General features: G+C 38.7%; 3 protein-coding genes across 9 annotated transcripts; 1 reads left to right on the top strand and 2 right to left on the bottom strand.

The window, feature by feature from the left end:
* Positions 1-80,679: 80,679 nt before the first annotated feature.
* Positions 80,680-97,481, top strand: LOC135607492 (uncharacterized). Of its 4 annotated transcripts, none has more exons than XM_065099362.1 (13): positions 80,681-80,959; positions 81,038-81,672; positions 83,218-83,378; positions 84,807-84,867; positions 85,046-85,111; positions 85,253-85,338; positions 93,424-93,487; positions 94,474-94,686; positions 95,891-95,956; positions 96,053-96,132; positions 96,214-96,337; positions 96,436-96,536; positions 97,095-97,481. In XM_065099362.1, exons 1-11 carry the CDS (start codon positions 80,773-80,775, stop codon positions 96,326-96,328), a joined length of 1,734 nt encoding a protein of 577 aa, XP_064955434.1. In that variant the 5' UTR covers positions 80,681-80,772; the 3' UTR covers positions 96,329-96,337; positions 96,436-96,536; positions 97,095-97,481. The 4 variants fall into 4 exon arrangements, with proteins under 4 accessions (XP_064955437.1, XP_064955434.1, XP_064955436.1 ...); XM_065099364.1 differs by lacking the exon at positions 97,095-97,481 and adding an exon at positions 96,611-96,961; XM_065099365.1 differs by lacking the exon at positions 94,474-94,686 and having other exon boundaries at positions 80,680-80,959.
* Positions 97,482-97,798: 317 nt separating this feature from the next.
* LOC135607491 (enhancer of polycomb-like protein 1) lies at positions 97,799-111,510 on the bottom strand. 3 transcript variants are annotated; one of them, XM_065099359.1, is made up of 12 exons: positions 110,610-111,510; positions 109,599-109,728; positions 109,400-109,502; positions 108,410-108,533; positions 105,238-105,303; positions 104,924-104,962; positions 103,430-103,510; positions 103,240-103,287; positions 101,604-101,654; positions 101,439-101,507; positions 98,583-98,822; positions 97,799-98,449 (listed from the first exon to the last, which is right to left on the bottom strand). In XM_065099359.1, exons 1-12 carry the CDS (start codon positions 110,766-110,768, stop codon positions 98,210-98,212), a joined length of 1,350 nt encoding a protein of 449 aa, XP_064955431.1. In that variant the 5' UTR covers positions 110,769-111,510; the 3' UTR covers positions 97,799-98,209. The 3 variants fall into 3 exon arrangements, with proteins under 3 accessions (XP_064955431.1, XP_064955433.1, XP_064955432.1); XM_065099361.1 differs by lacking the exon at positions 110,610-111,510 and adding an exon at positions 110,323-110,572 and having other exon boundaries at positions 109,400-109,498; XM_065099360.1 differs by lacking the exon at positions 110,610-111,510 and adding an exon at positions 109,901-110,254.
* Positions 111,511-112,598: 1,088 nt separating this feature from the next.
* Positions 112,599-137,559, bottom strand: LOC135607489 (MLO-like protein 13). 2 transcript variants are annotated; one of them, XM_065099357.1, is made up of 16 exons: positions 137,202-137,559; positions 133,525-133,677; positions 132,496-132,738; positions 128,813-128,870; positions 127,865-128,091; positions 126,962-127,078; positions 126,740-126,878; positions 126,556-126,653; positions 124,785-124,859; positions 124,604-124,689; positions 124,477-124,526; positions 114,369-114,409; positions 113,763-113,975; positions 113,625-113,692; positions 113,484-113,544; positions 112,599-113,392 (listed from the first exon to the last, which is right to left on the bottom strand). In XM_065099357.1, the coding sequence occupies exons 1-16, from the start codon at positions 137,448-137,450 to the stop codon at positions 113,135-113,137; spliced, it is 2,136 nt and encodes a 711-aa protein (XP_064955429.1). In that variant the 5' UTR covers positions 137,451-137,559; the 3' UTR covers positions 112,599-113,134. The 2 variants fall into 2 exon arrangements, with proteins under 2 accessions (XP_064955429.1, XP_064955430.1); XM_065099358.1 differs by having other exon boundaries at positions 113,763-113,951.
* Between the last annotated feature and the right edge of the window lie 6,620 nt (positions 137,560-144,179).

The raw sequence follows: 144,179 nt of genomic DNA, 5'->3' as shown, positions 1-144,179 counted from the left end.
GTAACAAATTTAATTTTTCCATTGATGATGTCTTACTAGTTGATGGATTGAAACATAATCTCTTGAGTATTAGTCAACTATGCGATAAAGGTTACATCGTTAGATTTGAATCAAATATGTGCATTATTGAAAAACCAAATCATAACATGACTATGATTGCTTTAAAACAAAATAATGTCTATACCATCAATCTTGATGAACTAAGTAATGAAATGTGCTTCTCCGCCGTAAATGATGATGCTTGGCTTTGGCATAGGAGATTAGGCCATGCAAGCATGAAAACAATATCTAGGATCTCATCTCAAGAATTAGTACGAGGAATTCCAAATATAAAGTTTATTAAGGACAAAGTATGCGATGCATGTCAACTAGGCAAACAAATAAAAACAAGCTTCAAACCAAAAAATCAAATTAGCACTACTAGACCATTACAATTGATCCATTTGGACTTATTTGGACCAATTGATACAACAAGTCTAGGTGGAAGCAAATATGCTTTTGTGATTGTGGATGACTACTCTAGACACACTTGGACCTATTTCTTAGCTCACAAAAGTGATTGCTTCAAGTGTTTCTCTAAATTTTGTAAACTCACTCAAAACGAAAAAGGCTTCATGATTTCATCAATTCGGAGTGATCACGGTGGTGAATTCCAAAACCGTGACTTTCAAAATTTTTACGAAAGTAATGGGTACAATCACAACTTCTCAACTCCAAGAAATCCTCAACAAAATGGAGTAGTTGAAAGGAAAAATAGAAACCTACAAGAAATGGCAAGAACTATGTTGAATGAACATAGTTTACCTAAGTACTTTTGGGTCGAAGCCGTAAATACGGCTTGCTACATCATGAATAGAGTCCTAATAAGACCATCCTTATCCAAAACTCCCTATGAATTATGGAATAATAAAAAACCAAACATCTCCTATTTTAAAGTTTTTGGTTGTAAATGCTTTATTTTAAATGAAAGGGATGCTTTAGGAAAATTTGATGCTAAATCTGATGAAGGCATCTTTCTTGGTTACTCTTCCGTTTCTAAAGCTTTTCGGGTTTTTAATAAAAGAACTTTAGTAATTGAAGAGTCTATTCATGTAGTTTTTAATGAAATTTCTGATTTAAAGAAAAATTATTTTGATGATGATCTTGGTTTTGATAATTTGAATTTAAATGAACTCTCTCCTCAAAATAGCCATTTGAATGCATCTTCTTCCGAAATTTCTTTACCAAAAGAATGGAAGTATGTAGATGCTCATCCAAAAGAGCAAATTATAGGAGATACATCAAAAGGGGTTCAAACTCGTTCTTCTTTCAAAAATTTCTGTGCTAACGCCGCTTTCCTTTCTCAAATTGAACCTAAATGCATTGACGATGCCTTAAAAGATGATTTTTGGATCATTGCAATGCAAGAAGAATTGAACCAATTTGAGAGGAATGAGGTATGGAAGCTTGTTCCTAGACCAAGTGACCACTTAATCATAGGTACTAAGTGGGTCTTTAGAAACAAGCAAGACAAAAATGGTATCGTGGTTAGAAACAAGGCTAGATTAGTGGCCAAAGGTTTCAACCAAGAAGAAGGTATCGATTACGAAGAAACCTTCGCTCCCGTGGCTCGATTAGAAGCCATAAGGATGCTCCTTGCCTATGCTAGTAGTAATAATTTTAAACTATTTCAAATGGATGTTAAAAGTGCTTTCTTGAATGGTTTTATTTCCGAAGAAGTATTTGTCGAACAACCTCCCGGATTTGAAAATTGTCTTCTTCCTAATCATGTATTCAAATTGACTAAAGCTCTCTATGGCTTAAAACAAGCTCCTAGAGCTTGGTATGAAAGGCTTAGTTCCTTTCTTATTTTAAATAATTTTACCAAAGGCAAGGTTGATACTACATTGTTTATTAAATATTTTGAAAATAATTTTCTTATTGTGCAAATTTATGTTGACGATATTGTGTTTGGCTCTTCGGATGAATCACTATGTGAATCATTTGCCAAATGTATGAGTCTTGAATTTGAAATGAGTTTAATGGGTGAATTAACTTTCTTTTTGGGATTACAAATCAAATAACTTAGTGATGGTATATTTCTTAACCAATCCAAATATACATTAGAATTGTTAAAATGATTTAACATGGATAATTCAAAAGCAATAAACACCCCTATGAGTACTGCGACTAAGTTAGATATGGATGAAAATGGTGAAAGTTTCGATCAAAAAACATATAGGGGAATGATAGGTAGTCTACTCTACCTCACTGCGACTAGACCGGATATTATGTTTAGTGTAGGACTTTGCGCTAGGTTTCAATCTAATCCTAAATTATCTCATCTTAAGAGTGTTAAAAGAATATATAGGTATCTTAAAAGAACTCCAAATTTAGGATTGTGGTATCCAAAATCTGAAAAATTCGATCTAATAGCTTATGCAGATGCCGATTTTGGCGGATGCAGGATAGATAGAAAAAGTACATCCGGAACATGCCAATTTTTAGGACATGCACTTGTTTCTTGGACTTCCAAGAAACAAAATTCAGTTGCACTATCTACGGCGGAAGCCGAATACATTGCTGCAAGTGCATGTTGTGCACAAGTAATTTGGATGAAAAATACATTAGAAGACTATGGAATTCACCTTGAAAATATTCCCATAAAATGCGATAATACTAGTGCCATATGCCTTACTAAAAATCCAATTCAGCACTCTAGAACTAAGCACATCGACGTTAGGCATCATTTCATACGCAATCATGTTCTTAACAATGATGTTGTTCTAGAATTCATTGACACAAAGCATCAATTAGCAGATATATTTACAAAAGCTTTGAATGAAGACCAATTTGAATTCATCCGAAGGGAATTAGGCATGCTAAATTGTCCCTAAAATGAACTTCACAAAAAGGACTCGTTCTTTTCCCTTCGTTTATGAATTTGAATTCTTCCTTCTTCTTCAATTCAAAATGATCCATTAAAGTATAAATTATGATCTTGAGGGAAGAAGCTAAACAAAAGGAAGGAAGAAAATTATTTTTTCTTTCCTCCGCGTGATGCCAGCGGTGGCACCGCCAGATCCGGCGGTTGCACCGACTGGCGCTCGGGCGCCAGGCGGTGACACCGACCAGTTTGGTGGTGACACCGACCGAGTCACCCTTTTAACCCGAGGGGTTAGGGCCGGCGGTGACACCGCCCCCAACCCGAAGAAAGACCTCTCCAAAACCCTCTCCCATTCCCTCTAACCCTCATTCTAACTCTTAGAAACATTGGAGAAGGATTCTTGGTGGTCCAAGCTTTCCATCTCTCAACATAATCTCCACAAGGTAACACTTGAAATCCCTCCTTTCTTTTCTCTTTCTCTTGCTTGTTTTTCACAATTTCATCATCATCTTGTCTAGAAAATGGCTCCAAAGAGATCAAAAGGAATAAGGATTGAAGGAGATTCATATAACCATGACCTTTTTAGATCAAAAGAGGTAGCCCTTAGCTTTCCAAAATTTGAAACACGATGTGTCCATAAGGGAAAATACGTTGATTTGGATGAACTAGAGGACTTAGATCCCATTAAGTGGTTTGCTCAACTAGAAGCTCTACCTCTACTACAAATAGATGAACCAATCTATCCACGGTTAGTGAGATTGTTCTATGCCAACCTATATGAAGACAATGATAGCCTAAGCACTTACATTCTAGGAACACCCATTAGAATTTTTGACAGCACCATTTGTGAGCTAATTGGCATAACTGAAAAAGATAGGGGATGCTATTTTAAAGGTAAATGGGACGTCAAAAAAATAGGAGCAACCTATTCCGAAGCCGTGAAAACAATTTTTGCAAATCCAAACCTTGACTTCCTACCCAAGAGCTGTGAACACTTAATGCCTTTCAACTCTAAAATTCTTCATCACATTATCACAAGCATCATATTCCCCAAACAATTTCATCTTGACGAAGTAAGCCAATTAGAGATAGGAACCATGTATTGGATTATAACCGGTCAGCATAATTGTTTTGGGTACTTGATTCGCCAACACATGCAGGAAATTATGACTAAAGATACTATATTGTCATATGGGAGGTTAATCACTAGAATTCTTCATGCCTATGACATTTGCATTCCACCCGATGAAGAATCTATTCAAAATGATCGATATAACATAATAAATAAAAACCTGCTAAAAAAACTTAGGTGCACTTTTAGCAATGGCATATGGGTTAGGCAGCCTAGAAGGACGGATCCAATTCCTACACCAATAGAACAACCCGAAACACCAATTCTTATGGGAAGTGAATCTCCTCCTCCTAGTCCCTTTGGAGCAGCACCTTCAGCTCCTGTTTCCTCCTCTGAAGATATCATTATGGCGGAGCTATCTCAGATCAAATCACAGCAAGAACAAATTCAAAATCAACAAGTTGAAATTTTGAAGACACTACGATAGATGAATGAAAAAATAGATATCATGTATCAGCACTGTGGATTACCTCCTAAGGATTAAATTGATGTATCTTTTTATTCTGTCCTGTTTGCTTTTAAAAACAAGTTCATGTTTGTCATCGATTGTACGATAACTGATCTTTCCTTTAGATAACTACTGTCTTAATCTGCATAGATGATGATGTCTTTTGGATAAACTATTTCTGGCAAATTTGAATGATGAACTTTGATAAATGCTAAACCTTTTTCTATGATCATCAATTAGCTGGCTTGTCTCTTTTTGTTGATGACAAAGGGGGAGAAGTGATGACTTACACCAGAACGATAGCATGGCTAATATAAATTACAAAAACTTGTGTGATATGAATGTCTTATATGACTTGCAAATCCTTAAAAATATCACAAGATTGATATCATGAAATTTATATTGAAAATGTTTATCTTCTGTGTGATATGAATGTCTTATATGACTTGCAAATCCTTGAAAATATCACAAGATTGATATCATGAAATTTATATTGAAAATGTTTATCTTCTGTGTGATATGAATGTCTTATATGACTTGCAAATCCTTGAAAATATCACAAGATTGATATCATGAAATTTATATTGAAAATCTTTATCTTCTATCGTAGCAAAATTCGTCCCGTATCATTTAACTTATGATTTTCATCGAAGTTTCGTACTTACTATTGTTTAATGAGGATAACGATAAAGTTCTACGATTAGAACTTATCAGGTTATGCTTGAATCCAATGGGATGGAATTCAAGTGTTTTTTATCTTCTCATAATATGGCATATAGATAGGGGGAGTTATGTTTAACTCCGTCATCAATTGATTGTCATCATCAAAAAGGGGGAGATTGTTGAATCTCGGATTTTGATGATATAATCAATTGGTGGGTTAATTGATCTAATCCATATTATTGAGTTAAGTGTGCAGGATTAACTACGATAACCAGAAAACATAAAGCAAGGATACCGGAGTCGAGCTCGATGGACGTTTAAGAGACCGAAGAATCATCAGAGATGCTGCCGGAACCATCCGAGAAGAAATCGGGAACGTGTCGGAAGTTCGCCGAAGAAATCGTCGGAGGCTCACGGAGATCACCAAGAAGGCTCGGCTACTCATTAAAGTCATCACAAAGATTGGGAGCTTGCAGGGAGTCCGTCGGAAGAAGTTCGTCGGAAAGCTCGCCGGAACAAGACTCGACATTCGCGGTTAAAAAACTTGCTTAGGATGTTTTTTTTGTGTTATGTAGTTCACCTGTAATTAGGATTAGGATTAAGAGATAATCCTATATCCTGGTTAGGGGCCAACTGGGCCCAAAGTTAGATTTGGTTTGGGCTAAAATTAAGCCAAACCAATGAATCGGAAAGCCAGGCGGTGAAACCGCCCAGCACCCGAGTGCTGGGCGGTGACACCTCCTTGGCTGGGCAGTTGCACCGTCCAGCACCCGAGCGCTGGGCGGTGGCACCGCCTGGCTGGGCGGTGGAACCTCCAGCACCGGGAACCCTAAGAGAATTCAAATTTTGGAGCCCAAAATTTGAATCCTCTTGAGGCCTATAAATACCCCTCAAATCTCAGCTGAGGTTACAACTTTTGAGAAGCATTTTGATTGAGAGAAAAGTCTTAGAAAGTCTTAGCAAGTCTTGTTTTCAATTTGCTAGAGAGTTCTCCTCCTTCTTTCTTATTGAAAATTTGTAAGAGGTTGAGCTGCTTGTAAAAGGTTGTAAGAGGGGTGTTTACCCTTCCATTTCAAGAGACTTGCTAGTGGAAGGTGGGAGCCTCATCGAAGAGGGGCCTCGCAAGTGGAGTAGGTCATTTGACCGAACCACTCTAAAAATCGGCGTAATCTCTGGTTTGCTCTTTATTATTGTCATTTACATTATTGTAAATCTTTTTACTGCTTTAGTTCCTTATTACTCTTGCTGTGCAACTTCAAGAATACGCCTTCAAGTTAAATTTCTCAAGTTTCGTTCTTAACGTACGAAAGATTTTGTTAAAATCGAAGTTTTAATCCGCTGCACTAATTCACCCCCCCCTCTTAGTGCCGCTCCGATCCTAACACAGTCTGGGCGATGGTACCACCAGTCTAGGCGGTGGTACTGCCCAGTGGCCCAGTGCTAGGCGGTGGTACTGTCAGACTAGGCGATGGTACTGCCTAGTGCAGTGTCAGTGTCAAACTAACACTGGCGGTGGTACCGCCCAACATAGGCGGTGGTACCACCCAAACCTAGGAAACCCGGGATGAGATATTTTTAGGCTCCAAGTTTGAATCAACTTGAGGCCTATAAATGCCCCTCTCATCCCTGGTTAAGATACATAAGACTAGAGAGTAAAAATAGAAAGAAACGTTAATGCAATCTTGTGTGAACTCCTCTCAAAAGTTCTAAGTGTTAGAATAGTTTTAGAAAAGAGTAAGTGGGTAAGGGTTATCTCCTAAAACCGGTAAAAGGAGAATCAAGTTATAAAAGGTATTTGGTCTACGCCTATTGAAGGAAGACCGATAGTAGATGCTAGTGGCCTCGATGGAAGAGGAATCGGCAGAGTAGATGTAGGTCATGACGACCGAACTACTATAAAATCGACGTGTTCTTCTCTGGTTTGCATTTCTTTATTTGAGCAATTTACTTTACTACAAACCTCTTAACTTACTTTACATCCACTATGCATCATTCGTACGCTTTCAAGCTATTTTTACAAAAACGCTTTCCAGTTAACCTCTCTCTGAAACGATTTTCGTCGAAATTTCATCGCTGTAATTTTACCGATGTAAACACTCTATGAAGGTTTTTTGAACCGATATAATTTTACCACTACACTAATTCACCCCCCCCCCCTCTTTGTAACATCCCTCATTATCAAAATTTTCGTATAAGTTTCTAGTTAAAATGTAAATATCTATTTTAAATTTGATAAAAGAGCCAAAGTATGAATCTGAGAACTTATTCTTAAGATTTGGGGGATTTGTTCAAAAAAAAAAAAGTTTTGAGGACCTATATGTAAACCCTAAGGACCTAATCGTAAATATAATAATACAAGGACTAAACTACAAAATACATAAAATTACAAATCCCACCGTTTAAGCCTCTCTGCCTTCGTTCATAAGGAACTAGAGAAGGCAGCTGCGTGGAAGCACAGGAGAAAGAAAGAAAGAAAAAGAGAAGAAAAAGGGGGAAGAAGAAGAAGAAAAAAAATTTGGGGCTTTGAGGTTTCTTGCTCAAATCTTCTCATTTAGGGTCAAAATTCTCAAAGGCAAGTGTTCTAACCCCATCCTACAGAAGTATTAGTCTATGTTCCTATATTGATTCTGAAAGATTTATGCTTAGAACCTGATATTCCTCTCTTTGGACATAAAACCAATGATCTGAAATTTTTTCGGTAAACTGACCCCTATACACTGTTTCGGCTATAATTTTTAGCACCAAATGTGGATTCAGGCAAGACCTAGCTCGCATGAAATTAGACTCTTATATCTTTCTTTTGACACTGATTTTGTAGATTTTGGACACCGAATACTTACCCAAACATCTATTTCAAATGAGCCTATAGATGCTGCAGAACAGGGATCAAAATTTCTGACCTTTTGATACTAAAATACCTATAAGTCCTTGTTGGAAATTCTGATTTATACCAAACTGATTTCTTCGAAACTAGACTTGTAGACCTTTCTTTTGACATATAGTTTGAAAAATTTGGAATTCAAATGCCTACCCTATTATCTGTTGAATCCGACCCTATGAATTCTGCAAAACAGTGATTTTGTTTTTGACCTTGTGTTACCAAATCAAAGGTAACTCCTTGTTGGAAACCATGATTTGTACGAAACTTATTTTAACAGAAAATAGATTGATATATCTTTCGACAATAGCCTTCTTGAGGGTATTGGAGCATAATTGATAATCTAAAGTATTTATCCAATGAGCCTCTCGAATTCTGTCAGAAATCGAGCTTTGATCAATTTCGTATCTTCTGTTTTCGTTCGTTTGAAAATAGATTTTGGTCAGTTCCCTTCACTCAATTGTGGCTTATATTAATGTTTGAATTCTCGTTTGCTCTTGTCTATAAATTATTACCATTCCTGAACATATTGTGTAACATTTATGCTATATCACATTGACTTATATAGGCACATGTATAACCCATTATTCCGCATTTGCTTTCGATGTGTGCCTATTCTAGTTTCATTCCTTTGGATATCGAATTCATCTAACCTTCTTATTTGAATTGAGTTGTATGTGATTGCTTGGATTCCATATTTACTCTTGCTTTCAATTCCTTTCAAATCTGAATATAATTATGAAAGATTATTGCTTACTTCGGATTGACTCGTAAAGGCACATGTACGTTTTGTTGTTCCGCGTGTGCTTCCGATATGTGCTATTCATTGTTCATACTATCCTTTTGTACTCTGGTGTTTGTGGGATATTGTGAACCTTCACCAGAAATGGTGAAGGGAGTTATGCATAGAGCCTGAGATGCTTTGCCGGCCCCTATGACTTCACTCAGACGTGGGTGAATGGAGCTCCTAGACGTGGGAGACCTCCCAGACGTGGGAGACTTATGTTTGGTGGTCATTCAGAAATGGATGTACCATATTATGTTATGGTCCCACTTCACCTTCTGTATGTTTGATATGATATCCAGAGCTTTGGTTATGTGTTTCTGTACATGCTTTGGATAAGAATGATATGAATGCAATATCAAAGACGACATTTGAGCTTCTGTTTGGTATTTGTTATTGATATGCTCCGAAATGTTCCATACGCCTTTGATATGCTCCGGAACATTTCATACGCCACTGATAAGCTCCGAAACATTTCATTTGTTATTTATATGCTCCGGAATGTTTCATTCATTGTAGATATGCTTCGAAATGTTCCATATGCCGTTGATATGCTCCGAAACATTTCATACGCCATTGATAAGCTCTAAAATGTTTCATTCATTGTTGATATGCTTCGAAATGTTCCATATGCCGTTGATATGCTCCGAAACATTTCATACGCCATTGATAAGCTCCGAAATATTTCATTCATTGTTGATATGCTTCGAAATGTTCCATATGCCGTTGATATGCTCCGGAACATTTCATACGTCATTGATAAGCTCCGAAATGTTTCATTTGTTATTGATATACTCCGAAACGTTTCATTCGTGGTTGATATGCTCCAATTACTCTATGCCCCATCTGTTATGAACCAAATATATATGATTGAAATGATAATTGTGATTCTGCACCTAATGATATTACGTCTATGAATTCTTATATTCTGCCTTGCATTTTGAAACCTTATCTCTTTGGAAATTGTCCTCTTTTGATATGGATATGTTAGTCACTTGCTGAGCTTTATATGCTCACCCCGTTGTTGTATAAATTTTTCAGGATAGCTTGTCGCTTGCTTAAATGTTAAGATTGGGCTGAGGCAGTGGAAAGCTAAAAGATTTTGGGCAGATCTTTATTAGTATATATGTTTTTATTGTATAAGCACACGCTGCATCTAATGAAATGTTGACGATGAATCTAAACTTGTGGATTTTGTAAAATTTTAAAGGACCTCTCATGTTTAAGATTCTGGAATGTTAAGTTTAATTCGTGTAATGATATGAACTTATGGTAAACGTTGGTTTTATGATTGTACAAACTCCCACACTTGTGAATTTATGTTGTGGTTATTATTTTGGTGAGTTGGGTTCAGATTTTATGAATCATCGAGCGATGTGTTATATGTTTATGAACTGCATAGGGTTTATAAATTTGTGAATTTATGTTGTGGTTATTATTTTGGTGAGTTGGATTCAGATTTTATGAATCATCGAGCGATGTGTTGTATGTTTATGAACTGCACAGAGTTTATAAATTTATAGATTATAGAGGTGAAATTTTAATCTGAATGTTTTCTTAGTGACCTCAAATGTTAGTTTGGATCCTAGATTGGTTTGTGTTGAAAATTTTAATATTATCGATATTTTGAGGGGCGTGACACTCTTAGTGTCGACTCTTTTCCTAACACCCTAGAGTTTGTAGCTTACCTTCTGAACAGAGTTCTAATTAAGTTAATAGTGTCCACACCATATGAGATATAGAAAGGGAAGAAGCTTGATCTTAAGCTTGTTAAGATTTGGGGCTGCACTGCCCACGTTAAGAGACATAACCCCGATAAATTAGAATCTAGGATGGAGCGGTACAAGTTCGTGGGATACCCTAAGGAAACTTGTGGGTATTATTTCTATCACCCCGAGGATCAAAAGGTCTTTATAGCTAAGAGTGTAGTGTTCTTTAAGAAGGAACACATTCTTTGGTGGAGATAGTGAGAGCGTAATAGAGTTAAACGAGGTTGGAAAACCTAGCTCAAGCATAATTCCATAGCCCGAGTCTATTCAAGTACCTAGCACACAAGTTCCGACTTTATGTAAATTCGGTAGAATACCCCATCCTCCTAAGATATATGTGAGATATATCATAGGAGAAGATGTTGAGGTTATTGATCCCTAAACCTATGAGGAGGCTATTATGAGTTTAGACTCTGGGAAGTGACAAAAAGCTATAAATTCTAAGATTGATTCCATATACAACAACAAGGTTTAAAACCTAGTTGATAAACCTGAGGTTATCGTACCCATTGGTTGCAAGTGGATCTTCAAGAAAAAAATCAGAGTAGATAAAAAAGTAGAGACCTATAAAGTGAGGCTAGTAGCTAAGGGGTATCATCAAAGGCATGGTGTTGATTATAATGAAACCTTCTCACCCGTAGCCATGCTAAAATCCATCCAAATTCTATTGGCTATTGTAGCACACTATAATTATGAGATCTAGCAGATGGATATAAAAATCACATTCCAGAATAGCAACTAAGAGGGGGGTTGATACAACCCTTGCGGATTCTAAACTTGGGGTTGATCTCTTTAGGGGATCGGCCTCCTTGAAACTCTATAGGGGTTCTTTTCTCCAAATTGCTGCTCAAAGGCTATAGAAAATATTCATCTATTGCTTATCAAAAGAGGATGAATACATGACTATTTATAGGGTTTCTAAACCTTAACTCCTAATAGGACTCCTACTCAATTAAGACTCCTACTTAAGACTCGTAATAGGACTCCTACTCAAGACACATATTCCTCTACAACTCCTAATTCTTCTCTAAGAAATAACTTCCAAACCCTGTCCGGTCTCTTCACCTCTTTAATAGGGGTCGGCTTAGGTAGGTTTTACATGAATGTCCTTCTCAATTAGGACTCTCCTAGCTAGAGTCCTAACAATGTCCCTATCAATTAGGACTCTCCTAACTAGAGTCCTAATAGACCCGCCCTCTTCAAATCAGCCTTATCCTCAAGGCTGAGAATCCATGAACTCAGGGAATCGGGTTTTCAGCTCTTCATATGGTTCTCATGTGGTATCTTCAAGTTGGTAAATTATTCCAATGCACTAGTACTTTAGTAGAGGGACGCCGACGATGCATCACGATCCTGTGATCGAGGATGGCTTGTGGTTGGGCGTTAATAACTCCATCCTCAGTGGTGTTGGATAGTCGGATTTAGGGTGACTCGTGTTCTCCCAACTTGGGCTTCAAGCATGACACGTGGAAGACAAGATAAATTTTGGCATCCTCAAGTAATTTAGTTTGTACACCATGGCTCCAATACATTCTGTGATCTGATAGGGCCCATAAAAATGTGGGGATAGCTTCATGGAGGCTCGAGTGTTGATGGAAAGTTGCTTGTATGGCTGTAGGCGAAGATAAACCTAATCTCCTATTGAAAATTCTCTTTCACTTCGTTGTGTGTCGGCTTGTTGCTTCATTTTAGCTTGAGTGGTAGAGAGATTATCCTTTAACAATTATAGGAGTTTGTCCCTGTCAATCAATCCTTGGTCGACCTGATCTACCTTGGCCGAGCCAATTACATCCTTTGGAATCACAGAGGCGACCGACCATACAATGCTTCATAAGGGGCACATTTTGTAGATGAATGATATATAGTATTATACCATAATTCGGTCTATAGAAGCTATTTTGCCCACTCTTTTAGTCGATTACTAGTGAAACACCAAAGGAACGTCTCTAAACACCTGTTTACCACCTCTGTTTGGCCGTCAGTTTGTGGATGATACGTCGTGCTCATCTTGAGTTTGGTGCCTTTTAACTAAAATTACTCAGTCCAAAATTTACTAGTGAAGATTCTATCACAATCACTTATAATGGACCTTGGCATCCCATATAGTTTAATAATATTTTCTATGAAAATCTGGGTAATACTAGCAATAGTGTAGTGATTTCTCACAGCATAAAAATGAGAATATTTTGTAAGTCAATCAACCACCACGAGAATTTTGCCTTTACCTTTGGAAGGTGGCAGCCCTTCAATGAAGTTCATGGAGATGTCAGTCCACACCGAGTCTGGTATGGGTAATGGTTGTAGCTTCCTTGGATTTGCCACAGTTTCACCCTTGTGCTGTTGACATACATCACATTGTGCCACATATTCAGCAATAATTTTTTTCATCCCTCTCTAATAAAAATTTTGCTTTACACTTTTGTAGGTTCTCGGGAATCCGGAGTTCCCTGCTAAAGGTATAGAGTACATTTCATGTAGGATGATTATGATGCAAGGGGAGTCAAGTATAAGCACAATGCGACCGTTGTAGCGTAGATCTCTCGAATCCCAAGTGTAGTGGGCTATTGCACTTGGATCCTCCTATAATTTTTTTATGATGTTGCTGATCTCTGGATCCTTCTTTCATTCTTCCCTAATGTACTTGAGGAGACTGGTGGTAGGAAGGGAGATGGCTGAAACCTTAGCTTGCTTAGGTAGCCATGAGAGTGCATCTGCAACAAAGTTTTCTTTCCCCTTTTTGTAAATAATTTCATAATCAAATTCAAGAAGTTTGGTTACCCATTTTTGCTACTCACGGGATGATATCTTTTGCTCCAAAAAGTACTTGAGGTTTCCATAGTCGGTTTTAATTTGAAATCGTCGACCAATCAGGTAGGGTCTCCACCTCGTTACTACATGTACAATGGCGAGCATCTCCTTATCATATACTAACATGTTTTGATGGGAGGGAGATAATTCTTTGCTAATGTATGCGAGTGGTCAACCATCTTGCATAAGAACAGCTCCAATTCTAACTCAAGATTCGTCGGCCTCAATGATGAAGGGTCGGTTGAAATATGGTAGCGCTAGCACCGGCGTCATTGTCATGGCTGCCTTAAGTTTGTCGAAGGCAACGGAGGCTTTGTCCGACTATTGGAAAGCATCTATTTTTAGTAGAGAAGTGAGGGGTGCATTGATCTTCCCATAGTCTTTAACAAATTTTCGGTAGTAGCCCGTTAGTCCAAGGAACCCGCGTAGTAATTTCACGTTTATAGGTTTCGACCAGCCTTGCATTGCCTCAATTTTTGTTGGGTCTACCGCCACTCCTTCTGATATTATGTACCCAAGGTACTCTACTTTTTGCTGGAGAAAGTTATACTTTGGTTACTTAATAAAAAGAGTATTCTCCTGAAGGATCGTCAAAACAATCCGTAAATGCTGAAAGTGAGTCTCAAGAGAAGGGTTGTAAATGAGAATATCATCAAAAAATACTAGTACAAATTTATGAAGAAAGCTCCAAAAAATATCATTCATGAGACTTTGAAAGGTTGAAGGAGCATTAGTGAGTCCAAAAGGCATTACCAAGAATTCATAATGGCCATCATGTGTGTGGAATGCAGTTTTTCGAATGTCATCTTCGTATACCCGTATTTAGTGGTAATCGAATCGGAGGTCCAACTTTGTGAAGACTCGAGCTCCTTTTAGTTCATCAAGAATTTCATCCACCACTAGTATTAGATACTTGTCCTTGACAGTGATGCCATTTAAAGCTCGGTAGTCGATGTACATCCGTGAAGTTCTGTCCTTCTTGCATACAAGTAGCACCGGTGAGGAATAGGGGTTGCAACTTGGCCGAATCACTCCTGTTTCAAGCATCTCTTTTATGATCTTTTCAATTTCATCTTTTTGGAGGTGAGGATATCGGTATGGTCGAGTGTTTGCTCGTGGCTTGCCCGGAAGGATTGGAATCCGATGGTCATGTTGCCGGGAAGGAGGAAGACCGCGCGGTTCAGCAAAAATGTCGGCAAATTCAACAAGCAATTAGGCTAGATTTTGATATTCAATTTCTATTTTCTTCCCCTCTAGTTGCTGCTGGAGATGCATAAAAAAGCCACCATTTATCTTGTGTAAAACTTTCTCCATTCGTTGGGTCGAAATGGTGGTTACGTTGCTTCCGCACTTCCCGCGTAGGATGATATGTTTGCCTTTGCAGTAGAATTTCATAATTAATTTGAAAAAGTTCCAAGAGACATCACCTAGCATGGTCAGCCATTCTATGCCAAGTACAGCCTCATAGTCATCAATTGGTAGGAGGAAGAAGTCGGTGATAATTTCTTGGTCTTGCAGTCATAGTTTCACCTACGGACATCTTTGGTCGCACTTTAGGATTCTACTGTAATATCCCTCGCTTTTAAAAAATTATTAATAAAGATTTATTTATAAATTGGAGGACCTATATGTAAATATAGAAATTTCAAAGACTAAGCTGTTAAGTTGTAAAAAGAAGTAAATAAAGAAAAACCGAAAATTTCGGTTTTATCCCACCGCCTCCCACGCACTCTCTGTTTCTCGAAGAAACAGAGAGGAGCGGTGGGGCATGAGGAGTGAAGAAAAGAAGAAGAAGAGGGAAAAGAAGAGAGGAGGAAGAAGAGAGGAAGAAGAGGGAGAAGAGAAGAAGAAGAAGAAGAGGAGGTGGCTGCAGCGAGGGCTGCAGCGAGGAGCTGTGGGGCGTGGGGAGAAGAAGAAGAGGGAGAAGAGAAGAAGAAGAAGAAGAAGAAGAAGAAGAAGAGAGGAGGATTGCTGCGGCAAGGCTGCAGCGAGGAGGTGTGTGGCTTTGGGGAGGAAAAGGGAAGAGGAGAAGAAGAGAAGGAGAAGAAGAGGGAAAAGAGAGGCAGTTGCAGCAGCCAGGGCTGCAGCACCTCTGTATCCCGCAGGTGGAAACAGAGGAGAGGATGTGTGGGGTGTTGAGGATGAAAAGGGAAGAAGAAGAAGAAGAAGAAGATAGCTGCGGCAAGGCTGCAGCGAGGAGATGTGTGGCCTTGGGGAGGAAAAGGGAAGAGGGGAAGAGGAGAAGAAGAAGAAGAGGAAGAGAAAGAGGTGTGATACCTCTGTTTCCTGCAGAGGAAACAGAGGAGAGGGTGTGTGTGACGCCGGGGAAGAAGGGGCTGCAGCTGCGGCGATGGCAGCTGCAGCTGGAAGAGAAGAAGAAGAGGAAGATAAGCAGGGGAGGAGGGAGAGGTTGCGGCCGTGGCTGCGGCCGCGACTGCAGCAGTTGCAGCGGGGAGAGAAGAAGAAGAAAGGAAGGAGAAGGAAGAGGAGAAGGGAAAGAAGTAGCTGCGGCTGCGGTTGTGGCAGCTGCAGCTATGGCAGGGAAAGAGGAAGAGAAAAAGGAAAGGAAGAAGAAGAGAAAGGGAAGGAGAGGAAGAAGAGAGGAAGAGGAGAAGGGGCTGCGGCTGCGGCGATGGCAGCTGCAGCTGTGGCAGGGAAAGAGAAAAAGGAAAGGAAGAAGAAGAGAAAGGGAAGGAGAGGAAGAAGAGAGGAAGAGGAGAAGGGGCTGCGGCTGCGGTGATGGCAGCTGCAGCTGTGGCTGGGAAAGAAGAGAAGGAAAGGAAGAAGAAGAGAAAGGGAAGGAGAGGAAGAAGAGAGGAAAAGGAGAAGGGGTGGCAGCTGCGGCAGTGGCAGCTACAGTTGGAAGAGAAGTAGGAGAGGAAATAGAGTAGCAGAGGAAGTAGAGGCGTGGTGGCTGCGGCCATGGCTGCGACTGTGACTGCGTCAGTTGCAGCCGGGAAAGAAAGGAGAGGAAAGGGGGGAAAAAGGGGTTGCGGACGGGATTGCGACCGTAGCGGCAGTGACTGCGTATGCAGTAGTTATGTCTGCGAGAGAAGGGAAGAAGGAAATAGTGCAGTGGAAGGGGGCTGCGGTTGTGACCGCAGTTGCGGTCGTGGCTGCGATTGTGGCAGCGGCAGCGGCGGCGACTGTGGCAGCTGCGTTTGGGAAAGAAAAAGAAGGAATGAGAGTAAGAGAGAGCAGGTGACTGTGCCTCGATGTTCGACACGTGGTGTAGTTGCGAAGAAAGGAAGAAAACGGGAGCACAAAACGAAACAGAGAGAGGACACGGAGAAAAAGTAGAAGGATTTGGGCTGGCACCTTCTTTGGATCTTCGGATCGAAATCATTGAAAGGCAAGTTTCCCGCTTGTTTCAATCCTTTCTATTGCAAGTTCCCTGATCGTTTCTCCTATAATTGCTCTGATATGTCTTATTGCAAGTTCCCTGATCGTTTCTCCTATAATTGCTCTGATATGTCTTATTGCAAGTATCCTGATCTTTCCTCACTGTCAATTTTATCTCCACATTTGCTTTGAATATGAGGAACTTTGAATTGTTCTAGCCTTGCATTTGATATATCTCCTGTTTAGACGTAACGATTCGAATCTGTGCAACTTCTGAGATTCTGACCTTTTGATACCGAGCTGCCTATAAGCCTTTGTGGAAACTCTGATTTGTTCAAAACTGATTTCATTGGAACCTAGACTCGTAGACCTTTCCTTGATATATGGATTGAAAGATTTGGAATCTAAACACCTGCCCAGTTATCTGTTGAATCTGACATTATGAATTCTGCCAATAGAGATTTTGTTCTACGACTCTTGCTTACCAAATTATTTGTAACTCTCTCTCTATTGGACAGTTCAATTCATATGAAGCCTGTCTTATCTGAAAGTATTATCCAATGATTATTTCTGAGTAAATTGGAGCACGATTGTTAGTTTGAATCATTTGTTCAATGTGCCTTCTGTATTCTGCCAGAAATCGAGCTTTGGTCGATTTCTCATATTCTGGTTTCATTCCTTTGGAAATTGATATCCTTTAGCTTTCTTATTCAATTGAGCTTTATATTACTTCTTTGAATTCTTGTATGCTCTTGTCCTAAAAATTATTTGCATTCTTGAAAACTGTTGTGTAACGTTTATGCTATATCATATTGACTCATATAGGCACATGTATATCCTATTATTCCGCATTTGCTTTCGATATGTGCCTATTCCAGTTTCATTCCTTTGGACATTGAATTCATCAAATCTTCTTATTGAATTGAGTTATATGTGATTGCTTGGATTCCATATGTGCCATTGCTTTCAATTCCTTTCAAATCTGAATATACTTGTGAAAGATTATTGCTTACTTCGGATTGACTCGTAAAGGCACATGTACGTTTTGTTGTTCCGCGTGTGCTTCCAATATATGCTACTTATTGTTGAAACTGCCCTTTTGTACTCTGGTGTGTGGGATTGTCTGGACCTTTGCCAGAAATGGTAAAGGGTATGCGCTGATTTGCCCGCTATGTGGGGTCCCGCTATGTGGGATATTCTGGTATGCGCTTATTTGCCCGCTATGTGGGGTCCCGCTATGTGGGATATTGCTTAGAGCCTGCGATGCTCTGCCGGCCCCCTTTGACTTCACCTAGACGTGGGTGGATGGAGCTCCCAGACGTGGGAGACTTTTGTCAGGTGGTCATTCAGAAATGGATGAATCACATTCTGACTGAGATCCCACTACACCTTCTGTATGTTTGATATGATATCCAGAGCTTTGGTTATGTGTTTCTGTACATGCTTTGGATAAGATTGATATGTTTGCAACGTCAAAGACGACGTTTGAGCTTCTGTACGATATTTGTTTTCGATATGCTCTGAAATGCTTCATTCACTGATGATTTTGCTTCGAAATGTTCCATATGCCGTTGATATGCTTCGGAACATTTTATATGCCATTGATAAGCTCCGATATGTTTCCTTGTTTCTGATATGCTCCAATTACTCTGTGCTCCATTTGCTATGAACTGATATGTTCTGAAATGTCCTATCTGCCATTGATATGTTCCAATTACTCTGTGCTCCATTTGTTATGAACAGATATGTTCTGAAATATCCTATCTGCCATTGATATGCTCCAATTACTCTATGCCCCATTCGTTATGGATCAAATATGTTTTTGAATGACATGATACGTATGATTTGGTATCTATTGAGATGGTATCCTTGAGAATTCTGGTATTCTGCCTTGCATTATGATACCTTACTCGTTTCAAACTGTTCCTTTTGTTCTAAATATGCTTTGTCACTTGCTGAGCCGTTTTTGGCTCACTCCGTTGTTACATAAACCTTTCAGGTCAGCTTGTCACTCTTCGAGATGTTTGATTTGGGCTGAGGCAGTGGATAGCTATTCAGAATTATGGGCAAGTCTTGTTGGTTGTTATGCTATTGTTGTATAAGTATGTTTTGTATGTAATGAAATGTCGTCGATGAACCGAAATGGATATACTGTGTCAAAGTGTTAGGAGATCTCTCTTATTTGGAATTTCTGAATGTTAAGCCTAATTTATAATGATATGAACTTGTGGTGAATAGTTGGAGTTCTGATTGTATAAATTATTTAGCTTGTGGATTTATAAATGTTGTTCATGTTTGTCAAGTTGGCTTGGGTTGCCATAAATGTGAATTATCGAGTGATGTGATATATGATTATAAACTGCACAGGTTTTATGGATGTGAATATGAATAGAATGTTTTCAGTGTCCTCAAACGTTAGTTTGGATCCTGGATTGGTCTGTGACGAAAATTTTAAAAATCATGGATATTTTGAGGGGCGTGACAGAGGTGGTATCAGAGCATGGTTTGAGGATTACTGAAATATTTGATATGTTGACGTGCAAAATATATTGAGGTCTAGTGAACTGTAGTGATCGGTGGAAATTTTCTTTGATGCATTTTAGGAATCTGGGATGACGAGGACATTTGGTCCTCCTATTTCATTTGATTTTGATTAATTAAGTGGGATGAATGGGGTAATCGGGGATATTGAATCAGAGTGGCACAGCATGGTGGACCTAATTTCATTGGTGGTAGAAAAATGAATGATGCAAACAGAGAAGATATTTGATGTACAAAATTGTTTTGATGATCAAAAGATTTCTTTTGCCACTTTATATTGGAAGTAGAGGCTGATTATTATTGGCAACAATGAAAAGAATTTTTGGAGATCAATGACAAGAATGATAAGGACAAGTTTACCAATAAGAATATGATTGGAAATGAATCAGAAAGTAATGACAAGAGGGTCAAGACATTTGGATTTGAAAAGGAAAGTCACCACCAAAGACTTAATCATGTGTGAATTACAAGTTAAATTATGAAACAAGTTTGTGTTTTCGGGTGATTGGAGTCTATTTTGCTTGTAGAAAGTTGGATCATAAAATAAAAGACTGCCCTTTGAACAAGAAGAAAGAGTCACTGCCTCATAAATCATCAGCCCATGTCAGAGTGTATGCTATCACTGAATATGATTCTAAAACTTCTGAATTAGTGATCAAAGGTATTATACATGTTTATGAAAGAATGCAAATATTTGTTTGACCATAGGTCCTATCTACGATTTGATTCGTAATATGTTGCCTATCACTTGGGTATTCAACCTAGACCACTATATTATGTGATATATGTAAGTACAATCAATGGAGATTCTTTGATAACGAACTTGAATCTGGTCCTCTTGTCTGATTTTTGTTGGAGAACTTGAACTTTTGCTGATTTAGTTCTCCTAGAGATTTGGAGTTATGATATTATACTTGGTATGGATTGACTATCTTCTTATCATACCAGTATGGATTGGTATATAACGAATGATCACTTTTTGCATATTTGATCAGCCAATCTTTTATTTTGAGAGTATTGGACATTATTTATCTCCTTGCCTAATGTATCCCAAGATGACTTGTTTGGATTACCTGCAAATGTGATTTTGCTTTTGATTTGGTCCTTGGGACAATCCTAAAATCTAAGCTTCTCTACAAAATGATATCATTTGAGTAAGCGGCATTAGAAAAACAACTACAAGGATTACTAAATGAGGATTTTATTTGGCTTAATATTTTATCATGAGGTGCTTTGGTGTTAGTTAAAAAGATGGATGGAACATTGAGGCTTTGTATTGATTATGGATAGTTGAATCAGGTGATCATCAAAAACGAGTATTTTCTGAAGTAACGACTTGCTTGATTAATTACAAGGTGCGCAAGTATTTTTAGAAATTGATTGAAGGTCGGGTTACCGTCTATTGAGGATCAAGGAGGAGAATATTTCGGTCACTCGTGAATAATTATGTAATTGTATTGTATTGATGAAACTATTTAAGAGTAGGAGGAGGAAATAAAGATATCATAATCCTCATCTTTTCATCGATTGAGCTATGATCAATTTAGAGGACTAAATTTTCTTTTAAGGGGGGGAGAGTGTAATATCCCTCGCTTTTAAAAAATTATTAATAAAGATTTATTTATAAATTGGAGGACCTATATGTAAATATAGAAATTTCAAAGACTAAGCTGTTAAGTTGTAAAAAGAAGTAAATAAAGAAAAACCGAAAATTTCGGTTTTATCCCACCGCCTCCCACGCACTCTCTGTTTCTCGAAGAAACAGAGAGGAGCGGTGGGGCATGAGGAGTGAAGAAAAGAAGAAGAAGAGGGAAAAGAAGAGAGGAGGAAGAAGAGAGGAAGAAGAGGGAGAAGAGAAGAAGAAGAAGAAGAGGAGGTGGCTGCAGCGAGGGCTGCAGCGAGGAGTTGTGGGGCGTGGGGAGAAGAAGAAGAGGGAGAAGAGAAGAAGAAGAAGAAGAAGAAGAAGAAGAAGAAGAGAGGAGGATTGCTGCGGCAAGGCTGCAGCGAGGAGGTGTGTGGCTTTGGGGAGGAAAAGGGAAGAGGAGAAGAAGAGAAGGAGAAGAAGAGGGAAAAGAGAGGCAGCTGCAGCAGCCAGGGCTGCAGCACCTCTGTATCCCGCAGGTGGAAACAGAGGAGAGGATGTGTGGGGTGTTGAGGATGAAAAGGGAAGAAGAAGAAGAAGAAGAAGAAGAAGAAGAAGAAGAAGATAGCTGCGGCAAGGCTGCAGCGAGGAGATGTGTGGCCTTGGGGAGGAAAAGGGAAGAGGGGAAGAGGAGAAGAAGAAGAAGAGGAAGAGAAAGAGGTGTGATACCTCTGTTTCCTGCAGAGGAAACAGAGGAGAGGGTGTGTGTGACGCCGGGGAAGAAGGGGCTGCAGCTGCGGCGATGGCAGCTGCAGCTGGAAGAGAAGAAGAAGAGGAAGATAAGCAGGGGAGGAGGGAGAGGTTGCGGCCGTGGCTGCGGCCGCGACTGCAGCAGTTGCAGCGGGGAGAGAAGAAGAAGAAAGGAAGGAGAAGGAAGAGGAGAAGGGAAAGAAGTAGCTGCGGCTGCGGTTGTGGCAGCTGCAGCTATGGCAGGGAAAGAGGAAGAGAAAAAGGAAAGGAAGAAGAAGAGAAAGGGAAGGAGAGGAAGAAGAGAGGAAGAGGAGAAGGGGCTGCGGCTGCGGCGATGGCAGCTGCAGCTGTGGCAGGGAAAGAGAAAAAGGAAAGGAAGAAGAAGAGAAAGGGAAGGAGAGGAAGAAGAGAGGAAGAGGAGAAGGGGCTGCGGCTGCGGTGATGGCAGCTGCAGCTGTGGCTGGGAAAGAAGAGAAGGAAAGGAAGAAGAAGAGAAAGGGAAGGAGAGGAAGAAGAGAGGAAAAGGAGAAGGGGTGGCAGCTGCGGCAGTGGCAGCTACAGTTGGAAGAGAAGTAGGAGAGGAAATAGAGTAGCAGAGGAAGTAGAGGCGTGGTGGCTGCGGCCATGGCTGCGACTGTGACTGCGTCAGTTGCAGCCGGGAAAGAAAGGAGAGGAAAGGGGGGAAAAAGGGGTTGCGGACGGGATTGCGACCGTAGCGGCAGCGACTGCGTATGCAGTAGTTATGTCTGCGAGAGAAGGGAAGAAGGAAATAGTGCAGTGGAAGGGGGCTGCGGTTGTGACCGCAGTTGCGGTCGTGGCTGCGATTGTGGCAGCGGCAGCGGCGGCGACTGTGGCAGCTGCGTTTGGGAAAGAAAAAGAAGGAATGAGAGTAAGAGAGAGCAGGTGACTGTGCCTCGATGTTCGACACGTGGTGTAGTTGCGAAGAAAGGAAGAAAACGGGAGCACAAAACGAAACAGAGAGAGGACACGGAGAAAAAGTAGAAGGATTTGGGCTGGCACCTTCTTTGGATCTTCGGATCGAAATCATTGAAAGGCAAGTTTCCCGCTTGTTTCAATCCTTTCTATTGCAAGTTCCCTGATCGTTTCTCCTATAATTGCTCTGATATGTCTTATTGCAAGTTCCCTGATCGTTTCTCCTATAATTGCTCTGATATGTCTTATTGCAAGTATCCTGATCTTTCCTCACTGTCAATTTTATCTCCACATTTGCTTTGAATATGAGGAACTTTGAATTGTTCTAGCCTTGCATTTGATATATCTCCTGTTTAGACGTAACGATTCGAATCTGTGCAACTTCTGAGATTCTGACCTTTTGATACCGAGCTGCCTATAAGCCTTTGTGGAAACTCTGATTTGTTCAAAACTGATTTCATTGGAACCTAGACTCGTAGACCTTTCCTTGATATATGGATTGAAAGATTTGGAATCTAAACACCTGCCCAGTTATCTGTTGAATCTGACATTATGAATTCTGCCAATAGAGATTTTGTTCTACGACTCTTGCTTACCAAATTATTTGTAACTCTCTCTCTGTTGGACAGTTCAATTCATATGAAGCCTGTCTTATCTGAAAGTATTATCCAATGATTATTTCTGAGTAAATTGGAGCACGATTGTTAGTTTGAATCATTTGTTCAATGTGCCTTCTGTATTCTGCCAGAAATCGAGCTTTGGTCGATTTCTCATATTCTGGTTTCATTCCTTTGGAAATTGATATCCTTTAGCTTTCTTATTCAATTGAGCTTTATATTACTTCTTTGAATTCTTGTATGCTCTTGTCCTAAAAATTATTTGCATTCTTGAAAACTGTTGTGTAACGTTTATGCTATATCATATTGACTCATATAGGCACATGTATATCCTATTATTCCGCATTTGCTTTCGATATGTGCCTATTCCAGTTTCATTCCTTTGGACATTGAATTCATCAAATCTTCTTATTGAATTGAGTTATATGTGATTGCTTGGATTCCATATGTGCCATTGCTTTCAATTCCTTTCAAATCTGAATATACTTGTGAAAGATTATTGCTTACTTCGGATTGACTCGTAAAGGCACATGTACGTTTTGTTGTTCCGCGTGTGCTTCCAATATATGCTACTTATTGTTGAAACTGCCCTTTTGTACTCTGGTGTGTGGGATTGTCTGGACCTTTGCCAGAAATGGTAAAGGGTATGCGCTGATTTGCCCGCTATGTGGGGTCCCGCTATGTGGGATATTCTGGTATGCGCTTATTTGCCCGCTATGTGGGGTCCCGCTATGTGGGATATTGCTTAGAGCCTGCGATGCTCTGCCGGCCCCCTTTGACTTCACCTAGACGTGGGTGGATGGAGCTCCCAGACGTGGGAGACTTTTGTCAGGTGGTCATTCAGAAATGGATGAATCACATTCTGACTGAGATCCCACTACACCTTCTGTATGTTTGATATGATATCCAGAGCTTTGGTTATGTGTTTCTGTACATGCTTTGGATAAGATTGATATGTTTGCAACGTCAAAGACGACGTTTGAGCTTCTGTACGATATTTGTTTTCGATATGCTCTGAAATGCTTCATTCACTGATGATTTTGCTTCGAAATGTTCCATATGCCGTTGATATGCTTCGGAACATTTTATATGCCATTGATAAGCTCCGATATGTTTCCTTGTTTCTGATATGCTCCAATTACTCTGTGCTCCATTTGCTATGAACTGATATGTTCTGAAATGTCCTATCTGCCATTGATATGTTCCAATTACTCTGTGCTCCATTTGTTATGAACAGATATGTTCTGAAATATCCTATCTGCCATTGATATGCTCCAATTACTCTATGCCCCATTCGTTATGGATCAAATATGTTTTTGAATGACATGATACGTATGATTTGGTATCTATTGAGATGGTATCCTTGAGAATTCTGGTATTCTGCCTTGCATTATGATACCTTACTCGTTTCAAACTGTTCCTTTTGTTCTAAATATGCTTTGTCACTTGCTGAGCCGTTTTTGGCTCACTCCGTTGTTACATAAACCTTTCAGGTCAGCTTGTCACTCTTCGAGATGTTTGATTTGGGCTGAGGCAGTGGATAGCTATTCAGAATTATGGGCAAGTCTTGTTGGTTGTTATGCTATTGTTGTATAAGTATGTTTTGTATGTAATGAAATGTCGTCGATGAACCGAAATGGATATACTGTGTCAAAGTGTTAGGAGATCTCTCTTATTTGGAATTTCTGAATGTTAAGCCTAATTTATAATGATATGAACTTGTGGTGAATAGTTGGAGTTCTGATTGTATAAATTATTTAGCTTGTGGATTTATAAATGTTGTTCATGTTTGTCAAGTTGGCTTGGGTTGCCATAAATGTGAATTATCGAGTGATGTGATATATGATTATAAACTGCACAGGTTTTATGGATGTGAATATGAATAGAATGTTTTCAGTATCCTCAAACGTTAGTTTGGATCCTGGATTGGTCTGTGACGAAAATTTTAAAAATCATGGATATTTTGAGGGGCGTGACATCTACCGTCGGCAACCTTTACATCGAACTTACTGCAACCTTCAATATGTAGTGCTATCCAAGTAGCAACCTTACTATTCAGGAAGTTATCAGTGCTGCCTGTGTCGATGAGAATAGTGATCGGTTGTTGTTTGAAAAGGCCTCCAACTTTCATGTTTTGCGGGTTTGAGTAGACGGCTAGTGTGTATACCATAATGTCGGTTGGTTGTGGCTCTTCTTTTGTATCTTCTTTTTCATGCTTAAGGCTCTCTTCTAGATATTCAATGACCTCTTCTTCTACTAGTTCAATCATAAGAAGTCTTCCTTTTCTACAGCGATGCTCACGACTCCACGGCTCGTTGCAATGCCAATATAACCCCTTCGCAGATCGCTCTCGAAGTTCTTCTCTTATCAATCTTTTCAGTGCAGGGACTCGGTTGATAGTAGGGGGGGCTGAGGGCTTTAGTATTGCAGGTCAAGGAGTGATCCTAGTCCTCTGGGCTTCATGGTTCAATCGCTCCTCTTGAAGTCGTGCGAAAGAGATGGCTGCCATAAGTGTATATGGTTATCGCGCTTTAACTTCTCCCCAGATCTCTGGCTTCAAGCCCTCAATGAAGGTCCCCAATAGCTGTTTTTTAGACCAATCATGAGTTTGATTAGATAACCTTTCAAACCTGGTTTGGTACTCCTGAATGGTGGAGGTTTGTCAGATCTTTGCTAGATATCCGTCAATGTTTTCATAATCAGTTGGTTCAAAGCGGATCAGCAGTCCTTCTTTGAATTGTCACCATGAAAGGACTCCATGAGTGTATTCAAACCAGTTAAACCACTGTATGGCATCCCCTTCAAGATGTATAGCCACAATTTCCACTATGGATACGTCCGCAATTTTGTGGTTTCGAAAATATCGCTTCGCGCGTGAGATCCAACCAATCGGGTCTCATTCTTCCCATCTAGGGAAGTCCACTCTCATGCGTGGATAGTTGTGGTCGGTCATAGAGCCTCCCCTCTCTTGGAAGTCATCTCTTTGGGCTTGCTGCGATTGGTTAGAGCTCTCTCCTTGATGTGATTTCTTCGGGTTTGGTGGTTGGCCCAAACTGAGTTTGGTAAAAAGAGTCAGAATCTTATCCTCTATTCGCACCTCGAAGGCTTCGAATTTAGCATTGATTGCCTCTTTAGATACCATAGTATATGCCTCCAAATCTATGATGCTAAGATCTCTCTTTTGTTGTCAGGTTAAAGGCATATATAGGTTGAAAGAATTGATGGTCGAAAGGGTTGGTGGATTGGTGGATGTAGACTGTGGTTTAGGCTTGTTTTGTGGCTGTTTTGGGTGCAGTTTGAGGGTGTGGTTTAGTGAAGTTTTAGGGCTATGGATGAAAGTTTTAGATCTATGGTAAATGGCAGCAAAGGTTTGATAGAAATCAGTGGAAGTTTGCTGCAGAATTGTGTTGTCTTATAAGAGCAGAATTATCGTCGAAGGAACAACGGTTTCTCGATAAAATTTCCACAAAAAACTTGAGAGATTTGAGGAGAGAATTGAAAGCAATATCTCAGTTTATATGATAGCAAAGATGTCCAATTTAATCAAGAAAATTTTGGTAGTAACAGTAAGAAAATTGGTGCAAGTTGCGATAATAGAATTCTCGTCGAAAAATTTCAGCGGTTTACGATGAAAATTTGCAGCAACAAAAAATAATTTTTAGAGATGAATTCCTTAATAGATCAATCTTAGATGGAAGCTAAGATGATCTATAAAGTGTATAAGAAATTTTATTCAAAAAAAGATTGCAAATAGATGGGTTAAGGCAACAATATGCAGCTAAAATTTTCTACAGCACAGATTTTCAAGTGTAGCAGATTGGACGTAAAAAATCAGTGGTTTATATTGAGAACTTTTTGATGAAACTAAAGGGAAATCCACTGTTAGGAAGTTTCAAAGCTATCATAAAAATTTTATAGAGATTTGGACAAAAAAATATAGTATCAAGATCAAATAAACAGTGCTATGCGGCTAAAATTTTACAATGCAGATTTTCAAGTATAGTAGATTAGACGTAAAAGATCAATTGTTTATGTTGAGAATTTTTTGACAAAACCAAAGAGAAGTATGCTGTTAGGAAGTATCAAAATTGTAATAAAAATTTTGTAGAGATTTGGATAGAAAAAATATAGTATCAAGATAAAACAAACAGTGCTATGCGGTTGAAATTTTACAGTGCAGATTTTCAAGTATAGCAGATTAGACGTAAAAGATCAATAGTTTATATGAAGAATTTTTCAACAAAACCAAAGGAAAATCTACTGTTAGGAAGTGTCAAAGTTGTCATAAAAATTTTGTAGAAATTTGGATAGAAAAAATGCAGTAGCAAGATCGAACAGATTATACTATACGGTTGGAATTCTGTAATGTATCTTTCGTCGTAGAGATGAAAACTTTGTGACGAAAAGTTTATGCAGCAATATAGAAATATTTTTTTTTTAAATTTTTGAATAAGGATAACTAAATTGCAGTAGTAATAAGGTAAGAAACTAGAACCTGTTGCAATTCACATGGAGATCAAAGGATGATCCGCGGTGGTGGAGATGACGGTAGAATTTGGCGACGATCTTTTAAGCAATTGTGCGAATTGCTTTGGGCAGCTATAGAGGGCTGATGGATGGCTATGGAAGGGCACCGAGATACTAAGAATGCTGCTCTAATACTAGGTGATAGAACCCTTGTAGATTCTAAACTTAGGGTTGATCTCTTTAGGGGATCGGCCTCCTTGGAACTCTATAAGGCATCCTTCCTCCAAATTGCTGCTCAAAGGCTGCAGAAAAGATTCATCTATTGCTTATCAAAAGAGAATGAATACATGGCTATTTATAGGGTTTCTAAACCCTAACTCCTAATATGACTCTTGCTCAAGACTCCTATTCAATTAAGACTCCCACTTAAGACTCCTAATAGGACTCCTACTCAAAGAAGAATTAGGAGTTGTATGCCCTTCACCTCCAAACCCTTGTCGGCCTCTTCACCTCTTTAATAGGGGTCAGCTTAGATAGGTTTTATATGAATGCCCTTCTCAATTAGGACTCTCCTAGATAGAGTCCTAATAATATCCCAATCAATTAGGACTCTCCTAGCTAGAGTCCTAATAGGGGTTAATTAGTGCTTTCGTAAAATTTTGATAATTCAAAATCTTTCAATCGAAAAAGCTTGTATCAGAAATGAATTTAACTTGAAAATATTTGTAAGAGTAATGAGCAAGTAAATCAGTTTGTAATATAAATTAAAAGCATAAAAGAAATACAAATTGATTTTATATTCGTTTGGTCCTCTCGATCTACGTCCACTCCCGATTCCTCTTCCGTCGAGCCCATCGGCTTTCACTAATGATCTTCTTTCAATGGGCAAAGATCAATGTCCTTTTTATAACTCTTTCTCTTTTTCATAAGTTTAGGAGAGAACCTTTACACCTCTCTTTTAGACCTTACTCCTCCCTTAGAAAACTTCTAACTCTAGGAGGAAGAGACTCACTAACTAAAGAGAGATTACATAATTTTTTTCTCAAGTATACTTTCCCCCTTTATACTCTTTTTCTTGCTTGCCTAAGTAGGAATTAGTGGGGTATTTATAGACCTCAAATGGCTTCAAAAATTAGAGTAAAAATTTAAATCCCTAGGATTTCGGGGGTACTAGCGGTACCACCGCTAGTACTGGGCAATACCATCGCTGGGTCTTTTGAAAGTACATTTCTTACTTTTTCAACTCATAGGTGGTTCCACCACCTGTTCTAGTGGTTCCATCGCTTGACCCAACTTTGGGTCACTAAATGGGCCTCCCAATAAGCCCAACTCAGCCCTAGATGAGGCCCAACGGTCTCCTAATTGAGTTAGAATGGTTATACCTAAAACTAATTTAATTAAACTTAAACTACTTCAATTAATACATGACCAATTGCAAATATGAATCCTATGTTATCCATCATGTCATTGGTTCCTTTGGCGCTTCGTCCGATCTTTCATTGCATCATCATCGATACCAGGGAGGGGAGGGGGGAGGTTTAAATAAAGAATGAATTTCGAAAGAGAAACCGACAGTACAGTTGTATTTGCTAGAATAAGTTTTTCAGATAGAAAATGAATAAACACGTGATAAAACTTCGATAAGATTGAAAAATAGCTTACTACTAAGTTTAAAATCACAAAGGGATCTGTTGAATCTCGTATTTTGATGATGAAACCACTTGATGTATGTTTGTGATTTAATCTGCGTTTTAAGTGACGTAGGATACTTCGATCAGGATGAGACAATTAAAGCAGGAAAATCATGTTGGGCCGGAGGAACATGTTAGAAGATTGGACGTCGGGCCGGTGGATCGGTCGACGTATCGACAGAAGGCTTCGGGCCATGGACTCGGTGTTAGGATCGAGAGCACTAAGAGGGGGGGGTGAATTAGTGCAGCGGAAATCTTTCAGCAATTAAAAATGAAAGCTGCGTTCGTTCGATAAAAACTATTTTGATGCAAAAGCTGATTCTAAGATTACTTATGATTAAGTGCAGTTTACTTCTTAACACAGTTTGCGTCTAAGCGCAGTTTGCGTCTAAATGCAGTTTGCGTCTAAATGCAGATTGCGTCTAAGCTCAGATTGCGTCTAAGCGCAGTTTGCGTCTAAGCGCAGATTGCATCTAAGCGCAGTTTGCGTCTAAACACAGTTTGCGTCTAAGCGCAGTTTACGTCTAAGCTCAGATTCGGAAAGATCTGAACTTAGACACTTGTTCGTAAAAGCGCAGAAGGTAGTTTGCAGTTATAAATGGAATCAAAACGTAAACGTAAACTGTAAAGAAACTCGTTCGTAAAAGCGCAGAAGACAGTTTGCAGTTATAAATAGAATCAAAACGTAAATGTAAACTGCAATGTAAAGATCGTACGAAAACACTGATTTACGTCTGAATGCAGATTCGGAAAGATCAGAACTTAGAAACTTGTTCGTAAAAGCGCAGAGAGCAGTAGCTATGTAGGAGGTTTGCAGTAATGTTAAAGTGCTCAAAATAAAAGCAAACCAGAGATTTAGAGTGGTTCGGTCAGTCTTGACCTACTCCAATTTTGGCTTCCTCCACCGACGAGGTCACCGACGTCAACTAGAGGCCTTCCTTCAATAGGCGAAGGCCAACTGCCCTTTTACAGTTTCACTCCTTTTGACGGGCTCAGGAGACAACCCTTACAGAACCTTTCTCTCCTCTCTTTACAACTCAAGACTTGAAGAACAGAAAGAGGAGAACTTTTGGACTTTACACAAATTTGAGCTCTTAGATTCACAGAAAAGATCAAGAATTCGATGTAGTTCTGTATCTTTTCAGTGCTGAATGGGTGGGGTATTTATAGGCCCCAACCCATGTCACGCCCCTCAAAATATCCATGATTTTTAAAAATAATTCATCACAGACCAATCCAGGATCCAAACTAACGTTTGAGGACACTGAAAACATTCTATCAAAATTCACATCTATAAAACCTGTGCAGTTTATAATCATATATCACATCACTCGACAATTCACATTTATGGCAACCCAAGCCAACTTGATAAACATGAACAACATTTATAAATCCATAAGCTAAATAAATTATACAATCAGAACTCCAACTATTCACCACAAGTTCATATCGTCATAAATTAGACTTAACATTCCGAAATTCCATATAGGAGAGATCTCCTAACACTTTGACACAATATATCCATTTCGGTTCATCGACAACATTTCATTACATACAAAACATACTTATACAACAATATCATAATAACCAACCAGACTTGCCCATAATTCTGAATAGCTATCCACTGCCTCAGCCCAAATCAAACATCTCGAAGAGTGACAAGCTGACCTGAAAGATTTATATAATAACGGAGTGAGCCAAAAACGGCTCAGCAAGTGACAAAGCATATTCAGAACAAAAGAACGATTTCAAACAAGTAAGGTATCATAATGCAAGGCAGAATACAAGAATTCTCAAGGATACCATCTCATTAGATACAAAATCATATGTATCATGTCATTCAAACATATTTGATTCATAACAAATGGAGCACAGAGTAATTGGAGCATATCAATGGCAGATAGGACATTTCAGAACATATCAGTTCATAGCAAATGGAGCACAGAGTAATTGGAGCATATCAATGGCGTATGAAATGTTCCGGAGCATATCAACGACATATAGAACATTTCGAAACATATCAACAGTGGATGAAACATTTCAGAGCATATCAATAACAAATACCGTACAGAAGCTCAAACGTCGTCTTTGACGTTGCAAACATATCAATCTTATCCAAAGCACGTACAGAAACACATAACCAAAGCTCTGGATATCATATCAAACATACAGAAGGTGTAGTGGGATCTCAGTCAGAATGTGATTCATCCAGAATATCCCACATAGCGGGACCCCACATAGCGGGCAATAAGCGCATACCCTTTACCATTTCTGGCAAAGGTCCAGAATATCCCACATAGCGGGACCCCACATAGCGGGCAATAAGCGCATACCCTTTACCATTTCTGGCAAAGGTCCAGACAATCCCACACACCAGAGTACAAGAGGGTAGTTTTAACAATAAATAGCATATATCGGAAACACACGCGGAACAACAAAGCGTACATGTGCCTTTATGAGTCAATCCGAAGTAAGCAATAATCTTTCATAAGTATATTCAGATTTAAAAGGAATTGAAAACAAGGGCACATATGGAATCCAAGCAATCACATATAACTCAATTCAATAAGAAGATTTGATGAATTCAATGTCCAAAGGAATGAAACTGGAATAGGCACATATCAAAAGCAAATGCGGAACAATAGGATATACATGTGCCTATATGAGTCAATACGATATAGCATAAACGTTACACAATAGTTTTCAAGAATGCAATAATTTTAAGGACAAGAGCATACAAGAATTCAAAGCAGTAATATAAAGCTCAATTGAATAAGAAAGCTAAAGGATATCAATTTCCAAAGGAATGAAACCAGAATATGAGAAATCGACCAAAGCTCGATTTCTGGCAGAATACAGAAGGCACATTGAACAAATGATTCAAACTATCAATCGTGCTCCAATTTACTCAGAAATAATCATTGGATAATACTTTCAGATAAGACAGGCTTCATATGAATTGAACTGTCCAACAGAGAGAGTTACAAATAATTTGGTAAGCAAGTGTCGTAGAACAAAATCTCTGTTGGCAGAATTCATAATGTCAGATTCAACAGATAACTGGACAGGTGTTTGGATTCCAAATCTTTCAATCCATATATCAAAGAAAGATCTACGAGTCTAGTTTCCAATGAAATCAGTTTTGAACAAATCAGAGTTTCCAACAAAGACTTATAGGCAGCTTGGTATCAAAAGGTCAGAATCTCAGAAGTTGCACAGATTCGAATCGTTACGTCTAAACAGGAGATATATCAAATGCAAGGTTAGAACAATTCAAAGTTCCTCATATTCAAAGCAAATGTAGAGATAAAATTACAGTGAGGAAAGATCAGGATACTTGCAATAGGAAAGATTAGTACAATTACAGGAGGAACGAATCGGGAACTTACAATAAGAAATATCAGAGCAATTATAGGAGAAACGATCAGGGAACTTGCAATAAGACATATCAGAGCAATTATAGGAGAAACGATCAGGGAACTTGCAATAAGACATATCAGAGCAATTATAGGAGAAACGATCAGGGAACTTGCCTTTCAAGGATTTCGATCCGAAGATCCAAAGAAGGTGCTAGCCCAAATCCTTCTACTTTTCCTCCGTGTCCTCTCTCTGTTTCGTTTTGTGCTCCCGTTTTCTTCCTTTCTTCGCAACTACACCACGTGTCGAACATCGAGGCACAGTCACCTACTCTCTCTTACTCTCATTCCTTCTTTTTCTTTCCCAAACGCAGCTGCCACAACCGCCGCCGCTGCCGCTGCCACAATCGCAGCCCCTTCCACCGCACTATCTTCCTTCCTCCCTTCTCTCGCAGACATAACTGCTGCATACGCAGTCGCTGCCGTTGCGGCCGCAATCCCGTCCGCAGCCCCTTTTTCCCCTTTTCCTTTCCTTTCTTTCCCAGCTGCAACTGCCGCAGTCACAGTCGCAGCCATGGCCGCAGCCACCACAACCGCAGCCTCTTCTTCCTCCACTACTCTATTTCCTCTCCCTTCTCTTCCAACTGCAGCTGCCACTGCCGCAGCTGCCACCCCTTCTCCTCTTCCTCTCTTCTTCCTCTCCTTCCCTTTCTCTTCTTCTTCCTTTCCTTCTCTTCTTTCCCAGCCACAGCTGCAGCTGCCATCGCCGCAGCCGCAGCCCCCTTCTCCTCTTCCTCTCTTCTTCCTCTCCTTCTTCTCTTCCAACTGCAGCTGCCACTGCCGCAGCTGCCACCCCTTCTCCTCTTCCTCTCTTCTTCCTCTCCTTCCCTTTCTCTTCTTCTTCCTTTCCTTCTCTTCTTTCCCAGCCACAGCTGCAGCTGCCATCGCCGCAGCCGCAGCCCCTTCTCCTCTTCCTCTCTTCTTCCTCTCCTTCCCTTTCTCTTCTTCTTCCTTTCCTTTTTCTCTTTCCCTGCCACAGCTGCAGCTGCCATCGCCGCAGCCGCAGCCCCTTCTCCTCTTCCTCTCTTCTTCCTCTCCTTCCCTTTCTCTTCTTCTTCCTTTCCTTTTTCTCTTCCTCTTTCCCTGCCATAGCTGCAGCTGCCACAGCCGCAGCCGCAGCTACTTCTTTCCCTTCTCCTCTTCCTTCTCCTTCCTTTCTTCTTCTTCTCTTCTTCTCCTTCCTCCCCTTCTTCTTCCCGGCGTCACACACACCCTCTCCTCTGTTTCCTCTGCAGGGAACAGAGGTATCACAACCTCTTCTCCTGCTTCCCCTTCTTCTTCTCTTCCTCTTCTTCTTCTTCTGCTCTTCTCCTACCCGACACCCCACACGTCTCCTCTGTTTCCACTTGCAGGAAACAGAGGTGCTGCAGCCCTAGCTGCTGCCACCTCTCGCTTCTCTCCGTCTTCCCTCTCTTTTCCCTCTTCTTCTCCTTCTCTTCTTCTCCTCTTCCCTTTTCCTCCCCAAGGCCACACACCTCCTCGCTGCAGCCTTGCCGCAGCTATCCTCCTCTCTACTTCTTCTTCTTCTTCTTCTTCTTCTTCTTCTTCCTCAACGCCCCACACATCCTCTCCTCTGTTTCCCCCTGCGGAAACAGAGGTGCTGCAGCCCTAGCTGTTGCAGCTGCCTCTCTTTCTCCTCTCCATCTTCCCTCTCTTCTACTTCTTCTTTTCTTCTCTTCTCCCTCTTCTTCCTCTCTTCTTTTCCCTCTTCTTCTCTTCTCCCTCTACTTCTCTTCTTCTTCTCCCCACGCCCCACCGCTTTTCTCTGTTTCTCGAAAGAAACAGAGAGAGCGTGGGAGGCGGTGGGATAAAACCGAAATTTTCGGTTTTTTTTATTTTCTTCTTTTTACAACTTAACAGTTTAGTCCTTTAAATTTTCATATTTACATATAGGTCCCCCGATTTATAAATAAATCTTTATTAATAATTTTCAAAAGCGAGGGATATTACAACCCAGTTCAAATTTGGAGCTCAAAACGATCAAATCCCGGAATTCCGAGATCAGGCGGTTGCACCTCCTGACTGGGGCGATTGCACCGCCTGGCAGAGCTCGAAGACTGAGCCTCTGGGCGGTGCTACCTCTGTCAGGGGCAGTTGCACCTCTCTGCCAGAGCTTGAAGACTGAGCTCGGGCGGTTGCACCGCCTGACTGGAGAGGTTGCACCGCTTGGCAGAGCTCGAAACTTGAGCTATGGCGGTGCTACCTCCTGACAGAGGAGGTTGCACCGCCCAGTCTCGCTCGGAGACTGAGCCTTGGGCGGTTGCACCTCTTGGCTGGGGCGGTTGCACCGCCCAGTCTCGCTGGGAGACATAGCCTGGGCGGTGCTACCTCCCTGCCTGGGCGGTTGCACCTCCCACAGCAACCTAGGTCGGAATGGGTTGAACCATTCGACCCAATTTGAGTTCTTCAGGGGCCCAATTGCCCCAGGATTAAGCTAATGGGATCACCTCCCATTTCTAACTTAATCAAAGTGCTAACTACGATTATTTCCTAAGACATATTCTGCAGCTTGCTTCGGTGCGTCACTCGCTTCTTCCGGCGAGTTTCCGGCGAACTTCCGTCGATCATCCGATGAACCCTCGGTGATGCTCCTACGGACTTCCGGCAAACTCTTGGACTGCGACGATCCACTTGGCAAGTTCCGACGAGCTCCTTTGGCAAGCTTCTGGACTTCTCGGATTTGTTCCCGCAGAACCTCCGACGACTGTCCGAACTTCCGTCGAGCTCTCGAACTCCCAACGTGATCATTGTCATGACTCCGGTGCAACTCCTACTGCATGTCTTACTTTCATCGTAGTTAATCCTGCACACTCAAAACAAAAACTTCGATCGAGACAATTAATCCTAAGCAATTAACCAAGTTGTCCGGCATGTCATTGGTCCCTCGACGCTTCATCCGATTCTTCGGCGCATCATCCTTTCCTGCAGCCTATTGCCCAATCGGCCAGTTGACTCTGCAACTCCGATATCCTTGGCACAATACCCGCTTTTCTTGGCCCGATGCCCGAGTCCACGGTCCGAAGCCTTCTGTCGATACGTCGATTGATCCACCGGCCCGACGTCCAATCTTCTGACATGTTCCTCCGGCACAACATGATGATACTGCTTTAATTGTCTCATCCTGATCGAAGCATCCTGCGTCACTCAAAACGCAGATTAAATCATAAACATATATCAAGTAGTTTCATCATCAAAATACGAGATTCAACAATCTCCCCCTTTTTGATGATGACAACTACTTGATGACTGAGTTAAACTTAACTCCCGAAGTTTAAACAAACTCCCCCTATCAATATGCCTTATTGATAGAAACTCTTAGATTCAAAAATCTAAGCAACATGTCATCATAAACGGAGTTAACCGTAACTCCCAGAGTTTAAACAAACTCCCCCTATCAATATGCCATATTGATAGAAACTCTTGGATTCAAAAATCCAAGCAACATGTCATCATAAACTTATGCATAACATGTCATGTCATCAACATACTTCTCCCCCTTTGTCATCAACAAAAAGGAGAAGTACCACAATCAAGTGTTTGTGATATACGTTTAACTCATTGCATGAAAAACATAATATCTTTTGTTATCATCATGCAAGTTTACTATCATCAAATGGTAAGATATCAACATGTAAAATTATGATTCAAGTTCTTGATATCTTAACATGATATGACATTCATAGCACCTATTCATATGAATGCTGCTTTTGATATCTCATCATAATATGGCATTCATGACATCTATTCATATTCTTCAAATATGGCACTCATAGTATCAATTTATATATTTCTCTCCCTTTGTCATCAACAACAAGGAGAACGATATAAGCAAATTTTAAATATAAGTGTGATGCCATAAGTTGGTTTATGTCATTTTCCAACAGTGAGTGAGTGATAGGATACCAATTATGCAAATATCTCGAGGAAAACATGACATAGAGATAGCTTTTATTGCTTCTTCCTTTTTATTTGTTATCTTTTTACATGAAGGAGGAAAGCCATATGTGAAGTTCAAATTGATAAGATATTAAAGCACACTTCATTTTTGCAAGGATTAAGATATGTAAGTGAGTCAAATCCTTGTAAAAATATCTTCCTTTTATAAGAGGGAATCATCAAATATGTTTCTCGAAAAATATTTTTCACATGATAAGTGCATTTGCTAGATGATTCCATATGTTAAAAATCAATGATGTGAATTAAACTTGATATGACATATGCTTGTTAAGTTCGGAAGAGGATAATGTATCAAAAAAATCCAATTGTTAGGATCAAGAAAATCCGAAAATAAAATTTGACACTTTCATACATTCGGACAGGGTTTTACTAGAGATATTCAATTACAATCATGAAGGTAAAACATGCTTATTATCATAGAAATTTTTGTATTCAAGCACATAATTTCCAACATGTAATCATGGCATGTAATTGTGTAAAATCATTATGGCAATCAAGTGATTTGATCATTCAATCAAAAAAGTCCGAAAAATAATTTTAACATGTTTAATCATTCGGACATATTTTTGCCATAGTTTTTCAAATATAATTATGAAGATAAGGCATGCTCATCATAATGGTAGTATGATAGCAAGTTTACCATATACAAGCTAGTAAAAAAATTTTACATTTTAAGGCCCGCAAGCTAGCAATTTTGAGATGTTCAAGAAAGCGACTCTTGCTTCTTGAAATATAAGTTTTACTAGATGTGCAAGTTAACTTTTTGCTTCTTGAGATAGGCAAGATAGCATTCCTTGGTGATGTTCAATATAGCTAAGTTCTACATCATGCAAGCTAGTGAATTATATAACATTTTAGAACATGCATAATCACCAAAGCATCATAAATTTTAATGATGTGCAAAATTACAAATTTTGCATGATTGCATTTGTGTGTCTTGAGATTTGCAAGATAGCGCTTCTTGGTGATTTTCAATATAGCAATTTCTTCTCTTTTGAGAAGTGCAATTTTTGTTTTCTTCTTGAATTGTGCAAGCTAGCTATCTCCCCTTTTGTCATTGTCAAAAAGAAGGGAAAAACCCTTTACATCAATTTTTAAATCATGACAAAGGTTAGTATTAATCTCATTTGTGCATCATTATATTTTCAAATTAAAACATGCACATTTTCAAAACATACAAACTCATTATTATATGCATGATTCCAAATTATAAATATTTCAAATCATCATGGTATTAATTTGTCACATTGCATCCTACCATGCATGATCGAAACTTCTCATTTGCATACATCAAAATAAATTCATGAATATCTCATGCATTCATATCATCACTTGAGGAATATTGAAAAGAAATAATTGGGTGATGAGATAAATATTTCATGAATACAAAGAATTGCATAAAAATCATATCATGAATACAAGGAATACAAGTCACAATCATTCAAGAGAAAAATCATTATTCATTTTCAATTCATTCAATTTGATAAATCAAGATCATGATTTTGATAAAACTTATTTCAAATTTAAATCATTAAAATCATTTTTATGGCTCACAAAATTTATAACATAAATAGATTCATGATTTCATTGATAATATATTTTTCCCTTTTTTAAGTGTTTCATTTGAAGTGGTCGATTTCATGTTAGCATGCCTTTTCATTTATGAAAACATGCATCAATTTTTTAAAGCCACTGTTATTATCATGAAAATTGATAATCAAGAATCATCATACATAATTTCAAAAATATATACTCATTAATCATAACTTCAAATTGAACATGATTTCATATACTCAAAATCGAGAAATAACAATGGAAATCAACATGATACACATTATTACTTCTCAACCACATATAGCATGATTTCATAAGGTATTTTTAATCAAAATCATTTTGTTTATCATAAACATGCAATTTTCATGATTATTTTCAAAATTACTAGAATGATAAGCATGATTCCTAATTGTTTGTATTTTCATTATAAAATTATTAAACATTTAACTTTCAAGAAAATTAAATAAAAAAGAAAAATACTTTATGAAAAGCATCATGTAATTTCAAAGTAATTTAAAGGCATTTTGATTACCTCAGTGTCGAAAGGCGTAAAGGCGTAGTTTGCCACCTCGCCTTTGTTGATTTTCTCCTCGTCTTCGGAGGAGCTTGATTCATCCCAATTTTTGTCCTTCTTCTTGCGTTCAAAGCAAGTAGTTCCATTCTTTTTACTTTTTAATTTTTGTTTCATTTGTAGTTTAAGTTCACCATCACTTGAGCTTATGCTCGAGTGGTCTTCAAATGTTCTATGTCCCAAATCCTTCCTGTTCTTTGGAAGGTGGTTCTCAAGTTCTTCACGTGCATTGCACGTCATTTCATATGTGATCAATGAACCAATTAGTTCTTCAAGTGGAAATTGGTTCAAGTTTTTCGATTCTTGAATAGCAGTTACTTTTGAATCCCAAGTTTTAGAAAGTGAGCGCAAAACTTTGTTAATGAGTTCAAAGTCCGAAAAGCTTTTACCAAGTGATTTTAAACCATTGACGACATCCGTAAAACGGGTGTACATGTCAACAACGGTTTCGCTTGGTTTCATATGAAAAAGCTCGAAATCATGCAGTAAAATATTAACTTTCGAGTCTTTGACTCTACTAGTTCCCTCGTGCGTGATTTCAAGAGTGCGCCAAATATCGAAAGTCGTTTCGCATAAAGAAACCCGATTGAACTCATTTTTGTCCAAAGCGCAAAATAAGGCATTCATAGCCTTTGCGTTTAAGGAAAAATGCTTCTTCTCTAAATCTGACTATTCGTTCATCGGTTTAGAGGGAAGTTGAAAACCGTTTTCAACGATATTCCATAAATCCAGATTTAGAAAAATCAAAAAAACTCTCATTCGAGTTTTCCAATAAGTGTAGTCCAATCCGTTAAAGAACGGTGGACGAAAGACCGAAAAGCCCTCTTGAAGAGCCATTTCTCTCGGGTGTAAATCCGAAATGAGAAATACCCTGCTCTAATACCAATTGTTAGGATCGAGAGCACTAAGAGGGGGGGGTGAATTAGTGCAGCGGAAATCTTTCAGCAATTAAAAACGAAAGCTGCGTTCGTTCGATAAAAACTATTTTGATGCAAAAGTCGATTCTAAGATTACTTATGATTAAGTGCAGTTTACGTCTTAACACAGTTTGCGTCTAAGCGTAGTTTGCGTCTAAATGCAGTTTGCGTCTAAATGCACATTGCGTCTAAGCTCAGATTGTGTCTAAGCGCAGTTTGCGTCTAAGCGCAGTTTGCATCTAAGCGCAGATTGCGTCTAAACACAGTTTGCGTCTAAGCGCAGTTTACGTCTAAGCTCATATTCGGAAAGATCTGAACTTAGACACTTGTTCGTAAAAGTGCAGAAAGCAGTTTGCAGTTATAAATGGAATCAAAACGTAAACGTAAACTGCAAAGTAACTCGTTCGTAAAAGCGCAGAAGACAGTTTGCAGTTATAAATAGAATCAAAACGTAAATGTAAACTGCAATGTAAAGATCGTACGAAAACACTGATTTACGTCTGAATGCAGATTCGGAAAGATCAGAACTTAGAAACTTGTTCGTAAAAGTGCAGAGAGCAATAGCTATGTAGGAGGTTTGCAGTAATGATAAAGTGCTCAAAATAAAAGCAAACCAGAGATTTAGAGTGGTTCGGTCAGTCTTGACCTACTCCACTTTTGGCTTCCTCCACCGAAGAGGTCACCGACGTCAACTAGAGGCCTTCCTTCAATAGGCGAAGGCCAACTGCCCTTTTACAGTTTCACTCCTTTTGACGGGCTCAGGAGACAACCCTTACAGAACCTTTCTCTCCTCTCTTTACAACTCAAGACTTGAAGAACAGAAAGATGAGAACTTTTGGACTTTACACAAATTTGAGCTCTTAGATTCACAGAAAAGATCAAGAATTCGATGTAGTTATGTATCTTTTCAGTGCTGAATGGGTGGGGTATTTATAGGCCCCAACCCAGTTCAAATTTGGAGCTCAAAACGATCAAATCCCGGAATTCCGGGATCAGGCGGTTGCACCTCCTGACTGGGGCGATTGCACCACCTGGCAGAGCTCGAAGACTGAGCCTCTGGGCGGTGCTACCTCTGTCAGGGGCGGTTGCACCTCTCTGCCAGAGCTCGAAGACTGAGCTCGGGCGGTTGCACCGCCTGACTAGAGAGGTTGCACCGCTTGGCAGAGCTCGAAACTTGAGCTCTGGCGGTGCTACCTCCTGACAGAGGAGGTTGCACCGCCCAGTCTCGCTCGGAGACTGAGCCCTGGGCGGTTGCACCTCTTGGCTGGGGCGGTTGCACCGCCCAGTCTCGCTGGGAGACATAGCCTGGGCGGTGCTACCTCCTTGCCTGGGCGGTTGCACCTCCCATAGCAACCTGGGTCCGAATGGGTTGAACCATTCGACCAAATTTGAGTTCTTCAGGGGCCCAATTGCCCCAGGATTAAGCTAATGGGATCACCTCCCATTTCTAACTTAATCAAAGTGCTAACTACGATTATTTCCTAAGACATATTCTGCAGCTTGCCTCATTGCGTCACTCGCTTCTTCCGGCGAGTTTCCGGCGAACTTTCGTCGATCATCCGATGAACCCTCGGTGATGCTCCTGCGGACTTCCGGCAAACTCCTGGACTGCGACGATCCACTTGGCAAGTTCCGACGGGCTCCTTTGGCAAGCTTCTGGACTTCTCGGATTTGTTCCCACAGAACCTCCGACGACTGTCCGAACTTCCGTCGAGCTCTCGAACTCCCAACGTGATCATTGTCATGACTCCGGCGCAACTCCTGATGCATGTCTTACTTTCATCGTAGTTAATCCTGCACACTCAAAACAAAAACTTCGATCGAGACAATTAATCCTAAGCAATTAACCAAGTTGTCCGACATGTCATTGGTCCCTCGACGCTTCGTCCGATTCTTCGGCGCATCGTCCTCTCCTGCGGCCTAATGCCCAATCGGCCAGTTGACTCTGCAACTCCGATATCCTTGGCACAATACATGCTCTTCTTGGCCCGATGCCCGAGTCCACGGCCCGAAGCCTTCTGTCGATACGTCGACCGATCCACCGGCCCGACGTCCAATCTTCTAACATGTTCCTCCGGCCCAACATGATTTTCCTACTTTAATTGTCTAATCCTGATCTAAGTATCCTGCGTCACTTAAAACGCTGATTAAATCACAAACATACATCAAGTGGTTTCATCATCAAAATACGAGATTCAACAATCTCCCCCTTTTTGATGATGACAACCACCTTATGACGGAGTTAACCTTAACTCCCGAAGTTTAAACAAACTCCACCTATCAATATGCCATATTGATAGAAACTCTTAGATTCAAAAATCTAAGCAACATGTCATCATAAACGGAGTTAACCTTAACTCCCAGAGTTTAAACAAACTCCCCCTATCAATATGCCATATTGATAGAAACTCTTGGATTCAAAAATCCAAGCAACATGTCATGTCATCAACATACTTCTCCCCCTTTGTCATCAACAAAAAGGAGAAGTACCACAATCAAGTGTTTGTGATATTGGTTCAACTCATTGCATGAAAAACATAATATCAAGTTTTATCATCATGCAGTTTTGAAGCCAGAAAATTTAGCAAATGTTACATCATGCTTCGAACATTCAAGCTATCAAGTTTTAGATATGCAAGTTTTACAGCATACAAGATAGCACTTTTAGAGCATGCAAGCTAGCAATGTTACAACATTTTAGAACTTGCAAGCTAGCAATTTAGAGATGTTCAAGAAGGCAACTCTTGCTTCTTGAAATATGCAAGTTGCAAGCTAGCAAATTTTTACGATATGCAAGTTTTGCTTCTTGAGATAGGCAAGATAGCACTTTTGCAATTTTTGTTTGGCAAGCTTATGATGTTCAAGATAACAAGCTCTTTCTTCTCTTTTGAGAAGTGTCATTTTTGCTTTCTTTGCAAAGTGCAAGCTAGCAAAATGCCAAACTAGCAAGAGATAATGTTTTACATGAGGCAAGCAAACAATTTGGCAAGTGTTACATTTGCATCTTCTCTTTAGATGTGCAAGAAAATAAACAAGTTTTTGCATTTTCTTGACATTTCAAGCTAGCAATTATCGGTGATGTTCAAGATAGCAATTTCTTCTCTTTTATAATTTTTGTCTTTTTCTTGAATTGTGCTAGCAATCTATCTCCCCCTTTGTCATTGTCAAAAAGAAGGGAAAAACCCTTTACATCAATTTCTAAATCATGACAAAGCTAGTTTCAATGCACAAATTCATTAACATTACATTACATTTTTTTTTTTTTATGCATGATACCGAAAAATCAATCATCATCATGAGCATATCAAACATGATATTCAAGCATTCATGATATATCATTTTGGCAACATGATCATAGATATTCAAACGATGGTATCTAAATGTCAGAATTCATTACATCCTATTATGCATGATCATTAACTCCTCATTTGTATTTCATACATTATTTCATTTCATCTCATAAGGAATATCAAGAAGAGTTATTGGATGATGAGATAAATATTTTATGAATACACGGAATATCATAAGTGTTTCATGTATTCATATTATCACATGAAGCATATTATCATTTTTAAGATTCATAACATGAATAACGTTATTACGATTTCATCAAAGTTAATTTTGAGATTCACGCAATATCATGAAATCATTAATCTCGATAAGATGGGAAAAGCATTTTCTTTTTAAGTGATTCTTTTAACACATCATAAAAAAAACTCATTCATAATTCAAGTGATTTACAAGATATCATAAATGAATTTATCACTTGTATTTCATCAAAATTGAGAACTCTAGAGATAGAAAATGATTGAAGCATTTAATCTGATTGAAGCATGATTCATATTTAAAGTGTATCTTATGTCGTAAATACGAATCAAGCATTTGTCAAATCTGAAATTATCCTTAAAATTACATTCAATAAATTCATATATGACAAGCATAGATTTATTGAAAAATCAATAAGATAGAAGATTACATTCAATAAATTCATATATGACAACCCCACCTGCAGGGGTAGTGCCGTCAGCGGGAGTGCCGCCTGTAGGCGAGGGCAGCAACCCCGCCCTCTGCCGCACAGTCGGTCGTCGGAAGGGTGGCGGCGACAATAGTAGCAACAGCAAGGGAAAAGGAGAAAGGGGCTTAGGGGCAAAAGATAGTTTTGCCCTTGGGAATTTTAAGGAATTTCAGTTTCTATCCTTTATCCAAATTATGAAAATACCCCTAAGAATTATGAAATTCCCTACATGTCCCTAATTTCAGAAAATATTAATTAATTAAAAAGTTTAATTGATTTTTATTTTTATTATTATCTAGTAGTCCTACATGATGATGATTTATACATGTGATATATGATGTGTGGACGGATGATCATGGACCATGTGATGTGTGTGCTTGTGATTATTATTATTGGAGCCTACGAGCCTCCATTATATTTCTCATTTATTGTCGGGCCTGCGTGCTTATGATTAAGTTGTAATCATATGAGAAGACGCTAGCGGGAGCGTAGATGCAATAGCGAGACCCACGAGACGGATGATTGCGATGCATGGAGATGCATCGAGATGTTGACGGAACCGATGAGGATGAAATGGACGATCACAAGGCATGAAGATGCATCGTTGCATACATAGATCTTGATGTGAGTGATTAGGCCTATTGGCTCAGGTCTGATCACATTAGGTTGTGGTCCATGATCATCTAGTGTGATTGCTTATACACATACTAGATATGTATATATATTTGCATGCAATGTAGATATATATTAAATATGTATATGTGTGACATGTCATATTAGGAGACCAAATCATACAAACCTCTCTCTTTATAATATTAAGTCGGTAAACGTGAGGTAATTAAATTAACCCACGTGGCCTTCCATCGTTACAAGTAGGAACCGATTCCCGATGTAGGTTGAGTTAGTCGAGTCCCTCGAGGCTCACCTATATCGCGACTCACTATCTTGCTTATGACATAGAGATGTCACCGGTGACCTGAGGACATGGTATGCTTGGTCGAGTCCCTCGAGGGTATATCATCAAATCAGACTCATCTTATAACGAAGGTGTTAACTTAACCGAACATCATGGTTGGTCGAGTCCATCGAGACCATGGTGATTCGGAGGTCGAACAGGACAGAAATCACAAGGAGTTGTGATCGGCAAGAGTTGCCTACCTTTTAGGCTTAGTGTGATTAGTCGAGTCCCTCGAGGTTACACTAAGACACTGATTGGATCCTAATCCCCACTAGAAGTCTGTCAGAGACTTCCATTTCACGTGTTGAGGGTGTCGCATGACTTGCTAGTAAAATAGTGGGAGCATATTAAGATAGAAAGTTCATATCTTGATAGTTTATTTCTTGCAAAATCTGTATGTTATTCATTTCTGCTACATTTTCATTTTCAGAAAATGTCGCTTTTAAATCTCTTACGTGGCATACTTGATGTCAACCGCCTTACTGGTTCAAATTATATGGATTGGCTCCGCAACTTGAGAATTGTTCTCTTGGTAGAGAAAATCTTGTACGTCCTTGATATAGTGATGCCTACGCCCGAGGAAGGGGCACACGAGGATGAGATCGCTCGCTACGTGAAGTACATTGATGACTCCACTCTTGCTTAGTGTTATATGTTGGGCTCTATGACTCCTGAATTACAGAGACAACATGAAAAGATAGATGCCAGATCCATTCACATACATGTCCACAAATTATTTGAGGAACAGGGAAGGACTCAGCGATATGAGATATCCAAGAGCCTCTTCCGCGCTAGGATGAATGAGGGGACATCGGTTCAAAACCATGTCCTAAATTTGATTGAGTGGATGGAGAAACTCACAGGTCTAGGAATGGTCCTAGAGGATAACTTGTGTGTGGACATTATGCTTCAGTCCCTACTAGATTCCTTTTCATAATTCATAATGAATTTTAATATGAATAAGCTTAAGGTGACTCTCTCAGAGCTCATTAATATGTTGATGGAGGCAGAGAGTACTATTAAGAAAGAGAAGTTGGTTCTCTACACTAGTGAGACCAGAAAGAAAAGGAAAGCAAAAATGTCCCTTTAAGAAGGGAAAAGGCAAGGGCAGATCAGGTAGAGCAAAAGCTGCTAAGAAAGACCCAGTAAAGGACAAAGGCCAGTGCTTCCACTATGGCAAAGATGTGTTAGGATCGGAGTGACACTAAGAGGGGGGGTGAATTAGTGCAGCGATAAAGTACAATAAACTTTTGACAATTTAAACACTTTCGGAAACTTCGTACGATAAAAGCAACGTTTCGTTTGAAACCATTTTGATTGCATTTTAACTTGAAGGCAGTAAGCTAATGAAGGGGTTTGCAGTAAGGTAATAGCAGGAAGTAAATGCAAACCAGAGAAGACGGTAGTTTATAGTGGTTCGGTCAATCGTGACCTACATCCACTCCTCTGATTCCTCTTCCGTCGAGGCCACCGGAATCCACTAACGATCTACCTTTACTAGGAGAAGATCAACCTCCTTCTTACACCCCTCTTACAACCTCTTACAAGTGGTTCACCCTTTTACAAAGATTTCAATGAATAGAAAGGAGGTGAACACTCAAGCTATTGAAAACAAGACTTTTCCTAAGGCTTTTCTCAACTTCTAGCTTCTCAAAAGGTTGTGTTCTCTGCTGAGAAATGAGGGGTATTTATAGGCCTCAAGAGGATTCAAATTTGGGCTCCAAAATTTGAATTCTCTTTGGTTTTCGAGGCCGGCGGTGCCACCGCCTGTCAGTGTTTGACACTGACAGTGGACTGGCGGTGCCACTGCCCAGCCAAGCGGTGCCACCGCCCAGTCTAGGCGGTGCCACCGCCTAGGCCAATTCAGCTCACTGGTTGGGCTCCAAACTTGGCCCAAACCAGTCCGAACTCGGGCCTAATTCGTCCTTACTTGGGTTATAGGATTAACACCTAATCCTAACCCTAATTAACGTGCTAGCTATGAATTTAAAGACATTTTCTAAGCTATTACAAAGTCCGTAAGTCAAGACTTCTTCCGACGAGCTTCCGGCGAACTTCCGACGGTCTTCCGATAAACTCTCGGAAACCATTCTGCGGACTCCCGGCAAGCTCCTAGACTTCACGATTTGATCTTGGCGAGTTCCAACAAGCTTCTTCAACAAGCTTCGATCTTTCTCGGTGAGCTCCGCGAACTTCCAACGAACCTTCTGGCGAGCTTCCGAAAATCCCTTCGGCAAGCTCCCTACTCATTCTCAGCTAGTTCCGGCAGCATTCCCGACGAACCTTCGGACTTCCGTCGAACTCTCGAACTCCCAACGAATCCTCCGCGCTTGACTCCAGCACTTTGTTTCGCTTTATGTCTTCATCGTTATCGTAGTTAATCCTGCACACACAAACCAAAACTCAACTCCGATCTAGACAATTATTACAACGCGAATTGACATTCTGTTGCCCGGCACGTCATTGGTTGGCGCTTCGTCTGATTCTTCGGTGCATCGTCCTCTCTTGCGGCTTGTTGCCCAATCGGCGGTTGACCTCCGCAACCCCGATATCCTTGGTGCAATTTCGCTTTCCTTGGCCCGATGCCCGACGTCCGAAGCGTTCAGCCATCCAATATCCTGACGTGATCTCTTCCGGCACAACGTCAATTCCTCCTGCGTTAACTGTCTAATCCTGATCGAGTAGACCTGCATCACTCAAAATGTAGTTTAAATTATAAACACATATCAAGTGGTTTCATCATCAAAATACGAGATTCAACAATCTCCCCCTTTTTGATGATGACAACCACTTGATGACGGAGTTAACCATAACTCCCGGAGTTTAAACAAACTCCCCCTATCAATATGCCATATTGATAGAACCTTGAATTCAAACAGAATTCAAGTCATTGCAATATTCATCATGAATACTTGCAACACATCATCATGAACATATGCATAAACTTATGCATCACATGTCATGTCATCAACATACTTCTCCCCCTTTGTCATCAACAAAAAGGAGAAGTACCACAACCAAGTGTTTGTTATATGGGTTCAACTCATTGCATGAAAAACATAATATTAAATTTTTATTATCATGCAATCTAGCAATTTTACAATGTTTTAGAACTTGCAAGCTAGCAATTTAGAGATGTTCAAGAAAGCAACTCTTGCTTCTTGAAATATGCAAGTTTTATAAGCTAGCAAATTCAAATATATGTAAGTTGGCATATTTGCTTTTCTTGAGATAGACACGATAGCACATTTTTGCGTTTTCTTGATGTTTCAAGCTAGCAATTCTCGGTGATGTTCAAGATAGCAATTTCTTCTCTTTTGAGAAGTGCAATTTTTGTTTTTTTCTTGAATTGTGCTAGCAATCTATCTCCCCCTTTGTCATTATCAAAAAGAAGGGAAAAACCCTTTATATCAATTTTTAAATCATGACAAAGATAAGTAATCATTCTTCTTTGTGCATCATTATAGTTTCAATGCACAAATTCATTAACATTACATTTCATTTTTTTTTTTTTATGCACGGTACCAAATCATCATTATGAGCATATTAAACATGATATTCAAGCATTCATGATATATCATTTTGGCAACATGATCATAGCTATTCAAATGATGGTATCTAAATATCAAAATTCATTATATCCTATCATGCATGATCATTGACTTCTCATTTGTATTTCATGCATTATTTCATTTCATCTCATAAGGAATATCAATAAGAGTTATTAGGTGATGAGATAAATATTTTATGAATACACGGAATTATATAAAAATCGTATCATAAGTGTTTTATGTATTCATATTATCACATGAAGCATACAAGACAATAATGCAAAGAAATCATGTCATAAAGGATATCAATGTGAAAATTTAGCAAAGATCACATGATACAATCGCAAAGCATGATATAATTATGCGATATATCATGAGATGATAATTTATCATATCAATGAAAGATATCAATTGTTAAACATGATATGATAATAGTCTCAAAATTTTCAATTTGTGATACATGTGATACATTGTGATATACTAAAAACTTTAATGCGATGCTTTTAAGGATATCAACCTATTTTTGATACAAAGCATGGCAAGAGCAATTATATTGCAAGTTTTCTAAGTTTTGCATTTTTTGCTTCTTTCGAAATAGCAATTCTTTGCTTCTCTTTATATTGCAAGATTTGTAATTCATTGGTAGTATTCATTATAGCAAGTTCTTTCAATGAAATGATCGAGCTAGCAAATTTTTCTTCCTTTGAAATATGCAGGCTAGTAAACTAACTCCCCCTTTATCATTATCGAAAAGAAGGGAGAAATCAATGGCTAAAAATTTCAACCATTCAACAAGCCAAATATGCAAAGAATTCATGAAAGATATCAATAAGGATCAATTCGTGAATACCAAAGATATGATTCACAGTTCATTAAAATTCTTCTTAACAAGTTCACGATCAAGATTAATATAATTCATAATAAAGCAAATTGATGTACAATCATCACACAAGACATACAAGGCAAAGAAATCTTGTTATTTCTATATTATGAAATATATGATATCAAGGCTCATGATTCATTTGAAAAGATATAGCACAAAGAGCAACTTGAAACATTCTTATCAAGATCACATTTTAAAATATTCCAAGTATCAAGATATCAATATGACACTTCATTAAATTCTGAGAAATCGAAAGACAAGTTACACAAAAAAAATCATAATCAAATTATCATTTTTGAGATTCATAATATGTTATTACTATTTCATCAAAATCAATTTCGAGATTCACACAATATCATGAAATCATTAATCTCGATAAGATGGGAAAAGCATTTTCTTTTTAAGTGATTCTTTTAACACATCATAAAAAAAAAACTCATTCATAATTCAAGTGATTTACAAGATATCATAAATGAATTTATCACTTGTATTTCATCAAAATCGAGAACTCTAGAGATAGAAAATGATTGAAGCATTTAACATGATTGAAGCATGATTCATATTTAAAATGTATCTTATGTCATAAATACGAATCAAGCATTTGTCAAATCTGAAATCATCCTCAAAATTACATTCAATAAATTCATATATGACAAGCATAGATTTATTGAAAAATCAATAAGATAAAAGATTACATTTCATTTTTATAAATTTCTATTCATGTGATTTGCTTCTTATAAGCATGCCTTTGCTTTTTAAAAAAATATCAACATTCAAGATAGAAAGGTAAATTTCGAAAAATAAATTATCAAGCATGATTCCATGATAACATCCTTTTAATATCTTGATATTCATCATCAAGTATGATTTCAAAAAGTATGTTCAAGAGAAATCATTAAGACCAAATGCATGATACACTCATTTATTTTCAAAATATTCATCATATTTATTTTCATGAGATTCACAAGATTGATAAACTAAATTCATTAATCTCAATAGGATATAAAATTCATTTCCATTTCATACAATTGATTTCATGTGAGGGTGTTCAAGTCTTTTGTGAAAATATGTATCATCATTTATAATCAAAACATAAGTTTCGTCATAAAGCCGTCAAGACCAAACACATCAAAAATAAAACATCATGATATCACATCTATCATCAAAAGACTCAAGAAATTCATACATATATGTACATGCACTATGTCATCTTAATATGTCATGAGAATGTCATCATAATTCGTCATAAACATGATTAAACCAAAAACATGTTAATCCAAAATGAGAGTATCAAATCAACATTTACTTCAAAAACTCATGCATGACATAAAATCATCAAAATACACATGCATGGATTAATCCTAAGCATTATCACATATCATATAACTATCATCTATAATGTTGCATACATCATTCAATATTTCAAAAACATAACATGCATGAAACCTTAGCAATATACTTTTCATGATCAATTTTTTTAATTTTTCAAAGATGCTAAAAAGAAAAACATGATATAATTTTTGAAAAACAATTTTTTATTTCCTATTCTAAATTATGCACTCATGAAACACTTCAAGTAATTTCAAAATAATTCAAGAGAGTTGAGTTACTTACCTTGTAGTCGAAGCCCATCAAAGCCCAATTCGTCGTTTCACCTTTGGAAGTTTTTGATTCATCCTTGGTTGTCTTCCTCTTCTCTGGCCTCTTCCTCCATTCAAGTTCATTATTTATTTTAGATTTTTGTTTAATGAACTTATTAAGAGTTAGTGTTCGAAGTTCAAGTTCATCATTGTCCTCATCACTTGAGTCATCGCTCAAGTGGTATTCACTTGTCTGGAGTTCCAAATCCTTCCTATTCTTTGGAAGGTGGTTCAAGTGTTCATTGTGTTCATCATGTGCATTGCGCACCATTTCATATGTCATCAATGAGCCGATAAGTTCTTCAAGTGGAAAAATATTTAAATCTTTTGTTTCTTGTATTGCCGTTACTTTTGATTCCCAAGCTTTAGAAAGTGATTGTAAAACTTTACTAACAAGTTCAAAATTCGAGAAACATTTGCCAAGAGCTTGTAAACCATTGACGACATCCGTAAAATGGGTGTACATGTCAACAATGGTTTCGCTCGGCTTTATTCGAAAAAGCTCGAAATCATGCATTAAAATGTTGATTTTTGAATCTTTGACTCTAGAAGTGCCTTCGTGTGTGATTTCAAGAGTGTGTCATATGTCGAAAGTCGTTTCGCACAAAGAAACCCGATTGAACTCATTTTTGCCCAAAGCGCAAAATAAGGCATTCATAGCCTTTGCGTTTAAAGAAAACATCTTCTTCTCCAAATCATTCCAATGGTTCATTGGAAGAGAAGACATTTCAAATCCATTTTTGACTATATGCCATAAATTCAAATCCAAAGAAATTAAGAAAACTCTCATTCGAGTTTTCCAATAAGTGTAATTCGTCCCATTGAAAAAGGGAGGACAAATGAGAGAGTGACCCTCTTGAAAGTCGTAAAGAGCCATTTCTATTTGGGTGTTAAACCAAGGTAGAAAAACGTGGCTCTGATACCAATTGTTAGGATCGGAGCGGCACTAAGAGGGGGGGGTGAATTAGTGCAGCGGTAAAGTATAATAAACTTTTGACGATTTAAACACTTTCGAAAACTTTGTATGATAAAAGCAGCGTTTCGTTTGAAACCATTTTGATTACGTTTTAACTTGAAGGCAATAAGCTAATGAAGGGGTTTGCAGTAAGGTAATAGCAGGAAGTAAATGCAAACCAGAGAAGACGGTAGTGTTAGAACCCTTGCAGATTCTAAACTTGGGGTTGATCTCTTTAGGGGATCGGCCTCCTTGGAATTCTATAGGGGTTCCTCCCTCTAAGTTGCTGCTCAAAGGCTGCAGAAAAGATTCATCTATTGCTTATGAAAAGAGAAGGAATACATGGCTTTTATAGGGCTTCTAAACCCTAACTCCTAATAGGACTCCTACTTAAGACTCTTACTTCTAACCAACTCCTAATATGACTCCTACTCAAGACTCCTATTCCCTTATAACTCCTAATTCTTCTCTAAGAAAAAACCTCCTACATGAATGCCCCTCTCAATTAGGACTCTCCTAGCTAGAGTCCTAACAGAATGTCCCTCTCAATTAGGACTCTCCTAGCTAGAGTCCTAACAGTTTTACATGAATGTCCCTCTCAATTAGGACTCTCCAAGCTCGAGGCTGATGATTCATGAATTCTGGGAATTTGATCTTCAAGTCGTCATAGTTCTCCCAAGTGGCATCTTCTATTGGTAGGTTCGCCCATTGTATTAGCACTTCATTAGTGGGTCATCGTCGTCGAGTCACGATCCGTCGATCAATAATGGCACTTGGCTGGGTCTGGAGTTCTCTTTGGGTAGTCATATTTGGTGGGTGGCTTTGGGCTGTCTCCAAGCACCTGTTTAAAACTTCCGGCTGGTTGTTGGTTTGTGGGTGATATGTCGTACTCCTTTTCAATTTAGTACCCTACATATGGAATAACTTTGTCCAAAATCTGCTCTTGAAGATGCAAGTAGAATTTGTTACAAGCACAATGCGTCCCTTATAGCATAATTCTTTTGAGTCCCGATTGTAATGAGCCACGGAGCTTGGTGCTTCCTCTAATTTTTTTTTGTATCTTACTAGTCTCCGAATCTTCCTGCCATTCCATCTTAATATCCTCAAGGAAGTCCCTGGTTGGAAGTAAAACGACCGAAAATTCAGCTTGCTCAGGTAGTTGCGAAAGCGTATCTGCAACAACATTCTCTTTCCACCTTTTGTAAGTTATTTCATAATCAAATCTAAGAAGTTTTGTTACCCATTTTTGCTGCTCGAGGGAAGATATCTTCTGCTCCAAGAGATATTTTAGGCTTTTATGGTCGGTCTTGATTTGAAAGTATCGCCTGATCAAGTACGATCTCCACCTCGTTGCTGCGTGCACAATGGCGAGCATCTCCTTATCATATGTTAACATGTTTTGATAGGGGGGAGACAATGTCTTACTAATGTATGTGAGTGGTCGACCATCTTGCATGAGAACGTCTCCTATTCTTTCTCCAAATGCATCAGCCTTAATGATGAAGGGTCGGTTGAAATCTGGTAGCGCTAACACCGGCGTTATCGTTATGGCTGCCTTAAGTTTGTCGAAGGAAGTGGAGGCTCTGTCTGACTATTGGAAGACATCTTTTTCCAGTAAGGAAGTAAGTGGTGCACTGATCTTTCCATATTTTTTCACAAACTTACGGTAGTAGCCTGTTAAACCCAAAAAGCCATATAGCAATTTTATGTTCATCGGGGTAGGCCAGTTTTGCATTGCTTCAATTTCGAAGGGGTCAACCGTCACACCTTCTTCTGATATGATATGCCCAAGATATTTCACCTTTTGTTGAAGAAAGTAAAAATTTGTAGTGGTCGTTGTGTGTTGGAAAGGCGATTTTCGGTATGACTTCTTCATACATTCGTATTTGATAATACCCGGATCGAAGGTCCAGCTTTGTGAATTTTTATGCTCTCTTTCATCTAACAATTCATCTGCTATTGGAATAAGGTATTTGTTCTTGATGGTTATGCCATTGAGAGCTCGGTAATCAACGCATATTCGCCATGTTCCGTCCTTCTTGCGTACAAGTAGCACCGGTGAAAAGTAGAGGTTGTAACTTGGCCGAATAACTCCTGTTTCAAGCATCTCCTTTAAAATCCTTTCTATTTCATCCTTCTGGAGATGTGGATACCGATATGACTGAGTATTTGCTGGAGATTTGACTGGAAAAATTATTATACAATGATCATGCCGACTAGTAAGAGGTAGGTTGTGCGGCTCGTCAAATATATCTGAAAATTCAGCAAGCAAAGGAAATAGGTTTGGATCTTCAAATTCTATTAGCTCTCCTTTAATTTGCTGCTCAAGTTGTACCAAAAAGCCCCTGCATGCTTTATGCAAAACCTTCTCCATTTGTTGTGTGCAAATCATCGTTACGTCGCCCTCACGTTTCCCATGCAGTATCACCTATTTCTCCTTACTGTAAAATTTTATAAATAGTTGCATAAAATTCCAAGAAATATCACCTAATGTCATCAACCATTTAATTCTGAGTATGGCCTCATGATCATCAAGAGGGAGGAGGAAGAAATCTGTAATTATCTCTTGGTCTTGTAGCAACAGTTTCACCTGCGGGCGCCTACGATCATACTTCAAAATCCATCCGTCGGTGACCTTAACATCAAACCTGCAGCGATTCTTGATAGGTAATGGCATCTGAATAGTAAGCTTACTATTTAGGAAGTTAGTAGTACTACCCGTGTCGATGAGAACAGTGATCGGTTGTTGTTTGAGAAGGCCGCCAACTTTCATCGTTTGTGGGTTTGAGTAGCCAGCTAGTGCGTGTACTGTAACGTCAGTCGGTTGTGGCTCTTCTTCCGCATCTTCTTTATATTCAAGGTTCTCTTCTGAATGTTCAATGACCTCTTCTTCTATTGGTTCAATCATAAGAAGTCTCCCTTTGATCGTTTGCGGGTTTGAGTAGCCAGCCAGTGTATGTACCGTAACTTCGGTCGGTTGTGGCTCTTCTTCTGCATCTTTTTCTTCATGTTCAAGGCTCTCTTCTGAATGTTCAATGACCTCTTCTTCTATCGGTTCAATCATAAGAAGTCCCCCTTTACTACAGCGATACTCACGGCTCCACGGCTCGTCACAATGCCAACATAACCGCTTCGCAGATTGCTCCCAAAGCTCTTCTCTTGTCAACTTCTTTGGTGTAGGGACTCGATCGACAGTAGGGGGGGCTGAGGGCTTTAGTATTTTTGGTTGAGGAGCAACTCTAGTCCTCCAAGCTTCATGATTCAATCGCTCCTCTTGATGTCGTGCGAAAGAGATGGCTGCCATAAGCGTGTACGGTTGTCGCGCTTTAACTTCTCCCCGGATCTCTGGCTTTAAGCCCTCAATGAAGGTTGTCAATAGCTGTTTTTGAGACCAATCATGAGTTTAATTAGATAACCTTTCAAACCTGGTTTGGTACTCCTGAATGGTGGAGGTTTGTCGGATCTTTGCTAATTGTCCGTCAATATTCTCGTAATCGGTTGGTTTGAAGCGGATCAGCAGTCCTTCTTTGAATTGTCACCATGAAAGGACTCCATAAGTGTGTTCAAACCAGTCAAACTAGTGTATGGCATCCCCTTCAAGATGTATAGCTGTAATTTTCACTATAGATGCGTCCGCGATTTTATGGTATCGAAAATATCGCTCCGCGCGCGAGATCCAACCAATTGGGTCTCCTTCTTCCCATCTAGGGAAGTCCACTCTCATGCATGGATAGTTGGGGTTGGTCATAGAGCCTACCCTCCCTTGGAAGTCATCTCTTTGGGCTTGGGGCGATTGGGCAAAGTTCTCTCCTTGATATGATTTCTTTGGGTTTAGTGGTCGGCCCAATCTGAGTTCGGTAAAAAGCGTCCGAATCTTATCCTCCATTCGTGCCTCCAAGACTTCGAATTTAGCATCGATTGCCTCCTTAGATGCCATAGTATATGCCTCCAAATATGTAATGTTAAGATATCTCTTTTGTTGTCAGGTTAAAGGCATGTATAGGTTGAGAGAATGATGGTCGAAAGGATTGGTGGATCGGTGGATGCAGGCTGTGATTTAGGTTTGTTTTGTGGTTGTTTTGGGTGCAGTTTGAGGGTGTGGTTTGGTGGGGTTTTAGGGCTGTGGATGAAAGTTTTAGATCTGTGGTAGATGGCAGCAAAGGTTTGATAGAAATCAATGGAAGTTGCAGCAAGTATGTGTTGTCTTGTAAGAGTAGAATTGTCGTCCAAGAAACAACGGTTTCTCAACGTAATTTCCACCAAAAACTTGAGAGAATTGAGGAGGGAATTGGTAGCAAAATCACAGTTTATATGACAGTAAGGATGTCTAATTTAATCAAGAAAATTTCGGCAGTATAACAGCAAGGAAATTGGTGCAAGTTGCGATTGCAGAATTCTCGTCGAAAAATTTCAGCGGTTTACGACGAAAATTTGCAGCAACACAAAATCATTTTTAGAGATAAATTTCTCAATAGATCAATCTTAGATAGAAGCCAAGATGATCTATGAAGTGTATAAGAAATTTCATTCAAAAAAGATTGCAAATAGATGGGTTAAGGCAACAATATGCGGCTGAAATTTTCTACAACATAGATTTTCAAGTGTAGAAGAATGGACATAAAAGATCAGTAGTTTATATTGAGAATTTTTCAATGAAACCAAAAGGAAATCCACTGTTAGGAAGTGTCAAAGATGTCATAAAAATTTTGTAGAAATTTGGATAGAAAAAGTATAGTAGCAAGATCAAACAGATGGTGCTATGCGGCTGGAATTTTACAGTGCAGATTTTCAAGTATAGTAGATTAGACGTAAAATATCAATGGTTTATATTGAGAATTTTTTAACAAAATCAAAGGAACTCTTCTGTTAGGAAATGTCAAAGATGTCATAAAAATTTTGTAGAAATTTGGATAGAAAAAGTACAGTAGCAAGATCAAACAGATGGTGCTATGCCGCGGGAATTCTGCAATGTATCTTTCGTCGTAGAGATGAAAAATTTATGACGAAAAGTTTATGCAGCAATATAGGAATTTTTTTTTTTAGATTTTCAAATAAGGATAACTAAATTGTAGCAGCAGTAAGGTAGAAAACCAGAACTTGTTGCAATTCACGGGGAGATCAAAGGATGATCCGTGGTGGTGGAGATGACGACAGAATTTGGTGACGATCTTTTAAGCAATTGTGGGAATTGCTTTGGGCGATTGTGGAGGGTTGATGGATGGCTATGGAAGGGCAGCGAGATGCCAAGAATGCTGCTCTGATACCAGGTGTTAGAACCCTTGCAGATTCTAAACTTGGGGTTGATCTCTTTAGGGGATCGGCCTCCTTGGAACTCTATAGGGGTTCCTCCCTCCAAGTTGCTGCTCAAAGGCTGCAGAAAAGATTCATCTATTGCTTATGAAAAGAGAAGGAATACATGGCTATTTATAGGGCTTCTAAACCCTAACTCCTAATAGGACTCCTACTTAAGACTCTTACTTCTAACCAACTCCTAATAGGACTCCTACTCAAGACTCCTATTCCTTTACAACTCCTAATTCTTCTCTAAGAAAAAACCTCCTACATGAATGCCCCTCTCAATTAGGACTCTCCTAGCTAGAGTCCTAACAGAATGTCCCTCTCAATTAGGGCTCTCCTAGCTAGAGTCCTAACAGTTTTACATGAATGTCCCTCTCAATTAGGACTCTCCAAGCTAGAGTCCTAACAGGTAGTTTATAGTGGTTCGGTCAATCGTGACCTACATCCACTCCTCTGATTCCTCTTCCGTCGAGGCCACCAGCATCCACTAACGATCTTCCTTTACTAGGCAAATATCAACCTCCTTCTTACACCCCTCTTACAACCTCTTACAAGTGGTTCACCCTTTTACAAAGATTTCAATGAATAGAAAGGAGGTGAACACTCAAGCTATTGAAAACAAGACTTTTCCTAAGGTTTTTCTCAACTTCTAGCTTCTCAAAAGGTTGTGTTCTCTGCTGAGAAATGAGGGGTATTTATAGGCCTCAAGAGGATTCAAATTTGGGCTCCAAAATTTGAATTCTCTTTGGTTTTCGAGGCCGACGGTGCCATCGCCTGTCAGTGTCTAACACTGACAGTGGACTGGCGGTGCCACCGCCCAGCCAAGCGGTGCCACCGCCCAGCTCTCGGGTGCTGGGCGGTGCCACCGCCTAGGCCAATTCAGCTCACTGGTTGGGCTCCAAACTTGGCCCAAACCAGTCCGAACTTGGGCCCAATTGGCCCCTACTTGGGTTATAGGATTAACACCTAATCCTAACCCTAATTAACATGCTAACTACGAATTTAAAGATATTTTCTAAGCTATTATAAAGTCCGTAAGTCAAGACTTCTTTCGGCGAGCTTCCAGCGAACTTCCAACGGTCTTCCGATAAACTCTCGGAAACCATTCTGTGGACTCCCGGCATGCTCCTAGACTTCACGATTTGATCTTGGCGAGTTCCAACGAGCTTCTTCGGTAAGCTCCGATCTTTCTCGGTGAGCTCCGCGAACTTCCAACGAACCTTCCGGCGAGCTTCCGAAAAACCCTTCGGCAAGCTCCCTACTCATTCTCAGCTAGTTCCGGCAGTATTCCTGACGAACCTTCGGACTTCCGTCGAACTCTCGAACTCCCAACGAATCCTCCACGCTTGACTCCGGCACTTTGTTTCGCTTTATGTCTTCATCGTTATCGTAGTTAATCCTGCACACACAAACCAAAACTTAACTCCGATCTAGACAATTATTACAACGCGAATTGACATTCTGTTGCCCGGCACGTCATTAGTTGGCGCTTCGTCCAATTCTTCGGTGCATCGTCCTCTCTTGCGGCTTGTTGCCCAATCGGCAGTTGACCTCCGCAACCCCGATATCCTTGGCGCAATTTCGCTCTCCTTGGCCCGATGCCCGACGTCCGAAGCGTTCAGCCATCCAATATTCTGATGTGATCTCTTCCGGCGCAACGTCAATTCCTCTTGCGTTAACTATCTAATCCTGATCGAGTAGACCTGCATCACTCAAAATGCAGTTTAAATTATAAACACATATCAAGTGGTTTCATCATCAAAATACGAGATTCAACAAGATGGGCACTAGAAGAGGAATTGCAAAAAGTACCTTGCAGAGAGGGCGAAATAGAAGCTTGGAGAAGCTTCAGTTATATTCATGATCAGTCTTCATTTATCAAACTCTTATGATAACACATGGGTATTGGATACCGGTAGTGCTTATCATATATGCAATTCGTTGCAGGTTCTGGCAAGGCCTGGGAGACTAGAGAGAGGCGAGATGGACCTCAAGATGGGCAATGGAGCAAAAGTTGCTATAGTAGCTATTGGTTAGGTCGCCCTACATTTGCTTGGTGGAGCTTTTATTGCATTAGTTGAATGTTATTTTATTTCTTCTATTATCAAAAATATTATTCCATTTCATGTTTGATAGTCAGTGGACATAAATTAGTTTTTGAGAACAATGGTTATTCGATATTATTAGATGATGAGATCATCACGAAAGGAACATTGCATAATGGTTTGTTTATGCTAGACACTACTTCACATATCATAAATGTAAATATGTCTAAGAGGAAACGAGATGAGGTGAATAATGCATACCTATGGCATTGTAGGCTAGGTTACATCCATGAGGGAAAGATTTAAAAGTTGCTAAATGATGGATATCTAGATCCATTCGACTATGAGTCATATGCCACTTGCGAGCCTTGCCTTCGTGGAAAATTGACCAACTCTCCATTTAGTGGAACTGAAGAGAGAGCCACTAAATTGCTGAAACTCATGCCATGTCAACTCATAAATAGTGATGTATGTGGACCCATGTCAACTCATGCCATTGGTGGTTACTCCTACTTCATTACCTTTACTGATGATTTCTCAAGGTATGGATATATATACTTAATAAAGTACAAGTCCGAGGCATTTGAGAAATTCAGATATTATAAGAATGAAGTAGAGAACCATACTGGAAAGAGTATCAAGACTCTTCGATCAGATCGATGAGGTGAGTACTTAAGTACAAAGTTTACTCAATTCCTCAAGGACCATGGGATATTATCCCAATGGACACCTCCTTATACACCTTAGCTCAATGGTGTGTCTGAAAGGAGAAATCGTACGCTGTTAGACATGATACAGTCCATGATGAGTTTCACTGACCTACCCATCTCATTATGGGGATATGCCCTAGAGACCGTAGCTTATCTTCTGAACAGAGTTCCAACTAAGTCGGTAGTGTCTACACCAGATGAGATATGGAAAGGGAAGAAGCCCGATCTTAAGATTGTTAAGATTTGGGGCTGCTCTACCCACGTTAAAAGACACAACCTCGATAAGTTGGAATCGAGGACAGAGCGGTGCAAGTTTGTGGGATACCCCAAGGAAACTTGTGGGTATTATTTCTTTCATCTCGAGGACCAAAAGGTCTTTGTAGCTAAGAGAGCAGTGTTCCTTGAGAAAGAACATATTCTTGGCGGAGACAGTGGGAGCATGATAGAGTTGAGCAAGGTTAGAGAACCTAACTCAAGCACTACTCTACAGCCCGAGTCTGTTTAGGCACTTAACACACAAGTTCCAACTTTATGTAGGTCCGATATAATATCCCATCCTCCTGAGAGATATATGGAACATATTAGATGAGAAGATGTTGAGGATATTGATCCTTAGACCTACGATGAGGCTATTATGAGTATAGACTCTAGGAAGTGGCAAGAAGCCATGAATTCTGAGATGGATTCTATGTACTCCAACAAGGTTTGGAACCTAGTTGATGCGCCCGAAGGTGTTATACCCATCGGTTGCAAGTGGATCTTTAAGAAAATGATCGGAGTAGATAGAAAGGTAGAGACTTATAAAGCAAGGCTAGTGGCTAAGGGGTATCGTCAAAGGCAAGGTGTTGACTATGACGAAACCTTCTCACCTGTAGCAATACTAAAATCTATCTGAATTCTATTGGCTATTGCAATACATTATGATTATGAGATCTGGTAGATGGATGTGAAAACTACATTCCTCAATGGGAACCTCGAGGAGGAGGTGTATATGATACAACCTAAGGGATTTGTGTCCAAGAACTTCCCAGATAAGGTGTGTAGGTTTCTTAGATCCATTTATGGACTAAAGCAAGCTTCCCGAAGTTAGAACATAAGATTTGATGAGGCAATCAGATCTTATGACTTCGTTAAGAACGAAGATGAGCCTTGTGTGTATAGGAAGATAAGTGGGAGTGCTATCACCTTTTTGGTATTATATGTGGATGACATCCTGATCATTGGGAATGACGTAGGAATGCTATCCATAGTAAAGGCTTGGTTATCTAAACACTTCTCCATGAAGGACTTAGGGGAAGCATCCTATACCTTGGGGATTCAAATCTATAGAGATAGATCCAAGAGGATGCTTGGCTTGTCCTAGTCCAAGTATATAGAAACCATTGTCAAAAGGTTTGGCATGAAAAATTCTAAGAGAGGTCTCATACCGATGAGACATGGGATATCGCTTTCTAGGAGTATATCCCCAAAGACTCTAGAAGAAAAGGCGAACAAGGATATGATACCTTATGCCTCAGCGATAGGGTCTATTATGTCTGTCATGCTATGTACTAGGCTTGATATAGCACATGCTCTGAGTGTCATGAGCACGTATCAAGCGGATCCAGGCTTGGAGCACTGGAAAGCAGTAAAGTGTATCCTTAAGGACTTAAGAAGGACTAAGGATCTTTTACTAGTATATGGAGGTCGTAGCCTCAAGGTTGAAGGCTACATAGACTCGAGTTTTCAGTCTAATGTCGATGATAGCAAGTCAAATTCGGGGTATGTGTACACATTGAATGAAGGAGTAGTGTGCTAGAAGAGTTCCAAGCAAGATACTACTACTGACTCAACCACAGAGGCAGAGTACATTGCTGCATCAGATGCAGTAAAGGAGGGAGTCTGGGTGAAGAAGTTCATCATAGATTTGGGAGTCGTGCCGGATAGTGAGGATCTGATTTCCTTATATTACGGTAAAAACGGGGTGATTGCTCAAGTGAAGTAACCCAGGTCTCATCAGAAATCTAAACATGTTCTGAGGAGGTTCCACCTTATCAGAGAGATCGTAACCCGCGGAGATGTAGCAGTAGAAAGAGTTCCATTCAAAGATAACATTACAGATCCACTAACAAAGTTGTTGTCTCAGATTATCTTTGAGCGTCATAGGGGTCTGATAGGAATCAGACACATAGGTGATTGACTTTAGGTCAAGTAGGAGATTGCCAGTCATAGGTGCCCAGCAAGCCAATCACGTGAGTGATGGCACGTGTGACATGATACGGAATCTTTTACTTATTATATTTTGGTATTTATCACTTTATATTGATTATTGCATATATGCATGTATATATTGTGATATCCTTGGATCCGTGCAATGGGAATCGGATCGTGAGGAGATCACAATAATGAGACCGATTCACCTTTAAACATAGATCCTAAATAATCCCGGTCATAGGTTACTCGAGAGGCACATCGTGATAACCGGACAGACCGATGTGTTGTATACCTGTCCATATGATGGATGTAGCTGGTCTCATAGCTGCTCGTGTGGGGACACTAGGGATACAACACAGGTGCTCATTAGAGAATGAGTTCACTGATTGATCTGCTTTTGGAATGTTTGATGGTTGATGATGCCTTATTGTTAGACAGCGATTCCATAGTCCTAGTGGTGTATTTGGTCCTTAGACTTGAGACACCAAGGATGTCTTGTATGAGTGCTCCACTCTTTGATACCAAACTTATAGGTTTGGATATCCTAGATCTAGTACAGTTGGTCATTAGGAGTGGCAGACGACCTTACGAGGGCTATTGAGTGTCGATAAAGGATTATCCACTCTCAGCGTCATGAGAGGAATATCCATGTGTTCTTGTTCAGACAAATCCTTAGCTAGGGTCATTCGGGTTGAGAGAGAAAGAGTTCTCCGAGAGAATCCGATTAGAACGAGACTCGAGTAGAAACCGTATAGGTCTGATAGCACCATACTCGATATACGGTCTTTGGGATATTAGATGGATGAGGGACTATAGGTACACAGTAACTGAGGACAGACAAGTCCAATGAATTGGATTCCCCTGTATCGTTTAGGGACTACGGTGTAGTAGCCTAATATATCCGTAGTCGATGAGTCGAGTGAATTATTACAGAGATAATAATTCACTAAGTTAGGAGTTCTGACAGGTATGACTCACGGCCAGCTCGATATTGGGCCTAGAGGGTCACACACATATGGTAGGCATTGCGATGAGTAGAGATTCAGATATGAAATATCTGCCGGAGCTCCTATCTTATTGGACATCCAATATGCTCCTGAATTATTGGATCCCATGGATGAGATCCAATAAGAGCCCATAAGAGATTATTGGATAGAAATCCACTAATCTAAAAGGCTTGGGTAATTGAATGCAGATCCAATACCTACTAAGGGATGATCCATTAGGTTTTTGACATGGGACCTCAATAAATATGAGGGATTCAGAGCCTCATAGACTAGAGCCTTTGCTTGCCTCTCCTATTCTCCTCCCCCTCTCCACCTTAGAGCAGGCCTAGAGTTTTGAGGAGTGTCGTCGCAGCCCTGCTGTGTGGATCACCACTATAGACGAGGACACTTGACCTCCTTCACCCTCTCCTAAAGATTTGCAAGAAAATAGAGATATACAATCTCCCTAGGTAACACAATCTACTCTATACGCAATTTTAAGTTTCGCAGATTTTGCGCACCAATCTTTGCACGACAACGAACATCTCTTTGGGAATAGGGGATTTTGTTTTCTTGTTCTTCCGCTGCGCATGTGATGTTGCCCCCAAGATTTCCCAACACTTACGTCTTGCAAGCTAAGTTTGCATACAAATTTTGTATGATGTAAGCCATAAACATATTGAAGATATATAAGCTCTATATGACATTTGAGTAGAGTATGCATTTCACAAGATTGATGATGAACGTATAAATTTCCTCATCTTGTGATGTGAATTTTTACATGATTATGTAATTAGGGTTATGTGCTTCACAAACAAACACTCCCTTCAAATTAAAAACACCCACATCAGCCCACACACCCCTAAAAGCAGTGCTCACTGCCTATAGGAGGTGGCACCGCCCAATTGGTGGTAGAACCGTTGGCTGTCATGGGTGGTAGGTGGTTGCACCGCCCAGCCAGTGGTACCATCGCCCGCAACCTGCCCCTTTTAAACCCGAGCTAGGGCCGACGGTAGAATCGACCCCAACTTATTTTCTTCTCCTCCTTGCAGCTCTAAAACTCTCCTCCAACTCTATTCCTCCCCTTTAGCTACCTAAAACTGCCTATTTCCTGCAAGATCAAGAATCAATCCTTCATCCTCTTGAAGATCTTAACTAAGGTGTTCTCTAAGAGGCCTTTTGATTTTTGTTTTGTATCATCCACTCTTGCTCATTATTTATCTTCCAAAATAGCGGTATTTATGGGTTCTAGAAGATCCTCTATGGACAAAGGGGAGAGGAGATTAGAAGAAAACTTTGATTCCACACTTTTTTATTCAAATCTATATATGCCCAAAAATTTGCTTTCATAGAATTTAGAAATGTTCATAAGGGAAAACATGCTAATTTAGATGAACTAAATGATTTAGAGCCAATTTAATGGTTTGTAAATCTAGATCTTCTCTCAATCCTACAAATAAGTGAACCCATCTACCCTAGACTTGTTAGGTTGTTTTACAACAATCTATATATAGATGAAGAAGAAATGGTGTCTTCCTATCTTCTAGGATATCACATATCCATTATAGATAGATCCCTTTGCGACATAATAGGCATCCCAATAAAAGATAGAGGTTGTTATTTTAGAGGACAATGGGATGATGAAATAGTTGGAATCACATATGTTGATGCCTTAGGAACAATTTTCGGTAATCTCAACTTAATGGTACTTCCTAAAAGTTGTGAACGTCTATTACCATTAAACACCAAAATACTTCATCACATTTTAATTAGTATCATTCTCTCTATACAATACCATCATGATGAAGTCAAATGGAACTAGGAACCATGTACTGGATCATGAAAGGATTTAACAACTGTTTTGGTTACTTTATCCAATAAAATATGATAGAAATATCTAAGAAAGAATGATACTTCTATATGGTGGCATAATCACTAGAATACTTAATGCCTATGATATTGTAATACTACCCGACGAAGAGGTTATAAAGGTAGATAAATTTAGCATCATAAATAAAAATCTACTTCGTCGAATGAGATGTATATTTAGAAATGGTATGTGGGTTAGAATGCCTAGAAGAACTGATCCCCCTCAACCCGTACTAGAACCAGAAACACCAATCTTTAGAGGTAACCAATCTCCTCCAACCAGTCCATTTGAGGAATCACATCCAATTGAGCAAGCTCCTTCATCATCTATCGAAGATATAGGGATTCGGATGGATCGCTTTGAATAAAGACAAGATTGGCTCGAACATCGCCAAGATCAAATCCTATCTGAGCTACAACAAATTCATCGATAATTTGACTCTCTATTTAGGCATTTTAATTTTCCACCACTTGAATGAGCATATATGTATGTACTTAGAAAATGTGGACACAATTGCTTCCTATCTTGTTGTAAAATTATGTTGTTATAAACTCTTTATGCTACTCACCTTGATCATAATGCCACTCGCTTTGATATGTTTAACCATTGGTATCTATGACTTGATGTATTATTTGGTGAGCATTTACAAAGTAAGGGACATTAATGTTGATTGAACCTCGTTTTCGGATTTTCCTTAATCACTTAAATTCCATGCTAAAAATTTTATACTAAGTTGATATGATTGAATAACGTGTTTACTTTAAAAATGAAAATTTTGTGCCTTAGTGCTAAAAGTTTCCATGATGAGCATGTTATACTCTCATTGTGATTTGAGAAGTTCATTCATACATCGGATTCTTAATCCTTTCGTACTACAAAACTTTGTCCGAATGCATGAATTTATTAAATTTATTTTTTGAACTTTCTTGATTCAATGCTCAATTACTTAATTACTATGATGAGAATTTTACAAGATTACATGCCTTAATAACATGTTGGAAATTATGTGTTTTGGATGCAAAATTTTCATGATGATAAGCATGTTTTACCTTCATGATTGTGTTTGAAAATCTATAGCAAAACCTTGTCCGAATACATGGATTTCATTTTCGGACTTTCTTGATCCTAACGATACTATCCAAATACATGATTTTGTATTTATCTTCTGGACTTAATGGAGCTTTCATGGGCCTAAATGATTTTATATCAATGTATCAAGTTTATTTCATATCAATGCTCCATGATTTTTGACATATGAAAATGCATCTCTCATAGATTTATCTTGAATTTTTAATTGAGAAAGGGATTTGATGAAATGATTCTTTCATATGAATTCCTTCTTGATGAAGGAAGATTTCCTTTTGAGATGAACACTTGCATGGATTTAATTCACATGCATATCTTGATCCATGTAAAAATGAAACATGATTTATGTTGAATCTCGGATTTTGATGATGAAGTCAATTGTCATTTGTTATCTAATCTATATGTTGAGATAAGTGTGCATGATTAACTACAATGAAAGTAAGATATGCAGCAGGAGTTGCGTCGGAATCATGAAAATGATCACGTTGGGAGTTCGAGAGTTCGACGAAAGTTCGGACAGTCGTTGGAGGTTCTGCGGGAACAAATCTGAGAAGTCCATGAGCTTGCCAAAGAAGCACTCGTCGGAACTCGCCAAGTAGATCGTCGCAAGTCCAGAAGTTTGCCGGAAGTCCGCAGGAGCATCACCGAGGGTTCATCGGATGATCGACGGAAGTTCGCCGGAAGCTCGTCGAAAGAAGCGATTGATGCACCGGAGCAAGTTGCAGTAAATGTCTTAGGAAATATCGTAGTTAGCACAATGATTAAGTTGGAAATGGGAGGTAATCCCATTAACTTAATCTTGGGGCAATTGGGCCCCTAAAAAACCCAAATTGGGCCGAATAGATCAACCCATTCGGACCCTGATTTCTGCCATGCGGTTGAACCGCCCCAGCTAGGCGGTGGCACCGCCTGGGCTCAGTCTCCGAGTGAGATTGGGTGGTGCAACCGCCCCTGACAGGAGGTGGCACCGCCTGAGCTCGATCTTCGAGCTCTGGCAGGAGGTGCAACCGACTCAGTCAGGCGGTGGCACCGCTTGAGCTCGGTCTTCGAGCTCTGGCAGGAGGTGCAACCGCCCCTGACAGGAGGTGGCACCGCCTAGAGGCTCAGTCTTCGAGATCTGTCGGGCGGTGAAACCACCTTAGTCCGGAGGTGCAACCGCCAGATCCCGGAATTTAGTGAATTGACAATTTTGAGCTCGAAATTCAAACTGGGTTGGGGTCTATAAATACCCCACCCTTTCAGCACTGAAAGAGCACCAAAAATACACCGAAATCCTGATCTTATTCTGTGATTTTTAGAGCTCAAAATTGTTGTAAAGGCCAAAAGTTCTTCTCTCTTTTTTTCCAAGTTCTGATCTTTAAAGAGAGGAGAGAAAATTCTGTAAGGGTTGTCTCCTAAGCCCGTCAAAAGGAGTAAAACTGTAAAAGGGTGGTTGGCCTTCACCTATTGAAGGAAGGCCTCTAGTAGACGTCGATGACCTCGTCGGTGGAGGAAGCCAAAAGTTGATGTAGGTCAAGATTGACCGAACCACTCTAAATCTCGGTTTGCATTTACTTTGAGCATCTTACCCTTACTATAAATCTCCTCAATAGCTTACTGCCTTCTACACATTTACGATCGTGTTTTAAAGTTCAATATTTTCCGAATCGGCATTTAGACGTAAATCAGTTTTATCGTACGAACATCATATTTCAGTTTGCGCTTACATTTTAACTTTCATCATAACTGCAAACTGCCTTCATAGATTTCCTTTAACTACATCTCGCTTGATTACAAGTTAAATAGATTTACAAATCGGCTTTTCTACCGAAATCGCTTTTATTGTACGAACACCTTTTTAATCGTTGAAAGTTTTCCGCTGCACTAATTCACCCCCCCCTCTTAGTGCTCTTGATCCTAACAATTGGTATCAAAGCGGGGTTAATTCTCAAATGGATTAAAACCCAAGAGAGATGGCATACACCGGAAACCAAGAGGGTCATTCTATTACACGTCCACCCATGTTCAATGGGACGGACTACACCTATTGGAAGACCCGAATGAGGATCTTTCTTATTTCTATGGATTTTAAACTTTGGAATCTTGTCGAAAATGGATTTTCAAAGTCTTCTCTTCCAATGATCGATTGGAATGAATTGGAGAAGAAGGCTTTCACTCTTAATACAAAGGCTATGAATGCCTTATTTTGTGCGCTTGATAAAAATGAGTTCAACCGTGTTTCGGTTTGTGAAACCGCATTTGATATTTGGCACATACTCGAAGTGACTCACGAAGGCACAAGTAGAGTGAAAGAGTCAAAAATCACTCTTTTGCATTTACTTTGAGCATCTTATCCTTACTATAAACCTCCTCAATAGCTTACTGCCTTCTACATATTTACGATCGTGTTTTAAAGTTCAATATTTTCCGAATCGGCGTTTAGACGTAAATCAGTTTTATCGTACGAACATCATATTTCAGTTTGTGCTTACATTTTAACTTTCATCATAACTGCAAACTGCCTTCATAGATTTCCTTTAACTACATCTCGCTTGATTACAAGTTAAATAGATTTACAAATCGACTTTTCTACCGAAATCGCTTTTATCGTACGAACACCTTTTTAATCGTTGAAAGTTTTCCGCTGCACTAATTCACCCCCCCCCTCTTAGTGCTCTTGATCCTAACAATTAGTATCAAAGCGGGGTTAATTCTCAAATGGATTAAAACCCAAGAGAGATGGCATACACCGGAAACCAAGAGGGTCATTCTATTACACGTCCACCCATGTTTAATGGGACGGACTACACCTATTGGAAGACCCGAATGAGGATCTTTCTTATTTCTATGGATTTTGAACTTTGGAATCTTGTCGAAAATGGATTTTCAAAGTCTTCTCTTCCAATGATCGATTGGAATGAATTGGAGAAGAAGGCTTTTGCTCTTAATGCAAAGGCTATGAATGCCTTATTTTGTGCGCTTGATAAAAATGAGTTCAACCGTGTTTCGGTTTGTGAAACCACATTTGATATTTGGCACATACTCGAAGTGACTCACGAAGGCACAAGTAGAGTGAAAGAGTTAAAAATCAATCTTTTGATACATTCTTTCGAACTTTTCCGGATGAAACCGAGTGAGACTATTAGCGACATGTTTACCCGTTTCACGGATATCGTCAACGGTCTAAAAGGACTCAGAAAAAGTTTTTCAGATTTTGAGCTCGTAAATAAGATTCTAAGATCCCTTCCTAAGAGTTAGGATCCTAAAGTCACTGCTATTCAAGAGGTGAAAGATCTAAACAACTTCCCTCTTGAAGAACTAATCGGGTCGTTAATGACCTACGAGATGACTTGCAAAGCTCATGAAGAGCAAGAAAACATCCTTCCAAAGAACAGGAAGGATATGGCACTTAGAACTTCAGAAGACCACTTGAGAGAAAACTCAAGTGATGAGGACTGTGACAATGACTTGGCACTTCTAACAAGAAAATTTAAAAAATTCATTAAAGGAAACAAGTTTAAGAATGAAACAAAAAATAAATTTGAACCTAAGAAGGACCAAGTTATTTGCTATGAGTGCAAAAAGCCGGGACACTACAAGAGTGATTGTCCCCAAGTCAAAAATAGAACATCAAAGAAGAAGGCGCTCAAAGCAACGTGGGATGACTCGAGCGCGTTCGAAGAAGAGGAGTCCAACACTAAGCAAGTTGCTCATTACGCCTTAATGGCCATCGGGGAGGAGAAAACTATACCATCGCAAGCTAGGAGCAAGAGATGGTACCTTGATAGTGGATGCTCAAGGCATATGACCGGAGATCCATCTCAATTCTCTAAGCTCACTAGCATAGACGAAGGCTATGTCACCTTCGGAGACAACAACAAGGGTAAAATCATTGGCAAAGGAACCATAGGTAACAAATCCAACTTCTTTATTGAAGATATTTTGTTAGTTGATGGTTTAAAACATAACCTCTTGAGCATTAGTCAATTATGTGATAAAGGATATATTGTTAGATTCGAATCTAATGCTTGCATCATTGAAAAACCACACAAAAACACGTCTATGATTGCATTAAAACAAAATAACGTATACACTATTGACATCAATGATTTGTGTAATGAAATGTGTTTTTCAGTTTTGAATGAGGATGCTTGGCTATGGCATAGAAGATTAGGTCATGCTAGCATGAAACTAATCACTCAAATATCATCTAAAGAACTTGTAAGAGGAATTCCTCATATCAAGTTCATCAAAGATAATGTATGTGATGCTTGCCAATTAGGTAAACAAATTAAAGGTAGTTTCAAATCTAAGAATCAAATAAGCACCTCTAGGCCCTTACAATTGATCCATATGGACTTGTTCGGACCAATCTCTACATCAAGCCTAGGAGGTAGCAAATACGCCTTCGTCATTGGGGATGACTATAGCAGATACACATGGACTTACTTCTTAAAACAGAAAAATAATGCTTTAGATATTTTACCAAGTTTTGTAAACTTGTTCAAAATGAGAAGGGTTCTATGATTTCGTCAATTAGAAGTGATCATGGTGGTGAATTTCAAAACCATGATTTCCAAGAATTTTGTGAACTCAATGGATACAACCATAATTTCTCTACTCCTAGAAATCCTCAACAAAATGGAGTAGTAGAAAGAAAAAATTGAAATTTACAAGAAATGTCAAGAACCATGTTGAATGAACATAGCCTACCCAAATATTTTTGGGCCGAAGCCGTAAACACTGCATGCTATATTTTGAATAGAGTTCTAGTAAGACCCTTACTCACCAAAACTCCCTATGAGTTATGGAACAACAAAAAACCCAATGTTTCATATTTTAAAGTCTTTGGGTGTAAGTGTTTTATCTTGAATGAAAAAGATAATTTAGGAAAATTTGATGCTAAATCCGATAAAGGAATCTTTCTTGGTTATTCTTCGGTTTCTAAAGCTTTTCGTATCTTCAATAAAAGAACTTTAATTATTGAAGAATCCATTCATGTTGTTTTCAATGAGATTTCCGAAATCAGAAAAAACGATTTTGATGATGATGTTAATTTTGATTCCTTGAATTTAAATGAAACCCCGTCTCCAACTAGCAACTTGGATGCATCCACTTCCGAAACATCCTTACCCAAGGATTGGAAGTATGTAGATGCTCATCCTAAGGAGCTAATCTTAGAAGACACATCAAAGGGGATTCAAACACGTTCTTCTCTTAAAAATTTTGGTGCCAATGCCGTTTTTCTCTCCCAAATTGAACCCAAATGTGTTGACGAAGCCATGAAAGATGATTCATGGATTATCGCAATGCAAGATGAATTAAATCAATTTGAGAGAAATGAGGTGTGGAAGTTTGTTCCTAGGCCAACTGACTATTTAGTTATTGGTACTAAATGGGTTTTTAGAAACAAGCAAGATGAATATGGTATCGTGGTTAGAAACAAGGCTAGATTAGTGGCCAAAGGTTTCTACCAAGAAGAAGGTATCGATTACGAAGAAACCTTCGCTCCTGTGGCTCGATTAGAAGCCATAAGGATGCTCCTTGCCTACGTTGTTAGGATCGGAGCGGCACTAAGAGGGGGGGGTTGAATTAGTGCAGCGGATTAAAACGTCGGTTTTGACAAATCTTTCGTACGATAAAAATCGAACTTGGAAGTGCTTAACTTGAACGCATGTTCGTAAAGGTATGCAGCAAAGGTAATGAGGAAATAAAGCATGTAAGAAGGTTTGCAGTAATGTAAATAGCAATAATGAAATGCAAACCAAAGATCACGCCGATTTTAAAGTGGTTCGGTCAAATGACCTACATCCACTTGCGAGGCCCTCTTCGATGAGGCTCCCACCTTCCACTAGCAAACCTCTTAAAGGGGAAGGGCAAATACCTCTCTTACAACTTTTTACAAGCGGTTTACACTCTTACAAATTTTCAGCAAGAAAGAAGGAGGTGAATACTCTAGCAAATTGAAAACAAGACTTGCTAAGACTTTTCTAAGACCTTTCTCTCAATCAATTGCTTCTCAAAAAGTTGTTTTCTTAGCTGAGATTTGAGGGGTATTTATAGGCCTCAAGATGATTCAAATTTGGGCTCCAAAATTTGAATTCTCTTTGGTTCCCGATGCTGGCGATGCCACCGCCTATCAGTGTCTGACACTGACAGTGGACTGGCGGTGCCACCGCCTGGCTCTCAGGTGTTGGGCGATGCCACCGCCTAGCTCTCAGGTTCTAGGTGGTGCCACCGCCTACACTATTTCAGCTCACTAGTTGGGCTCCAAACTTGGCCCAAACCAGTCCGAACTCGGGCCCAATTGGCCCCTACTTGGGTTATAAGATTAACACCTAATCCTAACCCTAATTAACGTGCTAACTATGAATTTAAAGATATTTCCTAAGCTATTACAAAGTCCGTAAGTCAAGACTTTTTCCGGCGAGCTTCTGGCGAACTTCCAACGGTCTTCCGACGAACTCTCGGAAACCATTCTACGGACTCCCGGCAAGCTCCTAGACTTCACGATTTGATCTTGGCGAGTTCCAACGAGCTTCTTCGGCAAGCTCCAATCTTTCTCGGTGAGCTCCGCGAACTTCCAATGAACCTTCCGACGAGCTTCCGAAAAACCCTTCGGTAAGCTCCCTACTCATTCTCGGCTAGTTTCGGCAGCATTCCCGACGAACCTTTGGACTTCCGTCGAACTCTCGAACTCCCAACGAATCCTTCACGCTTGACTCCGGCACTTTATTTCGCTTTATGTCTTCATCGTTATCGTAGTTAATCCTGCACACATAAACCAAAACTCTACTCCTATCTAGACAATTATTACAATGCGAATTGGCATTCTGTTGCCTGACACGTCATTGGTTGGCGCTTCGTCCGATTCTTCAGCGCATCGTCCTCTCTTGCAGCTTGTTGCCCAATCGGCAGTTGACCTCCGCAACCTTGATATCCTTGGCACAATTCCGCTCTCCTTGGCCCGATGCCCGACGTCCGAAGCGTTCTGCTGTCCAATATCCTGACGTGATCTCCTCCGGCGCAACGTCAATTCCTCCTGCTTTAATTGTCTCATCTTGATCGAAGCATCCTGCGTCACTCAAAACGTAGATTAAATCATAAACACATATCAAGTAGTTTTATCATCAAAATACGAGATTCAACATACGCTAGTAGTAATAATTTTAAGTTATTTCAAATGGATGTTAAAAGCGCTTTTCTTAATGGCTTTATTTCTGAAGAAGTCTATGTTGAACAACCTCCTGGATTTGAAAATAATAGCCTCTCTAATCATGTGTTTAGATTAACTAAAGCTCTCTATGGTTTAAAACAAGCTCTGAGGGCTTGGTATGAAAGACTTAGTTCTTTTCTTATTGAAAATAATTTCACAAAAGGTAACGTTGATACTACATTGTTCATCAAGAATTTTGAAAATAATTTTCTCATTATTCAGATTTATGTTAATGATATTATCTTTGGTTCTACGAATGAATCTCTTTGTGAATCTTTTGCTAAAACTATGAGTCTTGAATTCGAAATGAGTTTAATGGGAGAGTTAACATTCTTCTTAGGCTTACAAATCAAACAACTAAGCAATGACATCTTTATTAGTCAAACTAAATATGCTATGAATTTGCTAAAAAGATTTAATATGAATAGCTCAAAAGCTATTAACACTCCTATGAGCACATCCACTAAGTTAGAAATTGATGAAAGTGGAGAAAGCTTCGATCAAAAAACTTATAGGGGCATAATAGGAAGTTTACTTTACCTCACTACAACTAGACCAGATATCATGTTCAGTGTAGGACTTTGTGCTAGATTTCAATCAAACCCTAAGATAACTCATCTCAAAGCAGTTAAAAGAATACTTAGATATCTTAATGGTACCACAAATCTAGGATTATGGTACCCAAAATCAGAGAATCTTGAGTTAATTGCTTATGCTGATGCGGACTTTGCTGGCTGTAGACTAGATAGAAAAAGCACATCATGAACATGTCAATTTTTAAGACATGCCCTTATTTCCTGGTCATCTAAGAAACAAAACTCGGTTACACTATCAACAACCGAAGCTGAATATATTGCAGCAAGTGCATGCTGTGCATAAATTGTATGGATGAAAAACACCTTAGAAGGTTATAAAGTTCATCTTAAAAATATTCCCATTAAATGTGATAACACAAGTGCAATATGCTTAACAAAGAATCATATACAACACTCAAGAACAAAACATATTGATATTAGATATCACTTTATACGAGATCATGTTACTAATCATGATGTAATCATAGAGTTCATTAATATTAAACATCAACTAGCTGATATTTTTACAAAACCTCTAAGTGAAGAACAATTTGATTTCATAAGAAGAGAATTAGGAATGTTGATGTGTCCGAATACATAAATTAGTTAAAATTATTTTTCGGACTTTATTGAATGATCAAATCACTTGATTGCCATTACATGCCTAAATAACATGTTGGAAATTATGTGTTGAATACAAAAATTTCCATAACAATAAGCATATTTTGTCTTCATGATTGTATTTGAAAATCTATAGCATAGTCTTGTCCGACTGCATGAAAGTATTAATTTCATTTTCGGATTCGCTTAACAATTGGTATCCTAATAATCAGATTTTCTCATACACTTATTATATGAAAAATATTTTTGTGAAATGGATTTGATGAAATGATTCCTGCTTATAAATTCCATCTTGAAATATGGATGATAGTGTTTTTACTTGCAAAGGTTTGTTTCACATACATATCTTGATCCTTGTAAAAATGAAGCATGATTTAATATCTCATCGATTTTAACTTCACTCAAAGTAAACTCACAAATAGCCTTCCTCCTTCATGCAAAAAGATTATAACAAATAAAAAGGAAGAAGTACTCAAAGCGATCTACATATCATGCTTTCCTTTATATGCTTGTATAATTGATTTCCTATCACTCACTATTGGAAAATAACATGAACCTAGTAAAGGCATGAACAATTATCACACTTATACTCAAAATTTGCTTATATTATTCTTCTGGTATCACAATTATCATACTTTTTATTGATGACAAAGGGGGAGAAATATATGAGTATTAATGCTATGCTATGCCTTGTTTGTATCGTGTCAAGATATCAAACAAAAAACTTGCATCGTAATGTGATGAAATGCAATAATTGCTAAAACATTTGAAATGTGTGCATCATGTAATGATATCAAAATCTTACTTCACAGTTTTACATGTTGACATCTTACAATATGATGAATTGCTACTATTACCATCATTCAAACTTGTAATGTAAAATTTAAAAATGAATGTCAAACCTTGACATCATCTTCAGAGAGAAACATCATGATGGGAATCATGATGGGAGTATTGATAAGTTTAAATGATTTTAACTTATCAATATGTTTCTTGAATTCAAAGGTTTTGAATTCAAGAATGACTTATCTCAAGTATGACATATAGATAGGGGGAGTTAAGGTTAACTCCATTATCAATTGATTGTCATCATCAAAAAGGGGGAGACTGTTGAATCTCAAATTTTGATGATGAAGTCAATTGTCATTTGTTATCTAATCTATATGTTGAGATAAGTGTGTAGGATTAACTACAATGAAAGTAAGATATGCAGCAGGAGTTGCATATCGTAGGTAGTTCGAGAGTTCGACGGAAGTTCGGATAGTCGTCGGAGGTTCTGCGGGAACAAATCCGAGAAGTCCATGAGCTTGCCAAAGAAGCTCGTCGGAACTCGCCAAGTGGATCGTCGCAAGTCCAGGAGTTTGCTGGAAGCCTGCAGGAGCATCACCGAGGGTTCATCGGATGATCGATGGAAGTTCGCCGAAAGCTCGCCGGAAGAAGCGATTGACGCACCGGAGCAAGTTGCAGTAAATGTCTTAGGAAATATCGTAGGTAGCACAATGATTAAGTTGGAAATGGGAGGTGATCCCATTAACTTAATCTTGGGGCAATTGGGCCCCTGAAAAACCCAAATTGGGCCGAATGGATCAACCCATTCGGACCCTGATTTCTACCAGGCGGTTGAACCGCCCCAGCCAGGCGGTGGCACCGCCTGGGCTCAGTCTTCGAGCGAGACTAGGCGGTGCAACCGCCCCTGACAGGAGGTGGCACCGCCTGAGCTCGGTCTTCGAGCTCTGGAAGGAGGTGCAACCACCTCAGTCAGGCGGTGGCACCGCCTGAGCTCGGTCTTCGAGCTCTGGCAGGAGGTGCAACCGCCCCTGACAGGAGGTGGCACCGCCCAGAGGCTCAGTCTTCGAGATCTGCCAGGCGGTGCAACCGCCTCAGTCAGGAGGTGCAACCGCCAGATCCCAGAATTCCAGGAATTGACAATTTTGAGCTCGAAATTCAAACTGGGTTGGGGCCTATAAATACCCCACCCTTTCAGCACTGAAAGAGCACCAAAAATACACCGAAATCCTGATCTTATTCTATGATTTTTAGAGCTCAAAATTGTTGTAAAGGCTAAAAGATCTTCTCCCTCTTTTCTTCCAAGTTATGATTTTTAAAGAGAGGAGAGAAAATTCTGTAAGGGTTGTCTCCTAAGCCCGTCAAAAGGAGTGAAACTGTAAAAGGGTGGTTGGCCTTCGCCTATTGAAGGAAGGCCTTTAGTAGACGTCGGTGACCTCGTCGGTGGAGGAAGCCAAAAGTGGATGTAGGTCAAGATTGACTGAACCACTCTAAATCTCGGTTTGCATTTACTTTGAGCATCTTATCCTTACTGCAAACCTCCTCAATAGCTTACTGCCTTCTGCATATTTACGATCGTGTTTTAAAGTTCAGTATTTTTCGAATCGGCGTTTAGACGTAAATCAGTTTTATCGTACGAATATCATATTTCAGTTTGCGCTTACATTTTAACTTTCATCATAACTGCAAATTGCCTTCATAGATTTCCTTTAACTACATCTCGCTTGATTACAAGTTAAAGAGATTTACGAATCAGCTTTTCTACCGAAATCGCTTTTATCGTACCAACACCATTTTAATCGTTGAAAGTTTTCCGCTGCACTAATTCACCCCCCCCCTCTTAGTGCTCTTGATCCTAACAATTTAATCTCTTATTGTTTTATTTAACTTCATTTAAGTAAACTTACAATGGTTTTCCTCCTTCATACAAATAGATAATGATAAATAAAAAGGAAGATGTAATGAAAACTATCTCCATGTCATGTTTCCTTGAAATGTTTGTATAATTGGTATCCTATCACTTATTATTGAAAAATGACATGAACCTTTCTATGACATGAATCATTACCGCACTTATGCTTGAAATATGCTTAAATCGTTCTCTTTTTTGTTAATGACAAAGGGGAAGAAATATATGGTAAATTAATGATAGATAGAATTGCTATAATTGTCATATTTGCATTATGTTAAGATATCAGAGAAATATATGGTAAATTGATGATAGAATTGCTATAATTACTATGATTGTCATATTTGCTTTATGTTAAGATATCAAAAGCTTATATCGTAATTTTACAAATTAATATCTTATCATGTGATGAATTTTTATGATAGAATGAATTGCTATACATAGAGCTTACATTTGAAACATTTGCATTATGTTAAGATATCAAGAGATTGCATCGTAATTTTACAATATTAATATCTTACCATATGATGAATTGCTATGATTGCTATCTTTCATATTTGAAATATGAAACTTGAAAATGGATGTCATGCCTTGACATCATTTTCAGAGAGAAACATCATGATAGGAATCATGATGGGGGTATTCATAAGTTTAAATAAACTTAACTTATCAATATGTTTCTTGAATTCAAAATTCAAAGGCTTTAAATTCAAGAATGACTTATCTCAAGTATGGCATATAGATAGGGAAGTTAAGGTTAGCTCCGTCATCAATTGATTGTCATCATCAAAAAGGGGGAGATTGTTGAATCTCGGATTTTGATGATGAAGTCAATTGTCATTTGGTTATCTAATCTGTATATTGAGATAAGTGTACAGGATTAACTACGATGGCAGTAAGACATGTAGCAGGTGTTGAGCCAGAGTCAAGACCAAGATCACATTGGAGGTTCGATAGTTCGTCGGAAGTCCGGACGGTCGTCGAAGGTTCTATAGGAATAATCCGAGAAGTCCATGAGCTTGCCAAAGAAGCTCGTCGGAACTCGCCAAGAGGATCGTCGCAAGTCCAGGAGTTTGTCGGAAGTCCGCCGGAGCATCGCCGAGGGTTCATCGGAAGTTCACCGGAGCTCGCTGGAAGAAGCGATTGACGCATCGGAATACGATTTGCAGCATTAATGTCTTAAGTGTCATGGTTAGCAAGTAGATTAAGTTAGAATCGGGAGGTGATCCCATTAACTTAATATGGGGCCAATTGGGCCCTGAATAGAGCCAAATTGGGTCGAATGGATTAGCCCATTCGGACCCAGAATTCCTGGCCGACGGTGGCACCGCTAGGGTCGGCAGTGGCACCACCCAGGAGACTTGGTCTCCTAGGAATTTTGGGTGGTAGTACTGCTCCTGTCAAGCGGTGGTACTGTTGGCAGTTATTACTGCCAAGCGGTGGTACCGTCAGAGCTCGATCTCCGAGCTCTGCCAAGTGGTGGTGTTGCCTAGTGTCAGATGTTAGGTGGTAGTACTACCCAATTATGACAGTGGTACCGTCAGGACCCTAGAAATCCGAGAGATGATACTTTTGAGCTCCAAGTTCAAACTAGTTGGGGCCTATATAAACCCCACCTTTTCTTGCATGAAAGAAATTCGAAAGCTTGCATTTATTCTGAGAATTTGAGAGCTTAAAAGTGTTGTAATAGGCTAGAAGTTCTTCTCCCTTTTTTCTTCTAAGTTTTGATCATCCAAGAGAGGAATGAAAATCTGTAAGGGTTGTCTCCTAAGCCCGTCAAAAGAAATAAAGCTGCAAAAGGGTGGTTGGTCTTCACCTATTGAATGAAGGCCTTTAGTGGACATCGGTGACCTCATCGGATGAGAAAGCCAAAAGTGGATGTAGGTCAAGATTGATCGAACCACTCTAAATCTCGGTTTGCATTTACATTCTGCTCTCTATCTTAACTGCAAACTGCCTCCGTTGCTTTACTTTAATTATACTTTCGCTTGATCTTAAGTTGAAGAACTTTCCAATTTTATCATACGAACGTTGCTTTAATCGTCGAAAGTTTTTCGCTACACTAATTCACTCTTAGTGCTCTTGATCCTAATATGCTATTCTTCCCATAAATACATGTTGGGTCATTCCACGTGGGCTCCTTAATGGTGGCTAGTTGTCAAATCTGTGGTTAAGGTTGAAATATTCCATATCAAAAAGTATTTTAATGAAAATAAAGAAATGTATAATAACATATATGCAATGGTTAAGGTGGAAGATAAGATCATACACAAATTATCTTTATACAAGCATGTTAGTGGTCTTTTTAGAATTTATACGATAGTTCAATCTAAGAGAACTACATCCTTAAGTATTTTTAAATTTATATAATTAATTATATATATAGTATATTTTTATTAATAATAAAATTAAATTTTATAGTTGAATGATTGAGGCTATTTGAAAATTAGATTATGAACTTTTAGTTAGATATATATTTGTCTGAAGATGACACAAATATTTTTATTTTTATTAATCTATTTTTTTTAGTTAGATATATTAATATAATTTTATTTTATTTTATTTTAATTAATCAATTCTTTGACCTTGTATAATAGGTTGAAGAATCTCTATTGATTTTCCTATAATCATGCTGGAGATGCTCTTTCTTTCTTATTAAAAAAAAATCTCTCACGGTGGCTTTTCTATCATAAGTAGCTGACACACAGGACGACCATCGGATGTAGCGGAACAACCACAAGTCATACCAACAAGTATGAGAAATTGCCCCTAGCCCTCGTTAATGCATGTTTGAGGTCATCGGCTCTATGAAATCCTATATGCCTTGTCTACTAATTTTGCATTTAGAATGCGAAACATCACACTCTTTTGCTATTGCTATTGACATTAAAACTCTTTATCAATTATCTCACAAAGGATCGACAAATAAATCTAATTGTATCTCAACGTATCAAAATCGAATAATAATATTATTAGAACCAAATCCAAGCTGAAGAAAAAAAATATTCCCTCGACGTGGGAAATAAAAATTGGCATGTCCATGGGCCAAGGTGTCATTCAATCGAAAGGTAAGAAGTTGAATATTCAAAAGATGATGATATAATATCTAAGACCGCAGGAGGTTTGCTGTGTGGGGTTGAGAAAAAGGAGAAGCAACAGGGGAAAGCCTTCTTGGAATGTTTGAGATTGAATTGGACATTCACAGCTTAAGAAGACCTATCGAGATAGGTAAAGTGACTTTACAGGGAAAAAAGCCTTCTTCAGCCAAAATTCCTGTGTCATGATCTGTTTTAGCACAAGACTTACCACTTGCAAGGCCAGATAATGATGAATCGTAACAACTATATTACATTCGAGACAGAGGAAAAGAGATACTCTCGTTAGAATGTTTGGTTTATTATATTTATCATTTGTGTTTGTTAGATATATATAGTAGATGATAAAAGACGGTGAAACGATGGATACGAAAGCGACTACAATTGCGATTCTAACCAAAGATCCCATAAACAATAAACAAACAATAAACAAGAGTGCTTCGTTATTACTCAAATGAGGCGTTCGTTCGTTCGTTCGTTACTTAGGGAAATCACATATTAGATAGACCGTACATAAACATCCTCGACATGGAGAGATAGCAAGTCACACTTGATTAAATCACCGTGACCCTTCGAGGCCTGAACCGGATCGGTTCAATCGAATCGAACTAAATCCCTAAATTCTAAGCAATTATTGTGAAAACGAAACGGCCCACAACATCTTCTTCCGACTCGAAAGGCCAAGGATTTGGGGCGACTGCGTCCGCCGCAAGACATGGGGCGTCCCGCGGCGGCGGAGGTGGCGAAGGCCGCGGTGAAGGCGGCGGCCGAGGGGTGGCGGATCATCCCTCGGCCTCTCCTCGAGACGATCCTTAACAACTACGCCCTACACCACCGCGTCCCTCAACCCGTTGTCCTTCACGGCCCCCGCGGCGTCGGCAAGACCTCCCTTCTCCTCCACCGTCCGTCCCCTTCCTCCTCCGCCCTCCTACACTGGTTAATATTCGTTGTTAAGGATCTCATCTTGTTCCTGTTTGCAGGTCTCCTTCCGGAGTGGAACAAGGGCCCCCACGTCGCAGCCTACGTCGACCTCGCCGGAGACCCTTCTGCGACCCGCCCCTGGGCCTCTTTCTCCGCCGCCTCGGCGCTGCCGGCTCTGGGAGCCCTGCGTGGACGCCTTGAGCGCGAACTCGAGGCCCTGGTCGACCACGGGGTCCGCCGCGGTACCATCGGCAGTCGTGACGTCTTCACCGCATTAAACAAATGGCACGGCCTCGACACCGCCCTCCGACGCATCATTGGCCCCGGTCGCCTGTCTAAGAAGGACGAGGCGGCTTCTGCTTCCGCCCTCTGGTCTAAGGCGTTGCTCGCCTTCTCAGTGCGGATTGGAACAGGGGAGATCAATGTCTCTCTTGCTGTGGCGGAGGAGAAGGCAATGGTCACTGGTGGTACTAGGAAATACTCCATGGACGAGGTGGCGTACATGAGGGAGGCGGTGACATCGTTAAAGCTTGCGAAGGAGGTGATAGGAATGCATCAGGAGTGGAGGAGGGAGCCCATGAAACATCTAAACTGGACGGGAGGGTTCTCAAGGTCTCTGGCGAATTCTTCAACCGATTGGCCCTGCATCTTGCTCGACATCCTCTCTGCAGCAGCGGAAGTCGACTTCTTCCAGGTAAAGAATGGACATATTTGGATTGGAGATAAATGGATTCATCAAGTTTAAAATCACAAAGGGATAAAGAAACTCACCACCCGAAGGACAATTAAACAATAATACAGAACTTAAAAAAAAAGACTCACTACTCAAGGAAATATCCAAGAAATACAATCAAAGTCTGAATCCTTTTTAACTCTAAAACATCAAAATAAATACTAGTGTATAAAACAATCCTCCATGCATAGAAAATTATGAAATTTGTTACTTTACTGTTGATATCTAAGTACTTTAATGCATTCCTTGGTTATGAAGATTAGTTGAATTAATTTTTTCTTTGAATTTGCCCACCAGATCATTTATTAATGAAACAGCTGGAAAGTTAAGAGTCTGAGTTTTTTTTCGACTTATAAAGACATGCCCCTTAACATTTTAACAATCAATTCGGGCTATTCAATCAAGTTGGGATATCTGCAGGTTTGGAAAATGAGCTTGCAACTCATTTGGTTTATGGATTGTCATATTTGAGAGGTCTGGATTAAAGGCTATAGGATAAACATTGTGGGCTGTAGAGAATACTATAGGATCAACAAGATTTACACGAGTTGATTATAGCAAATTAGACGCTCCCGTATCATTTCTGCTTTTTAGATTGTTTCATAGACTCTGAATTCTAAATTTTGCACTTAATGCTTGCCAAAGCCCTATTTTGATATACTGGGTAAATAATTCTTGAAGTCGTAAAGGGTGTTCTTATTTTGGTATGTCACATATCTCTCAAATGGTTGAGTTGGATCACTCACCTGTGTTCTTTCTCCAAGTTTTGTTTCTTTTTAAGAAGCACAGAAGTTGATTGCATGCAATCTTGATGATTAGTTTTTTCATCTGCTGGTTGATCAACAAAGTGTTTTTAAAAAGTACATGATCAGCAAAGTTGACATCATGCCAACTCTTTAGCAGAAAAGTTTCTGGTGATGAATCTCAGCTGAGCATCCTGATTGTTTCTCGATTTTTTGAGTCTGTCTCTTGTGCTTATGCTTGGAATGCTGACATGAAAACTTCTTGGTCTGATTGAATGGAGATGAGGAGGTAGAAGACGAGAAAGTTATTCTCTCATTATGTTAAAGTTATTCTCTTATTTTGTTATAATAAATTAACAAGAGAGGTGAAGAGACTTTCACTCATTTGGTTTCAAATATTGTGATAGAAATGGATGGAACCAACTTGTCTCCATGTTCCCTTTTTCTTCCTCTCCAGAAGTGGAGGTATTTGAAGAGAAATACATGATTTTGAGTGATCCTTTTGTTTCTCTCCTATCTAAGCAAGGATATCTAAGCAAGGAAAGGGCTTCTCTTGTCTTCTCTCATTGTCTTCTCTCTTCCTTCTTTCCTCTTCTTTCTTCCTCTATCATTTATACACCTCTATTAAACCAATAAGTAACGTACAACTTTTGTCTATTTTGATTGTCTTTGCCATGGGCTCCTTGTTGTGGAAAGATCTGGTATATGTATCTGATACAAACTTAAATATCTTATGTGTTCCTGTAACATCTTATTAATGCAGCCTAAGCTGGTTATAAACAATGTTGACGTTCTGCGAAAGGCTATTTTTTCAGATGACTCAACAGTTTCTGCTGCAGTGTATCATGATAGTTTCATATGGAGATTGATAGCCCTAGGTGCGAACGATAGGTGCTTGCCTGTCATTCTTGTAACATCAGATAGGTAAGGCTCCGATGTTATCCTCTTCAGCACTTATGTTCATACATGATAGTTAACTTTCTCTTCTTGGACAATATCATTTTAATTATATCTTTGTTAATCATGCATCAGCATTTTTTTATAGGTACAGAGCTGTGAATCTCATAAACGATAAATCCTTGACACTAAGGAAAGTTGAGTGCAGTACCGTAACACTATAAATATCTTATATTAAATTGGTATTTCTATCATTTTGCCAGTAGGATTTTAGTTTTGATGCTCTTATTAATATTATTTGTTTTGTTAAGATTGGGTCTATATCTTGGGCGAAGAATCTATTCTACTAGATGGCTTCTTGTTTTACTCATCAGCAATATTAACTGGGGTACTGTTCATCAATTGACTCAGGCATCTCATTCTATGTGATAGTGTAATCTGTGTCCTTCGAGCATACTCATTTTAAGCAGTCATCTGCTTTGATACTCAAATCCTGCAAATTAAATTTCTGTTTGAGATGCATGTTTTATTACTAAAAAAATAATGGTTCTATCCATCTGATGGATTGTGATGGTGTCTTCTAAAGGATATATAAATGTGAGAACTCAGTAGCTCAGTTGGTGCTCAACTTTGTGGGTTCCATCATGTGCTTATGAAAAAAAATGCCTTCTTTCCATCCGTAGATTATATTGTACATATTTGATGCCATATCTATTTTCATGTAAGGGTTTGATGTCTTATTTCTGATCTAGGTTGTGGGTTGGACTGTCAGCTGGGATGATACATGTCTTCAGTATCCCAAGAAAAAGCTGGGTAGAAAAAGGAAAAAAATTACTTACTCCTAGTCTGATATCCTCTCTCATGCAGCTTTTTCTCCCTTAGGCCCATTGGTGATGAGTTGAGAACAGGTGTAGCCACCACGGAATCAGAAGGCCTAGAGTCACGAGTGCTAATCTGTTCTGAATTGAAAAGTGAAACTGGACCAGTCCACTTCAGTTAATTAATCTGAAATTTGAAGTTATGTAGCTGGTTTAGTTCATCTAAAATTTGGTTGAAGTCTGGAAATTGCTGCCTAAGTTTCATGAAATGGGGTGGTCCCCAAGCCCTTTTGTTGGAATGGTAATCTTTGTCCCATATGATGTTGTTTCAGCCAAAACTTCATGGTTTTAGGGATGCAGTCAATTGCTCATGGCTGATGCTTAAAGGAACCTGTAACATGTTTTTGGTCTTGCCTGTTATCATCCAGACGTCCAAACGTGCATTTCTTGACATATCTGATGTAGTTGATTTTTTTTCATTTTTTTTTGTTTATTGACTCGAGCAAGATGGTGCAGCATCCTTTTCTTCCAAACAAGAATCTCTGCATATTCTTTTACTGCATCTATTAACTTTATCTGCGGTATATTTTGCTTTATTTCTTATATATGAAATACTTGATTGTCTTGTGTTTTCCAGTTACTATTCCTACCAAGCATTCATTGACTTTGGATTTCCAGACATTTTTATCTCACGTGAGGTACATTTCCTGTGCTCTTTTTCCTTTTTGTTGAATCTTCAATATTATTAGTAATTTAACAAATCAACATTTTTTGTTTGGTAAATGTTCTCTTTGGTGAATTACTGATTTCTATTCTGCCTTTGTGCATGCTTTTTGTATTGTTGGCTAACTTGCATTTGAAACCAATATCTTAAAGACTTTCGGCTGGACGCATCAAGAAGCTAAGCTGCATATGGTCTCTCAGTTCTTTAGTGAATCTGAGGTAGTAGTGACTCTTTGATCATTATGAAAATTTTCCTCTTTTGCTTCTTTATGTTTGTTGGTCATTACTTCTTCCTGCTAATTATTTATTTCCGAACAACTTTAATGCTATATACTAAATACATCTTTTGTGAAGTGATAGTGGAAAGTGATTGATGAGGTTCTTGGTCCAAATCCTCGGCAACTTTCTGAGCTTTACATGCTTAAAAAAAGTAGTTATTACTTGGAGTAAGTAACTACCTTTTCTTCTAACTGAATAAGTTTATTAGGATTTAGAAGTAGCTACATATTTTAATATGTACCACTTCCAGTTTGCATGTCCTCTTCTCAGTCCATATCCATGAATAACAAGATTTGAGTAAAATTCAAGGTTCAATTTCAATTGATAGGGATGGATCTAATTGTTTTAATTAATCATTTGTTTTCTATTTGTCTTGAAATAAAGTGTGGACATTTTGTGGTTTGGCTTACCTTCTTTATTTCTCCAAGGCTTTATTTTCTGATCAAGGTTATTATTGATATGCTCTGTCAATAATTTAGGAAATACTTCATCTTCTAGGAATGCTTTTTAAACACCTTACTCTTAGTTTCACACATATCATATATGCATGGCTAAGGTAGGATGTCATTTTTTAGTTTTACTACTGCTATCAATAATAGTAGTAGAAAAGTGTGCAATTTTGAAATATGCTAACTTGGTAAATAAAATGATAATGTTTCTCCTGTACACAATAGTATTTGATAATTGTACACAATTATAAACACAATTGAAAGAAAAACACATGTATATCCTATTCGAAATTTATATACACAAAAATGCTCATAGGTCATCATTTATATCTACGCTGGCATGGGCTCGCACTTGCTTGCCTCCCTACCTATCACTTTGGTGGGGTACTAGTGTCTTTACCTACAAAAATATGATCTACAATAAGTGATAATAACTCAATAAGTATAAGCCCCTATAGTTTTATTTAGGTGAGTATGCATTATGTCATGTATGTAACATTTCGAAATCATATTTATAAATTTAATAGTAACATCAAGGATTTTAATTTCGAATAATACTGCTCGTAACGGGTGGTACGTATCGATCCGCCAACAAATTGGTACGCGGACCTCCTACTACCGGGCGGTACCGTTGATTGGGGCTGTTTCCACCCTGTTACCACCCTAAATCAGTCGGTGACAGTCAATTTTGATCGTCGTCGCCTGCTACTAGGTGGTATTAGTGGAGGGAGAAGAAAGAAAGGGAGAAGAAGAGGGAGAAGAAAAGGGAGAACTTGGAGATTCGGCATCTCTCTCCCTCGACGATCCTGATACGTCGTCGCCCTCCCTCGTCGGATGTCGCAGATGAGATGTTGCCTCCTCGTCTGAGGCGACGAGGCCTCGGCATCGTCAGCGACTTCTCATCCGCGTGGGGAGAAGAAGCCTTGGCGACGTCGCGGGGAGAAGAAACCGAGCGTCATTGAAGCGACGTTGCTTCTCCCCACATGGGCAAAAGAAACGAGGTGACGAGGCGGAGACGTCGCCTTGTCACCCTTTTTTGCGCGAGAAGGAAACCTTGGTTTCTTCTCCCCACACGAGCAAAAAACGAGGCGACGTTGCCTTTTTTTTTACACTATATATATATATATATATATATATATATATCGAGCGGTACACCAAAATGTATCGCTCGGTATACTCCTACTATACCGTACCGAGTTGAGCTCGATACTCCGGTACTGTACAAAATTGCGAACCTTAGTAAATACATCATCTTATGACTTCTTTCGTAAATATAACACCGTATTATAACAAATGCAAAATAAAGAGGTAAAATTTGGAGTTGAAGTAACTTAAAATGCATATGTGCATGAGTAGGAATGATAACACATCCATGAACTTATACACTCCATATCATAACATATATGTGCACTCCCACACCGCACGTCATAATATATGCATGCATTTTCATACCGCACATTATAATATACAAGTGCATTCCAACATCGCACGTTATAACATATACGTGCACTCCCACGCTGCACGTTGTAACATATATATGAACTCCCACACCGCATGTCATAATATATGCATGCATTGTGTCATAGCATATTCATGCACTCCACATCACATGTCGTATATGTGCATCGCGCATCATAACATATATGTGTACTCTCACATTGTATGTCATAGCAAATATGTTACTTTCACATTGCATGTCATTAATACACATACATGCATGCAATATATTTTTATGCTTATGCAATGCACACATTAACATCGTGCTTATACCCAGCTCATGACGATCTTATTCAAAATATGCTTGCAAATATACTTTGAGTGCACAAAGTACGTAGTACCATTATTTTATAGCAATGATTACAATAGGCGCTCGGGCGCTCACCTAGGTGCTCGGGGGAGGCAAGGTGAGGCTCAAGCGCCTCGCTTCATTTTCAGGCGGCGTGCTTCAAAGAGGCGCCGCCTGGGCGCTCGCCCGAGCTCAGGCGCCGGGCGCTTCGGGTGAGCGCCTGGGTTAAACTAGGCGACCGAACTAGATTTTTAGGTCTGGTTGGTCTCCGGTGCTTTAGTTGGTTCAATCGAACCAACTAAATCACCGATATCAAGCTCCCTCTCGCGATTTCCCCGACTTCCCCAACCCTAACACTCGTGATTTTGCCGTCGAAATATCTTCTTCGTTGTCGTTGCTCTTTGCTGCCGTTGTCACTGTCGCTGCTCGTCACTACTGTCGCTACTTGCCGCTGTCACAATCGCTGCTTACCGACTGCTCGCCGTTGTCACAATCGCTGCTCGCTACTGCTGTCGCCGCTTCCGTTGTCACGCTGACACGGACTTAGCTGGTTTTGCCTAAGTCGTGCGGCACCCTTGCGCGTCCGTCCGCAAAGGTCAGCCTCCCCGAAGCCTCCCATTGTCCCTTAGGACCAACAAAAGAGAGAACGGGTTAAAGAGAACGCCTCAATCGGGATCTACAAGCAAACATGTCCGAAAAACACTTCATAGACAATGCAAATTACAAACAGACTTTACAAGCTCTGAACAGTGGCACAACAAAGGGTAAAATGGTCCATTACAGACCGAAAAGCTCTCGCACGTGTCCACATGACACAACCTTTATTTACAAGCCTAAAGAGGCCACCAACCCAACTAAAATGGGACTTATAAGCCTTCGACTGCCCCTCTACATTCTGTACAAGGCATGAACATGCCAAAAGACACGGATATACATAAGCATTATATCAAACACCCTGTTTCGAAGTTTGTCCGTGACATTCTCCCCCACTTATCCCTTCGACGTCCTCGTCGAAGCCTTTGTGAACACTGCAACTCTTCGCCTTTGCTGAGTCTTCAGTCTTCTGCTCCAGCTGCAATACACCTCCTGGCTCCCAGCTGCTCTCCGCTGCTGTTTTTGAGTAGTCGAACCTTTGATCCGCCATGCTGCTTCAACTCACCAATGACTCTGACTCTGGTGTGGGGTTGGCTGAGTTGTGTTGATCCTCGTTGATTCCTGCGGATCCACCAAATGAAGGAAAAGACCATTCTTACTGCGCCAGTTTCTCAAAATTTCCACATGCTACTTGAACTGGGTGGATGCTTGTTGGAGCTTTAACGAGCATCGCCTCGCAAACTTCTGAAGTTTCGGGTCCTTCCTCCACAAAATCTGCTCATTGACTCTTCTTTCAGTTAGTTGTCGCATCCAAGTAGGTTCGCATCACTTCCGCTTTCGATTGGCATTTCGTTGGGAAATGAAGCGGACAATCTACTCTCAGTAGCACTGATCACCGTTGGTGAGGATTTGACAACTATTGTCTTCCATTATCTTCGAAGGGTCTTTGAACTTGTGCAGAGCTCCTCTGCTGGATAGATAAGAGAACTGGGGTACTCGGTTTCGCCCATTCTCTTAAGAGTTGAGAAGGCAAAGGTTACTTGACTTCGCCCGCCTCCTCGAGATTGTACTTCATGCATCGAGCTGGTTACTGGCCTTCGCCTGCTCTTTGCTCACACTTCTGAAGTACTTGAAGTGTTTGCACTCCTTGCGTTGAGTTAGCTACTGTGATTCACCTTCTCAATGCCATTGAACTTCTGGAATGCAGGAAGTTTTCACCCCAACTTGGAGTAATTCTCTGATAGATGAGGTCGCCTCTAGGATTGTACCGTCTTCTCCATCAACCCTGCCGCCTACTCCACTGAGTAGCAAAGGTACAGCACCGCGTACTGCTTGCTTCGTTCCTTGGTCGTGCACTCTTGCATGACCCGAAGTCCTTCACTTACGGCTATCTTGATGAGAAACTTGTTGACACCGGTCTTACGAAGTTCTTCGGCCTCTGCCCTTCAGCCTTGTCTCGGTACTTGAAGATTGCCTCTGCATTCTCCACCTCCTCGGCCCCTTTTACGACCAAGCGCTCTCCCTCCATGAGAGCAAGGGATTAATGACTTTCACGGAAGTCCCGCCTCTGCGGTACCATGGCGCTGCCATGCCCATGGCACTACTATCCGTCGCCTCGCATCTCCATCCCTTTTCTTCACAATCAGTAGATATGCCTCCGTGACACTCCTCCGAGTCCACCTCGATTCTAACTGATTGCTTGATTTTGGGTAGCTAAGTCCCTCTGGACTCGTCGTCGCTTCCTCGCCCCGTTCGACCCCCTGCTTCAACACCTCTGTGTTCTCTAAGCAGTCTGTTTGGTCGATGGAAAGACAGATTGCAACTCCCATGCCTGGCCTCTGCCATCACGTTGTAGAGTTTGCACCGATTCTGTTCTCCTTAGCTTCCTTGGTAGCAACGTTCGCTTACTCGACCTTGTCCTCTGACTTGTCGGGCTCCCTTAAGCGAATATGAGCTCTGGAGCAGTCCAACTCTCCAGCTGCTTCGATCATACCTCTGCATGATCAAGTCCCTCCCATGGAACTCACTGGTACTTGCCTTCGAACTTTTCCCTTAGTGGAACACAGCCCCCATATGCTGATGACCAAGGTTTTCGTCCGATGCAAAATTCGATGCACGCACGGAAGACCCGCCTCTGCGGTACCATGGCCTTCACTCCTTGAATCCATAGATAGCCCTTCTTGTCGTCATGTTGTTCACCAAAGCGGAGCTCCCAGTAGCTCCCGATCATACCTCCATATGATCTCATCCCTCACGGGACTATGTCGTGTGTGTCGCATTGCCACGAATTGTTCCACCACGATCCGCTGCACCATGTCGCCTCCTGGTGACATCTCCATTGCATTCTGATCCTTGTGGAATAAACTCGAATTGTGAACCCTCCATGTGTGGCCTCTGCCAATACATCGCAGGGTCTCCTCCACCTTCGATTTTGTTCGCTCCTTTGGCAATCGACCTTCATCCACCCACTCTTGGGTCACACCTAGATGAAGCACCGCTCTAGGACAGTCCGTCGCCTAGTAGCTCCCGAAGTCCACCGACTTCACTGTAATTTGTGCACCATTGTCTGGATCCTGGGCCTCTGCCCCTACCAGCACAATCTCCGCTGCGCACCGCTTCCTTCATGGCAACTTTGAATGGCAACACTGTGGCATATTCTTCAAGAGTACCCGCCTCTGCGTCCTCTTGCCCCGTGCTAAGGCCTTCTGAACCCAACTTCGCCTCCGCAAATTGAGTCACCTTAGTTCCTCCATCAAATGCTTCTCCGAGATAAGGTGCATGTGCCCCGAAGCTCCCTTCGTCTTTGGCACCATGCAAGATGAGTCCGCTCCGTCAGAATGAAGGACCCATGGAACAACATGATCCTACTATTGCCTCTGCAAGATTTCATGTCCTTGACCTCTGTCTAAGGAAAGCACTATGCCTCTGCTCCACGTTCCAACTTCTATGCTGGCTCCCTTCATGCGGCTTGGGTACTTCTCCAAGTTACACCCAAGTTGCTCCGCTCCTCGTTTTTGCATTGAGTCGATGGTGGCCCTCGCGCCCACCATTCCACGGGTCAGCCCTCCCTTGAGTCCGATCTCCACATCGACTCCAAGTGTGCCTTCATTTGAGTTGCTTTGGGTCGCTCCCCCACTTGATCTCGCAATGCATCCACCCATGCATTCTCTCGAGCGAGATCATGTGACAACTCCTCGCTGCTTGCTCGGTCCATTGAGCTTCGTGGAGTTGTTGTTTGTGAGGTACTCCTCCTCAACATGTGAAGTTCGTCTCACATGATTCTCCCTCTGGAGAGCTGAGACTTATCCCTCCTGGATAACTGTCCCGTTGGAGCAACATCTCTCTTCGTTTCGGAGACCACCATCCCCTTGGACTACTCCGATCTGCTGAACAAACTGTGCATTGTTCTGCCTCTTGCAAACACACTTGCTAGATTGCGCCTCCACGTCAATACAGCCACCGCTGCACCCCTCAAGGCCTAGCAACATGCTGAACTCGTTGCACACTTCAGCCTCCTCCGGACGTATCCTTCGCATGCCGAAGAGAAAGTTTCAATGCTCCATGGCGCCGAGTCTCGACCGCCTTGGGATGGCCACGAACAATCCATCGTCCGCATACAAGCCCATGCATGAGTACCGAATTCTTCGAGTTAGCAATTCCCCTCACCTCTGTGAGCTTTGCACAACTCTTTCGGTCGCTGAGCAACTCATTCCACTTTGCATGGTCTCGTCCTTTTGCCAAGCGCCTCGCTTGCCTTGAGCACCATCAAGTAAAGTTGTCAACGTTGAGTCGTAGCTCAAACTCAGCCATCCCAACCTTTGTGCGCTCCGCATTCTTCCAAGCTTGCCTGTTCTCGTGGTGCCTCTCGCGCGAAGGGTTGGCCATTCCTCTGAATGCCAATGTCAGATGCCCGCTCCTCTGAGCGACTCTTTTCCCTACATCTCCATGCCCGTTTTCCCTCAAACGGTCGCGCGTTGCTGACTTCCCTCCATGCAGCCCCACTAGGTCCCCCACGTTTGCATATCAAGTGTTTCTATGAGTGCTTGTCCCGCTCTGATACCATATGACACGGATTTAGCTGGTTTTGCCTAAGTCGTGCGGCACCCTTGCGCGTCCGTCCGCAAAGGTCAGCCTCCCCGAAGCCTCCCATTGTCCCTTAGGACCAACAAAAGAGAGAACGGGTTAAAGAGAACGCCTCAATCGGGATCCACAAGCAAACATGTCCGAAAAACACTTCATAGACAATGCAAATTACAAACAGACTTTACAAGCTCTGAACAGTGGCACAACAAAGGGTAAAATGGTCCATTACAGACCGAAAAGCTCTCGCACGTGTCCACATGACACAACCTTTATTTACAAGCCTAAAGAGGCCACCAACCCAACTAAAATGGGACTTATAAGCCTTCGGCTGCCCCTCTACATTCTGTACAAGGCATGAACATGCCAAAAGACACGGACATACATAAGCATTATATCAAACACCCTGTTTCGAAGTTTGTCCGTGACAACGCGCCACTCTCGCTGTCGCTCGCAGCTCCCACTCTCGCTATCGCTCGCCGCTCCCGCTCCAACTATAGCTGTCGCCTGTTATCGCTGTCGTTGCCTCAACAGCCTCGGTCTTCTCACACTCTTCTGACTATACTGTTAACAGTATATTAACAGTATACTGCTAATGTATACTAATAATTGTATTTTTTTATTAGATTAATAATATATTATTTTGATTTTAATACTATTAATTTTTATTTATTTAAAATTATTGTTAGGTTTCATAATAAATGGCAAGTGTACAGAGTAACTCAATAGATTTGATGTAAAATTTTATTGTTTTGATTTTTGAAACTTTTTATTAATGTGACATTGTGATTTTGTCCCTGATTTTCTTAATTTAATAACATATTTTTTATTTAAATAATTATATTTATTAATTAGGGAAAGGAATTGTGCTGTTATTTGGTTTAGGGAGGAGAATAAGACAAAATAGAGAGGAGATGGAATAGAGCTGCTTAGTAGGCTGCCTTGATGGGTTGGGCTCAGCCCATTAGGCCCCATTAGGCACATCTCAAGTTCGCTAGCACATATGCGTATCTTGCTGGAGGTTCGTAGTTTTTTGCTGTAAACATACTTAAAAGAAAAATAGATATCGTTGCTTATATATACTTTGAACAATATTTTAAAGAACTTTGCATATAACATTCTTGAAGTCATGTACTTAAAATTTAAAAGTCGATAACATGAGCATGCTATATTATCATGTTTATGAAGCATAGATATCACAAATCATATATTTAAGAAATGATAATATATGCCTATTATTTGTGTTTCTATTGGCGTGCTAGTTGTAGTTCGATGTATGTGAAATTAGGCACTACAGTTTTCTAGTTTTGATTGCATGTGACTTACTAGCACCTTTTTCTCAGGGTAATGCGGGATGGCAGTAGTAATTTTGAGGATGTTGTTGATGCATACTTGGCATATCTGCAAGTAAGTGTTTTTTCCCCTTAAGTAGTTTGCTTACCATCTGCAAGATTGAGAGGTAACTCATGTGGAGTGCTCTGTTGCTTTTTCGGAAAGTAACTAAGTAGCATATCAATTTAATCATGAGCTGTACTCTAGAACAAGGAGCCTCAATACCTTATTTCGACGCCATTCATTATGATTGAGGAATGCATATATTGGTATATGGGTTATGTACATGAGTCTTCTTTTGTGCTCATGATCTTGTACCTGAGTTAAATGTGATTTACCATGATATAATGCAATTTATATTGTATAGTAAAAGATAATGTTTATCTGAAGGAAAAAAATTAGGTTTATCATGACATTTGCAACGCACATAGGTGGTGGCATACTCAATAATTATGTGAGACCTTATTTCTCTTATATTACTATTCTTTGTATTTCTGAAGTGCATAAAATCTTAACTAATGATTTGATTTGGTCTAATTTCTTGACTCAAATATTTTATTTTCTTCAAAGACATTGTTTTATTCTAGTCTTGTGTAATACCTGCAAACTTGGCTTATATATTAAAATCACTGTGTTCATGAGCTGTTGCTTTCCTTTTTTCAATTATTGTCCAACCTCTATGTCGAATAAGAGCAGGACACTGACAGTTGTTTGAGAATCTTCCTATTGGCAGCATGATGCTTTAAACTTTTGCTGGTGTTGGATCTACTTAAAATAACGTCATGTTCTAGCATAGTAATCTTTTATTAGTATTACTATTTCTCCTCTGTACTAGTATTCATGGGCAAATATAATACAAAATCATGATTCCATTACGATATGTGAAGTTTAGAAATGTTGAATTCTAATACATATCCAAAGAGTGACCTACATCTGAATTACACTTTTTTTCTGTTTCCCATTGAATTCTAATACATATCCAAAGAGTGATCATTAGAGTGACCTAAATCTGGTCAAAAACATTTTCTAGGGTTTCTTGTTTCTAATTTGTTCCGTACCAGGTAACTGTGGTGAACCCAGCAATGGAATCAGTTCTAGTCATTCTACAGAAGTTTGCTTCTGATGTACGTACTGGAACAGTTCCCATAGATCGATTACATTTTGGTGCTCCTTGGAGACATCCACCTCACACTGATGATCCTGTTGCATCCTTAAAGTGGGCAAAGATTCAACTCATGGATTTTGTCCAATCATTTGTGAATGTTGAATTTGGTGTAAGAGATCTCATTATACACTCTTTACTGCTTTTGATCCAATTTACTAGCTAGATCATTTGGTCTCACGTGAACTTCTTGCTTTCTCTAAATGTCTTTGATCGTTGTACTTTATTTCTTTGAATTCCATTGCATATTCTTCCATTGTTTCTGTGGTCACAGTGATGTTTGTCATTGAAATATTGATCAGTTTATTTTATTAAGGGGAAAATGTTTGCAAATGGTCCTTTGATCGATTTTGCATGTAAATCATCAAAGCTTGCATTTCTCTTCCCAGGATTTATTTTCTTTTGTCATTTTTGTCCTTTTTATTTTACCACTCTGTTATTGACAGTCTAGTTTCTAAATGCCATTGAAAGAGGTTGTCTATTCTTGATATTGATGTTATATTTCACAATGGTGCAAGGTAAGAAAGAAGCAGTAATGTTGTTCACCCCATCAAAAGAGGATTTTGTAATGAGAAAAAAATAAATTTATGAACTTGATCAATTTACTTCTTTTGCTTCTTACTCAGGGATGAAATGATAGACCAAAGGTGTGGGTTAATTATGGTTTAATTGAAGTCCTCGTAGGTAAAATTTTTAAACTAAAGATGACATGGATCTCTTATTTATTTGGTCTTTGTGTATTTTGCTGCTACTCTCTCATATGTTTGAAATGATAGACCAGAGGTATAAGTGAATCATGGTTTAACCAAAATTCTTATAGGTATATGCTACAGTAGGGATTGATGATAACAATGGCAAGGATCAAGTGAAGATGAATCTAGGAGCTTAGGACAATAGTGTCTTATGGATGACATGGTGCACAATTCTTTCTTCATAAATTTCTTTATTAAAAATTTGACATGGAACTCTTTTTTATTGGTTTTTACAAAAATGCAATAATCGGTTGTAAGCACTAAAAGATGCCACTTTAATATGGATATAAAGGAGATTTTTTGATGTTGTGGTCAAATGCTGCCTAATTTGATGATACATTTCTAGACTGTCTGGTCAGTACTAGTAGCGTTCTGTCACAAACACGGTTGGGATGTATTTAACTTATCACTTCTGTTGAATAGTTGTTGATCTTGAGGGACCTCTTCATCCTGTTATGTAAAATTAATTTTTTGCTTAATAAGATGTTGCTTGGATGTGATTTGAGATACCTTCCCAGATTTTGGTCATGGATTTTAATATTTTTCATCTCCCGTCTTGAGTAGGTTAATTTTTTAGCCGACGATAGCCTTGAAATACTGGACGATCCTTCAATTGTTGCGATGTTGGAGGTACACAGTTTTAAAGCAGTTATTGATCTTTGCATTGACACTTAAGTTTGAGATGATTAAGTATTAAAGATCAGACTAACACTATCATATTGTTAGGTGGGCTTATTATATAAACAGAGAGATCCATCTTTTATTCGGCCAATAACTCGAGGCATCCAGAGGTGCCTTGCGAGATGGTCAGTTATTTCATAAATTGACTACCACAATTTTCTACCATCAGTCCGTGACTCAACCCTTTGCATTTTCTTGGTGGTTAGGCTTGTTCAGCAAAAGATGCAAATGAGATTTGGAGAACGTGTAACATACTTATGGCAACGGGTAATGCGTGGGCGAAGCTATCGCCATTTAATGAAGGAAATAGGCTATAAATAGATGAAAGAGGTATAATAATAACCTACTTTTTGGAGTTACCTTGCTCTGAACTCCCATCTCTGAACTGGTTGGTAAAGAAGCTTTTTTGTTTTTGTTTTTTACCTCAGATCTGTTGCCACAAATTTACCTCCACGGAAATAACCCCTTGGATTTCTCGATGGTTGAGGCATATGTTATTTTGTGCTGGCAAACCTATCCAGGCAGACATGTAAGTTCTACTCCTGTTCTTTTTTATCAATTAAGCATCCATATGGGGTATTGTATGATTTGTTTTGATTTCAGGGAAAAGAGTGCAAATAGTATAATTTGCTCGAAAGATCATTAGTGGTCTTTTTTTTCATGGAGTCTCCTCTCAGTTTCCATCAACTTACACCCGGAACCCAGGAAAGATAAAAAAGACTATTTGGTGATATATTTTGGTTTTCTCTGCCACAAAAAAAAATTGTACTGGTATACCTAGTAGATTTGGCCTCTCTGTTTCACGTGGAATTGTGGTTACAGTAACAAGTTCAATTTTTGGAAAAAGACATGCTTTATATGGTGGTAGGTAACAGTTGTAGATGACTGTGCAGCATAGATGGGTAATACATTGTTGATGTATTCTTGTGTGTGTATATAAAAATAAATTATATATATATATATATATATATATATATATATTTATATATCTTAAAACAAATTGATTGATGTAGAGAAGGTTTTCTGATGCCTAACGTGCAAGTTGGATTTGTGATATTCTGATTTAACCATAGAATTTTCTGTGCAGATTCCTGTAATTTGATCAGCCAAATGAATTCAAATAAAGAAAAGGGGAATCATGATGCTGGATGAAGTGCTTACAGTTGCAATAAATTGAAGGAAGCTAATAAAGCTCGTATATTTGAAAATCTACATATCAGAATACATGGTACTCTTAGATTTATCATTATGATTTGGTTGCAACTTGTACTATTGTATTTTGTGGCGTTTAAACTGACGGGATTGCAGTCTGAAGGTAAACACTCTATTTGTAATTTTGTAGTAACCAATGGCCTAACCTAGTTTCAGAAACTAGGAGAAAAGGAAAGAGATCTATTATTATCCACAGGGGTAGTTAACGCAAACTCTCTTCGTATGTAAGTTTTTTTTGTCCATTGCTCCCCTTTGCATTTCACATCTCAGGCAGATTTTTTGACTTTGTATTCACCAGACAGAGTTGGTATATTTTTCATTTTTTTTTTTTGACTGCATGTAGCAGATTGCCAATGAGGTAAATGTATTAAATCGCCAAATTTCTCATACATCATCACTATGGAAATCCATGGTATAAAGAGAAATGGGCAAAACCTAACTCCCATTGGCCCATGGAGAAATAAATAATATACTACTATGGAAATCCATGGTCGCATATAGATCTGAAGCTGCAAAGCATAATACACATGGAACTACTTCAATATATGTATGCATGCAACCTTCATGGTGCATTTGAGGTGATTACCAAACAAAGGATTATGATGATCTTGGATCGAAAGTAATGTGAGATAAATAACCCTGGTAATCGAGATTACCAGGCAGACAACAAGCGTTACATGGCACAGTTACATGCCAAAAAATAATGGACAAACATTGAGGGGGATTAATACTTGGCTTTTCAGCTGATGACACATGTAGTAATTGTACAGTGGTGGTTGAGAAAGCCACAGGAGATTGCCATGAACAACAATGAAAAATCCTGGGCAAGCCTATCTCATTCATATAAGGTCTCACGCCCATTCCATTACACCGGCAATGGAAGCGGTACGTTGGTGCATGTAACTTGTAATCCTGCTTCATTGTTCGTGCTTCTCCAACACATTGATCTTCACCGGCAAATCATGCAGATGATATGTAAGTACCACCATTTTAACCATTTGGAGGGGGAGACCTTGGATATGACACGTGAGGGAAGCTTTGCTGGCCAATTGGATCTCTTAAAAGAGGGTTGCACCGGTCGAATATTATCCGCCCTCCTCGTCCGATCCTGCCATGGAAGCGGTAGGTTGGTGCAACTGGGCCATTCTCAGGTGGCTGCATAATGCCTACAGCCGCAAGCTTGTGAGGATCCAGTGGTCTTGTAAATAGCAATATAGGCTCATCAGTATCCTGCATTAAACTTAGTAAATTTATTCCAGATGAAATATCTGCAATTTCTGCAACCGTCAAATTCTATTGCGCATTACTGAATGTTCAGATAGATATCAATGGTGGCATAAGGCTGTGAAAAAAGAAAGCATACCCTCTTCTGTAGCCATCCATTTGACATAGGTCTCTGTTTCAATTCTCGCTTTATCCGGCCTGTAGGGACCATCACAAGCTTGGAGTCTGCATATTTTGAATGGATAGAAGCAAGCCCAGCGTGTGGGTGACCATTTGTTGTATCATCCGAGTCCATATAATCATCTTCACTTGAGGCCAACTTGCATGTAACTTGTAATCCTGGCAATGCAATTTTATCTTCGACAATCTGTGCCTCATGCTAGAAAAAAAATATATCATGTAAAGCAGCATAAAAGATAGGTGAATCCCTAACAAATTGTCAATTGTCACCATGAGATAATTGAACTAAGAATAAGTAAAATGTTTGCGAATGAAATAATTGAACTAAGAATGTCAATACTTCCATTCCATAGACGCAAGACAAGTATCATGTAAAGCAGCATAAAAGATAGGTGAATCCCTAACAAATTGTCAATTGTCACCATGAGATAATTGAACTAAGAATAAGTAAAATGTTTGCGAATGAAATAATTGAACTAAGAATGTCAATACTTCCATTCCATAGACGCAAGACAAGTATCCAATATGAAGAAATACCGTCATATCATGTGACCTTGGTGTCCAAACCATGATGTTCCTGTAAAAATCTGATGATCTGCTTTTAACCAACCTTCTTCTAGGAGAGGCATGCTACTAGAGAACTTTAACAAAGGGTTGGCTGCCGATGTCTTCTATCAGTTACTGCTCAAAAGAAAAAAGAGCCCAAACAAAATAACTCTAGAATAACAAAAATAAAGGCGCTTCTTCAAATATTCAAATTCTCCACTTTTAGTGGTACAAGAAATGTTTTTGTACATGCGCCAAGACTCCTGGCAATAAAACAGCTCTGCTGTTCCACTTCCATTGTTGTTTCCTAAAAAATCAACTTTTCTACGTAAGGCCCTTGTAGAATTTCTCAAGGCAGAGACCGCTATAGAGCCAACTAAACTATATGTACTCAATATCAAAGTTATCTTTGGTAACTTCCAATTTTTTTTAAAAAACACTAAAGTTAGATTTTTCATGTCACATATTTGCTAGGGCAGCTGTTTATGACAAATGAATTAAGAAAAGTGTCCATCTGAATATAGCATGATGAAAGAAGGATCCTCTCAAAAGAATGTTCACAACATGTTCATAAGGCATGTTTATGACAAATGCCTCCTCTCCCAAACTTTATTTCCTTCTTCTTTTACTTGCATTCCCTGTCATATTTTGGCTTACAAGTTGCATAGTGCTTTGTATATGACTAATCACTACATTCTCATTCATCAAATTAATTCGTCTTCAAAGACATGTTCCATTTAAATATCAAAATGTCCGTTCTCCATTCACTTCTCATATAGCATTGTTGAACTATTTAACTTCAATCTTTCAGATTTTTTGGTTGTTTGGATCCAATTGGTAGAACCTGCTTCCATTCATTGATAACTCAATCAGAAAACCTGGATGCAAAAGTATCAGCCTTAGGAACTCCTGTCATAACTATTTAACATACTGCTGCCTAATTTCTGTTGAATGCTAAGATGTATATTTGATTGTCCACATCCTCTTCTTCCTAGGTCCACAAGCACTTTATGCACTTCATGCAGGCTACCGTAATTGTTCCAGGACCGACATGTTTACAAATTTGTTAAGAGTTGTCTTACCACTCACCAAGTTCCTCATGTAGATGATTAGTTAGTTTCTCCAGCGTTACCAGTGATTTAAAAGGCGCTAGGCGCCAAATGACACCAAGCTCCAAAATGCCCAAGGTGCTTGCCTAGGCATCCGCCCGAGCGAAACGAGACGCTCCTGAATATTATAATTAAAATAATATACAACTAAATAAAAATATGGTAAACATGTTTATGAAGACCTATGTTAGAATTAAATTGCTCCAAAAGCATCTTGTTAACCAGGAATGTTTTGCTGCTCTAAGACATCATCAAGTAAAAGCTAAAGGAGTTTCATGTATACCAAGAATGTTTTGTTAACCAGGGAGTTTCTTGACCAAAGTTGGACAAGAGCCAACTAGTTAATTAATAGGAAGGTGGGAGAATGGACGAAACAGTTTAATTAATAGGAAGGTGGGGGAAGCAAAGGGCGGCGAACGAAATTGCAGTTGCGAACGGATGAAGTTGCAGTGGCGGACGAAGGCAGCAGATGCTGTTGTCAACGATGGCGAACAGAGCTACAACGTCGAACAGAGCGGGCAAAGGCGGCGAATGAAGGCAATGGAAGAGGTTGCCATCAGCAACGAACAAAGGTACTACAACAGCAGACAGAGTTATAGCGGTGGAAGAGGTTTAGGGTTTAGACGAGCTCTAGCGGCAGATGAGCAGTAGTGGCGAACGAGCTTTAGCGACAGACGAGTTACAGCGACGACAACTGAGTTGCAGCAGCAAACGAGATTGGACAAGGTTGCCGATGACGGCTGGCATAGCGAATAAAGGCAACAGATGTAGGGTTTCTTTCATCTTTGTTTTCCTTTACTGGGTCGAGCAAGGGAGGGGGTTGGACTATGTTAGTTGGTTTGATTAAACCAACTTATAAGTCCAATCGAACCAATGATTGAACCCAAGTCCCAAAATTGGCTCGGGCGCTTGCTCGAGGCGCCTAGCGCCTAGGCTCAAGCGAGCGCTCGAGTAGTGCTTCATTGAAGCACTGCGCTTGGGGTTTCTGCAAGGCGCTCGGACCTCGCCTCACCTCGCCCAAGCGCCTTTTAAAACCACTAAGTGCTACCATCAAGCATTACCAAATATAATAATGACAAAGTAAGTTGTCATAGATCAAAGCAGACAAGTATCTATTATAGCAGTAGAATGAACCATATACTTCTATTTTGTGCAAATACCTTATACTTCATTTGGGCTCGTTGAAGGTTGACCTCACATTCTATGAGTTCTCGCTTCTTCACTTCCCTCTGTAGACAATTTATTCATCATGAATTGTGAATTTCTCATTACTTGGCATCAGTTTATGAAAATAGTAAAAACAAGTCAAATTTGCAATTTAAAACCTTAATCAGAGCTTCCACTACTTTTTTTGCCTGGTCCAAACTACGTCTGACCTGAAGCAGAGGAATTTCAATTGGAGGATAATAAGAACCACAATAAAGCACTACAATTTGCCGAATAACAAAACCAACTATCACGTGAACAATTAAATATGAAAACTTGCAGCAAAAATAAGACCAGTAAAAAATTTCCTTTTGTTTCAACTGATGAACTTCTGTTCAGATGACTCGAAGATATCAAAGAATTTCTTATTGGCATATCTATACAAACAGATGGTTATGATAACATCGTATGGCACTAGTAAAGCTAACTCAACATTTTATTAATAAATAAGATCATAAATATAAGCATGTGTACATGAAAAAAAATATAAAACAATTGATGACTAATTGCCTTTTGATACTCTGATTATAGTACACAATCAAGCAACAATAATGATGTCATGACAGCTCTTAAATAATGTCCTATTAGTTAAAAAGAATGATGTCAGAACATCAATAGGAGTCCATCTATTAGGAATGTCCTATTAGTTAAAAAGAATAATTGAATAACAAAGTATTTGAAAAAAGAAAATAAGCTGTATCCAAAAATAAGGACTTTGTTTTTTCTTATCTTGGAATTAATCTAGCCATCTAATTGTGTCAAAATGTAGCCTGGATGCTCTTCATTGTGGAAGTACATCCTTTTAATCTCCTTAAGATCATTTATTGCCACCTTTACTCCGTAAGCTACCTCCTCTAGAAGAAAGAGATGCAAAAGATACAACATAAAATCTGCAGAAACTGCTTCATATCTATGGAGGGGTTGTCAAAAGAAGGGTTATCTGGAAAAGAAAAATCAGAGATAATTAGCTAGACTTGAAGTTGAAACAATTTGTTGCTTATGAGATGACTGAGGATATATTTGCACTTTTCCACACTCACAAATGGTTTTTTCTACTTCCAAGAACAGTTAAGGGTAGGTGACGGCTACAAGAATGAAGACCCAAAAAGCACACTGCTAATTATGGTGCTTACCATACAATAACTGATAGTAAATTTAAACATCTATCATATAGATGAAAAGATAAAATGTTTGCACAAAATGTCTTTTGATAGGAAGATAGACCAGTGATAAGGTACATGTAAATTCTCCTGTAAAAAGAATTCATTTCAAATTATTTTGCTTCAATTTATCAAACTCATTGATTCCTTTTATAATTGCGTAAAAAAGAGAGAAGAAGACATTTATATATTAGTGATTCCTTTTATACTTGCATGGATATATGGACAGACAATTACATATAAGTGATTCCTTTTATACTTGCAGAGAACATCTTTGAAAAACTACAACTGAATTTAATTAATAAGAAATTAAATGGGAAAATGATTGCCTCTTTAAGGAGAAATAGACAAGAAACCAACAAAAGAGGTATTTATAAGGATTAACTTAGATGCATAAAGCTTAGCATTTAATAACCAACAGAACAAAAAGTTCATTCTTCTGGCTTTAAGACAAGTAACACAAAATATTATATTCAATCAAGTCAATAGCAAACAACTGAATTAAAAATGAGTTAATCTTGATCTTGTTCATGTATAAGTGAAAGTGCTTTATTTTCAAAATTGCTCCAAACTAAGTGAAAGATATGGATTTTACCTGTCTAAGTTTTTCAAAGGACTGAATGCTGTTTTCCCTCCTTTGCATCTGAGGAAAAGAATCTTCATAAATTTACAGAAAGTTGATAATTAATATATAGTGTGAAAAAGAACAGTGGCATGAAGAACACGAGTGACAATTTTGAATGTCAGTGACCATTTATCGTATACATTTGCACTGTAGGTCTTACCCTCCTGGTGTGAAGACGGTGTGCCTTTTCCCTGGGTCTGAACACATTATACGGATTTGTATCATTGACTGGGGGAGGAGGCTGCACAAGCACAAAAATAGCCACTATTAGATTTACTAGCCCTTAAAAACAAACATACATCTGAGAACCATGTTGAAGAAATAAGCAGAACAATCCAATCAGCTTAATCAAGAACTAAAGTGAGGAGACAATCATTTAACTCCTTTCTCTACAACTTAATCGAGAAAAAATAATAATAATTGGCCAACATAGTAGTATTGCAAGAGGGCTTTGAATGTAGCAACAAATCTAATCTGTTCCAGTAAGCATAATCTCTAGACACAAGAGTGGTTTGATAAGGATCTTGAAAGCAAAGCGTCCTCAATATGCCCAGAAGAGGAGAAACTTGATGTAGAGAGACTACCTTAGACACATAGGAATGCATCAGGGAATATGAATAAGGTCAAAAGTTGCATGGGAATATCTAGCTAACGAGAGCATAGACCTTGAGAAGGCTAAAATGCTTTTCCTTTCTTATTCTGGCAAAACCCAAAAGATGAAAGTTGCGGGTCTAAATCTAAAATAATGTTGAAGAAGCATGGACATATAGTCATATTCCACTTCTCAATGAAGACATACAAGTTGCCCAAGAACCTAGGGGGAAAAGTACAGTTGTCCTAGTTACTCCAACAAAGCAGCTACTCGAGGAAAAAAACAATAAATCAAGTTTATTATCACAATGCTGATATGACTACACTAAAACATTCCTTAGACAAATTAAACAACATAACTGTCTAGCCAAAAGTTAGTGTTGGATTAAGATGTTGGCCAATAAAACATAACATATACAAAATGTTAATGGTGCCAAGATGAGAATGTTGAAATGGATGTGTAGGGTTAGCGGAAAAGATTAAATAATAACTGTTAACATTTCCAAAAATTAAGTGTGGCTCCGGTAGAAGATAAAATGAGGAAAAGTTACTTTTAAGATAATTTAGATATGGTCAAAGGAGACATATAAATGTACTGGTAAAATGAGGTAGGTAAATTGAAATTAGTATTGTAAGGAGAGGTAAAGGAAGATCTAAAACTTAAATGAAAATTATGAAATAAAAAAAAAATGTTTGTCTGATCGTAAATTGACTACTGATATACCTAAATAGAGCTAAATGGTTGTCGACTTCAAATAGTTGGAACATTCCAACTTGTTATTTGTCATTGTTATTGAACTGATAACTAGTCCATCATTTTACTGATAGTATGTGAATTATTGATTATTTTGTCATGATTTGTACTCCCATGGAAAATCATGGCATTCCACATTTCCATCAAATGTGCATTTTTGCATCTAATGCTATGCCCAAAACTTTAAGTTATGCTATCATAAGATGGAACAAATTCATGTTATACCAAAAATATTAAGATACAAACATATTTTGTCAAATTAGAAAAAGAATACTGCTACCATTATAATAAAAAGGCAGCAGAACTGACCTGCAGGTGACGCAGAATAGGTTTTTGCCACTGTTCTCGCTGTTAAAAGACAAGTAAAACATGCATAAGAATATGGACTAAAGTTAAGTGCTTGCTTTAGCATAATCTATGTGTTTCTCTTTTGTTTTCAGAATCAGAAATAAGTAACATAGAGTATAGCAATACAGAAAATGATTTTCTGCAACCAAGATTAAAAATGGTTTTCCCAAATCTCAATTTCAATCTAGTATAGAATAAAATGAAAATGCAAATATTAATGCTTAGTACCTTTCCTAAAATGATTGTCTATATTACTTACTCATTATGAATTATACCTTTGCTTTCCAATAGTTATATACTGACTGCAAAATCGCGAATCGTATAGACAAAGACTCTAAAGCCTGCAGAATGATCACATTGTTAGGAACCACTAAGCTTTTCATTTTTTTTTCTAAAAAGCATAGGACATTCAAATTTCAGATGAGAGATTCAACACACAATAACGAGATGGCCTGACAAAGAAACAGAAGCATATACTTGAGTTTCTTGCAGCAGAAAGCATAAGAAATAACTTGTTCTTACTTTGCTTAGATGCATAGGCTAAGGTGATTATCCTTTCCAGGGATTCTCAGAAGTAACAACAAAGTTATCCTCCAAACAACAAATTAATAACACATGTAGCACACCAGTAATGTGTTAGTCTATATTATTTATGGATATCTGCAGAGGTACCCCGATGGAAGGATTCGCTTGCACCACCCAGAAAATTCAGATAAGCACAGTAAAGAAATAATGTGTCATTAAATAATAAATGTGATACATCTGTTGGATCATAGGCTTGTCTGCAGTTTACTGGGATGGTTTTTTTGGCTATGGCCAACCACTACAAGTTTTGCAAATGTTGAAACTTAAAATGATAGCATAATAACATATGCCATCCAAAATCAGAAGTCATCAAGATGGAAAACTTTTTATAGTCATTATTGCTTGTTATGGTCGTCAATGTTTGACATATCACATAACACAACAAAATCATACAAGAAGTGACATGGCCCACTCTATTATAAGAGACAATATACTTGTTAACCAAATAATTTAGATAAGAAGTTACCTATGACCACATGACTCAGCAGAAGACCTATCTAGCTTATATCAAGGAATGCAATTTCATCTGGTTTGTTACGGTAGGGTAGGTATTTACCGGTCCGACTGCCATCCTGCACGTGGACCAACCCAATTTCGGGCAATTCAGGTGCAATGCAGGGTTTATTATGCAGTAACCAGGGCTTACCGCCCAGTTCAAGCCTGATAATGGGCCTAGACCTGACGGTAAGTCCAACCCCTTTTTTAATTTTAAAAATAAAAAATTAAAAACTTAAGTCATTTCTGATTCTCCCATGCATCCACGTCGGCTGTTGCCCGTGTATGTCGCCAATTGTTGCTCCTTGCTTGCTGCCCGTCACCTGGGTATGCCTACTCCTCTTCCTCATCCTCCACCATCTCCTCTTCCTCCACTATTTCTTTCTTCTTCTCTTCCTCCACCTCTTCTTCCATCTTCTTCCTCTCTACCTTCTTCCTCCACTCCTTACCTTCCCCCAATGGTTCACGAAACAGAATAGAAATGGTCCGATAATCCAAATTACATACCTTGGTTTATATATCAATACAACCCAATATCTTCTGAGGTGGGATCAATAGAAATATAACAATTTCATCCACTCAAAGTTTTGATGTTATCATCAAGGCCCATCTCATGCCCCAAAATTCACCTTGGGGATTCGTGTGTATAACTCTAGGAAACCTCTTGCCTCAAGTCTATCTAGCTTATATAACATCTTCAGACGTGGAATCAATAGAAACACCATAATCTTCCTCACTAGAAGATTTGGTATCCTCATCAAGGCCCAATACACAATCCAAAATACACCTTTGGGATTCTCATGTGGATGACTCCGGGAATCTCTATTCAGTGTGCACGAGTAATTTCATCTTGATATATCTCAACCCAATAGTGTGGCCCACAAAGTTCCTTTGGTACCAATTGTCATGACCAGACTTAACCAACTAGATAAGACAAGCCTTTTAACCAAACATCTTCAGCTCAGTGATTTAAAAAGCGCTAGGCGCCAAAAGGCACCAAGGTCCAAAAACGCCCGAGGCGCTAGGCGCTCGCCCAGGCGCTCGCCCGAGCAAAGCGAGACGCTAAAATATAAAAATATATAATATAATTAATAAATATAATTATTTAAAATTTTAAATAAAAATATGCTATTAAATTAAGAAAATCTAAGATACAAAATCACAATGTCACATTAACAAAAAAGTTTCAAAATTCAAAACAATAAAATTTTACATCAAAATAAAAATTAACAACATTAAAATCAAAATAATATATTATTAATCTATTAACAGTATTGAAAATTAATCATTTCAAAATTCAAATAAACTTAATATTAAGAGTATACTGTATACTGAGCCTGACGAAGAAACGAGGAAGCAGCGGCGAGCGGCGGCAGGAAAGGGAAAGGGAGCGGGAGGCGCGAGTAGCGGGAGGGCTCGCGGGAATCGCGAGCAGCGAGAAGGCTCGCGGGAGGTGCGAGCAGCGGGAGGGCTCGCGGGAGGCGCGAGCAGCGGGAAGGCTCGCGGGAGGGCTCGCGGCTCCCGCGAGTAGCGGGAGGGCTCGCGGTAGGCGCGAGCAGCGGGAGGCGCGAGCAATGGGAGTCGCAAGCAGCGGGAAGGCTCGCGGGAGGCGCGAGCAGCGACAACGACGAGCAGCGGCAGCGGGAGCAGGAGCGACGAGCAGCGAGATCGGGAGCGGCAGCGGCAGCGGGTTAGGGTTGGGTAAGGGTTATATCGGTTTAGTTGGTTCGATTGAACCAACTAACAACCGAACCAGACCTAAAATCCTGGTTCGGTCACTTGGTTTACCTAGGCGCTCGCCCGAAGCGCCCAGCGCCTGGGCTCGGGCAAGCGCCCAGGCGACGCCTGTTTGAAGCGCGCCGCCTAGGACATTAGCGAGGCGCTCGGGCCTCGCCTCGCCTCGCCCGAGCGCCTAGGCGAGCGCCCGAGCGCCTCTTTCAATCACTGATTCTACCCAAATTACTAAAGTTAGATATGTAGTCATATACATCAACTCAACCAAATCCAATGAGGACAAATGAGAATATCACACCCTAAATATCTTCTTATCAACAGAAAGTGTGAAAAAAAAGCTTGGTGCACACCTCAGTAAGCAAGCCTAAGCCTAGCAATGAATTTTTTCATGTAACTTCAGTAAGTTCACATGCACAAATTCATTTAAGGCATCAAATATAATAATAAATAAATAAATAAACTAATTGTATTAAAATCAAGGCCATAAAAAGCCAACCTAGTCCATAGCTGATATAGAAATCAATACTAAAAAATCCTGATTAAATAAATCACAAGTCAATCTAGCTAGTATAAGAGAATCAGTCAGACTCGACATGAATAACTAAATAAGGTCAAAAAATGAGAATCGTTGACCTCCACTGCGGCATCAAGCGATAAAAGAACAAGAATTGGAGCTCCAAAGGTAGGCGTTATAACTCCTGCTCTTTCTCGAGCTTTATGATCTAAAACTTCTAACTTGAAGAGAAGGGTCTCAAACCTGGAAGAAAGCAAATAAAAGCATATGAAAATTAGTAAGAGAAGGGAAATAGGCATACTTAGATAAATCTAGACACCATATACACAGCATGTATTTTAGAGTTTTTGTGGAGGAAAAGTTACAATCTGTCAAAACTTTAAGTAGTGTAGCATTTTTTTATTAATAAATATGAAAATATAGAACAAAGATGAAAGTTTGTCCCGTGGCCACATAAAGATCATACTCCCATGTGCTGCCAGTAGTTCACTGAGCTGATAAGTCTACTAGCTGTAATGCTCCACATGAATCAAAGCATCTCAAAGTCCAGCAACACCAGCCAAAGGTTGCTGACTTGGCAAGGTAATTCTGACACTGAATAGTGCACTACTTTCTTGTTTATTGTATGTGACTAGGAATATATAGCTTCTCGACTAAAGGTGGAAGAGTTCACTCTTATAAAGAGAAAAGAAAAAGGTCTGGAATAACCAAAAAATATTTTCTGCAAAAGAAAATATAATAGAGATTATGGAGTTGCAATTCAGCTAAACCGGAGAGGTGAGTATGCATATATTTCATTATATTAATTGACTACTTATATTGCAATATGTTGGAACTCTGCTACCTATTTGAAGTTTAGAATTTAGATCCAATGACTCGATAGAAGGTTAAAAGTTCAGGAAGAGGTGGCTTCCACCTTGAATGAATAGTAGTAATATTCTAGTTAACTAAAAATTAATTTCAACATACAAAAACTTCAGATGAACTTTGTACAAAATTGACACATAGAAACCGCAGAGCAATGAAGTACAAAAAGACACAAGCATATAATGGTTACTAAATCTGTAAAAAGATTTTCAATCATTTAGATCTTTGAGTTTAATCATTACTTTTCAGATGAAAGAATCTTCCTTTCATTGTTAAACCCTTCAAGCCAGTCTTCATCCTCATTATCCAGATCATACTCAACAAATTCACCAATCTCAGCCCTGGCTGCAAAGAGAAATAAGTACTTCATAAATGTTGTCATGTGAGATGTATGTAGAATATTTTGTTTGTAGTGACACATGTCAGAAAGTAGTGGCAAACCTCCTCTTCCACGTATATAAGATGCAGTTTGAATGAAGGTGCGAGAATAATCTCTTTCGTATGATTCCACAGTGTTGAATTGAGGAGTAGGAATTTCTTGTGAACTTTTCTTGCCAGGAGTTTGATTCGCCTAAAAAAAGCAAATATTGTTTTCAAAAGGTTTCTTACCTCAAATAGGAAGTCTATAATACCCTATCAATAGAGATGCATATGTTGCTAAAGTATATATTACGAGATAAAAGTGTTCATAACCACAATTTGATACTAAACAAAGATTGTTCACAATCCTGGGAGGCGCAGACCTTAGCATTTTGTATTTCAAAAGTACTCTGCTTCATTTTGACAATCAGCAAGCTGTTTTGACCTCCTTTTGCAACCATAGACATGGCTAATTAATTAGAAACTTGCTAAATTATGAAAAAACAGAAAAAAGTGCTCATAATCACAATTTGAGACTATAAAAAGAATGTCATAATCCTGAAAGATGCAAAGTAGCATTTCATAGATTAAAGTACTCTACTTCATTTTAACAATTCTCAAGTTATTTTTGACCACTTTTTGCAACCACAGAGATGGCTAATCAATAAGGAAATATATATTGTTCTGTCGGTACACAAGTGAAAAATAACAAAACTAAATAAGTTTGCAAGGTCATGCATAAAATTAACTTATAACTCTGCCATCATAAAGAACAAAAAGTTTAGACATGTTATTTGACACTTACAGTAAGCCCTCCATATAAGCACTAGAAGATCTCCAAAATAACTCATTTATAGTAGAGCACAAGCTTTCCTTCTTATCAAAATTTCACTTGAACAACATCAAAACTTAAAACATCTCCACAGTGTTTAGATAAAGTGTTTAGCTGTTGAGTTCAAATACACTGGGCAAAGATAGCTCCTTCATATGATGCTTGCTTAATGTTCAAGTAGCTAATTACGAGTCTACTTGAGTAGCGACCGCTGTTAGCATGCCACATGATCATACATTTGCAGAAAAATTCAGAATCACCTCATTGTCATTGTTAGCTGCAAGCCGATGTGGCAGAGAGTTTCGGGTGGAAGTGGTGATAGTAGGTGCCTCATCATCCTCAAAATCTTTAACAGATTTTACAACAGGGAGCTTCTTGTGGATGTCAAGAGGACGAGGCCGGAATGACAGCCTACTCATATCCACTTCATCTCTCTTCCGATAACTACCTCATTCCCCTGCTCACCCCAGCACCCTCTCCATTTGGATTGCAACCTCAACTCAGTTCACCAAATCTAATTCAGCTGTGAAAAGCCACTCCCAACCGCTCACAAGCTACTGAATACCCCACAAGCACAAAAGCTCACCATTCACCGTATAGTTCCAAGAAAGCAGAGCCCAGCAGTTAGAATTGAACCCCGGGATTAAACAGAAGCAAACCCTACGGTCCCAACGCCGAGTAGTCCGAGAACCAATCGAGGAAAGGCGCGCGACAAACGTAAAGACGCGACTTTTGTTCAACCCACGAATGCCCTAGATTCGAACCACAATGGAAGACCCACCAAGGCGCCGGCTTCTCAACGAATATCCACTTCTCACGTGGTAGAAGGGCCTGCAAGGCGGGGCGAAGGGCAACCGAGCGCCCAATTCGTGGAGGGTTTTCCTGGTCGAAATCGATTTAGGGGCGGGGCGCGGGAGGAGAGGAGATATGCGTCCGGGCGATTGCGGGCAGCAGCGAGAAGAATGGAAGATTTCGAGAAATCGTAGGAGAATGGAAAGCGGGAGAAGGAGATCATCCGCTTGGTTTGCTAGGGTTCGAATCGGAGAGAGCACAGAAGGAGGGCCGGTAAAGGGGTCTTCCTCTCGCTCGTCGTCTCGATGCTCTCAAACGTATACTAACGAGACTAGGACGGTTGGAATACCAAATAAAATACGCGTATCAATTGGGCGTAGATACAGACACCTCTCTCTTGATGATGAATGAGCTAAAAAAAACGAAAACATAAATAAATAATTAGATGCAATATCAATTGGGCATTGGCACTGACAAGTCTGCACGCACCGTACAACATAGTTTGTCAATGCGGTATTAGATGGATATGCATTAATTATCTCATCCAATTAGATCATGATAATTCATATTTATTCCATTGAATTTATAGCAAGTAAGTGGAAGGAAGATTTAGGTTAATAGATGAATCCATATGATTATGATTTAGGGGAAGGAAGATCATATGATTTAGGGGATGGAAGATTTAGGTTAATAGATGGATCCATATGATTTAGGGGAAGGAAGATTTAGGTTAATAGATGGATCCATATGATTTAGGGGAAGGAAGATTTAGGTTAATAGATGGATCCATATGATTTAGGGGAAGGAAGATTTAGGTTAATAGATGGATCATATGATTTAGGAGATGGAAGATTTAGGTTAATAGATGGATCCATATGATTTAGGGGAAGGAAGATTTAGGTTAATAGATGGATCCATATGATTTAGGGCATCTCAATTTAATGAGTCAGTCAATTATCTCATTGAATTCTATTATAATAATTTATATTGATAGATCATGATATAAAATTATATTATTATTCTACAGTTGATGTAACTACGTGATTCAGGTAGAATCATACTTTGTTCTACTTGACAATAATAGTCTTCATTTTTTTGCACCCCATGTGAAGCTAGCTTGTTTAATATGCATGCATGCATCCAAAGGCAATCTACAACTATTGGGACCATTTGAGCATCTACTCATATTCCAAACATCATAAATCAACTCCAGAAAAAGTGTGAACACGATGTGTTCTCCATCCATGTTCTCCAGACAAAAAGGATATCTTTACCTAGATCTATGTAAATCATAAAATCAACACACTTCTGATCATGGATTCAGAGAGATTAGTCCACGAATTTAAATCATCTTCACACGACCATACCATGATCAGATCTGCTGAGGAAGGTAATACTCAACGAGGAATCACATTATCTAACAGTTTCAAATCAACATAGTATCGAGAAGTTAGTCGGAAAAAAGATGCATGTAGTTTCAAAGGCGCATTTACTATTCATGACCAGTGGCAACGAAACTGATGTAGTAAACACAGATTGCAGGGAACAAGATTTTCTCATCTAACATAATCATTATCATTCATCTGAATCGGAAAACTACCTCTTAGTCCCTTCTAATGAACTACAAACCATGCAACTATGAGATGAAGATGAGAAGACATGTTTTTTATAACACACTTCTTCAGTCCAGGACAGAAATCCAGCTGTATCTCTCAAACGGGAAGATTGTAGTTGTTGAAAGCCCAGCTGTAAGCTTTTTTGCAAAACCAGTATGTCTTGACTTCGATCATTTGGTCATAACCACCAACTATTTGGTAACCAATATTTGTCAGGTACCAATAGATCATTTCTGACTGACAGGTGGTCAAAAGAAACATGTTATTGAAGAGAAACATCATGGAAAATGCAGACAATTTTTCCTCCGCAGGCCTACACCCTATTCGAGACAAGTAATTGGGGCATTTGAGATGACTCAATTTTAAAGGATGCTGAGCTAGACAGCATGTAGGTCTTCCACAACAATCTCTTGCAAGGAAGCTGATTGCTGAATACCGTGAGATGCTTCAGCGGCTCTGGATGCCAAGGTCTGCATCTGAATCTCATTGTTATTCTTCTTGTCCTTTCGATGAAAATTCAGAAATGACAGAAAACCATATTGATGCTTCCTTTTTTCTTTAACTTGTGTTGCCCAATCATGCAGTGTATGCTGGACGGTTGCATTAAAAATGGACTCTTTGAACCCCTCACCCATCTGAACATGAGGAATTTAATAACTGAGAACAAAACTTCAATCCAGCAAAAGAGCACTTATTGTGAGTAGTGAAGCTGATATATGTGTTTACCTGGGTGACAATGGCATACAGAGGAAGAGTGCTATAGCTGCAGAGAACCTGAATGATAACACTGCACATACAAATGATCCAATTGTTTGTCAAAGAGTTAATACACCAGGAAAAACTAGGAGGAAAGTAGGAGTTTATTACCCAATGACAAGTCTTGGAATGAGGTAACCCAAACCTTCCATGATACATGAGTGAAATCCGTAAGTGCTCTGCATGGTTTGTGACTAATAAGTGGCAAAGAAGACGATTGCAGGAAAAGTAATTGTATAATTGACTCACCCAGATCCAGAAGAAAAAGGCAATCTCAAAAGAATTCTGGAATAAGATGAACTGTATCAAGTAAAGGACAATTCCAGGTTTCTTGAACCAAAAATGCTCGTTAGATAGCTTCACATGTTGTGTTTCTCCTTTAGGACCTCGAGGCTTTTCTTGTAGCTCAAGAGCCAGCTTAGTTATGATGTGATCCAGCTTTGCGCCAACAACAAGCAAAAGCTGCATTTTGTCTAATCAATTCTAGATAATTGAATAATTATATATTGATCATTTAAATGCAAATACATCAACTGTTCTTCAACGATTCTTATGCCGATCAACATGTGGAAGCACGACTTAATAGGCTGACCCATGCTAGCAATAGTGACATATGACTGGGCCAATACTTAGTGTATCCCGGTCTGCACAAGGGCAAACCAACCAGCATAGCAAGAATTATTCCATAGTAAAAAGTAACCAACACACCCTTATACGATGAAACAAAAATATTTGCTGCTCTTTTATCGTTCCAGTCCGCATATGCTACAAACTACTTAAACCTTGACAGAGATTTGAGTTATTAACAATGTGTTGGCACATATCTATTGGTTTTACTGAGTTCAGTATACTTACAATAAGAGGCAAGAAAGACAACCAAAAGTATGTATGCCATCCTGCATTAACAACCTGAATTAGTAAAAAAATGACATAGTTTGATGAAACTAAAGCATACAATACTATAGACTAAAATCCAATGTGGTATACTATTTAAACAACTCAGAAGACATGCTTATACAGAATCTTAAGGACTTCATATGGATATCCTTTGAAGCACAAACACTTCAAAGAGCTTGTGGTGTCCATGTTATGTCCCTGTTGAACACCAATACTCAATGGATACTACTTGACATGTGTCTAATAGTTCAAATATAACTCTTGTACAATTTCAAGTATAAATCTTGTACAATTTACATACAGTATTATATGTAAATATTGGACAATTAAATCATCTTCACAAGGCTTCAGGATTATGTCAAATAATGATAATATGTATGTAAATTGGAAATTTAACTTACTCCCTAATTTTATGTTTGTGCCACAACAATACTGAGAAACAATGTTATGTTTTTATACAAGGAACTTCTTTTCGCCTGGACTGGTATGGACCCAACTGGTATGTACTAGTCCGAATCGATATGTGGACCCAGCTCATTTCGAGTGATTTGGTTTAAACATATATAAAAGAAAAAAAAAAAAAACTTTTTCACCCTAGTCACCCTAATCATGAGCCTTGATGCACGATCTCTTGTTGTTGCCTACCTCCCTATCACCCATCATGCATCACCAACTGATACATTCATCTTCTCCTCTTCCTAACCTGCCTCAGCTTCTTCTTTCCTCTTTCTCCTATGTCTCCTCTTGTTCCTTCCTCTTCCTTCATCGTCTCGTCTTCTTCCTTCCTCTTTCTCCTTCCCCCATCGCCACATCTTCTTTCTTTCTCTTCCTAAACCGCCTCCTCTTCTTCCTTCCTCTTCCTTCACTTCATCCTCTTCATCCTTCTTCTTCCTCCACCTCCACCTCCGCCTCCACCTCTTCTTTCTTCCCCTTCTTCTTCTTTCTCCTTCTTGGTACAGTGTACCATGTGTCAGTACACCAGTAACCGATGTATGTATCAGTCTGGCCAAGGACCAATACAGTATCCAGTACAGAATCGCAACCCTTGTTTTTATATTTGTGTATATTTCAAAGATTGGTGAATATTTGCTATTGCACTTATAAAGGCATCATTGTTACACTTAAGTTTTGCATATGAAGTGATAAGTGTTAAAACCCTTAAATTAGCCCCTTCTTTGAATGTTTGCATAGGCAGGTCTAAATTTGAACAGGTCTGGCAGTTTAGTGAAAGAAAGGTTTAACACTCTAGTTCTGTGGATCAAATCCCCAAAGGCCTCAAAATCCTGTAACAGTTCAAGCTGCAATGCAAGACACAAGCAAAAAGAAAAGATATTTAATATATTTTGGTTGTTCAGAGTCTTCAGACACAGATTTCCTCCCTTTTTCCTCAACTTTCCTTTGGCTAGTTGCCTATGTTGACATGCTGAAATCTCATTAACACTGATATATCATACTAGTTTGCTAGCTGATCAAAATTCAGGTTGCAATCCTTGACTTTACATCATACTTGACGTCCTCATGAGAAAATATCCCTATCTTCTATGTGAGATCAAAGACGGCCCAAAACGGTACGAAATGAGTAGCATATACCGGTTTGCCAATTGACCAATATTCAGACCAGTCCGTTTCGGTGGTTTATTGATCAATATGGGATGAAACTAGACCGTTACCCATCGACACGGTCGAATTTCAATATGGTCAAATTGACTATTGGGGCTTCTTTTGGGCTTTAAATCCTCCTCCCTCCCCCCCTTTCACTCACTCTCACTCTCTCATTCACACTTTTTTTCCCTCTCACTTGTGATTAAACTTCCTAATTGGCGATCAATGGTATTGGGACTCAGATGTGATGGAATTTCTCTCAAATTAAAAGTATTTAGGTTCTTTATATATTTAATTTATCATTTCAATAATTATAAACATATTAATGCATATTTACAAAGACTAAACATGATCAAGGTCATATGTTGCATCCCAATTAGGTCCATTCATTCCATTTAGCCCCCAATTGATGATATTTAGGCCTAATCATAATTGTTATTCATTTTTTTATTATGAAATCATTAGTTGATTAAGTGCTTTTGTATTGTATTTACTGTGATTTATTAGAATTAGTTAGTGTCAATTTGATTGGTTTAGGCCCAATTAGCAGTCACTAGATATAATTCAGGCCCAGCTTGTTAATAGTTGTTTGATTATAAATTTATTGGTTGATTAAATTTTTTTTCTTGTATTTTAATGTCATAAAGTCTAATTAGACATAAATAGTATCAATTCTTAATTTTTGACCTAATTAAGGGTCATTAGGTCTAATTTAGGCTAATTATAGCTTATTCTTAGTTGTTTGCCTATGAATTTATTGGTTGATTAAATGTCTTTTCTTATATTTAATAAGCTTAAGGTATAATTACAGTTAGTTAGTGTTATTTTGATTGGTTTAGTCCCAATTAGGGGTCATTAAGTATAATGTAGCCTTAATTAGTATTGTTTTCTTACATTTTGACCCAATTAAGGGTCATTAGGTCTAATTTAGGGCTAATTACAGCTTGCTTATTGCCACTTGATTATGATATTTGTAGGAAAATGACCCTAAAGCAACAATAAGGAGATCCAACTTGGAATCACGCCCATTGTTTAAGGTACCACTATCATTAACAGTGCAAACATTACTACAACATCGATCAGGGTGGAGAAATAATCCATCTGAAGCAACATACAGGCAAGGGATTTTCCGACATTGTAAAATGCCTCAAGGCTCTTCTAGATATTAGAAGAAAATTCAGCGATGGAGGAACTGATCTATAGAAGCAAGTTGAACAAGAAGACGAGCATTGGCATGCTAAGGAGGAACCGATCTATGATCAGTACAAGGGTCACGATGATGATGCCAACCTAGACCTTAAAGCTGACTTCTGTGCCTCATTGGTGCATCAACATATATACAAGGTGATTAAGGAGATCTAGCACAGTTCGAGCCAAACTCCAATTCGGCCCAATTGGATTTCCAATTGGACTCCAATTCGATCCTGATCAAACCAAACTAAGGTTAAGCTGGAATCCAAGCTCAAAGACCAGATTCAAGTCAGACCCAAGTCCTAAATGCATTAAGACTCTCCAAGTCCTAAAGACATTAGGATTCTCTAAGTCCTAAAGGCATAGGATCCTATAAGTCCTAATTACATTAGGACTCTACAAGTCCTAACCTAGCTGGGACTCCAACCCTACCTTAGCTATAAAAGAGAGAGAAGAGCCCTAGCATCCCCAAGTCAGCTCAATCCCAATCCTAGTAGGACTAGGATTGGGACAGCCTCCAACAGAAGACTCCTGCGGTTGAAAGGAGCTAAGGAGAAGTCCTAATCAGATTAGGACTTTGAATGCCCTAAATCTTATAAATCTAAAGGGCTGTAGCCCCCTTGAAAGCAATCCAAGTAATGCCCTCTTAGTGCCCAGCCAACCCTAGGCTGAGAAGAGAGGAGAGAGAGAGGAAGGAGTTTGCAAATTTAGCAACCTTTCTTCCTGTTTGCAGCTACCTTACTACAAAAATCTATTTTGAGTTGCTGCTAGCCTTAATAACTTCCAAAGAGACCTTTGGTAATAGCTATAAGAAGAAGACCCCAAGGCAGCCAAGAAGCAGCCCCAACCGGCCCTAGTTCTAGCTTGCGCCGAGAGCCAAAGGAAGAGTTCATAAAAGAGTTATGCCCTACAACCGCAGCCCCTTCTTCCTCGAGTTCCAACAACCAATGTCTCTTATCATAGTTTCATCTAGCTGCTGTGAGAAAACCCGAAGCCCTACCACCTGTTGTCCAAATCTCATGAAGAGGTTCCAGCAGCAATAGAGGACGAGGAGATCGAAACTTGTAGTTATCCGCAATCTGCCAAGAGCACCCATCCAAAGACAACTTGCATTCTTACACACCTATTAGTCTCTTATCGCACTTCCATTCTGATGTTTAAAGCTTTGTAGTTAGTGCTTCAACTTTATAAGCAATAGACATATTATTTGGTTTTACACTTGATCTTCTATCGATAGTCCTCTCCTCTGCCAAAACTTCCATCTGAGAGTTGCATCAGATCGACAGATCATCGAACCCAAATCTCATACAAATCAAGTGGAATTAGAACAATGATCCCTCGCTTGTGGGTTACCACTAGACAAGGATACCGAACCTCTAGAAAAGAGCTATAGGATTTGAAGTTTGAGCCATGCTCACGTGGAGGAAGAACCACTGATGGGATGGTGACCAACACCCCGACAGTCTAGAATGGCCCTACTATCTAGATGACGATATTAACCTAGCATATAGAGATTGTGATGGGTTAGATGCAAGCCCAAGTCAATCCAACAACGAAGGATGACCAGGTAAAGAACGTCACAGCAAAGGAGAGAAAGCATCCTCATCCGAGATGCACAGGTCATGGAGAAAATGCTACAGAACATCGCAGCAAGCACACGACCATTTCAAGTCGAGACTCGCATCGACATACTTTCCTACGATAGCTCGATCAATGCTGAGGTATTAGACTCATAGATAATTAAACTTGACACTTATTTTAATCTATATGATAACAGCAAGGATAAGGTGATGCCTACATAACTAAAGTTGACTAGACACATGCTCGCATGGTGGAAAGCCTATCTTCGAACCAACGGCGATGAAGATGTGCCATAGACATGATTCAAAAGGCTCATACAAGACAAGAATATACCACCAAGTTTTGACAAGTGATGACGCTAGGAATCTCCCTCGATAATCACTCAATGATAATGAAATACACCATCGACCTCCATGAACAGATTTGTATAAATTTGGGCCTCACCAAAGAATATGATATTTCAACCGCTAGCAACATAGCGATGATCGAGAGAAAGAATCACACCCGTAATAAGAAACCCATGGAGAAGGCCAAAGGGAGCCACCCGAAGGCCCAAGAGATTTTAGGTTTGGTAAAACTTCTTCCTCAAAATGAAATGATTTTTTTTATGAAAATTATAAAATTGTGAGTCACTCTAGAGAAAAGTGTCAGGAAGGTTCACTGAAAACTCTTCTAAAAGAAGTGGTTGAAGAATAATAAAAGTCAGCAAACTGCGACCATGCACATGGATGACGACTATATCGAACTTTCATCAGTCTCATACCTAGATCCGAGTCTCTCGTTAATGGCTAGACCGAAGGTTTTAGACTCAAGTCTAACTCCGGTCCAAACGTTCAAGAAGCTCTTCACCAAAAAGATCTAGGTGAAGCAAGAAATTGTTGGCATGATTTGGCAGCCAAGAAGCAACCCTAGCTGGCCCTAGTTCCAACTTGCACGGAGAGCTAGTTTAGAAAAGGGTTTCTGCCCTCTAGCCAGAACTCCTTCCTCGAGTTCTAGTGGCCAAATTCCCTCATCCTAGCTTCGTCTACCTACTATAAGAATACCCAAAGCCCTGCTGCCTGTTGTCCTAACCTCAGAAGGAGATTCCAGTGGAAAGAGAGGAGATCGAAATCGACAACGATCTGCAATCTACCGAGAGCACCCACGTGATATCCAAAGACAACTTGTGCTCTTACGTGCCTATAGGTCTCTTATTATACTGTTATTTCATTATTTTAAGCCTTGTAGTTAGCACTTTAGCTTTACAAGTAATAGAGGTTATTTTCTTTGAGTTTTACGTTTAATCTTATAGTGATAGTTCTCTCCTTTGCCAAAACTTCCATTCGAGATACTTCCAGGTTCCTTCTTTCTTTGAGCTGTCTTATGCCCTTTATTCAGAGATAAATGGAGATAGGGGATAGGAGTTTACTAAAGAAAAGTTCTAACTCCGAAAGCTTACGTAGCTCGGAACTCACGTAAGCACCCCACTCGCTCATTCTGTGGGTTCTAGGAAGCAAAAGGTAATAAGCAATGCCGAAGTCAGGGTATCTTGCAAGCGGTTCTGTTCTAGTTTCTTCATATGTAGTGCGAGTTTCATTTTATACAGGGTTTGTTCCCTTCCCATAGCTTCTTGAAGAGAATTGAATTTGAATGACAACTAGATAACTAACTAATATAACCACCGAAGGTCCATAGTACTAAAGCATAGTGTCATCAATTCAGAAGTTAATCCGAGCATCCAACCTCCTACGCCAAAGGAGATACATGATGTTCATCTAGATGAAGAGGAGGTAGAATTGAAAGACTAAATCTAATCCTTTGAGAAGGAATGAGACTTATTTAAGGTGACATTAATGTGTGACAGTTGGATCAAACCCACTAGAAAGAGCATCATCAACTTCCTAGTATATTGCAACAAAAGGATGGTTCTTCACAATTCAATGAATGGCTCAAACATAATTCAAGATGCAAACTACATAAAGGAGGACATGATGGTAAAGGAGATTGGTCATAGTGTGTTGTGTAGATTTTTACCGATAATGAAACGAATTTCAAAAAGTTTGGATTATAGTTGATGGAACACAGCAAAAACTTTTTTGAACTCCATATGCAACACATTGCATGGACTTGATGAAGATATTGGTGAACTACAATCAGTCCAAAGGACAATGCAAAAGGCACAATCCATCACAAAGTTTATCTACAACCATTAGTAGGTGCACTTCTTAATTCAGAAGTTCACAAATGGAGAGATCCTTCGAATTAACATTACACACTGTGTAACAAACTTTATCAATTTGAAACCCATTCAACAAAAGAAACTTGGACCGAAGTCAATGTTCACATCAACGAAATAAGTTGATTCTTGATATACGAATTCTTCTAATGGGAAAAAGTGGAGAAGCTTATATATGTATTGTATTTTCTTGTAGCTGAGTGGTGGCTTCAATTTGGAGTGTCGCACCTAATCTAACAAAGGTTGCAGTTAGTGTGCTTTCACAAACAATGCCATCAAGTGGATGAAAGTATAATTGGCCAATGTTTACATTGATTTACATAAAAGTTCGTAACTAACTATCATATAGATGTCTCGAAAGCTTATATATGTGCACTACAATATGTGTTTTTAAGGCTATGTTGTGCCAAGCACGATAAGGAACAAGAGAGGCCAGAGATTAATCTTTTTGACCTCTAGGTCTATAATGAAAATTCTTAATCGATCCTAGAATAGGTCAAAACAATAGAGAACCTAAGCGATCTTTTGCTTGATGAGGCAGGAGACCCCACATCCATCTCGTTTCATCATTGAGACGAAGTAAAGTAACAACATCCCAACAAGAGGAAGAGGAAGAGGAAGAGCACCCTTAGTTAGGACATGATGGTCGAGGAGCTGGTCTAATAGGGGTTGTGACACCCAACAATCACAGACATCCGTTAAGCGTACGAAGGGGAAGGTGATAGCATCGACTAATCCATTGGAAAGAATTGATGAGCAATAATTTTAATTCAACGACGAGATACTATATCCCTCAAAGTCAGCACTTTGTGAGGTCCATGGAGATAGTAGTGATGTCACCAATAGTAAATCAATTGATAGTGGTGATGTCAACGGTGATTTGATTTTTTTGACTAAGTCTTTGGGTGGGGCATAGACAAAGGAGCAACCCCTTATGCATGCCACTCAAGATTCAAATCACAGAGCTCGAGGGTCCATACATATTGTTTATGATCAAAAGGATGAAGAAAAGAGGAAGACAGCCAATGACTTTAAGCAAATGCAATAGAACCTCTATGATATCGACAATGGTAGGAGCTCATTGTATGGTATGATCTTATGGGCCAATAAAATGTATGGTTATAGTTGGTTATCTTTTTCGGAGTTTAATCATTCTTACTCAACAAAGCAACAAATCAGTGACGATAGCTGAAGTTTTAATGCACTTCAATCTTCGTAGCGCTATATGCCATTATCATACTTGCCTCAGGAGGCTCCTCGTACACATGTTATTAATGATGATGAAGCAATGATTGTTACCACGTTGATGCATCAAAGACATATAGTACAACCCAAGATTGGGTTCGACAAGCCTACCATATCAACATACAACTTCATATGATCGAGGACGCCAATCCACCAGTCATAGATTTTCGACATTCATTTTGGTGGTAGATGTAGGTATATATAAATGTTATCTCAATTTCTAAATAGTTTATTTCGCTTAAATTTTAAGGTTAAGACACCTAATCCAACATTTGAACTCTTTTTCTTTATAAGTGATTTAAGATCAATTAACTTTCTTCGATGGAAGCTCGCGCGACAAAGTTGTTCCTCAATTGATCCAAAAAAATTTGCCTCTTATAACCTAGATTATATATTCATTTATGGCATAGATACACTTTATTCTATTTAAATATATTTTATATACTAATGAATTACAAAAAAACAAGGTATACAATTTCAAATGATACCGCCGGGTACGGGTGATACGTATCGATCCGACAGTAAATTGATACGCGGACTGCTCATTACCTGGCAGTATTTTTTTATTTATAAATTATATATATATATATATATATATATATATATAAGTAAAAAAAATTTTCGGCGACGTCACCTCTCTTCTCCCCAAGCGGGGCAACGTCGCAGAAAAATGAGGCGATATATAATCTTTTATATATATATATATATATATATATATATATATATATATATCGAACGGTATACCACTCGGTATACAGTACTGTATCGTACCGAGAGAAGGTCGAAACTCTAGTTACGATACGATATTTCAATCCTTACAAAAAAAATCCTAAAAAGATTTTTTTTTTAGTTTCTAGCCATTTTTAGAATATTAGTATGTATCAGCATACCATAACATTGTATAATGATACTCACTGATATGTATCAATCTGTGATCGATCAACACAATATGATATTTCTTTCACGAGATAATCTCATTTCAAAGTATACTAACCCAACATGAGGGCCCATATTAAAATTAACATTATGTTTTTAAAAAAATCTAGTCTACAGGGCTCCCGTTATAGTGTAGAGAAAGGGTCATTATACGAAATTTTACTCTTTCAAGAAGAGAACTTTCTGTGATTCCAAAACTAGTCATTTAAGTTACAAAGAAGCAACATTATTTTAGCACCAAAGCTAACAAACTAAATATTCTACCTACTTATTAACTTGTTACCCAACAAAGCATTATTTCAAGCATAGTTTGACATTTTTAGACCAATATGGGTCTGATACTTGTCGATGTATCGATACACAATATGTTGGCACATGTCGTGATTCTTTTTCAAGATTTGAATATATGGTGTCAGGAGGCATGTGCCATCAACTTGACAAGCCACCAAACAAGTACAAAACACAGAACCATGGTTTCAAGTTACTATTAATAGATCACTAAACTCAAATTATATGAATATGCCCGTTCTGTATCTTCCCATGTGGTACTATTAAAATATTAGTCCCCCACTCTAACACATTAGTCTATTCCACATTGAAAGATGAAGTAAGATTGTTAGTGACCTGATTATTGTATTTCTAAGTCTAAAGAAAAATAAGCCATGTTATTTTAGTCTAATTGCTTGGATCTTGATAAGCAGTTTTTAGATAACATTATAAGCTCCCACATGTCAGCTATATATTATGACCTGCTGTATGGTTGGGACTTATAGATTATATGTCATACCTTGATGACAAGGAATGAATAAATTGATTGGGACATACAACTTGATTAATCTACAATCAATAATTTGGATTGTGAACATGTTAAACAATGTTGGTTAAGAACTGTTCAACAGAGCTGGTACGTCACATGAGCTTGTGAGACAAACTCAAAAAATAATTACTTCTAAATTGGACAGCTTAACCTTGTCCAAATTGTTATTACTGCATTAAGTGCTAGGTATCTATATAAAGAATTAAGGTTAAGGGTTGCCTCCCACCTGAACTTCACTTACTCCATTATAATGCTTAATGTCAAATTCCCTCAAGAAGCTAATAAAACTAATAAATTGAAAACATTTGGAAACACTGTAGTAGCCATTCATGCTTCCGTGTATGTTTATCAATGAAGAAAATAGAAAAACCAGTTCATAGAAAAATGCACAACAGGTAATTACACACGCAATAAACAAGCTATAACATTTGTAAACAAAAAGTAATATTTGGATAAATTGTATCCATCCTCCAACATACCATGTACATTCATCAGCAAAAAGATGACAACAAAGAGCCAAAGATACCAACTACATGAAAGCAAGTTCACGATGAGTCAACAAACAATGTAAACAAAGAAATGAAGTTTAACAACAAAGATAACTACCTTATGCCAACAACTTTCTTAAAATCATCCTCAAGAGCACGCATCATATACTTGTGGAAATCATATGCTTTATTTGAAGAGTGTCTCTGGAATTTTTCATTCATTATACAGGTGGTACATAGGCCATATTTTGTAATAAAAACAGTAAATTTACTGATAATGCCTATAATATAAACCTCACCATGACGAATCCTGCCCTTAATGCTCTGTAATCTGATTTTGACACTGAAGAATAAAACTGCTTGAAGAATGATATCTACAACCACATATGACATAAAGAGCTATTTATCAAGGAAACCTCAGATTTATGAGAAGATTTAGAAGTTCAACTTCTACAAGAAAGAAACAATCTGTCTCAGTGACAACCTCAAAAAGGCTTATGATTTCTCAAATATTTGTGTGTGCAAAACACGGTCAAGGTTGAAGATTACATAAATGAAAATTGCAATGTTTTAGTTTGAGTCACTTGATTTTAGTCAGAGGTCTTATTTAACTAAAGAAAGTTGAATCTACAGAATTTGTATGTTAGGGTATAACAGAAGGCCAAAAGAGGGCGTGCAGACTGAGTACATATGCTAAGTTTGCATTTCCAATAGATTCCAGTCCATTTCAGGACAATGAACTTCAGAATCTAGTCATAACAGCAAGGTTTCTTTTATTATCAGATACCAGGTGGCATTACTGAAAGTGACCAATGCCTTGTTTTCAGTAAGATCTTAATCAAGCAATATACTCACGGTGACCAATACCTTGTTTTCAATAAAATCTTAATCAAGCAATAACTAGACCAATAAGTTTTGATAAGTTCTGATAAGTTTCCTTTCCTTTAAACTGATGATCAGTCTGACACAACAATGATAAGCCAGTTTGCTGTCCTTGACCAAGAAATATTTAGTGTAGAAACAACTGGATAACACTTTTATATACTTAATTTTAGCGTGTTTAAAACAAGGTTCCAAAATCTGGATCAGGATTGAGATTGAATGTCCAAATAAAAATTAGGATCAGTTCGGATCAGCCTAATTAGATGATCCATATTGGAGGATCATAGTTAACAAAAATAAAATAAATAAGAAATAAAAATTGTAAATAATTAAAATTAATTATTATAAAAGTATTAAAATAAACTAAAGAGAAACACATGAAACAACAACCTAGGCCAAAGGGCAAATGGATTCAACAAAACATGCATAAGATAAAATAAATTTCCTAAAAAAGGCACATGACAACTTATGTGAAGTAATTAAAAATATATAAAAATAAATATAAGGACAAAAAACTAAGTGAATAGATATGATAAACCATAGATCAAAAAGGTACCAGTTCAATTGATTGAAACTTTAAAGATCTAAAAATTATAACTTTATAGATATGGTTTGATATCTCACTTGAGTATCCATCATGATTTGAAATTGGTCTCATGCTTATCATAGCTTAGCCCACACCTGGTGTGGGACTAATTGGACTGGGGTGATACCCAATGTGTTCCGATCATTCTCATGAATCCATTGCAAAATGTTGGCATTATTGGACTAAATCTATTTCACTATATTGACTCCTTTTCAAGTTTATTTGGATTTCTTAACCTGCATCCAGATTTCTTGTCATGCATTGATTTCAGATATCTCTTCAGTAGGATTCCCTAAGCACCTATACTTTCTTTTATGAAACATCTTAAAGTTAAGTAACATTAGAAGAAAAATGACTAGAGAAAGGACTAAGAAACAAGGAAATTCATATTCCAGTAACTAAAGGGAGAAGGGTACTTGCCATGTTTACACATTCCAAGGCCATGCATTACATGTATAAAGTTTGGGGCAATATCACGCAATGGTTGTCATTGGAGATGAGATTAATACAGAAAAATGTATGTTTCAGCAATTAAAACCATTTATGAGATCATCTAAACCATTCCTAAAGCCTCATTAACAAAGATAATATTCATAATTTACCATCCAGCTCACAACAACCAGCTGTTGCCAAAAACCCAAGGTTCGCTCCTTGACAAATTCGTGGTGATGATTATGTGTTTGCACATCTTGCTCAGTAGCTGGTAAAGCAAACAGAATTTATGAAGATTTTTTCATTATCAAATATTTATGAAAATATAAATGAGGAGAAAAAAGAGCAGATTACGTTCATGTTTCTTGTCATCATATTCCTTGTCATTGTGTTCCTTTTCATTTTGCTCTATTTTACTTTCATTTTTCTTCTGAATTTCTTCCTTGGAAATTTCTGCCTGAATTGCATTCTCCCAATGTTTCCATTTTCTAATCTGTAAAAGATAGCAAAATGAAAATTGAGTTACCAGGAACACCAAATATGCTCGTATATAGAAAGATATGACAGGTAGCTTGCCTTAGCTCCTCCCAGTACCATTGTAGAAGCAGAGAACACGACATGGACAACGGCAAGAACAAAGATGAAGATGTGCAGTTGATGCAATGCTTCAAGGGATAACAATGGAACTTTGCCCTGATATTAAACAAAACAAATTACCTTAATTTAGTTAGTTGTTGTTTTAAGAACAGGAAATAAACCACAAAAAACAAACATCAAAATAATTTCTCCATTAAAAGTGAACTCATAGTCAGACCAACAACACCTTTTTACCTCTATCAACGTGCTAAAAGATCTTCTGTTAAGAAACATCAGTTGTGCATGAGGTAGGAAATGTGCAGGGTCAATGTAATAACTTACCCGACCAAACGAAAAGCACATTTGTGACTTGAACCTCAACATCCAAGTCGCAAAAAAGCAACAATACTATGGTGCTAAGGCTCACCCTATTAATATCTTGAAATTTGGATCACAGAAGATACTAGAAGAGGCAGCTCAGTTCACAAAGCATCCTGGAGAGATCAATGGGTGCAACCTTAGCCCTACAAGCAGAGGGGATGTTTCCACAACTCAGAAAAACTTCTGCACAGAATTATTTGTTCACTGATTGCTTTTATTAGGACCTAGCATTAGGAGTTCATACAACAACCTGCCAATATGGTTCAGACATATTCTTCTGTTTAGTGCACACCATCATTTGCTGTACTCAGAATAATGCACTATTTTATATGTAATTGGTAAAATAGTAATGTTTCAGGTAAATTGACTTGTTAGACATCAGTAAATAAGCCTGGAGAATGGATGGATTAAACCGTTCTTTACCTTCTCTCATTCCTAAGATGTGTCCGCAATAAAACCAATCTTTGTCTTTCTCTATACGATTCTAAAAAGTCTTCCATTTAAATGAAAATAAGGTAATACCTTACTCAAGCAGAAGCCAGAACTGGAACCACTGGACAATAGCCTCCGTTTGTTCCACCGATGTCCATAGTAGAAGCCCATACCATGATAGATTTCTTGCACTGAGGTAGATTTCTCCACCTTGCACGGAAGCATATAAGACGAAACACTTTTTGGGACACATATGTTGCTAATAAGACTTTGAAAGACAGTTAACAGAAGGGAGATAAATCCAAGAAGCATTAATTCTGTGTCAAGAAATGACACTGTCAGAAACTCATTAAACAAACAAAAAAAGAAGACACAAGTAGATTTGCATTAATAATGATCAAATAATGACCAGCAGAAATGACAAATATAAAATTTGGATAAATAATTTACAATGAACTAAACAACAAATTTAAATTGATTGCCACCTGAATTTTGGTGGTTAATTTAATACTATAAACTAAACAAAAGAGCACAAATGAAAATTTGTAGTTGGCCATTCATGCATTGTGAAATGAGCAAAAAGAAAAAGATAAAACTGGAGGGAAAACAATAAAAATAACAAACTAACCAAATGTTTAGGCCAAATAGACATATGAAACTGAAGGGAAAACATTGTTTTCCTTGCTCCTGTCTGGTTTAAATTGTAGAAATCAATGAAAGCATACAATGAACATTATCTCAGCTACAGAGGTCTAATGCCTTGAATAAGAAGATAGTCAAAAACAACAAAACAACAACAAAACAAAAAATCATTCTTTACTAATGGAAAAATGATAAGCTTATCACATATATTTATCAAATGTTTAAGCAACTTTCGTTCCAAACAATGATGAAAGCTACAAAGTAACCAGCGATAATAATTATAAAAAAATGTAAGTAATGAAAGAATATAATCATCCATTATTGTGGCATACAAATCAGAAAAAAAAAAATCAAATAAAGCAGACTTGCAAAGAAATTGATAGTATCCTACATAACCTTCTTTCAACTTCTGCAAGGCCCGGTTAAGCGCATCCTGCTTTTTCTTCAACAATATCTGGAAATCAGCCCAAAAAAGAATAAGTCTTATATGAAAACATATAAGAAAAGAAAGCAATCAGCAAACAAACCACAATCATGCTTATTACAATGCACACGGTCTTTGTACTTGGCTAGGTAGGGCACAACATGGCATAACTTAGAGCTTCAAGTTGTAATCTGAATTCAAAATGATATGAAGGCAAATACAAGATATAATTTGTTTGTAAAGACATGCATTGAAAAACTATGTATCTGATATTTTCTTCTTGTTCTGCAAGTCAGGACTGAACAATGAGTTACTGATGATATTACCTATATTATTGATAAATCAGATAATATTTCCATCAGCTATTATCCTTTTGAGTATAGCAACAAGAAGGGCTGACGAATAGACACCGAAAATGTATCATCATAGTAATTTTAAAAACGTTAACAGATATGAACTTATACTTGTGACAAAAGATATAACCATATGCAGTAGAAATTGGTACTGCTACATACTAAATTTTAGTCAATCATTATGATTCTGACACAACTTGTCAAAATATATATTCAAAGCTCTAGGTACGGAATAATAATTATGTTCAAAGAAGAATTATTACAGCACTTATACACATCAATTGTATCTTTTGCATAGCAAGTCTGAAAGTAAGTATTAGAACAAAGAGAATGACTTAAACCAGATAGTATAACATATTCAAAGAGAAGATTAAACAGATTGAAATTTCCAGTTAAGTTCTACAGAATTTCAGAAAGAATTGACATGGATACAGAGAAAGAGATGGACCTAGAAGATATAACATTTTGACATATTCTGTACATAATTCATATTTATTGACAAAAAAAAGATCAAAAGAAAAGATAATAAGATTTAATATGTAAATAGAAGCAAATGGTGAAATAATAGACAATGACTACAAAGTTCACCACTAGGATTAGCAGTACATAGCATGATTAGCTTACCATTCATTACTTGCTTTTGAATTAGTCATGCATAATTTAGGGATAACTTTTTAACTTCACATGTAGTTAATTGGTCTCTAATAATTTTGAATCGAGTTGCTTGAAGAAGAAAATGCGAGAAACATTAACTGTGGAGAGAAGCATATGGTTAATCAGAATGATGTTTAATAGCTCATAAAATTTCAGATGCATTAACACAAAATGAAGTATTCAAACGACTAGGCATGGTTATAAGATGACCTGTATCTATAGAAAGAATTCCGATCAAAGATTAGACTGTAAAAAAGAAGACATGAACAGAACATATTTATAAATAAATTCAGAGTCGTAATATCCAACCAACTTTCAGCCACAGCTAACGCAAGGAAAAAACTAAACAATGAACGTTCCATGTTTACACTTAAATTTGATACCTCAAGGACCTAGAACATTTGAGTTTTACAAGGAAAAGGCTGTCAAATAAGTTAAATTATAAAAATTCTTTATTGAAAAATTAGTGTTACTAATCTATAGCTATTATGATTTTTAAAACAAACAGAAAGATACTTATACTATATCAAGAATGAGAATTACCGAGGGCGTCGGTAGTCTTTAAGAGAAAAGACCAAATGGTGAGTGGAAAATATTTGATAAGACGACATCTTGGTAACGTTTAGCACAATTCAACAAAAAGGGAATCTTGTCCACAAGAAATTGAACCCAAGTACTCAGCGGAGTTCATCCAATACGCATCAGCAATAAGATCAAGAACCAACGATCAAAAAAAGGAAATGGTACAGTTGGTTCAAAGGTCGTGCCTTTCCCAGGCAATGCAGCGATCTTTCTGCGGTGAGGGAGATGATGATAATGACGCTGCATACCGTCGCCACCACCCAAGTTGGGGTGTACTCGAGGGTCTCGGAAGGAGCATCGGCAGCCATTGCCGGCAGCTCTTATCGATCCCACCACCACCACCACTACTACCTTCCCCTGTCCCATTGTCTAAAGGCCGAGATTTTATTGGGGAAAGAGGAGGAGAGGAGATTGATATCCAGCACGAGAAGGAAGGAATCTCTGGTTTCAGGCAGGAATAAAGGGAAGCGGAGGAGTGTAAGACAACGGGGAAGGGTTTCTTTGGTTTTACGTATGGGATACAGACAAAGGACTCTTTTTCCTCCGCTTCTTCCATGGAGGAGACGAGGAGGCGGCTCTTGGAGAGACGGATCATGGAATGGATGAACGGGTGTTCAAACAGCCAAATAAAATCACAGAAAAGAAAAGAAATTGGCAGAGGAAGTGACGAACAGTGGAAGTAAGCATTCAAGAGAGAGAGAGAGAGAGAGGTTGGAAGGTGAATAGGGAGAGATGACCGCAATTTTCAAGAATCGAAGGTCGCTATGCTACAAAATGACGAAAAACTTAAACATTTGCGTATTTTTCCTAAAACTTTTTAGATCACTTAAACTTATAAACTTCAAATCAAGAGAAATCATAATGACCCGCGCAAATTCATCATATTATTATTTATCCATAAAATAATGAACAAGATGAGATTAATGTTATCCCCCATCATGTCATTTGTTAACTTCCGCCTTTCTTGAAGGAAAATTTCATGCTATTTTCCAGAGTCTTTATTTTATTTTGTATTATTTACTACATTCATTAACTTTCGTAGTCGTTCTTCAATTTGCAAGAGCAGATTTTAACTCTTACCGGTAAAGTTGCACCGATGGCACAACTTCACCCAAAAAGAAAGTTCAGAGCACACGACTGCTTCCTTCCACGCTTTTGCTGCCGTGGATTACTCATAGATATGAGATGGGCGTTGCCATTTTGCCAAATGAGCAAACATGCCTGCTGCCCGGGCCACTCTGAAGAGGGTGATCCAAGTGAAGCATATCGACGAGCATCTGGTGGGCTCCGTGCGGCGAGCAGCATGGAAAAAACCCCGCCCAATACACGGCTGCTGGAGACGGGAGAGAGCTTAACTGTGAGCGGGTTAGGCTCTCTTGTTCGTGTGCCTCCTCCGGTTGATGCCCTGTTGTCGTTACTGCCGCGCCATGATCCAGTGGAGGTGCGCCGTCATCCCCACCGTTATCTCGTCCGAGAGGACGACAGGCGCTGCTGCTGCTAGTTGGGGCGGATCGACTCGCCCGTCCAGCTTTCCCAGGGGTGATGTGGCTTCGCGACCCGAAATGGGGTCCATGAGCCATTTCCGGGAAGATTCCATCGGCGATTCGGCCCGTTTGAAACCCCCAAAACGTCCTTCCGGTTGGTCGGGCCCCAACCCGATCCACATTACTAATTGCAAGACGTGGTATATAAACGTACCTCTGTCTTCCACAGAATACATATAAGAGAACACAACAAAAAGCTGAGATTCCTACAGATCTTACACGCCCTCCAGGCTGATATATAGAAGATGGTATTCAGCTTTCACAATGATGACTACCACTGGAGCTTCATCATCATATATGTTGCTCGATAAATCACTTCCAGAACAAGTTCATAGTTCAAGATAGTTCAGCTAACCTGAACAACGAACAAAAGGTCACAATATTAAGTAGCAGATCAACAACAATGTATGCAAGTTTAATGGTGGACCAAGGAGGGTGCAGCATATGCTTCTTGCTCATTGCACCAAAAATTAAAAAAAAAAAAAAAATGAGTGTAAACAATGCCAAATTAATAGGTCATACTCTCGTTTTAAGATCAGCAGCAACAGCTTTCCTCTTCAGCTTATTTGGGGGTTCTGAATTTGTTGCAGACTTCATTTCCATGTTCTTGCCTGAGCTTACTTTATCTGGCTGATCACCTGCTTCATCCTGCTCAGCATTTCTGGATTTGGTTTCCCGGTCACCTTCAGCAGCTTTCAAACCCAAATTCAAGTCAAAATTAGTTCGGTTGCTATCCTCTGCTGCAACTTGGTCCTTGTCTGAAGCCTGGAACATGATACAATTCTTTTAAGAGTTCATTCTCATTTTAGGAAACCTGAAGACATAAATATCCTTGGTGTGTATATTTCAGAAAGAATAATAATTGGAACAATTCTGCAGCAAATGAAAAGAAGCATTACAAATGCATCAGTCCAAATGAAAAGGACAATTTCCTAGTACAAGTTCATTTTCGAACAGGAAAAAGAGCCACAATATTCCATGAAAAATAGGGTGCATTGTTGAGTTTGTTTATAGCAACTTAAGGCTGGTCGAGTTAGTGCAAGATGACAATAGACGAAATGCAGCCAAATGTTGAGCTAACCGTATACAGAACCTTATGAGAACCACCATCTCCAATGGACCAACATAGTTGGTGGCTAACTTTGCTCAACAATACAATCCTACATGAGCTCAGATGCAGTCTAGAAGTTAACTTAATCAGGCTATTCAAGCCAAATTTCTAATCTTCTCTAAAAGGCTACATTATCCATTGTATTTGACCATCCAAAAATTAAACCAGCTCCAGCTCATATATTCATTCCCCACATGACAAGATGAATTTCTATAGCATCAATTATTGGTGGAACTAACATGAAGGTGTGCATTTATGTAATCAATGGTCCACAAAGGCTTGCTGCTTCAAGTGGTTTTAAGATCTAGTATATTACTAAAATGATCATACTCTGTACTTATTTTCCATCTGTCTTAATAAGCTTATCAGTCCAGTCATGTATGATGCAAATAATCCAAGAATGAAGCAGAAAATAAATGACAAGAGACACATATTGTCACCTGGGCTTCTTCCACTGCAATGTTATTCATGTCAGGTTTTGTATCAGAAGAATCAATCTGGTTTGGCTGCAAAGAAGGATCAGCTTCAACAGGTTTATTCTCGTCATCAAGCTTTTCAGCAGCTTCTTGTTTTTGTTCTTCAATTACCGAGATCTGCATGGTTCATAAAATATTACAACCATCAACTAATGAGTATATACTAGAATACGTACATATTGCATAGCAAAGTTTACACTCTTCCAGTATTAATATAGACAATAAATAATACCTCAAGGGAAATGTTTGTGCATGATGATTATAAAACAAAATGTGATTCATTCCAATGAACAAAGATAAGAGAGCGATAATATGTTAACATCTCTAGGTGGTTAGAAGTAAGGTTTTTAATTTTGATGTGTATCACCCGAAATGGGCGGTCTGCACCGGTCCGAGAACCTCTTGGCATGCGGACCGCCCACTACCGGGCGATACCAAAGTTTTGACCCCGTATCAGGCAATACAGGACTGTATCGGATAGTAAAGGTCGAAATCCAACTGTTACCAACCTGTACCAAGCGATAACGGTCGATTTCAGTTGTTACCAATTTGTACCGATACGTCCTGTTTTAGGCATACAAGTATAGGTATGACCTGTACCTATACCGTCAGTACACCTCAGTACGTACCATACCGAGCAAGGCTCGGTACATCGATATGGACTAAAATTGCGAACCTTGGTTAGAAGCACGTATAGATATGTTACAAAAAGAAAAGAAAAGATATGTTTTCGTGTTTTGTAGATCATAGACATAATTGTAGCATCATATTCAAGGTGCACATAACAGCTGGACCCTGACATGTTAACTGTAAGCATAATGGTGTCAATGACAGTATTAGTTATATAATCAGAACACCAGCAGCAGATTTAGATTTCTTCATACATTCATTAAGAAAAAAAACTATCAACATAGATCAGTTGGTTTTCTTCTTTTTACCAAACAATATTGTTTACAATAACTGGTAAAGTTTGAATAAGTATATGTAAGAGGTTAAAAAGGAGGAAAAAACCCAATAAGTTGAATAAGGAAATCAAATTATTTAGAGAATTTAACAATTTCTATGGTTTTGAAAACTTCTATCATACTTTGAAGCAAGGTTTGTAATTTCATACTATACCGGTGTTTCGAGTTCAGTTCGATACGGTACAGTATAAGTATATCGAGCGGTACATTTCAATATACCGCTCGATATATATATATAAAAAAATAAAAAAAATAATGGCTCTACCCGCGTGAGGAGGAGGTTCCTTCCTTCTCTGTGTGAAACAAAAGGGGGGAAAGGCAACATCGCTCGGTTTCCCCACGGAAAAAAAAAAAGAAAGGGAAAGGCGACGTCATCGAGACGATGTCGCCTCGGTTTCCCCACACAAAAAGAAAGAAAAGGGAAAGGCAACATCGCTCGGTTTCCTCCGCGCAAAAGAAAAAAAGGGGGAAAGGCGACATCGCCCCGACAACGTCGCTTGGTTTCCCCGCACGAAAAAAAAAAAGGCGTCGCCTCGCTCGGTTTCTTCTGTTAGGAAGAAGAAATCACTTCTCCCTACAACGTCGCGAGGCTTCATCGCCACGCCGGATCTCTAGGTTTTCTTTTTTCTTCCTCCTCTTCTTTCTTCTCCCTCTTCTTTCTTCTTCGTCATCGACCTCTTTCTTCTCCCTCTTCTTTCTTCTCCATCACCGACCGATTTAGGAATGGAAACATTCGCAATCGATGCTACCACCCGGTAGCGGACGGTCCGTGTATCGGTCTGCTGACTGATCAGTATATACCACTCGGTACAGACGGTATTATTCGAAATTAAAAACCTTGCTTTGAAGTTTGAACTCCAAAAACAAGACGAAGCATATCTATCTGATCTCTCAAACAAAAGCCAATAACTACATCAAATTCCACAATGAATCAATTATATTTGAAAAAAATAGAAAGAAACATTTAACATACTGCAAAAAATAGGACAAATTGAACTGATTTGATTGGAAATGGATAAACTATAGAGCATACAGAGAAAGTCATGTCTAATTTCTTTTTAGGTAAGAAGAAGTCTACAACATCATAATTAACATCCAAAAACTCTGAGAAACAGAATCCATTAATGTTATTTCAAGCATTATTTCCCCTCTAGTAGTTCTACAAACAATTTCCTACAGCATCTTCAAAACTTAATTGACACTTAACATGGGATGGAAGAAACAACGATGAGATAATCTTACAACCATAACAATATAGACCATGGTATTTCCACAAATTTCTTCTTACCTTGGAACAAAAACAATACGTAAATAATTTGGACTCGGGTAGTCATCATATAAACACATAAACAGATAAAACTTCAGATATTGATAAATTCTTTATTAATTCTTGCTATTCCACTGATGAAACTTCGAAATTATATGGTTATAACATGAAAGCATAATCAGACAAAGAATGGAATTTGAAACAAGAGATGTAGAAGCTTGTTACCTCATGCAGCCAACTTTAGACTGGGAAGTCTAAGCTGATATAATTCCATAGATAAAACCCCTTCAATCACATGGCCACAAGGTGTAGATTCCTTAAAAGTCCTATCATCGTTTAAGATCTAGCAAATAGTTCACCACATCGATAAAAAGTAGGGTAATTGCCGGACAATTTTTTTTGTGTGTGTGTGTGTGTGTCTGTTTGTTTTCTTGTTAGTTTGTTTTTTCCAGTATCTTAAGAGACCAAAAAGTGAGTGATGCAGGAGCTCTCCACGATGAGAAAATACATTTAGTAGGAAAGAATAGGATGTTGACACGTTGCCCAGGAAACAAAAGTATTAATACTGCTTAACATGCTGATCTGAGGCTTAGAGATCTAAACTGCATGCCAGATATTGATTAACGATCTTTCTCAATCCAATAGCATGCATAGCTAGTCATTTGTTGGAACTCAAGAAACTATGGAAAGTTGCTCCTTGGTTGCACCAGCTTAAAAAACAATCCAATAGAAATATTAGTTTTACATGCCAACTATATCTTTGGCTTCTGTAAATCTCTGTACTGTCAACAATTCCCTTATCTATAAACCAGGACCAGGATTAGATGGTTGTTAATATTGTTTCACATACAATCACAAAACAACATCAGATCTCCAATAGAATATCCTAATATTTGTGTTGCGCTCTATAACTAACTCCCTAGAATTATAAATTACGAAAGGGTTTGACATTTCTAAAGTGATCAGCATCACGCTACATTCTGGCGAGTAAAAAAATGAACGTTAATCTTATCATGTAGATAGCTCAAGCAACGACATGAAAACTCGTCAAACACCAAAAAAATAAAGGCCTGAAAGGCAAAATTAAGCAGTTGAAAGTTCAAATGTTGAGCCAACCGCATAGTTTGATCAACACATGGAATCAGATCACATGTCAAGCATTATACGATCGAGTTATCTTTGCATTCTTTAGGTTAGAATGGGGAAAAGAAAAACAACAAATAAAATCTTTTTCCGTCATTAATTTTTAATAATCAACTCCATGAACTTGAAAAACAAATGAAGCAAACCCTAAAAAATGGCACAATCCAACGCTAGGGCGCAGATCGTACCAAATCTGCCCAGGAGAGAACCAAACTCTACAGCCGAAATCGAAATAGAAATCCGTCAGAAAGAAGGGGATCGGTTACCGGAACGTATCGGAACTTCTTCGGCGGGGGCTCCTCGGCCTGGGGGGTGCCGTTGGCCGGGGAGGAGACGGGAGCCCACTTGTAGAGAAGGAGGTTGGAGCGAGCACCGTTGGCGTTGGCGGCGGCGTTGCTATTGGGGGCGGAGAGGGGGATCCACCTCTTGTTCCACTTCCTCACCGGGCCGCTGAAGACCGTCGCCGGCGCGTACCGGGTCGACAAGCGGCCCAGGCGACCCCCCACCACCTCCATTCCTGTATTTTACTCGTTATATACTCCTAAGAATGAAGAGAGGCGATGACGACGCCTTCGCCTTCTTCACAGGTCTATGTTTCGATGCGGTAGTTGGGGGGAGTGGGGGGCGGGGGGGGGGGAGGAGGGCGTCCGAGACTAAAAAGAAGCTCGGAAAACATAAGCACAATTGCATTTTAACTTGGGCAATTTATAAAAAAAAATATTAATAATAAAATTTTACCGGATAACACTTCCATATTTAGTTTTTACCGAAACGTTCTTTTTTTTTTTATTTACCAAAAATACTCTTAAACTCGAGTTAATTATTTTTATTCAACCAATAATCTGATTCAAACCTAACTAATCCAAAAATGAATCTGATCCGATTACGGTCTCGATTTAGGTGTAATCCATTCAAATTGAATCTTACGACGCGGATTGGGTCGAGTTTCAAAGCCAATCATATTTGAGATAAACGGTAAAGGAGAGTTACACGCATCAAACGAGTAATGCTCCTCTCATCTCCTTTCATCTCCTCTGCTCTTCAAAAATGAATGATGATGGCATCCTCATCTCTCTAATGATGAATGATAACAAAACTCTTTCCATGCGAATTTTTTTAATTTATGTTCACTGAGATTCTTGCTGTCCGAACAACATTAAATGTTGAATAATATGCAATAAGATCATATGCTTTCGCTAAACACGATCTTTTTAACGAGCATATATGCAAGATAAAATCTTCTTAGCATTAGCTCGACGAGAAGCTTGTATCTCCGATCCGATGCATCCTTGTCGTAATCAAAAGACTTGAAAAGATTATGAGGTCTAATAACTATAGTTTGAATCTATTTCTTGATATTTAGCAGTCTTAAGTGCAATAATGAATTATACAGACACAAAGTTTTGACATTTTCCTACCTGTATTCCAGCATGACTGCAGGAGTAGAAATCAAACTCAGAAGGATGACAAATTTTAGAATCAACCACGCTACCTACCTCTACCAACCATCAATCCTAAATCTAGCTTTAAAGAATGCAATAACTATTTCTAAATCAGGGTTAGAAGGATTTCTACCTTAACTCTTTTTCTCTCTCCTCAGAAATTTTAATAAAAACTTAAATAAAATTATAAAATTACTCATCTCTACTATAGAAATTACTATTGCACTCATGTACGTTTACACGTTCCCAGGTGGCACTCGATTATTGGTTATGATTCTTTATTATTATTATTTTTGTTATTTTGTTTCTCTTTTATTACTAGCGTAGAATATCTTAGTATTGTTCGATATTGTTATTGTACTCTTAGAATAAAAGAATTTGACTGACTTATGAGGTCGAGGAACACGCTTAGGACAGTGCTGGCATGCCTCCAAGTTCTTCTTCTAAATTTTTTATTTTTATTCCTACAATTTAACCTATATTTGATTTAATCGGAGGTTAGTTTAGTATTACTACTCTACTACTAAATCCAGCCTTGATATATACAATGGAACCTATAAGAGGTCCACTATTATAGTTTCAATAATAGAGATATCTCGCTTCCTGTTCCTTAAATCAGAGTTTCAAGTCGATCAAATGGGTTCATACTAATCAGCCTCTACTAGTCTGAAGAAGGATTGACACTGAACCATATATGTCGATGTTGATGCTAATTAGGATTTAAGTTTTTATAATTCTTTCAGTAATAACTAAAACCGGTGTAAGACTCATATTGAAAAAACGTTATATGTAATATTTAAAAAGATATGCCTTGATGCATGAGCTTTGAGCAAATAATTTAATTTTATATTAATCATTTGTTATTGGTTATTGTAATTTATTCTCCACAAAACTTTTGATATAGTTTTCCCTAGTTATAATATTTAATTTTGTATACATATAGAAATAACGTTAGATCCTTCAACTTAGGGATAAAAAAAAGCATATGCCTACTATAAATAATATATTTGATAACTTAATGATTTATATTAATCATTATTAAGTTATATATAACTAATTAAATATTTTTTTAAGAGTGAAATCGAAGATGCATGAATCACCTATTCCTCTCAGGTCATCCCCTCCTTCACTATCCCGTGCTTTCTTAGCTACTATGTCTGTCACACCCCCAAATTATCACATTCAAGAGGCATGAACCTATCTTAAATTAAAAAAAAAAAATATAACACATCAACATTCTAATACAAGATCCAAACTAACATTTGAGGACGCTGAAAATTATTCAAATAATTTTTACATATATAAAATATTTATAATTTATAATCATATACTACGTCACTCGATAATTCAGAAAACTCAAAGCCAACTTAATATAACATTAACAACATTTATAAATCCATCAATGTGAGAATCTAAACAATCGCAAAACCAACCATTTACTACAAGTTCTTATCATCGTAAACTAAACTTAACATTCCAAAATTTAACAAGGTCTTTTAAAATTTTATACGATATATCAATTCAAATTTATCGATAACATTTCATTACATACAAATTATACTTATACAAATAATATAATAACCCATAAATACTTGCCCACAATCTGAATAGCTTTCGACTACCTCAGCCAAATTCTAATATTTCAGTAAGTGATAAGCTAAATTGAAAATTTTATGTAGTAACGGAGTTAGCTACGAAGCTTAGTAAGTGACTAATATATCCATGACCAGAGAGGATAGTTTTAAACAAACTTGATATCAAAATGCTGTTGAATCTCAAATTTTGATGATGAAATTAATTGATATGTTTATGATCTAATTAGCGTTTTGAGTGATGTAGGACTAACTTCGATTAGAAAAGATAATTCGATTAAAGTAGGAGGAATTGGACATTAGGCTGGAGTGAATATATCAGAAGATTGGACGTCGGTCGACATGTGATTTGTTCTTTGATCTTGGGTTACTAAATCTATTGTAACTCTTTGTTGGAAACTTCGGTTCATACGAAACTTATTTTATTTGAAAGTAGATTGAAATATCTTTCACAATAGCTTTCTTGAGTATATTAGAGCATGATTGATAGTTTGAATCATTTGTTCGATGTGCCTCTTGAATTATGCCATAAATCGAACTTTGATCGATTTCGTATATTCTGGTTTCATTCCTTTGGAAATTGATTTCATTTAGCTTTCTTATTCAATTGAGCTTTATATTACTGTTTTGAATTCTTGTATGCTCTTGTTCTTAAAATTATTTATATTCTTGAAAACTATTGTTTAACGTTTATGCTATATCGTATTGACTCATATAGGCATATGTATATCCCATTGTTCCGTATTTGCTTTCGATATGTGCCTATTCCAGTTTCATTCCTTTGGAAATTGATTTCATCTAACCTTCTTATTTGAATTGAGCTATATGTGATTACTTAGAATCCTTGTATGCTCTTGCTTTGATTTCCTTTCAAATCTGAATACATTTGTGAAGGATTATGTTTGCATTGTATTGACTCATAAAGGCACATGTACATTTCGTTGTTCTGCATGTGCTTCCGATATGTCCCAATTTATTATTCACAATACCCTTTTGTACTCTGGTGTTTGTGGGATTATTTGGACCTTTGCTAGAATGGTAAAGGGTATGTGTTTAGAGCCCGTGATGCTCTAGATTGTGTTTGGTGGTCATTCAGAAATGGATAAACCATATTATGTTTGGAATCCCACTTCACCTTCTATCTGCTTGATATGAAATTCAGAGCCGACCTAGCACTTGTGCAAGGTGAGAGGGCTCAAGTAGGAAAGGATTACCCATGGATGGAGTCGAGAACTCATCACGGCATGGAGCCACCATTGAGTTAAACCTCACATGCACTATGCTAGGGTACGACGTCTGAGCTTCTATTTCGTATTTTGTATGGATATGCTCCAAAATGTTTCCTATGTTATTGATATACTTCTAAATGCTTCACATACCATTGATATATTTTGAAATGTTTCATTTGTCATTAATATGCTATGAAACATTTCGTATGCCTTTGATATGCTCCGAAATGTTTCATTTGCTATTGTTATGCTCTGAAATGTTCCATATGTCATTGATATGCTCCGAAATATTTAATCTGTTATTGGGATGCTTCGAAATATTCCATATGTCATTGATATGCTCCGGAACATTTCATACGCTATTGATATGTTCCAATTACTCTATGCTCCATTTGTTATGAATCAAATATGTTTTGAATGACATGACATATATGATTTTGTATCTAATGATATGGTATCTTGAAAATTCTTGGATTCTGTCTTGCATTGTGATACCTTGTTTGTTTGAAACTGTCCCTTCTTGTTCTAGATATGCTTTGTCACTTGCTGAGCTGTTTTTAGCTCACTCCGTTATTATATAAATCTTTCAGGTCAACTTGTCACTCTCTGAGATGTTTGTATTGGGCTAAGACAGTGGATAGCTATTCAGAATTGTGGGCAAGCTTTGTTGGTTATTATGTTATTATTGTATAAGCATATTTTGTATGTAATAAAATGTTGTCGATGAATCGAAATGGATATACCATGTAAAAGTGTTAGAAGATCTCTCTTATTTGGAATTTCGAAATGTTAAGTCTAGTTTACGATGATATGAACTTGTGGTAAATGGTTAAAGTTCTTATTATATAAATTACTAAGCTTATGAATTTATAAATGTTGTTCATGTTTGTTAAGTTGGCTTAGGTTGCCATAAATATGAATTATCGAGTGATGTGATATATGATTATAGACTGCACATGTTTTATAGACATGAATTTGATAGAATGTTTTTCAATGTCCTCAAATGTTAGTTTGGATCCTGGATTGGTTTTTGATGAAAATTTTAATATTATTGATCTTTTTTGAGGGGCGTGACATCATTAGCCACGAAGTCACTATCGATTTTGTTATGTTAAATCTCGGATTTTGATGATGAAGTCAATTGTAATTTGTTTGATCTAATCTATATGTTGAGAAAAGTGCGCAGATTAACTATGATAGCCGTAAGACATAAAGCAGGTGCTGTGCCAGAGTCAAGATCGAGATCACGTTGGGAGTACGAGAGTTCGTCGGAAGTTCTGCCGGAACCAACCGAGAAGTCCAAGAGCTTGCCAAAGAAGCTCGTTGAAACTTACCAAGAAGATCATCATAAAGTCCAGGAGCTTGCCGAGAGTCCGCCTGAGCATTACCGAGAGTTCGTCGGATGTTCGCCAGAAGAACGTCGGAAGCTCGCCGGAAGAGCAATTGACGCACCGGAACAAGAAGTATTGTGATCATGTCTTAATTATCATAGTTAGAGCATACATTAAGTTAGGATTGGGAGGTAATCCCACTAACTTAATTAGGGGCTAACTAGGCCCTTAACAGGGCTGATTTGGGCCGGATTAAATAGCCCAATCATCCCCTGAAAACATGGCCGACGGTGGCACCGCTAGAAGACCCAGTCTCCCAAGTGGTATGGGCGGTGGTACTGTCACGCCCCCCCCCCCCCTCCGAATTTAATTTTCATTCGGGAGGTGTGAACCTAACTCAAAATTGATAATATTATAATTCAACAAACAATCCAGGATCCAATCACACATTTGAGGTCACTAAGAAAAACATTCAAGTCATTCACCTCTACAATCCACAATTCACAAAACCTGTGCAGTTTATAATCATACATCATGTCACTAGATGATTTTTAAAATCCAAAGGTAACTTAACTAAATCATAACCACATCATAAATCCATAGTTGTGAGAATCTATACAATTACAAAACCAACATGTACCACATGTTTATATCATTCATTACATAATTTTAACTTAACATTCCCAAAATCCTAACATGAGAGGTACTTTTCAAATATTTACAGGATACATCAATCTAGATTTGTCGTTGATACACACAAAAGGAACTTATACAACATCAACATATCAAGTATGAAATATTTGCCCCAAAAATCTTCTAGCTTCCCACTGCCTCAACCCAAACTACATATTTTAACGAGCGATAAGCAATCCTAAAAAATTTATATATCAACGGGGTGAGCATATAAAGCTCAGCAAGCGATTAACATATCCATAGCAAAAAGGACAGTTTTTCAAACAAATAAGATATCAAAAATATAAAGTAGAGATACAAGATGAAACAGAAGCATGTGTTGTTTGAGTGCAGAATTACGATGTCATTTCGTTCGAAGCATGTTTTGTTCATATAATCGAGGAAGGATAATTAGAGCATATCATTGACATAAGGAGAATATCTATGGCATATAGTAATTTTAAGGTATAACAAAGACTTATAACATTTCGGAAACAAATCAAAGAACAAAACATGAATAAAAGCTCAAATTACACATGACGATGCATTCATTTCATTCTTATCCAAAGCATGCATAGAAACATAGCCAAAACATTGGATATCATATCAAACACATAGAAGGTGAAGTGGGATCATAACATAATATGATCCATCCATTTCTGAATGACCACCAAACATAAGTCTCCCACGTCTAGGAGCTCCATCCACCCACGTCTGAGTGAAGTCATAGGGGGCCGACAGAGCATCGCGGGCTCTAAGCATAACTCCCTTTACAATTTCTAGCAAAGGTTCACATTTATCTCACAAATACTAGAGTACAAAGGGACAGTATGAATAATGAAATTAGCATATATCGGAAGCACATGCGGAACAACGAAATGTACATATGCCTTTCGAGTCAATACGATACAAACATAATCTTTCACAAATGTATTCAGATTTGAAATGAAATAAAAGCAAGAGCATACAAGAATTTCA

The sequence above is a fragment of the Musa acuminata genome, chromosome BXJ2-3 (assembly GCF_036884655.1).
Source record: "Musa acuminata AAA Group cultivar baxijiao chromosome BXJ2-3, Cavendish_Baxijiao_AAA, whole genome shotgun sequence".
In the NCBI taxonomy this organism is placed as follows: Eukaryota; Viridiplantae; Streptophyta; class Magnoliopsida; order Zingiberales; family Musaceae; genus Musa; species Musa acuminata.
Note: the sequence above shows the minus strand (reverse complement) of the source record. Positions and strands in the feature narration are given on the sequence as shown.

Coding starts and splice junctions, on each gene's coding strand:
- LOC135607491 (XM_065099359.1), bottom strand. CDS start 110,768: ATGAGTAGGCTGTCATTCCGGCCTCGTCCTCTTGACATCCACAAGAAG. Junction 105,304..108,409: donor CGCTTGATGCCGCAGTGGAG/GTCAACGATTCT, acceptor ATCATTCTGCAG/GCTTTAGAGTCTTTGTCTAT. Junction 98,823..101,438: donor GAGCCCAAATGAAGTATAAG/GTATTTGCACAA, acceptor TTTTTTTTCTAG/CATGAGGCACAGATTGTCGA.
- LOC135607489 (XM_065099357.1), bottom strand. CDS start 137,450: ATGGAGGTGGTGGGGGGTCGCCTGGGCCGCTTGTCGACCCGGTACGCG. Junction 126,654..126,739: donor TGATGACAAGAAACATGAAC/GTAATCTGCTCT, acceptor TTGCTTTACCAG/CTACTGAGCAAGATGTGCAA. Junction 124,527..124,603: donor AAGAAAGTTGTTGGCATAAG/GTAGTTATCTTT, acceptor GCTTTCATGTAG/TTGGTATCTTTGGCTCTTTG.
- LOC135607492 (XM_065099362.1), top strand. CDS start 80,773: ATGGGGCGTCCCGCGGCGGCGGAGGTGGCGAAGGCCGCGGTGAAGGCG. Junction 85,339..93,423: donor AAAAGTAGTTATTACTTGGA/GTAAGTAACTAC, acceptor CCTTTTTCTCAG/GGTAATGCGGGATGGCAGTA. Junction 94,687..95,890: donor TTGTGAATGTTGAATTTGGT/GTAAGAGATCTC, acceptor CGTCTTGAGTAG/GTTAATTTTTTAGCCGACGA.